The 126,326-nt window shown below is 45.8% G+C and overlaps 1 protein-coding gene across 1 annotated transcript; it reads left to right on the forward strand.

Moving 5' to 3' along the window:
* The first annotated feature begins 27,711 nt into the window (after nt 1-27,711).
* Nucleotides 27,712-93,908, forward strand: LOC138748077 (SPARC-related modular calcium-binding protein 1-like). Its single transcript, XM_069907770.1, has 12 exons — nt 27,712-27,898; nt 40,833-40,945; nt 45,503-45,602; nt 49,671-49,721; nt 52,562-52,612; nt 53,418-53,495; nt 56,215-56,283; nt 57,365-57,557; nt 59,979-60,061; nt 61,342-61,420; nt 64,466-64,713; nt 92,114-93,908. The coding sequence occupies exons 1-12, from the start codon at nt 27,712-27,714 to the stop codon at nt 92,125-92,127; spliced, it is 1,266 nt and encodes a 421-aa protein (XP_069763871.1). The 3' UTR covers nt 92,128-93,908.
* The last annotated feature ends 32,418 nt before the right edge of the window (nt 93,909-126,326 follow it).

A 126,326-nucleotide genomic window follows, 5' to 3' on the forward strand; every position in this document is an offset into this window, starting at 1 on the left:
TTTTAGGAATGTAGAGGACACGACATCGTGGGCCGAAGGGCCTATACTGTGCTGGGTCGTTCTATGTTCTACTCCAAATGGAATCCGTGAAAAAATAACGTTTGAACATAAAAACACTATTATCTGCAAAAACCCCGCCCCTCAATATCCCAACCCTCTGATTGGTGGAGCTGAGGTTCTGTTGCAATTTTCCTTCCAATCAACGATCTCTCTCTCTCGCAACTGTATTCTAGGGTGATGCTGTTTCTTGAAGGCGGGGCAGTGGGATGAAGCGGTAGAATGGGGGGGGGGGGTGGTGGGAGAGCAGGGGAGGCAGGTGTAGGAGAGAGGAGGGGAGATGGGAAGGGGTAGGAAGGAGGAGATGGGTAGTGGGAAGGGGAGAGAAAGAGAAGGAGGCAGGGAGAGAGGGAAAGGTGGGTGGGGGGGAGACAGCAAAGGGGAAGTAGGGGATGGTGTGATATTCTACCCAGCCCATAGCCAACCTGGCAAGCCACTTCTTCCCCATCGACGCTGCCCGACCCACTGAGTCCCTCCAGCACCTTCCCCTTCGCTGGTTGTTCCACCCCACTCGCTGCACCCTGGAGCAGACGCCACCACCCTGAGCCCAGTCACCACTCGATGCCCTGACCCAAGAATGTTGTGGGGAGCCAGGCATGGTGGCAGCAGAGGGTCTGAATGGGGACGGAACACGGGGAAGCAATTAGTGGGTTCAGACGTGTCCTTCCTGACCTCCCCCCCCCCCTTTTAGGGGGCTGGTGGGGACCTGCAGTGAGGACAGGAGGACACTCTGCCATCCCCACAAAATGCAATTCCAACGTGGAAACAAACCTCTTTCCCCCTTATTTAACAACAGCGAGCAGTCCTCTTTCAATAAAGAAACGCTATGGCTTAAATTGGACATCTATGTCCAAAATCCATGATAATTTTACCTGCTTTCCTGGTGACGGTTTGGGGGGCTTGACTGGGAGTGTCCAGGGCCCTGCTGAGACAGGAATGACTTTCAGGCAATGAGGATTCATGTGATGGCATCAACGTGTTGGAAAACCAATGGGCCAGGGTGGATCTTGGCACACCCTTCGTCAACCCTTTGAAACAGTGTCATGATGCAGGAAATGAATCCTTTTGGTTGCAGGTCTTCCCCGGATGGGTATTTGTGTGGATGAATCAGAATGTATTGTCCTGAACATGTCACAAAATTCATTGCTTCGCTGCAGTGTCACAGCGCAAATATTTCTATAAACCACATTTCAAAAATAAATAAAATTAGCGCAAAAAAAAATGTCAAAGTGAGGCAGCGTCTGTGGTTCATTCTTCATTCAGGAATCTGATGGCGGAGGGGAAGAAGCTTGTACTGTCAATAACCACACCAGCAACGCGAGTCTAAGACAGCTCTAATAAACTAATATGTACACTATGAGGTCTTGTCTCTCTGCGAGACGAACCTGGAAGTCTAGACTGTAGCTCTGGGCTGCTTTATAGACAAGGTCACCGAGATGACCCCTGGTGACCTAGTGGTGGAATTACAAGAGGTCTTGTCTCTCTGCAAGACGAACCTGGAAGTCTAGACTGTAGCTCTGGACTGCTTTATAGAGAAGGCCACTGGGATGACCCCTGGTGACCTAGAGGTATAATTACCACAGAAGCTTCCCCAGTCCTTCAGGCTTCTGGACCTTTTTCCTGATGGTGGCAGAGTGAAGAGGCCTGGGAGGTGGGGGTCCTTGAGGTTTCTTAAGACACCTTTTTGGCGTCCACGATGTTGTAGGTTCGGCCAAATTGGGAAGGCTTAAGAGATTTTAAAAAAAAAACCAACGTGGGTCCCCAGCCTGAATTTATTTTTTCTTCTTCTTAAGAAACATTTCCTTTTAAATTGAAACTGGGGGGGTGGGGGGGGGGGAGATTATTATGCAGATCTGATTTGGAGAATCTAATTTATTGGAGCAAAGGTAGTTTGCTCAGCTGGGATGGTCTTTTCCAGGAGGCATCTTGCACTCTTCACCTGTTGCAGAATCTATGCACACCAGCAGATGGCGCACTGTTCACAAGGCTGGAGGGTGGAGGCTGGGAGCATAGAACAGAGAACATTCTAGTACAGTGCACAGGCCCTTCGGCCCACGATGGGGCACCAACCCATGGAAACTGACTCAACAGTCCAAATCCTCACACCCATAATTCTCTCTTCACGAGCTCTACCTAGACCGGGCACTGCTGGCATAGTGGTTGGTGCAATGTCTTTACAGTACTAGCGGTCAGGACTGGGGTTCAAATCCCGTGCTGTCCGTATGCTCTCCCCTTCACCCCCCCCCCCCCCACCATCTCCACGAGTTTCCTCTGGGTGCTCCAGATTTCTTCCACCCTTCAAAATGTACTGGGGTTGTAGGTCAATTGGATGTAATGGGCAGCAGGGGCTCTTAGGCCTGTTACCGTGCTGTGTGTCTAAATTTATATTGTACCAGCCTCCTGGCAATACATTCCAGCCACCCACCACTCTGTGTAGTTGGAAAAAAAAACTTATCCCTGATGTCTCACCCAAACCTTCCTCCCCTCGAATTATACAGATGTCCTCTGGTATATGGCAACACTGTCCTGGATAAAAGGTGCTGGCTGTCTGCTCGTTCATCATTTTGTTGGTGATAAGGGTGGCATCTTTTAGAAAGTTGAGCCGCAGATGCTGAAAATCCAAGATTTAAAAAAAAAAAACAAGAAAGGCTCGGCAGGTCATGCAGCCTCTGTGGCGAGAGAAGTAGTGGTGCACTGGAGCAGTCGAGGGATTGGCCGCCTCCCCGGAGTGTGGTGGAATGAATCCGAGGAAAGCACCCGGCCCAGATGGAGTACCTGGCCAGATATTAAAAACCTGTGCTGATTCGCGGATATCTTCAATATCTCACCCCGGCAGGGAGTGGCACTCACCTGTTTCAAACCGGCGTCAATCATACCGGTGCCCAAGAAGAGGGCAGTTACCTGCCTTAACGACTATCGACTAGTAGCACCTACATCAACAGTGATGAAGTGTTTTGAAAGGCTGGTGTTTGAAGCCTATCAGCTCCTATCCGAGTGGTCACACGGATCCGTTCCAGTTTGCCTATCGTAGCAACAGGTCACCTCACTGGCCTTACACAAATCCCTGTAGCACCTGGACAGAAAAGATGCAGACATCAAGATGCTCTTCATCGACTACAGTTCAGCAATTAACACCATCGTCCCCTCAAAACTGATCAGCAAACTCCAAGACCCAGGAGTTAACACCCCGCTGTGTAGTTGGATCATGGAGTCCCTCACCTTTGGACCACAATCAGTGAAGATTGGTAAGAACTTCTCCTCCACAATCAGTACCAGCACCACAGGGCTGTGTTCTTAGCCCCCTGCTCTATTCACTTTACACATATGACTGTGTGGCTCGGTATGACAACACCACCATCTACAAATTTTTTGATGATACCACAGTAGAGGGTTGTATAAAGGAAAGGGATGAGTCAGCGTGCAGGATGGAGATTGAAAACTTGGCTGGATGGTGCACCAACCACAACCTCACACTCAATGTCACCAAAACTAAGGAGCTGATTGTTGACTTCAGGAAAGGAAAGCCAGAGGTGTACAATCCAGTGATCATCGGGGGATCAGAGGTGGAGAGGGTGAGCAAATTTAAGTTCTTGGGAGTCACTAACCTGGAGGATCTTTCCTGGATTAAACACACTGATGGCATCGTGAAGAAAGCCGTCAGTGCCTCTACTTCCTCAGGAGTTGCAGAGATTTGGCAAATAGATGTGTAGAGGAAAGTGTACTGAAAGGCTACATTGTGGTCTGGAATGGGTCACCAATACCCCTGAGCGTAAAACCCGGCAAAAGGTGGTGGGCACAGCTCGGGGCATCACAGGCAGAACCCTCCCCACCATTGAGATCATCTACAGAGAATGCTGGTGTTGGAGAGCAGCAGCAATCATCAAGGTTTAGGAACAGCGGCTCCCCTCCTCCATCAGACTCCTCAACAATAAACTCAATCAGGGACTCATTTAATGGCTTTTACTTGTGCGCTTGATTGAGTTTTATGCTCTCTGTGTTGCACAGTCAGTTTGTTTACATTCGTTATCTGTTTGCAGTTCTTTATTTACATGTTTACGCTGTGTACAGTTACTTTTTGCACTACCACTTTGTGGTCATTCTGCCGCGCCCGCAGGAAAAAGAATCTCAGGGTTGTATGTGATGTCATGTATGTACTCTGACCATAAATCTGAGTTAATGGGATGAGTGTAGGATTGGTATAAGTCGGAGGGTGATGGCACGGTTTCGAGGGCCATGACTGAGTCCAGTGGTGAGTTGAGAACTGGGACAGGACAGGATTGAGGGGCTGACTGGCCCTCTCCTGCTGTTCTAGTGTCTGAGAATCAAAGTCTGATTGTTAATGCTCGATGCACAAAATGGCTCTGGAGTCGGGTGACTTTGTGAACTGCTGCTTGTATTCGATGTCAATGTTCTGCTCTCGTGGATCAGATTTCAGGTTTATTGTCAGGGTACACACGTGACATCACATTAAACCCTGGGATTTTCTTTTCTGGTAGCCAGGCAGAATTACCACTTATTATTGGTGCAAAAAGAAAACTGAACACAATGTACACATCTAAACAAATAAAGAAATGGAAACAAACTGCAATACAGAGAGGGGGAAAAAAATCACTAGAGTGCAAAAGTAAAAGTCCTAAAATGAGTCCCTGATTGAGTTTGTCATTGAGGCCTCTGATAGGGGAGGGGGAGCCGCTGTTCCTGAACCTGGTGGGTGCGAGACTTGTGGCACCGAGACCGCCTTCCTGATGGCAACGGCAAGAACAGAGCGTGTGCTGGGTGATGTGGATCTTTGATGGTTGCTGCTGCTCTCTGACGGCAGCGTTCCCTGTAGATGTTCTCGATGGTGGGGAGGGTTTTTCCTGCATTGTCCTGGGCTGTGCTCACTACCTTTTGCAAGGGTTTACGCTCGGGGATATGGGTGTCCCCATACCAGACTGTGATGCAGCTGGTCAGCTCACCTGTAGAAATTTGCCAGGGTTTCTGGTGTCGTACCGAACCTCCGCAAATGCCTGAGGAAGTAGGGGCGGGGCACTGACGTGCTTTCTTCATGATGCCATCAGTGTGTCGTGTCCAGGAAAGATCCTCTGAGATAGGGATTTCCAAGAATTTAAATGTGCTCACCCTCTCCACTTCTGATTTCCCCTGATGATCACTGGATCGTCCACCTCTGGCTTTCCCTTTCTGAAGTCACATTGAGTGAGAGTTGTTGTTGGTGCCCCATTCATTCAGGTTTCCAATCTCCCTCCTGTCTCATTGATCCTTTTTATACAAACCCACTACTGTGGTGTCGTCGGTGAATTTATAGTTGTACTGAGCTGTGCAGTCATGGGTGTAGAGCGAGTAGAGCAGCCCTGTGGTGCTCTGGTACTGATGGAGATTGTGTAGGGGATGTACTTGCCAATCCTCACTGACTGTGGTCTGGACACGAGTAGATCCATTACATATGGGGTGTTAAGTCCCAGGTCTTGGAGTTTGCTGATCAGTTTTGAGGTGTTAAGTACTGAACTGTAGTTGATAAAGAGAGCCCTGTTGTATGTGTCCTTGTTCAGGTGGCCCAGGGCCTTTTGTAATTTTGTATCCACTGCACTTTTGTCTTTATTCACGACTGTCTTGCTATATACAGGTTAACTTGGCTGGATAGCGCACAAAACCAGCTTTTCACTATCTTGGTATATGTGACCAATGAAACCAGAGGTGGAATTTTGATGGAACTGGGTGCATGTCCAGTCTTGTTACAATGCAACGTGTTCATATAATTTCACACAAGGAAATGTGCTCCATTTTATACAACGTGGACGAGACAGGCATTTAGTCGTGAGATTTGGCCTTGACGTGTTCACTTGTTTCCTTGGACAGAAATTGGGTGGAAAAGATTTTCTTGATTTTTTTTTTCCAGTGCAGTAAAGTACATTTAAAATGTGAAAATATTCTCCTTCAGCCGTCCCTTCCGCTCTGGTTTGGAGACCGAATTCTGTTAACGTTGGGTGGTCGATGCACAGCCCGGGGCAGGAGCAAGGTGACTGGAAACCGGTCTCTGCTGCACAGACCGCATCGTCACGTGTTCCCTCATGCCTCTGCTCTCGCGGGCTCTGTGGCCCTTGTATACTTGGCACGATCTGATCGCAACCCCCTCGGATACACAATCTTGCCCAAATGGTGACCCATTTGCTGATCCTTTGCCAATTCTTTCTCCCTCGATCTCATGCCTCTATTTTCTTTCTCCCTCCCTCCCCACTCTATTCCCCACCCTCCCTCTGTTGCCCACGCACACACTTTTGCCTTTTTTAAACTGGTTTACCAGGATGACCTCACTATTACACCCTCATCGGTGTTTTCTTTGCCTATTTCAATTCTACCCTCAGTTTGTGTTTCACTGCAAGGTCAATATTTGCTTTGGGAACCTACGGTTTCTGGAACAAATTGTGTAAAAGCCAACTGTGACTGTTTTTATGTATTTTTTTAAAAAGTCTTCATCTGAAGAAGGTCTTTGTGTAGCTCCTTGGTGTGATAATAGTTCTGTCTTGAAATGCTTTCTAAATCGTAAGTTGCACGCTCTCCACAGTCTCTGTAATTTCAAGTTGAAAGGACGGGGCTGGGAATCGATGCGTTTAAAGGCACCTGGGGAGTTGCCTCTTTAACCTGGGCCAGTCCACTCCTCAGTACAGGCTAGGAGAAGTGAACAGGTGCAGGACAACCAACTATTGCAGGATGTACTGCTCATCTTTACATTTTTGTCCAGGTTCATCAATGTACGGTAACACCCTTGTTTTCCAGAACTCAAGCAACTGGCAAAAAAAAAAGATTTAAAAAAAAATATGGGTTTAAAATTGGCATGCCTCGCCTCACCGTAAGACATTGGAAACCAAGGCAAATTTCTACAGAGGTGTGGTGGAAAGTGTGCCGACCGGCTGCATCATGGTCTGGGGACCCCAATACCCTTGAGTGTAAAGCCCTGCAAAAGGTAGTGGACACAGCCCAGGACATCACAGGCAAAAAACCCTCCCCGCCAGTGAGAACGTCGACAGGGAATGCTGCCATCGGAGAGCAGCAGGATCCACACCACCCGGCACATGCTCTTTTCTCACTGTTGCCATCAGGAAAGGGGTCTCGATGCCACAAGACTCGCACCCATTAGGTTCAGGAACAGCTGCTCCCCCTCCACCGTCAGACTCCTCAACGACAAACTCAATCAGGGACTCTTACTTTGGCACTTTATTGATTTTCCCTCCCCCCACCTCCTCTGGGTCGCTCAATCAGTTTGTTTACATTTCTTTCTTTGTCACCGTATATTGTGAGCGGTTTATTTTTTACACTACCAATAAGAGATAATTCTGCCTTGCCTGCTGGAAAAAAAAATCTCGGGGTTGTATGAGATGTTATGTACGTGCTCTGACAATAAATCTGAATTTGCTAATCCATGCAGCAGATAACCGGAAAACTCCCTTATCCAGCATTTCCCAATCCCCGTGGGAGCTGGATCAAAGAGGTTTTATTCTATATAAGTCAGAAACTTGATGAATGGAAACCCTTTGGCAAAATTCCTGGGGAATTGAGGGCTGTGGAGAACTGCTGATCTCGAAATGGACCCGGCATGTTTGTATGAAATGGTGGGGTAGGTTTGATGGGCTGAATGGCTTACTCCTGTTCCTCTTTCCTGTAATGCCAGAGCTGGTGTGGACCTACGGGGAGTGAAGCCTCGGCACTCCCCTGCCCGGCCCAGCTAACCAGTCCCGCTGCCAGCGGCTCTGTGCCGAATTGAAACAACCTGTTAAAGGCGCCCACGGCAATCTATTCTAAAATCCTGCAGCCGTGGGTTCTGGACCTAAGATGGCGGCACCTTTGACTGGCAGCAGCCACGAGGGGTTGCAGACTCTGGGGAGGCAGAGGACTGGTGCAGAGCACCAGAAAATGGGGTGAGCACTCCCTCCCCACCCCCCCCCCATTTAAGAAAGAGAAGCAGAGGAGGCGATCCCCAGTGACCACGGTGGCAGGCCAGCGAGGGCCTCTGAGGTGAAGGATCCCATGCAGGTTGCTGATGGCGGCAGTCAAGGGACTCGCACCAGGCTGCGGACTGCTGGAGTCTGGCTGCAGGGGTATTGGGTTTCGAACTGAGCTGAGAGAAGGGGATGGAAACTTCTTGATCGTGACAGAGGTTTGCATCTGGAGCTCGGGTCACTGATGGTTTGGACTGGACTGTGGGAGCGCTGGAGGCAAATCCACGAACACTCAGTGACTGTTGGGGGAGGTGGGAGAGGGGGAACTCTCTTTTGCTTCTCTTCCTCTGGCAGTAAGGGACACTGGGCAATTTTTGCTGATGGCGAATCTTTGTTGACCTTATGGGTAGACGCAAGGAAATTTCATGTAATAATCACGTTTTTTGTTTTACAACATGAGAATAAAATAATCGTGAATTTTGAAATTTCAAAGAAACCTGAGGCCTGGACACCCAATCCTGAACTACATTCAGTTCTACTGGGTTAGCTGGGCATTTAAGATGGTATTAGTGTAGGGTTTGTGTGAGATGGTGGTCTTGGACCCTCTGGCCCTTCGTGTGCATGCCGACCACAGGGTGAAAGGGCCTGTGGCCTGGATGAGGATTGTGGAGATTCCCCTTCTGGTTCCTGTGGGAAGAGCTTTGACTCCATGCCTCGCCTGACGTGGGTTTCAAGACAGCCACCATCATCCCGTTACCTAAGTGGGTGACAGTAATAGGCCTCAGTGACGACCGCCCTGTGGCACTGATCTCCATCGTTATGACATGCTTTGAGTGTCTGATGACGGTCCGCATCAAAGCACAATTTCCAGAGGCACTGGAACCATTTCAATTCGCCTTAAGACAGGACCGCTATAGCCTTGTCCCTACACTTCGTCCTGACCCACCTGGAGAACTCTGCCTCATGTACCAGGCTACTGTTCATTGACTTCAGTTCAGTGTTTAATACGTTCATTCCCCAGAGGCTGGTGGAGAAGTTTTCCCACACTGGGATTCAACACTCCTCTCTAACTGCTTTCTTGACTTCCGAACAGAAAGACCACAGTCTGTCTGGGTCGGCAGCAGAACGACGTGCACTGGAACACGTCAGGGGTGTGTATGATAACAACCGGAGTCTCAATGTGGATAAGACAAAGGAGATGATCATTGACTTCAGGAGGACCACCCTCCATGACACATCAACAACTCTGCAGTGGAGAGAGTGGAGTGCACCAAGTTCCTTGGCATTCACTTAACTAGTGACCTATTGTGGACACTCGACATCTCCTCACTTGTCAGGAAGGCCCAACAATGACTGCATCTCCTGAGAAGGCAGGCGGGTAAGGCTACTGGCCTCCTTCATGACATCCTTCTACGAGAGCGTCCTGCATCACAGTGTGGGTACGATTGCTGTAGACCATTGGGTCAGAGTCAATCCATAGGACCATAAGAGCAGCAGAGAGGATCAACCCCCCCCCCCCCCCCCCCCCATCGACGTGATCTACTGGGATCGTTGTCTGAAGAGGGCGTGCAATATCACTGAGGACCCCTTCCCACCCCGCAAACAGCGCATTTCAGCTGCTCCCGTCGGGGAAGAGATGCAGGAGGATCAGACCCAGCACCACCAGGCTAAGGAATAGCTTCTTCCCATGGGCAGTGAGAATGCTGAACGATCAAAGAAACAGCTCACACTCACCCTCGGAGAATCCGCTACATTTATTTATTTATTTTTATACGTGTACTGCGTATAAATCACTCGTAAATATGTGGGGTACGTCAATATATGTTTGTATGTTTTTACACCGAGGACTGAAGAGGCTCCTGTTTTTAAATTTAAAGTTTAGACGTACAGCACGGTAACAGGCCCCTGTCGGCCCATAAGCCCGTGCCACTCAATTGACCTGCAAACCCCCTTGTTACGTTCTGAAGGGTGGGAAGGAAACCCACGCAGACATGGGGAGAAAGTGCAAACTCCTTGCGGGCAGTGGTGGGATTCTAACCCCAGCCGCCGGGGGGGGGGGGCGGGGGGGATCGACAACTGTAATGGTGTTGCACCCGCCATTACCGCCCCCATTCGTCCATTTGTACTTTACCACTGTGGGATAACAATCGAACTTAACGGGAGGCGCCTATGACCCTCCCTGCTGCAAAGGGAGTGAAAGCTGCTGTTCGTAATGTAGCCTGGTTCTTCAAATGGACCCCAGTGCCCTTGTCTTGACCTTGCCTATATACAGTGCTCGTTACAGTAGAAATGCTGCTCAAATTCAGGACTCCTTGGAAAAGACAGAGGGAGCCATCAATAAAATCTGCCACTCCTACCAAGACAGCTCGCATCAGCCTCAGTACTATGACAGAGTACTTAGAGGTATTTTGGGAAAGAATTGCTAGAGCAGGTTGCACACACACGGTTTAAAACACAGAACATTTGCAGGACCTTTGCAAAGTGCTTTTTGCAAAAAGAGCAACAAAGTTGCAGCATACAGCTTACCTGGGAAAGCCTGTGACTTTTGCAGGGGGTCGGATCAGTTTTGGCTCTCCGAGAGGGAGGGTGTGAAACAGAAGTGAGAAAGGAGACAGAAATCAGGTCCAGAGGGACAGAAATGGCAAACTTTTGGAAGATTTCCTGGTCAAAGGAGAAGACTGGCTGTCTGAAAGGTGACCCGAAAGAAGGAGGATCATTTGGAGGGGGCAAGTTTCGTCAGCAAGACTGATTAAACCGGAATCAGGTGTGGATGTCCTGGAGCAAAAAGGACCAACAAGAACCCTCCTGAGTGGTAACCATTTGCCTGTTAAGCCACCAAAGCCTGGTGAACTTTGTTAATGCAAACTTCTGTGCAGTGAGATTGAACTGTGATCCAAAGAACTTTTCGAAGCTTACATTACACACACCTGCGCTTAGTATTAGAGGGGGGATTAAGTAGGTTAGGTTGGTTCAGTAATAAGTTAAAGTTTAATTCTGTTTTCTTGTTCAAATATAATTTAAAAACGACTTTTGTTTAAGTAACTCTGTGTTGTGGTGCGTATCTATTGCTGCTGGATTTTGGGGTCCTCTGGACTCTGTTACAGTACTTCATTTTTAAAAAAAAAAGCATTTATTTATTTTTTAATTGCTTCAACACTTCTAACATTGAGGCTCTGTTCTCTGCAGGAGTGGGATTGTAATTTCTCAGGTTTGACACCAGGCTGAAGTTATGTGAGTCGCAATCTTGGTGGAATTAAAGTGGACGACTTCAGCCTGCAGAAAAAAGCGCCACTCGTGTTGTGTGTGAAGGGTGTGAATCCCTAGCGTCCTATTTCACAATTTATTTTGGAAAAAGAAATATTTGATTTTTCCTCCCCTTTTCCCCCCCCCCTCCACCCCCTTCTCTCCAATGCCACACAGCTCCTGCCACAGCGGAATAATTGCAGATGTTGTTGAGTGACAAGGCTGTTGGTGTTTGAGGTAGTCGGTGGCTACATAGAGGGTTATGTTCAGACTGTCCCCAGGTGGCTGATGCTTTGACCTCGGCTTGTTGGGGTGCTGTTCAGCTTGCACCAATGCATCAATCAGCTAATTTGTTAAACTCGCCTGCCTGTTAGCAGAGTTGGTTTTTTTTTCCCTGCCTCCAAGCAGTTGTCGAGCTGAATTCAGTATTATCCCCGCCAGTGGCATAAACACTGTATGAACCTGTGCATAAAGCTGTGATTGATATTTCAATGTGCAGGGTGTACGGTGGAACAAGAAGTCACCCGACTCGCTGAGGCGTGGACTTTGCAGTAAAATCTCTGGGGTTGAGCTGCAGGGAAAGCTTAAACAGGTTGGGACTTTATTCCTTGGGGTGTAGAAGAATGAGAGGAGATTTTTTAAAAATATAGAGGTTGACAAAATGATGAGGGCTATGGACAGAGTAAATAGGCTCTTTCCACCTAGATTAGGAGCGAGGAAATCAAAGAGGACGTGGCTTTAGGGCGAAAGGGGAAAGGTTTTGGAGGGGGGGGGTGGGATCTTCACTCCGAGGGTGGTGGGAGTGTGGCATGACCTGCTGCCTGATGTGGTAAATGTGGGCTCGCTCTTGAGTTTTAAGAATAAATTGGACCGATACCTGGATGGGAGAGGTCTGGAGGGTTTTGGACTGTTTGCAGGTCAGTGGGACTAGTGGAATGGTGTTTCAGCGCAGGCTAGAAGGGCTGAATGGCCTGCTTTCTGCGCTGTAGCGTTTCTAGCCCGCCTCCTCATCTTGATATTCTCCACCTTTCGGGCATTAGCTACGGTGTGTTAATTTTGATAATTACATGCCTGTATTTTGATATTGCTTGCCAAACCCGAGGCATTAATGGGTTTCCCCAACAGTGGAACCTGCTCCAGAAAAGTGTCATGAAAACAGGATGCTGGAGAAGCTGAGCAGGTCAAATGGTGCACTTTACACAGCAGAGTTAAAGATACAGAACCGACGTTTCGGGCTTGAGCCCCTCAAGTCAAGTTTATTGTGGTCCGATTGCACAAGTACAACATGAGCAAACTCTGTTCTCTGCTCCTCTGTACAAAACACACAGACACACACCCAGACATAACACACAAACAAACAATACATATGTAGTGTTCATCTAAATAAATAAATGAGTACAGGTTATTTCGCAAATATGAGAGTTTTGGATGGTTAATGTGAGCATTTCCTTTGGTCCATGGCAAGAAGCTGATCCTCAGCCTGGTGGTGCTGGCTCTGATGTTCTCTTCCCCGACGGGAGCAGCAGAAAGATGCCGTTTGCGGGGTGGATCCCTGATCGGGGAGGGGGGGGGGGCGGGGAGTGGTGTAGGAGGGAAACTCCAGTGATTCTCCCTGTCTGCTCTTACGGTCCTGTGGATTGACCTCTGATCTCATTCTCTGCAGCAGCTGTACACACTGTGAGGCTGGATGCTCTCAATAGAACCCCTGTAGAAGGTTGACGTAATGGTGGCCGGTGGCCTTGCCTGCTCAATTTTCTCAGTGCAGTCACTGTTGCGCCTTCCTGACAAGTGAGGAGATGTTGTGTCCACAATAGGTCGCTGGTTACATGAACGCCACGGAACTTTGAGCTCTCCACTACGGAGGTGTTGATGTGTAGTGGAGGGTGGTCGTACCTGGTCCTCCTGAATCCACCATCATCTTGTCCATGTTGAGACCCGGGTTTTTTTTCTTGCCCCATATCTCGAGATTTTCCTCCTTGTCGCTGGAGAGCGACTCATCATTGTTACTGATGAGGCCGACGACTGCTCAAAGTTATGAGCGCTTGTGTCAACTGCACAATAAGTGTGTATTTGTGATTTTGAGGGGGAAAAATCAGTGAGTGTATGTACTGAATGTGTGCAGAGATACACCAGACACAGTCCTTTGTGTTGCCGAATCTAAAACCTGATTGTACTTAGCAATCTGGCCCAAGATTTGTTCTGGGGCCTCTTGTGTATTCACCTCCTCACACACGCATTTCTGTCAAGCACACGGTGACCTCAAATGATGTTCTCTACGCACTTTGATACCCTGAACCCAAATCTAATGAGCTTGACTTGAACCTTTGATAGAGTAAAGCACGAAAGCCTGCAGATGCTGTGATTGTAAATGCTGGAGAACTTAGCCGGTCTCACAGCGTCCACAGGAGGTAAAGATATATTACCGACGTTTCAGGTCTGAGCCAGGAGAGAGGAAAGGTGAGAATCGATTAGTGGGGGGGGGGGGGGGAGGGGGTGTTGTATGTTGGCTCTGATGCAGAGCTTGGTAAGGAGAGTGGGGTAAGAGAGAGAGAGAGAGAGAGAAGAGAGAGAGGGAGGGGAGGGGGAGGGAGGGAGGGGGAGGGAAGGGAGGGGGGGGAGAGAGACAGCCTCAGGACAAGATGGGTGAGTTTAACGGAAAATGGAAAAGTTGGAAGCTAAATCCGTCCGGTTGGAGGTGCCCAGACAGAAGATGAAGTGTTGTTCCTCCAATTTGCAGGTGATCTCAGTCTGGCCGTGCGTGAGACCATGGGCAGACACATCAGCAAGGGAATGGGGCAGGAAAGTGAAATGGCCACTGGGAGATTTACGCTATTGTGATGGACAGAGCCGAGGTGCTCAGTGGATCGCTCTCCCAGTCTAGTGGAGACCACAGCGGGAGCACCGGATGCAGTAGGTGACCCCTGCAGACTCACAGATGAAGTGTTAATCTGACCTGGTGCAAGGTTACTGTGCACCTGGCTGATTTATTCTCCATCAAGTCTGGTCTGGTTCCACTGCATTCCTGCCTGACGTGGTTGTGTAGGTGCCTCGGGGTGGGGGGGCTTTGTCGGCACAGCAGCGGGTAGTGCTGATGAGGAAGCTGGAGACTGAAACAGCTCTGATTGCTCTCTCCTGGTAAGAGCAGGGATAGGGAGGCACTTTCCTCTATCATCTCCTGCCTTTGCCACCCCTCTTTCTCCCCCCCCCCACTCTTTTGTTTGGAAGCTTGCCAACATTTTCTCATACTTTGATGAAGGAACCAAGCCCAAAAGGTCGGTAGCCTTTGCTACTGTTTGGACCAGCTGAGCTTCCCCGGAATTTTGTGTTTTTACTGGTAAGTTCATTGTTCTATTAGTAAGGCTTTATCTTGAGGGGTGTTGATCACAACAGCGGCACGGTAAGTGCAATGCTGCTACGCCACTAGTGACCAAGGTTCGAATTTTAGTTTTCATTCAAGCAACCGGGGAATTCACATATCTGGCATCTACCAACCCCCATACATGCCGGATACTGGAAGTTTGTATGGGGGATCAATGGGCCAAACGGCCTCCCGTATTCTATCTGCTCTGGCTGGCTAGTGCCTCACCAGCTTCGTTGAACAGTAGCAGGGAGAACAAGTCGGCTGGAAAATGGATGGCTGTCAGTTTGAATTTGAGGGACTCTTCCAAATCCAAAGTTTACCAAAGATACATTCTGCACCCAGCGGCCTTGTACGTTGGGGCTATGCATTTTATTAGGGCTATTAACACTGCACAGTAAACTCTGTGAGCTGTGAAGAGCATTTGTGTAAACACATGGAGAGTAAATCACTGCTGGCACGGTAACAAAATCATGTTTGTGTAGCAATAATGTTAAGAAAATAAAAAGGGCTTTTATACTGTGGTGTATTTATGTAATCTGCGGTCACATTCCTTCGTAATATATCAGCTTGGTGCTCACGGTGATGGAGAGCATGGGGTATGCACACTGCTGTGATTCTCTAACAGAGTATAGACCACCACTTATTCGAGTGATGGACATGTGCTTACACTCTTGGACACGAATTCACTTGAACATTCCATGTTCAGGTTTATCCATTCCTTGTTGCTCCCTGCACCTTTCCATTTTTCCAAACCCGCTGCAAATATCAGGGCCTTTGACTTTTGTTTCCTCTCTGCTCTCGCTCCTTGTGCCTGGGAGGGGAGAGGTCCTGCCAGGGGCGGAATCTGAGGTGACGGTGCGGAGTCATTGATCTGGGGTGGCAGCTGTCCCCTTGGTCTAGCTCAACGCGACGGAGATGTGTGTGTTCCACAGGTCAGCAGACACCGTGACCTCGGTAATTCGTTAGCGTATCATTTTGTTTTTTTTTTCTTGGGGTCCTCTGCTTACCTTGTGGCCAGCATCTGCTGGTGAGGTCATCAATAGTTGCCGGAGATGTTGGGGGCATGGCCTGCGTGGGTGAGGTCATCCCCCCCCCAGGGAGTGTGACCTGCATGGGTGGAAATCCTACAAAAGTCAAGTGACCAAATAGTTTTGAATTCAGATTTATTGTCCGAGTACATGCATGACATCACATACAACCCAGAGGTTCTTTCTCCTGTGGGCCAGGCAGAATTACCACTAACTGGTAGTGCAAACAATAAACTGTACACATGTAAGCAAATAAAGAAATATATACAAACTGTGCAATACAGAGAGGAAAAAAATCAGTAGAATGCACAAGATGGCCTCACCAGTGGATGCTGGCCACAAGGTGAACAGGTCAAAATGTGCCCTATATTTTTAAATTTTTTTTATTTTTCACACTATGAACCATACTGACCAAAATACACACAAACATTTCCCTCTTGAATATACAGTGTCATTTTCTCCCCTTTTCTCCCCCCTCCCTTCCCTCCCTCCTTCATCCCCCCCACCCACTCAACGTTCAACCTATATAATACATTAAACCCATTAAACAATGTCATCACACAATGAAAATAAACAAGAAATTTGTGTCATCTACTTTTACACACTGGGTCAGTTCATTTCGTCTTCTTCTCCTTCTGTCATTTTAGGCGGTGGGGATCCGCGGTAGGACCTCTCTGTTGTGTTCCATGTACGGTTCCCAAATTTGTTTAAATACTGTGATGTTATTTCTTAAATTATGTTATTTTTTCCAATGGAATACATTTATTCATTTCCATGTGCCATTGCTGTATTCTCAGGCTATCTTCTAATTTCCAGGTTGACATAGTACATTTTTTTGCTGCAGCTAAGGCTATCATAACAAATCCAAATTGAGTCCAAGTTCTTTACTTCTTGTATTACTTAGAAGAAAGATCTCTGGATTTTTTGGTATGTTGCTTTTTGATATTTTATTTAATACCTGATTTAGAACTTCCCAAAACTTTTCCACTTTTTCACATGCCCAAATTACATGTACTGTTGTTCCCGTTTCCTTCTTACAGCGAAAACATCTGTCTGATACTGTTGGGTCCCATTTATTTAACTTCTGGGACGTGATGTATAGCCTGTGTAACCAATTATATTGTATCGTGCGTAACCTCGTGTTTATTGTATTTCTCATAGTTCCGGAGCATAGCTTTTCCAAAATGTGCCCTTTATGTGGCAAAGGTAAAGATACAGAACTGACGTTTCGGGCTTGAGCTCCTCATCGAAGTATGAGAGATTTCTGCCAGGTATCCAAGCAAAAGATGGGGGAGAGGTGGTAAAGGCAGGTGAAGGAAGGAGGGAGGGGACAGCAGTGATCGGGGGAGGGGGGCTGGTTGGGTGGGTGGAGGGAAGGGAGAACTGGAAAGGGGGAGGGGGAAAGAAAAGCCGAGCAAGTTCAGCAGAAAGCAGAGAAGTCGATGTTGACGCCGTCTGGCTGGAGGGGGCCCAGACGGGCAGATAAGGCGTTGGCCAACCGATCCGCGGGTGATCAGGGTGGGATAGTCCACAAGGACAGACCTGGGAGTGTGACTCAGAACTGAAACAGTTAGCTGTTGTAGCAGAGGGAGCGAAGTGATCTCCCAGTCTGCAACCAGCCTCTCCGACGTAGAGAAGGCCACAAAGGGGAGCGCTGGGTGCAGTAAATCAGTCCTGTGGACGTGAAGCAACGCTTCATGTCCAGATAGCGGTTGGTGCAATGTTATTGTTGTGCCAGCAACCGGGGTTCGAAGCCGACGCTGGCTGTAAGAACTTTTACGCTCTCCCCATGACCATTGGGTGCTCTGGTTTCCTCACGCCCTCCAAAAGCGTACGGTGGTTAGTTGGTGTATTTGGGAGGAGGGGGCCGTGCTGTCTGTCTAAATTTAACATTTAAAACCAAAAAGTGAAATGGATGTTAAGGCAGCAAGAGGGAGCCTGTGGGAAGGCAAGAAGAGGACACCAGGGATTAACTCAGAGGGGAAAGAAAAGCATGTAATAAAAAGGCCAAATGAGGAACGCAAGCAGGCAGCAGCTTGATCGGACTGAGTGAGAGACACTTTAGCAGAAAAAACACTTCTAATTGCCGTTTGTATATTTGTGCAATAGTTTGGCAGCTGCAGTCAGACGGTTTGTGGTTTGTGGCTTGTGGTGGTTTGGGAGCCCAGTTGGCAGCAGAGATTCCTGAACAGACTCCCAACCCCTAGTCGTCCTGGCTCCCACGGGGAGACCAGGAATGTGGCTGCCATCAGATACACAAGAGGCAGTTTTACTAATTGAACATTAAACAAATCAAATTGAGAGAAATTAACCTCCCCGTACCCAGCAAAATAAATACATTTTCAGTTTTTAAGTTTTCCTTGGGGCTTTTTTTGCTCCCAATGTGTGAAATGTTCCAATTGGGCGACGAATTAACTCCTTGAGTGCCAGTGCAAAGTGATGGGCGAGACGTACGGCAGCAGGCAGTGGAGTTTTCAGCGGCTGGAACCGAACTGCTCGTGACCTATGGGCAGGGGTGGGGTGGGGGGGGGGGGCGGCGAATTGTAGTTGGGTCCATCCAAAACTTGGTCGGGACAGGAGAGGTATTAAGGATCACAAGAATTGGGAGCAGGAGTCAGCCATTCATCCCATCGAGTCCGGTCTGCCATTCTATCAGGAGTTGGCTCATCCTGCCACTCAGCTCCACAGCCCGTAACGCTTGACTAATAAAATTCCTGTCCACCTGTGCCTTAAATACACCCAATGACCTCACTTCCACAGCCGCCTGTGGCCACAGGTTCACGACCCTCTGGCTAAAGACCTTTTCCCCGTCTCTGTTTTAAATTGTCGGCTTTTTGGCCTGAAGTTGTGCCCTCTTGCCCTCGACTCCCCTACCACGGGGAACAACCTTGCCACATCTCTCTTTCCAGGCCTCTCAGCGTTTGACATGTCTCTATTAGGTCCCCACCCATATCCCCCCCACCCCCATCCTTCAGTGCTCCAACCAGTAGCGTCCAAGAGCTGACAAACGTTCCTCATCTGCTAAAACAAAATAGAAGAATTGGGATGGGGGGGGGGAAGCAGGGGGTGGCGTGAAGGGTTTTAGAGAGGGAATTCCAGAACTTGGATCTGCATGGCTGAAAGCAGAGTTGTGGGATGTAAATGCATCCCCTTGGCCTGAGAAAATCAGGTGAAACTTGTAACATGGGCTGCTAAATTGGATGGGTAACACATTGGCTAATTGCTATTACCAAAAGGAGCTGGACAAACACTTCCTTCATCTCTTGTTCCTCTTTGAAGACCAAACATCGTTTTAAATTTAGACATACCGCTCAATTACAGGCCCTTTGGCCCACGAGCCCATGCTACCCCTGGTACATATGGAATGTTGGGAGGAATTTGGAGCACCTGGAGGAAGCCCATTCAGACATGGGGAGAATGCACAAACTCCTTCCAGACGTTTGCGGGATTCGAACATGGATGAGTTGTTGGCGCTGTGGTAACAGCGTGGTCCATTAACCACATTGCCATTTTCCTGGTGGTGGCTTCAATTCCCCCAAATTTTATCAGCATTGACATCCAAGTTGATGCTCCAGCAGAAGGTGGAGGCAGGGTCCCACCTCCCCCCTCGGGCAAGGACAGCAGAGCCTGTGGGCCTTGGCTTCATAGGAAAGCAAAGGACCTCGTTCTCGGCCAATGTCTTGGCCGTTGGTTTTCAAACAATCCGTGGAAGAAAAATATAACTAGGTCATCTGGTCAGCGTCGCGAGACTGCTTCTACGAACTTGCTGTGTGTGAAGTCCCTTTGTTTTCCATCCTATCTGAATCTTTATTAACTCTCTCTCTCTCGGGTCTCTCACTATTTTCTCCTTTCCTGATACAAACCTTTTTATATAGTTGGGGAATTAAGGGTAACGGGGAAAAGGCAGGTGGGTGGAGATCGGATCAGCCACGATCTCATCGAATGGCAGAGTACCGCTCCTATTTCTTGTGCATCTTGGTAGCTTCCCCAAGGTTCACCCACCCTGTGATAGGCTCCATCCAATGACTCCAAAGCCATAGAGTGAGGAACGACAGGCTTTATTTAGTCTTTAGCTGGCCCAATTCCAAGTGCTCGACACAGGAGAGGGAGGTCGACCTTGGCATTGGCAGTCACATATTCATATCCCCACCATGCTAAGAGCGCAACAATTGCCTCCAGCCTTATTAATAAGGCTGAAATCTCGCTCCTTTTTGTCCACACCTGGCACAGATCTGATTGGTTCAGTGGATGTTGGATGGGAACCCTGAACTCTGGTTTTGGAGGATAGAAACCAATCGTGTCTCCGACTCTTGCTGGGCTAGGAACATCCTCCATGCACCATCTCCCTAACTCTGTCTTCTTTCTTGTCTCCATCTTGATGACTCTTGCTCGCGCTTTCCTCGCCACAGACACTTAATGACTTCTGAAGTCACTCAGTGCCACGTCCGACATGTGCCTATGTGTGCAATCTCACATTGCTGGCAAGGTTCTTGTTTTTGAGCCACCAATCAACTTTCAGATGGATATGGTTCAGGCCAACAACAGGCGTCTGGTTTTCTGACCCACCAGTAACACTTGGCAAAGGAAGAAAACTTTAGAAATGACTGCTTTGGCCAATCCACGTCGTCATCCTTGGTGAATAAGAACGTTTACAAGCGCAGGGGAAAAAAAAATAATGGAAAAATAACTCTGGTGGACTCCTCCCAGTTCACCCTTCTTCTTCTGATGCTTTGTAGTTTCCTAAGCGAGTTGAAATAGATGGGAAAATAAAATCCCCAGCCAATTTGTGGGGGTGGGGGGAGGAGAAAAGAAGCCATCTCAATCCCACTTGGAAGAGAGGGAGGCCGGATATATCCCAATATTAAGGCTGCAAAATTGCTGTTTCTTGTAAAGGGTTAGGTCTCAGAGAGAAATGGGAATTCTGCCAATTTACATCGGCTGCCAAAGTCGATGGTTCCAAAGGCCACTTTTGCCTCTTCTAATCGAGCTCTGCCCTTGAGTGACTTGTGAAAGTGGCCCATGTGCAGTTTTCTGCAACAGCTGACATGCATCAATATCAGCTAATACTTTAATGGTTTCCAATTATCGCGAGACATGAGTGGAAGTGAAGATAAAACACAGCACTGGGTGCATGATACATACATATCGTAATCTTTCCCCTATCTTGTCAAGTTTATTGTCATCTGCTGGTACAAGTAGAACCTGACAAAAAACAGTGTTCCCTGGTCCTCAATGCAAAACATGCAGATACACAAGCAGAAATAAAAAACCTATCCACAAACCGTACGTATGCTGGACAGGTGTCCATACGTACAAATAAATACAGAAATGTTGTTTCCTTTGGTCGTTCAGTGTTCTCGCTGCCTGCGGGAAGAAGCTGTTCCTCAGCCTGGCGGTGCTGGCTCTGATCCTCCTGGATCTCTTCCCCCAATGGGAGCAGCTGAAAGATGCCGTGTGTGGGGGTGGGAGGGATCCTCAATGATTTTGCGTGCCCCGGCGATGATTTTGGTAGATCACGTTGATGGGAGGGAGACTCCAGCGATCCTCTCGGCCACTCTTATGGTCCTGTGAATTGACCTCCGATCCATTTCTCTGCAGCCACCGTACCCACATTTGATGCAGTCGATAGAGCTCCCATAGAAGGTTGACATGATGGCGGCCATCTCAGTCCTCTCGGGAAATGCAGTCACTTCCTGACAAGTGAGATGCTGTGTATCCACACTAGGTCACTAGTTGAGTGACCCATCATGGACCTATCTCTGCATCTTACAGCTTGTATATTTCTAACTTTCCTAGTTAGAAAAGATGAGACGTGTTTGCTCTGTCCAAATGGTGTCTGACCTCCTGAGTCTTTGTGTTTGATTTTCAAATGTGGGCAGCATTTGTTTTTGTGTGTGTAGATGTTTACGTGTGGAGAGGAAAGAGAAATATCATCTCAGAGCAGAGGAAGGTTCAGATGCTTAAAATGAAGCTGTTTGCACTGTTAGTAACCACAGGACTTGGATTTATAGTCGATAAGAGAACGGGAAGGGGGGGTGGGATTGAGAATTTCCTTTTGAGAATGAATGGAAGTGCTTTGGGAGCAAATTCATTCACTGCTTTCATCCTAGAATTGGGACTATGTGGAAGAGGAGAAGGAACAGATGGCTCTCTTAAAGAACCACCGCAGACACGATGGGCCGAATAACCCCTCCGAGGCCTCTTTCACTCTTGGCTTAGAGCTGGGAAAAAAAATCCTGTGTTTACAAGTTAATGCAATGTTTATTACCGTGGGGTTTCCATAGGCTAATGGCCCACTTGCATTCAGGAAAGTAGTTCGTTGACGGGCTTTGCACAGATGGTAGCGATCACTGCATGGCGCAGAGACCACGAACTGTTCTGTGGCACATCGTTTGTTCCCGGTGTTGTGCCAGCAGCTACGGCATTCGGCTTTCTGCAAGACTGAGGGAAGGCAGCGAGCAAGGCGACCTTTCCAGCTAGCCCCTGACCCCGAGAGGTTGCTCAGCCCCGGGGGTCATCCCCAGAGCCAAGCATGTCTGTCCGAGAAAGACCCAAGGGACCTTTCACTGCTGACCAGAGCTCCTCCTGTTCAGCCGTTGGGGCTTTGCTGAGATGGTGACCCTTCCTCTGCCGGGTTCAGCGCAGCGCCTCAACGTTCTATCTGGCTGGTTGTGGGCTGGCATCTCTCTAGCTGACCCATGCTGTCCAATGAGCAGAAACTCAGAGGGATCCACTTGACCATTTTCATTAGAAACCTTAGGGGATGAGATGCTTACCTGCTTTTTGCTTATTTTTAAGGCAGTGGTCCCCGACCTCTATCGGTCTAAGGCCTACCTGGCCTCCAGCCTAACATGCCATGGCCCACTCGTGGCCACAGCTGAGCAATATTTTCAAATTAAAGGCAGCTCTGTAAGCAACACATCTTTATCTAATTTAAATATTTAATTTGACATTTTTAAAGACCCATATGGAGACACACGGTAGCCCATCAGTGGGCCATAGCCCTCTGGTTGAGAACATTTGCTTTTGAGGGATCTCCGTGTCCCTTGAGCTGCTAGGCCTGGCATCTAAAAGCCGCCCTGGTCAACCTGCATTCTAAATTGCACTCCAGGCAATGAGACCACTCTCACAGGTCACCGAGGCAGCCCTGCTGCAGCCTAATCTGTTGCAGGTGGTCTGCACCGCACCCCCCCCCCCCCCCCATCCCCAGCCACACCTACACGGTGGAAGCAAATCCAGAAAGGCATGCTTTTGATTCCATCTCCCGCATTCCACAGTTTTTCAGCTACTAAGTATGTTGTAATTGAGAGAAGACGTGAGACTATTTGAGCAGTGAGCGTCCCACCGAGGTGTGGTAATGACCAGATAATCTGCTCCACTGATGTTTATCAACAGTAACTATTTGTCCAAACACTCCTCCACTGTCTGGCAACAGCATTGAGAATGTTACCCAGTGAACCATGAGCCACATAGGACAATATTACATCAAAGTCTGCTGGTGATCTCTTAAAGTCAGTTCCCTGTGACCCGAGCCAGTTACATGTGTCAGTGTCTGGTGTAATGCTGTAACGGCAATATCTTGCTCCGTTCTCCAGATCAGAGTGCACTGGTTGGATCGCCCCAGTATAATTTATTTCTTTAGAATGCAAGACCTTACTGGTGTTTCATTTGATCTTGAATACATTTGTGGCTCAGTCAGCGTAGCGGTTAGCCAGGGACGGAGGTTCGAATCCCGCGCAGCCTCTAAGGAGCGTGTACGTTCTCCCCGTGTCTGCGTGGGTTTCATTCAAAAATGTACAGGGAATTGTAGGTAATTTGGGCTCGTGGGGCGAAATGGCCTGTAACTGCGCTGTAGGTCTAAATTTAATTTTGAAAATAAAAAATTAATTTAAAATCTCACCAGTGCAGCTTGTAGAACTGCTTCTTCCCCAGCTCCAGTAACCTGGGTTTGATCCTGATTAAAGAAATATGAGCGGGAGTTGGCCATCCGGCCCGTCGGGCCCGCTCTGCCATTCAATGTGATCCCGGCTGGTCAGATGATTGGCTCATCTCCACCTCCCTGCCTTTATCCCTTAATTCCCCCACTATGTAAAAATCTATCCAATCTTGTCTTAAATATATTCACTAAGGTCACCTCCACTGCTTCAATGGGCAGCACATTCCACAGATTCACCTCTCTCTGGGAAACGCAGTTCCTTCTCATCTCCATTCTAAATCTACCCTCCTGGATCTTGAGGCTGTGTCCCCTAGTTCTGGTCTCCCCCACTAATGTAAGCTACTTACCTAACTCTTGTATCTATGCCTTTCAAAATTTTAATGTTTCTGAAACCATAAAACAATTACAGCACAGAAATAGGTCAGTTTGGTCCTTCTGGTCCATGTCGAACCCTTCTCCCACCTAGTCCCATTGACCTGATCCCTCCAGAGTCAGTGCTGCGGAATCGGTCAATGAAAGGAGGTGTAGCTTGCAGGTCACCCTTGGGCAGGGTGTAGGACCTGTTTAACCTCCCAATCAGGGTCACGTGAAGCCATGGATTGCAGACGGTGGATGGTTTTTACAAGCAGGTTCTACAAATTGGAATTTATGATTGTCAAACTAAAAACACTGGGCAGATGAATCTGCTGATCAATGGCCAGGATGACCCGTCCAGTATGGACACTGCAACTGAAGAAGGTAACAGGAAACCATGTCAGTATTTGTACTATCATGAGCTCAACATCGACTACACCCTCAGATCAAAGATGGAGCCTTCACCGAAGGAGAACAGGGAGGCAACAATGACAATTTGGGGGGAGGGGGGTCAGAGATCGCGACGGATGGAAAGACATGATTGCCCACAGCCAATGGCAAGGCACCTGAATGAATGATAAGATTTCTCCTCATCCTTCTAAATTCTAGTGAATACGGTGCCAGACGACTCAATTGCTCCTCACAGGCTAACACCTTCATTTCTGGAGTCAATCTGGTGACCCTCCTCTGTACCGCCTCCAAAACCAGAACATCCTTCCTCAAGTAAAAGAGAAAGGATAAAATAAAAATAGAAGATTATGGAGTAAGGAGGATTAGTACTTTTTTTTTAAACGAAATATATGGGTCGGCACAACATCGAAGGCTGAAAGGCCTGTTCTGTGCCATGTTCTATATTCTATAAAGAGACCAGAACCGCCGCAGTTCTCCAGATGTGGCCTCACCAGGACCTTGTCCAGTTACAGCAGAACCTCCCTGCTCCAAAATTCCATCCCTCCAGCAACGAAGCCCAACATTCCATTGGGCTTCTTGACAGCCTACTGCACCTGCAAACCGACCTTTTACGATTCATGCACAAGCCCTCCCAAGTCCTTCTGCATGGCAGCACGCTGCCATCGCTTGCCCTTTAGATAACGTTCTCCCTGTCGCTGTCTGAATTTCCTCCCAAGGGCTGTGGTCTCCCCCGGTGGCTGAGGCCGGCAGGTTGGTAAATTGTCCTGCAGGCGTGGGTCAGAGGAAGAAACTGGGTGCAGGTGATGGGATTACGGGGACACTAAAATGAGATCCGCATGAATGGGAAGGGGGGTGGGAAAAGCATGCAAACACACATCCAGACAAAACACACATGCAGACAAACAGTACATATGCAGTGCGCATATATACTTTAATAAATCATAGAGTCTCAAAGGATTTGTACGAACAGTTCATTCAGTCGTTCACCATTCTCACTGCCCACGGGAAGAAGCTGTTCCTCAGCCTGGTGGCACTGGCTCTGATTCTCCTGTAACTCTTCCCCGATGGGAGCAGCTGAACGATGGTGGTGGGTCCTCGACGATTTTGTGAGCCCTCTTCAAGCAATGATCCCGGTTGATCATGTCGACGGGCAGGAAAGAGACTCCAGTGATCCCATCTGCCAATCTTATGATCCTGTGGATTGACCTCCGATCCATTTCTCCACAGCAGCCGTACCCGCACTGTGATGGAGCCGACCAGGATGCTCTCGATGGAGCTCCTGTAGAAGTCACTAATGATGGTGACCGGTAGCCTTGCCCGCTTCAGTCTTCTCAGGAAGTGCAGGCACCTTCCTGATACGTGAGGAGACAGTAGGACACTTCTTAAGTGGACCTATCCTGGACACATTCTGCTGATGGTCACCCAACCCCAGCTGGCCTGAAGCTAAGGGGATTATGATATCACTGTGAGCACCTTCTCCGCCTCTGGCTCTGGTGGCCTGGGTCTCCAACGAGCAACCTCCATATGGGGGTGCTCCAGCTTCCTCCCACCTTTCACAATGTACCGGGAATTGTTGGTCAATTGGCCGGGCATGGGCTGTAGGGCCTGTTACCATGCTGTATGTCTAAATTTAAATAAAAACCCACAGACACAAGGTCAAGTAAGTCAACAAAGTTCAATTTATTTTAAAAAAATATACAGAAGAGTTTTGAAGACGCTGAGCTGTGGTAATTGGACCGTTTTACTCCTGACACACATACCTGTCTTCTTTGCAGATTCCAGAGTTTGAGAATCTTTCTATGAAAAGCCATGAACTGCAGCAACGTGCCACAGTTGGACAATGAGTCTCTGTTCCCAATATTCACTGTTACTAAAAATACACAGTGTGTGCAATATTATTTACCACTTGCTATTTCCAAGCTGGTAAACACGACGAAGGACTTTTTCCAACCTTCTCCCCGCTCTTGTTCTCTGTTCCTTCTTCGTCTTTCTAGAAGCTTCCTTTTCTTTTTCCCCTTCCCACATTATAACTCTTTTTTGCTTGTTCATCTCATTCCTTCCATCAGTTTTGAGGGGATGACGCCAAACTGTAGTCCATGAAGGGCATCCCGATATGCGCATTTTTTCCTGTCCAGGTGGTCCAGGGCTTTGTGTCGAGCCAGTGAGGGGGCATCCGGCATTAAACACCACGTCCCCGCACACCTGGGGATTAACAGGATCTTTCCCGGAAAGCCCGTCAGCACCTCTACTTCCTCAGGAGTTTGCAGAGGTTTGGTGTGACACCCGAAACACTGGCAAATTTCTACGGAGGTGGGGTGGAAAGTGTGCTGACCAGCTGTGACGAATTGAGTCCATTGAAGGATTTGGGACACCAAGGGAGTCTTTAAACAATGAAGAAACTGCTGGAAGAAGTTTTCAGGTTGAGATGCCACTCCACCCTCTGCCTTCAGATTTCAGATTTCTTGTCAGAGTACGTACATGACATTGCGTACAATTCTGAGATTCTTTTTCCTGCGTGTGAGGCAGAATGACCACTTATTGCAAAAAGACTGCACACAATGTACACATGTAAACAAATAAAAGAAATGTCAACAAACTGTGCAATATAGAGAGGAAAAACTAAAATGCACTAGTAAGAGTCCTTAAACGAGTCCTTGATTGAGTTTGTCATTGAGGAGTCTGATGGTGGAGGGGGAGCAGCTGTTCCTGAACCTGGTGGGTGCGAGTCTTGGGGCACCGAGACCTCTTTCCTGATGGCAGCAGCGAGAACAGAGGGCGTGCTGGGCGGTGAGGGTCTTCAATGATCGCTGCTGCCCTCCGACAGCAGAGTCTCCTATAGATGTACTCAGTAGTGGGGAGGGTTTTGTCTGTGATGTCCCGGCCTGTGTCCATTGCCTTTTGGAGAATTGGTGTCACCATAGCAGACCGTAATGCAGTCAGTCAGTCAACAACAAACTCAATCAGAGACTCATTTAAGGACTCTTACTTGTGCACTTTATTGATATTCTTTTTGCTCTCCCTGTATTGCACGGTCAGTTTGTTTACATTCATTATCTGTTTACAGTTCTTTATCACCGCTCGGACAGGAGCTGATCTGCTTCAACACCAGGCTTTCAAAACACTTGACGTAGGTACTGCTCGTTGATAGTCATGTAGGAAAGTTACTGCACTCTTCCTGACCGATGCCTGTTTGAAACAGGTGGGTACCTCACCCTGCTGGAGTGAGATGTTGAAGACACTTCAACTGATTTGTATTTTTCTCCAGACTCTTGCATCGGTATTCCTGGATGTACCCAGAGTGCTGGACATTGAATCCCAGGTGGTCAGGGAGCTGAATGCAGGGAACAAGGGGATCTTTCCATGCACTATGTATAGCAATTAACTGGGATGGCGCTGTTTCAGTTTCTTATAGCTGAGAGTGACCGAGGGGGCCTCTGCAACATCGACTGCTCCAGAGCTCAACAGAAGCCGGTGTGTGCGAGTGACAAGAAACTCTACAAATCCCACTGCGCCTTCCAACGGGCCAAATGCAGGGACCCGACCCTTGAGGCACTGCCACGGGGCCGGTGCAGTGGTAAGTGTGGCAAACCCGAGGGCAGCCCCTGCTGCCCTTTCACCCTCCAGATGCTAATTCTGCCCCCTCCTCCGTAGTACCGTGCCTAGCCTCGTCTGCCATTCTGTTCATGGAACCCCTTACATTAAATGCTTCTCCCCGAGCTTCTGATCTCTGCAATTCCCTGCCTGGTCCTCTGCATTGATGGTGTGAAGAAACAAGTTGGATGAGTCCTAAGACCAACGAGTCTGAACACAGGCTGGCTGAACAGTGGTTTTTATTTGCATGCGTAGGGGAGTTGCAACAGGGATAAAAGACTCACACTCACACGCCCACTCACCGGATTATTATAATGCATTCGCAACCTCTCGGAGATGAAAAGGTAGTATACATTACCCACTGCCCTTGATATGGGGTTGGCACGACTCTTAATTAAGCTAGAAACTAATTTCTAAATACAAACTACACAGCTCCCAAACCCCTTTGTTAGTCCACACCTCACTAACGACTTTCCCACGTTGCTTCGGGGTCACAACCTGGAGTGGATCTAGGCTTCATCCCAGAGGAAAAGAGGCAGATGGTTCACACGTGGTGGGCTTTATGGTGCCATTGGCTGGAGAGCCCGGCCCAGGTATCGATGAGGCAATTAAATGGGCCATTGACCAGGCCTGTGGGTGGGGCTTAACCTTGATTGGCAGGTGAGGTGACTCCCGACTACGTTCCAGCTAGAGAGGTCATATGCCCCCCCCCCCCCCATCTACATGTATCTTTTCCCCCTTGTTTCTAGCTTACCTTCCTATTTCCCCACCCCCCACCCCCACCCCAGGCTCCCTTAATATCAAATTCTGCCTCATTATGGATGTTTGAAGCATCTTGCGATGTCTCGTTTAGAATAAGAATCAGAATTTATTGTCGTGAACATTCATCGTTTTGCAGCAAAAATTGCCGAAATTACATGCAAAAAAATTAAGGTTGCTCAATAAATGTCAAATTAAGAAAAAAAAACTGACCTGAATCTAAATGTATTCTAATTCTAGAATTCCTTTTGTCAATCATCTCTGATATTACTTCCAAGAATTTGAATGAATTTGAGAGCCATGTTCTCCTTGGCATGTGTAAATCCAAATCTTGGTTTATAATTGCACATTTTCAAGTGTTTATCCTTTCTCTTGACCTATCACTAGGGTCCCTGGGTTGTCCCAAGGTCTTGGTCTCGGATGGATATCACTAACTCCATTATAGAGCAAAGGTAAAGATACAAAACCGATGTTTTGGGCTTGAGCCCTTCATCAAGGAATGAAAAAATATCGGCAGGGGTCCGAACAAACAGTTTATTTTTATTCTGACGCCTGTCAGTATTTCCAAGCCTTGATCAAGGGCTCAAGCACGAAACGTCAGGTCTGTATCTTTACCTTTGCCCTATAAAGGACTCTGTTTGACCTGCTGAGTTTCTCCAGTTTTGTGTTTTTACTTCAACCGCAGGGTCTGCATTTTACTTCTCACTTTAACTCCGTCCGCTCAGAGCAGAGATGCGGAAGGTGGGGGAATCTGTGGAATTTGTGGCCACGAGCGGTTGTGGAGGCCAGGTCACTGGGTGTATTTAAGGCAGAGGTTGACGGGCTCTTCGTTAGCCAGGGCATCAAAGAAGGCTGGGCAGAGGGGAAATGGATCAGCTCATGATTAAATGATGGGGCAGGCTTGATGGGCTGAATGGCCAGTTTCTGCTCCTTGGGGAACGTCTTATGGACTTTCTGGATCGAGGGTAGCTCAGTGGAGGAGCCAGTCAGAGGAAGGATGGGACATGCAGGAGATGGGGGTGGGGTGAGGAGGCGGAATGATTGGGGTAATTGAGGAGGTGGGCGGCAAGGTGGGAGTGAGTTGGACCGGTGGGGTAGGGTTGTACTGCCTGGAAAATGATGATTGGCTTGGAAATCTTGGCCTCGAACCAGGGTCTCTTTAATGAAGCAGGCACCAAGAAGCAGTTTGAATCTGCTCGAGTCGGTGGGGGGAGGGGGGGGGTCCTCAGCCCACTTGTGAGGTTTGTTTGTGCGCAGGGATGAGAGACTAACAAAGAAGAAGCCTCTAAAATGCTATGGGGGGGGGGGGAGGGGTACAGCACGTACTTTTATCCAATTGCTTGCCATGATGAAATATGCCTGTGTGTGTGAGGGCTTCCTCAACCCATGTCTCCCTGTTGCTTGCGACAGGCAGGAGATGGCAGACGGTGGAGCAAAGCCCGTTCTACTGGGGAACGGTTAGCGCCGCGGTCAATGCCATGCTGCTACACCATCAGCAATTTGGGTGAGGTCTGTAAGGAGTCTGCATGCTCTCCCTGTGCCTGTGTGGGTTTTCCCAGGGCTCCGGTTTCCTCCCACCCTTCAAAATATACCGGGGGATTGCAGGTAAATTGGGTGACGCGGCTGTGCTGTACGTGCTGTAGGTCATTTTAGAAACATATAGGATTATGAAGGGTATGGATAGGATAGATGTAGGAAAGTTTTTTGAGCTGGCCGGGGAAACTAAAACGAGAGGACACAATCTCAAGATTCAGGGGAGTAGATTTAGGACAGAGATGAGGAAAAATAGTTTTTCCCAGAGAGTAGTGAATGTTTGGAATTCTCTAACCAGGGAAGTGGTTGAGGCTGCTTCATTAGACATATTTAAAATTCGGTTAGATAAATTTTTACATGATAGAGGAATTAGGGGATATGGGGAGAAGCAAGGTAGGTGGAGTTAGGTCATAAATTAGATCAGCCATGATTGTAATGAATGGCGGAGCAGGCTCGATGGGCCATTTTTGGCCTACTCCTGTTCCTACTTCCTATGTTCCTCTGTTCCTATGTAACGTTTCAAGAATTCTGACCTGAAACGTTGACCAATCCTTTTCTCTCATGGATCCCGTTCGACCTGCTTTGTCTTCCCAGTGTTGACGGTACTAGCGAATTAATGCTCTTCGATTCATGAAATTGAAATTCTGGGCATCTGGAAACATGCTTGTGCGGTGGCTCGCTGGGGCTAATGGAGAATTCCGGGTGCGAATCGGCGTTGCAACCAAGACACCGGGCACCCCAAAAATAGGTTTCCTGATTTGAGCCATGCAGAACTGATTGTGGGCTCTGCTGGCAGTATCAGGGGGGGGGGGGGATTGGCCCCTCAATACTGTCACCTGCCATCGGGGTGGCGCAGTTAGTGCAACGCTGTTACAGCGCCAGAAATTGGGACCAGGGTTTGAATCCGGCGCTGTCTGTAAGGTGTTTATACGTTTTTCCCGTGTCTGCGTGGGTTTCCTCCGGGTTGTCCAGTTTCCTCCCACCCTTCAAAAATGTACCGGGGGTTGTAGGTTAATTGGATGTAATTGGGCGTCACAAGCTTGTGGACCGACAGGGTCTTTACCCTGCTATAGTATAAATTTTAATTTAAAAGATTTACTCACTCCCAGGACCACCAGCCTCTAACTGCATTATGTTGATCTGCGGCCCTCTAATGTATATCTCATTACTTGTAGAGTCATTGAGCACAAGATCATTGTTACAGGCCCTTCAGCACCACCCCCCCCCCTTCTCCCTGAGCCCACACTGACCATTGAGCATCCACTTACACTGAACTCTTTTTCTGCTGGCCAGGTTCCATCAATTTCTCACCGATTCTACCACTCACCCACACATCAGAGGCCCGTTATCATCCCCACCAGAAATTCTCCCTATCTTTCACATGCTGGATGACAATTCCTGGGCTCCTGTTCAGTGGCGCCTCTAGAGATGGTGTCACCCAGTGCGGTAACTCATGCTGTCTCCCGCCACCCCCCCCCCCCCACCTCATGGACCTCTTCCCGTAAGAGTATAGTTGTAAATTGCTTAAATGTAATATTTCTTAGATTATAGGAATACTAACAACAAAATTGTTTTGTAAAATCTTTCTACATTGAATTCCAACCTTATTAGTAACTGAGCGGAACCTTTCTATTTTTCTCCTTCTTTCCCTTCATTCTCAAAAACAATATTGATCTCGGTTCACAAATACTAATGGCCACAAAAGTGTAGCGAAAACACCAGAAAATTTGACAAAAGCAGCGACTATAAAAACACCAGCAGCAACGAAAACAACAGCGCTTGCTGATGGCATGGGCAGACGGAACCACGTAATTCGAAGTGCCGTTGGGTAATAACGACGGCTCTGACTGGAGTGCATTAGAACGTTCAAAAAGTAAATGAGCGTCGAGTTTTTGCCTTGTAGGTATATTGATGTCAGCTGGGCTTACGGAAAATGTTTTTGTTGTTATAACTAACTATAGGGATATTTTTATTAAAAAAGATCATGGATTTCTGCTGAAACTGTAAGAGAATTTTCACACTATGAACCATATTAATCAAAATACACACAAACATTTCCCTCTTGAATATACACAGTGTCATTTTCTCCCCTTTTTCCCCCCTCCCTCCCACCCCCTTCCAAACCCACTAAACGTTCAACATATCCGATACAATAAACCCATTAAACAATGTCACCACACAATGAAAATAAACAAGAAAATTGTGTCATCTACTTTTACACACTGGGTCAGTTCATTTCGTCTTCTTCTCATTCTGTCATTTTATGGGGTGGAGGTCCACGGTAACCCTTCTCTGTTGTGTTCCATGTGCGGTTCCCAAATTTGTTCGAATAATGTGACTTTATTTTTTAAATTATGTTATTTTTTCCAATGGAATACATTTATTCATTTCCATGTACCATTGCTGTACTCTCAGGCTCTCTTCTGATTTCCAAGTTGACATTATACATTTTTTTGTACAGCTAAGGCTATCACAATAAATCTTTTTTGCGTGAAACACTGCAAGTTGATCCAATCACAAAGAAGGCTCGCCAGTGGCTATACTTTGTGAAGTGTCTGAGGAGATTCAGTACGTCACTGAAAACTCTTGTAAACTTCTACAGATGTAGTGTGGAGAGCATTCTGGCTGGTTGCAACACTGCCTGGTATGGAGGCGCTAACTCTCAGGACAAGAATAAACTCCAGGGGGTTGTTAACTCGGCCTGCGACATCACAGGCACAAGATATCATTCCATCGAGGACGTCTACATGAGGCAGTGTTTTTAAAAAAATGCAGCCTCTATACTCAAAGACCAAGCCCCCCACCATCTAGACCATGCCCTCTTCACTCTGTTAAGCACAAGGACGGTTTCTTCCCTTCCGCCATCAGATTCCTGAATAATCAATGAACCAAAGACCCTGCCTTACTTTTTGTGCAATTATTTTTATTTTTTATAGTAATGTTGTAAGATGGTTCTAATATGAATGTTTGCCCTGTGATTCTGCTGTAGATACCGAATTTCATGACTTGTTCATGCCAATAAATCCTGATTCCTGAAAATTGTTATAGGCAGTCATTTTGGTGTTTACCACCCCCCCCCCCCCCCCACCAACGACACTGTCACCCGGTGCAGTCCTCACCCCCTCCCTACTCCCTAGTGACGCAAGTGCTTCAGCCCCCTCTCTCCCGAGCCCACACTGACCATCTAGCTCCCACTTATACTGATCCCCTTTCCTGTTGCCTACGTTCCATCAACTTCTCACCGGTTCCACCACTCGCCCACACCAGCAACTCTTCCCACCTCTCATGTGCAGCATGGCAATTCCTCGTCCTCTCTGACCTTGCTAATTGTATCGCGGTTGTGAATAGGGTGCGCCTGAGGGGACTCTCGCAGCTTTGAAGACGTATCTGTACAAACCATTTTCAACCTTTTTTTGGGCTGCGGACTCTGCTCAAAATTTATGGGCCGCCTTGCTTGTGAAACAGTCGAGTTTAGTTGGTTTCTTCTGAACTTGTCTCCTACTGACCATACAAAGAGCATAAAAACTATTTCAGTCCATGGCTCCCCTTAAATGTGGTGTGGCCCCATTGAGAAAGGTTGATCTAGTGTATGAATCCCCCAAACCATCGTAGGTGGGTGCTGGACAAGCAGGGTAGATGGCAGATTTCCAGTGGTTGGCATGGATCCGGGGGCTACGGACCCCTTTCTGTGCTCTGTTGTTTTGACTCGATGACGTCGGACCAGGGGCGTAAACAATGGAATGGCTCTGTAACGTGAATCACGAAAGTCTGCAGATTGTAGTAAAACACATGCAAAAGTACTGGAGGATCTCAACTGGTCTTGCAGCGCCCGTGGGAGGTAAAGGTACATCACCGACGATTCAGGCCTGAGCCCTTCTTCGAGGAATAAGCAAAGAGCAGGAAGGTGTCAGATTAAAGACAGTGCTGGCAGGGAGGAGGGGTCCAGACCAACAATCAGAATTGGATATGATAAGAGGAGAGGATTAATTTTGGCTCTGTGAATGGAGACAGAGATAAGAGAAAGAGTGAGACACAGCTGGGGGAAGAAGAAGTGGGGTTCAACGGAAATTGACGAGGTTTGATGTTAATGCCATCAGGTTGAGGGCGCCCAGATGGAAGATGAGGCGTTGTTCTTCCAATTTGCGGGAGGTCTCAGACCGACAGTGCAGGAGATTGTGGACGGACACGCCAGCAGGGGAACGGGGTGGGAATTGAAATGGGCAGCCACTGGGAGATCCCCGCCATGGCCTAGGTGCTCCGGCATGGCAGATTTCTGCCTGGGCTCAGTGTAATACCTCCAGGATCCACCTCCCTCTGACTTGGAGAAGGAGTCTCAGCCTCCGATGCCTCTCTAGCCTTGGACGGGGAGCTCCCCCACAGGTACGCCTCCAATCAATCACATCTGCTGAAATATCGGACGGCAGGACAACGTTAATTTATTGAGGCAATTAGTTGGATGTTTCTTGCATAACTCCTTGAGGGATCTCCCTGACCCTCATTGCCCTCTCCCTGCACACTCCCCATAAATCTCTCTGCAAGAATAGGGCCCTTTCATTCATGAAGGCAGTGCGGCTTTTTAATTAAAAAAAAATCATTCTTGAGTAAGGACTGCACTGACAAAAGGTGGGGGGGGGGAAGAACTTTAAAGGTGAGAGGAGAAAGATTTAGGAGGGATCTGAGGGGCATCAGCTTTACACAGAGGGAGATGGGTGTGTGGAGCGACGCAGCGGAAGTGGGGACAATTGTAATGTTCAAAAGACATTTGGACAGATACAGAGATAAGAAAGGTTTCGAGCAGTCATTCTCAACAGGGGCCCTGTGAACCCCCACCCCCCCCCCACCCCGGAGCACGCCTGGATTAACCATTAAGCAAAATAAGCACGTATTTAAGCATCAAGGGAAGGGGCCACCACAGAGGTTTTCCCAGTGCTGGATGCACCATGGTGCAACTGAAGCAGGTCCCTACAAAAAGGGCCCCCCCAATAAACGAAAAAAAAAAAAATTCATATATATATGTTCTATTTAATATCGTTGTGGGGTTTGGCCTATTATTTCACATTCAGTACTTATTGAGTCTTAATGTCTTGTCAATGGAAGGGTCGAGGGGGAACCATTGTTGGCCTTTATCCGGTCCTGCCCCCTGGGGGCCCACGTTTAAATTTAAAAAAAATTAAAAACAATTTAGACATACAACACGGCAACGGGCCCTTTCGACCCATGAGCCCGTGCCGCCCAATTACACCCAATTAACCTACATCCCTGGTACGTTTCCAAGGGTGAACTCCCGGGAAATCCCACGCAGACACGGGGGAGGGGGGAATGTACCAACTCCTGGATTTGAACCCCGATCCCGGTCGCTGGCGCTGTAAAGGGATTATGCTAACTGCTACACCAATCGTTCCGATCGAGTAAAAGCCTTTTCTTTTCACCTCACGTAACATTTTTTTTAAAATGTAGTCGGTAGGAGAGAACTATGGAAGGAACCCAAATTGCTTCGCAGGGAAGGTGGTGCATAAACTTTTAGCAGTCCTAGGTCAACCTTAGTGGAAATAGGATGAAAATGGCTGGTTTTGAGGGATAGGGGCAAATAAGACAAGCTATGTCAACTGGACAAGATGGACCAAGGGCCTGTTTCCGTGCTGTGAAACTCTCTGGCTCCATAAAATTACAGCTCTCAGGTGTAAAACTAATTTGGGGGAGGAATTAAAAAATTTTAGATTAAATTTTAACATTTTTCAATTTAGACATACAGCACGGCGACAGGCCATTTCAGGCCACGAGTCCGTGCCACCCAATTTACACCCCATTAACCTAAACCCCCCGGTAAGTTTTGAATGATGAGAGGAATCCGGAGGGGAAAAGATGCTGGCTGTCTACAAGGGGCATAGACGCGGGGAGAACATACAAATTCCTTACAGGAAGCGCGGGGTTCGAACCCTGATCCTGATCTCTGCCGCTGTAAAGGCGTTGTGCTAACCGCGCCACAAACTGAAAAGGAACAGGGAACAGGGAAATCTTCAGATGCTGTGATTGCCGTGCAATACACGAATGTGCTGGAGAAACCCAGCGGGTCACGCAGCGCCCATGTGAAATCAAGGTAACCAAAATTTTGGGCCTGAGCCCTTCATCAAGGGGTGAGCAAAAAAGCTGGCAGGTGTCTGAATAAAAAGGTGGGGGGGGGGGGGGAGAGGAGAATAGAGAAGGGAAAAAGATGTACAGGTCCAGGCTGGGTTAAGGCCAACTGATGCCCTCAGCACAGCCCAACAATGGTTCCCTCTCGACCCTTCCATTGACAAGACATTAAGGCTCAATAAGTACCGAATGTGAAATAATAGATTAAAAATTCTGTTTTCTTCCAGGCCGGACCCCACAGCGATATTAAATAGAACCTGTATCTATGTTGTTGTTTTCATTTATTGTGGGTCCCTAGTCCAGCTGCACTGTGGTAAATCTGGTAGCGGAAAAAAAGTTCTGTGGTGGCCCCTTCACTTGGCGCCATTAAACATGCTTATTTTGCTTAATAGTTAATCCAGGCCTGTACAGGACCACAGGTGGGAGGTCGTAGGGGTGGGAGGGCAAAAAAAAGCTGAGGAGTGATGTGGGAGGGGGTAGCTCTCTGAATGGAGAGGGAAAGGGGCGAGAGGCTGGAGGGAAGAAGACAGAGGGATGTGGAAGAGAAGGAGACCAGGGAGAGGCCTAATGGATACTGGAGAAGTTGATGTTGCTGCCATCTGGTTGGAGGTTTCCCCATTGGAATATAATGTGTGGTTTGTCCAATTTGTGGGGAGCCTCACTTTAGCCATGGAGAGACATGTCAGTGTGGGAATGGGAATCAAAATGATCTCTGTTATTGCAGCGGAGCTGCTCAACCATCTCCCAGTCTCTCCGGTGTAGAGGCTACGAGGAGAGCACTGGATGCAATATCCTTGAGGAATTATTGGGGGCAACCAAAGTAATGATCGAAAGCCAGGAGGACAAGGCTGACGCGAGAAGCTGGATGCAAGTGACGGAGCCTGCCTGGTGGAAGCTTGTAGGCAGTGGATCGAAGTGGAGAGTTCCGCAGATTGCAGCAAGGGCGGAGAGTCCCTGGGGTCACAGAGTGGTGAATTTCTGCAGTCCTCCACCCAGAGTCTTGTGGACGTTAGATCATCGGGAGGGGAGGGGTGAAGAATTTCGTGAGGAAGTGGACGTATTTTTGGGCAAGTGTGGACAGAAGTGGAGATCAGACCTGGGGTGGATTCAGGCCGACTTCATAGAACATTACAGCTCAGTACAGGCTCTTCAGCCCTGGGTGTTGTGCCAAACCATAAAGTCCTTTTAAAAAAAAAATATAGTGAACCCTCCCTACCCTACCCTATAACCCTCTATTTTTCTTCCATCTATGTGCCTAGTGTTTCAGCCTCCACCACCATCCCTGGCAATGCATTCCAGGCCCCCACAACTCCCTGTTTAAAAAAAAAAAATCTTTCCACTGATGTCTCCCCTAAACCTCCCTCCCTTCACTTTGTATACACATCCTCTAGTGTTTGCTATTCCTGTCCAGAGAAGAAGATGCTGGCCGTCCACCCAATCTATGCCCCTCATAATCTTGTAGATTTCTAGCAAGTATCCTCTCATCCTTCTATGCTCCAAAGAGAAAAGTCCCAGCTCACCATCCTTGCCTCATCTTCCCAATCAGACAAGATCCTGGTAAATCTCCTCCACCCCCTCTCCACACTCTTCCTATAATGAGGTGACCAGAACAGAACACAATACTCTAAGTGTGGTCTCACCAGAGATTTGTAGAGCTGCAACACAACCTCTCAAGCTTCTCTTTGAAGCTGTGGATGATCTCACAGATGACTTATCTCCTTGCTTTCCCCCACCCCCCCCCTTTCAGATTCTGGTCACTTCCTTTAAATAATTCACCGAGTTGCATTTTGACAATTGTAACTGGATAAGCTTCTGCTGCCAGGAATTTTAATTTTAGGGGAATCCAGTTGCCGACCACACAACTCGATGCTAATTCTCTTCACTCTTGACGCATCAAAAAAAAACAGGCGATGTTACGTAGTGTTTCTCAACTGGTGGTCCTTGGGTTTGGTTGTCGGTGGTTCCAGCAGGAGAAAGATAGATTTTAACAGTTATAATATGTAGAACCAGTCGCAGGTCTGAGATTGAAAATTCTCAAAATATTTTGTCACCGACTCAAAAATGCTGTTGGTGGTCGAGAAGAGGGTGGAGCTCACCCATCTCCCACCCCCTCCACTGGTGGTCCCTGGGTTTGTTATAGGTGGTCTGTGGTATGTAAAGGAATGTTTAAGGTGGTTTACAGAAATTTGACATCATTTTTAAACATAATTTTTTAAAATACATTTTGTTTATAACACGATAGAGGCCAGTTCCGGCCATTTATACCCGTGCCACCCATTTTACACCCAAATTAACCTACACACTTGATGCTAACTGTGCCACCCCATTTGTGGTTGAAAGGAGGACAAGGATCAGCGAGATCCTGCAAGGACCCACACTTTTTGACTGTGATCCATTCAAAATCAATATCTTGCCAGATGACAAGATTGAGGTCTGTTACCAATTCTGCAGAAACCACAGATGTTGGCAGTTGTTTCCATCTGCGATGCTTCATCTGCCACATTTAGGGCAATTTTGTTGATTGCTGCTGTGAAGTGTTCCCTCTCTCCTCTGTTCATCTCCAAAGAAATTTGCCTCAGACTTGTTTGGTGTGGGTTCCACAGAAGCTGGTACACAGTGATGGCTTCCTTCCTCTCTTGGCCCAACAGCAGAGAGGAAAGTTTGCATTTGGATGCCTCCTCAGTTCCCCTCCATGCACGCGTGTTATGTTGTGTTGAAGCTGGCCTTTGGTGTGGTTCTGAGGGGATCAGTTTGAGTAGGTCCCAGCCATGAACTGGGAGGGGGATCCTTTCTCGGGTAGTGTTCAACTTCCCACCCCACCCCACCCATACCTACGAGGTCCCGTTTTCCCAGCCTCAGAACTATTAATCCCATTGATCCACCCTCAGCCAGTTCCTGGACAGTTACCCTCCCCTGGACCAAATAGCCCTTGTCCTTCTCCAGACACTTGAACTCCTCCAGTATAAAAGGTATGGCTTCTTAACCTGTTGTGACTAGACTGATTGATGGGCATCCTTTATGGACTTTGTGATGGAACATCCTTCCATCTATCCAAAAAGACGCAAGGTCAAGAAGCAGGAGTAGACCTCCCTACCCTTGGAGCCTGTTCATTAGGATCATAGTTGATAGTTTCGTGATCTATCCCTGTCCCCTTCATCTCTTCCTGCCCAGAAATCCATCAGTCTGTGTTTTGGATGAACCTCCGTAGTCTGATAGGAAGAATTCTAGAGGATCACACCCTCTGAGCCATGAAATGTTTCCTCATCTCGGTCCTTATTTTGGGGGCCCCTGCTCCTACCCTTTAGGAAGATTGTATGTTCCGATTGTATGTCCTCGCGTTCTCCTCAAGTCTGGGGCACACTGACCTGCTTACTCTCTTGTCAGGAACATGCCAGCACTGGAGCCAGAATTTCGTCTCTTGCTTGACAACTCAGAGCTTGAGGCTGCAAATGCGTGGTCTCTCGGTTTTGTCGTTGGCTGGCGTTGGTGCTTTAGGTCCAGATAAAGGAGGATTGGAATTGCCGGGAAAGTACAAGTGAGACTTGGAAGGGACCGGTGAATGTTACATCACTGTTTTACCCCGGAGTTTAGAACAGCAGAGTACAGGCCCTTCGGCCCTCGATGTTGTGCTGACCTATATATTCCTACTGAAATAACCCTCTATTTTTCCTTCATCCATGTGCCCATCTAAAAGTCTCTTAAATGCCCCTAACATTTCAGCCTTCAGCACCATCCCTGGCAAGTCATTCCAGGCCCCCACAACTCTCTGTGAAAAAACCCTGATGTCTCCTCTAAAGTTTCCTCCATTCACTTTGTAAACGTGTCCTCTTGGTGTTTGCTACTTCTGCCCTGGGAAAAAGACGCTGGCTGCCACCTTATCTGTGCCCTCCCATGATCTTGTAGACCTCAATAGAGGTCTTTTCTCATCCTTCGTCGGTCCGAGAACTGCTTACCTTGCCTCAAAAGACTTATTTCCAATCCACGCAGCATCCTGGTAAATCTCCTCTACAACCTCTTCTACATCCTTCCCATAACGAGAACACAATACCCTAAGTGGGGTCTCACCAGAGTTTTGTAGAGTTGAAACATGACCACGTGACTCTTGAACTCATTCCCCCGGCTAATGAAGCCCAGCGTCCCATCGGCCTTCTTAACTATCCTCTCAACCTGCGCAGTGACCTTGAGGGATGTATGGATTTGGATCCCAAGGTCCCTCTGTTCATCCACAATGATAATGCTTCACCTCACACTTATCCAGATTGAACTCCATCTGCCACTTTTCTGCCCAACTCTGTATCCCCTCCAACCCTTGTATCATCTGCAAACTTTCTTCTGCCTCTTCATCCAGGTCATTAATAAAAATTACAAAGAGCAGGGGACCCAGAACAGATCCACTAGTCACTGACCACCAGGCAATGTTCTAACAAAGGGAAAAGTTTGACTGGGAATGCCTTGGCACTGTTATTTCTGAGATGGGTTGATCTGTGTTTCAGAGAGGGCTAAAGTAAGATGCCAGGAAGACAGAGCCCAAGCACTTGCACAGACGAGAAAAGCAACGGACTCCATCATAGTCCCAGAATGCAATGAGGATGGCTCCTTTGCACAGGTAATGTGGTCAATCACGTGTTGAAATGATGCAGGGTTGAGATTTGAGATTTGAGATATGTGTAACATTCATATTTTGTTTATTGATACATAGTTAAAACCAGATTTTGTTGCCCTCCTGAGAGGGAAAGAACTATCATTTAATTTTTAAAAAGTTTTAGGCAAATAACACAGTAACAGGCCCATCCCGGCAATGAGCCCATGGTGCCCAAATACTCCAATTAACCCATAACCCCTGTATGTTTTTGGAGGGTGGGAGGAAACCGGAGCACCTGGAGGAAACCCACACTGTTATTTGAGAACAAACTCCTTACAAACAGTGTGGGATTTGAACTCTGGGGTTGCTGGAGCCATTATCTGCTAAGCTAACTTGGCTGCAATTTTTAGTGATCTCTTGAAACAAAGAAAGTGGAGGGGGTTGTGGAACGAACTGCCAGCTGTAATGGTGGTAAAGAAAATGTGGACAGGTACATGGATGGGAGGGGTATGGACTGGATGGAGGTCAGTGAGGATAGGCTTAATAATAGTTTGGCACAGACTAGAAGGGTTGAAGGGCCTGTTTTCTGTGCTATAGTGTTCTATGGTTCTAAAGAAGGGTGGGGAACTTTTTTAAAAACATATTCCACCTTAAGTATTCCCTATGCCTTAGGTGCTCTGTGATTAGTAAGGGATGGCTTAAGGTGGTATGTGAGTGGAAAGAAAAAGTTTGAGAAACACTGTTTTAATCGTCCCTCATGGACTCGTTATGTGCACGGTTTCAGAACTCCAAAGGAAATGGCCAATGACAATTTTTCTCAAGCAAAATATTTCCACATCAATGGGTCTAGAGCAGTGATTCTCAACCTTCCCTTCCCACCCACATCCCACCTTAAGCAATCCCTTACTAATCACAGAGCACCGATGGCATCGAGATTACTTCGTGGGATGTGAGTTTTAAAAAAAGGTTGCCCACCCCTGTTCTAAAGGTTCAACTGTAAGAGCATCACTGGAATCCCGTTGATTTTCATGTAAAGTTAACCCACACTGCCAGTCGGAGCAGCTCAGAAATTCTGCCCGACTGCGTCAGGGAGGGATTGCCTAGATCATTTACCTCTCGGCTAATTACACTCTTGATTCTTTGGTTTATGAATATGGAGAGGCTCCGACAGCTCAGTGGTAAGAGCACTGGTCTTGAAAACTGGGGTTGCGAGTTTGTCCCTTGCTGGGGCCTCATTTCTGCGAAGGGCGCCGGATAAAGTGCCGACTCTCTGTCTTCCTTACCGTAGAAGAAATGGAACTCCTGAGAGGGAGTAATGGAATGGAATGTACATTACATTCTAAATGTAGTATTGTATGACAATAATGGAACCTTTACCTTAAAAGTCTCTTTATGAGCCGATCTACCTGTGATGTCATCTTCAGGGAATTATGTATCTGTGTTCACAGATCATTCACTACCACTTCTCTGGCTTCCCACATAAATCCCATATCTAATCCAGTTCACTACCTCACCATGAACACCGAGCGACCAAGCCTTCTTGATAACCTCCCATGTGGGACCTTATCAAAGGCCTTACTAAACTCCATGTAGACAACATCCACACCCTTTCCTTCATCAACCTTCCTGGTAACCTCCTTGAAAAACTTATCAAATTGGAGAAAGAGCAGCAGGGACACTCGAAACGTTTCTTCTTTCTTTCTTTTTAAAATAGGGGTCTCCAAAGTGGTCGATGGGACCATCCAAGGTGTCCATAAAAGCCAGAAGGGTCGAAAGGGGGGTCTATAACATCGGGGGGGGGGTGGGGGGATGGTTGATTTAATAGAGCGCCTAAGGCAGTGTTGGCCAAGCTCTCATGAAAGCGGAGCTTCGTGGCTGCCATGTTGTATTCGGCTTTGGCCTATACAATAGTTGAGAGGGGAGGATGAAAGGAGGCATGAGGTAGGTCCAGTGCTGCCACCCTTCCCCCCAGTCGAGTGCCACCAACTCCCAGTCCAGCACCACCCCCCGCCCAGCGCCGTCACCACCTCCCCTCCCCCCCCGTCCAGCGCCGCCACCCCATCCACCCCATCCCGCGCCATCACCACTTCCACTCTGTCCAGCGCTGGGATTCCATGGGCCCGATGATGGACCATGTAGTCCCTGAAGTTTGAGGACCCTGTTTTAAAATATCTTTATTGAGTTTAACATCTAAACTTGCATGCAGAATGTAATGTGATATATAACCAGTCGTCTAATTTACACGTAATCAGAAAGAATAATATAACAGCGTTAGCCAGGTGCCTATTCATATGAAAAGTAATAAAGCATGTGCTTAATGTACATAATTAAACCTATTTACCAAATTATTTGGGTTAAAACAGGAACCTATAAAACTGATCTATCTTCTCCCTCTAATCAAGGTTACGTTAGTTATACAAAAGGAAGTTTGGAATCAAATAGCGACCTCCAGGCCTGAGACATTTCTCCGTTGGGTGAAAACTTACCGATGTAAGAAAAAACAGGCATATGAATTTTTGCTGTAAATAATCCGTCTGCTCCCTTGTGATGCAGAATCAGACAATCGCAGCCAATGCAGAGAATGCGCTGTGAGACAGCAATAACATTCCAGCGGGGTGTGGTCAGTGGTTCTTTGTGTCAACACTCTCTTGACCCCGTTAAATTGGCAAGATGAAGACAGCAATATGGGAGCGGGAGTTGACCTCTGATCCAACATTCAATATGCTCTTATCACTTGTGTATTCTTCTGGCAGACAAAGGAGCCATTCAGCCGATTGGGTCTGGGCCAGCTCTCAGTCATACAATGCACTGCCTTCCTTGTTCATCCCTCACCCCGCAGTGCCATGGAGCACTCTGGCATCGGGCTTGTTCAGCGGAGAAGATTGTGTGGTGGGGGGGTGGGAACTGCCCAGATGTTGCTCCCCCCTCCCCATGTGTTTTCTTTATCTCAGGGAGGTGGTGAGAAGGAGATATAAGGGTGGCATGTAAAGGGTTTCCAGATGGACACGTGAATACGCAGGGAATGGACCGCGTTCAGGCAGTGTGATTTGACCTTGTGTTTGGGCCGAACTGTTCCTGAGCTGAACTCTTCCATGCCTCATCTCCATGGCGAGTTGTTACACAGCCAGCATGAGGAGAATCCATTTAAAATGTGACATCTTTCCCATGATCAGCTGGACAATGGCTTCTTCTGCTACACACTAGTTTTGTGAGTCCACAGGACCCCAAAACCCAGCAGCAATAATTGTGCACCACGAAAAAGGGTCTCTTAAACAAAAGTTGCTTTTAATTATCTTTAAATGTGAAAATAGAATCAAAATTTAACTTATCTCTATTGACTCATTTAACCCTCTTCTAATGCTAAGCATATGTGTGTGTAATATGTGTGTAAGTTCAGCAAAGTTCTGTTTATAGTCCAATCTCATTGGTTGCAGGCAATGCTTATACTGTGCACAGAAGTTAACATTAATAAAGTTCACCAGGCTTTGGTGCTTAACAAGATAAATGGTTAAGACTCAGGAGGGTTCTTGTTGGTCTTCAGAGAGAGAGTTTTTCTTGTTCCAGGACATCCACAACTGATTCCTTTTTAATCGGCCACTCCAGTATCTTGCTGACAAAACTTGCCCCCTTCAGGGTTCTCCAGATGATAACCTCTTTCTTTCAGATCACCACAGAGTTCCTTTCTGTTTCTCCTATTCCAAGGGAAACACCAGACAAGCCAGTCCTCTCCTTTGATCAGGTCATTTTCCAAAGCTTGCCAGCTTGTCCCTCTGGAGCCGATGTCTGTGTCTCTCCTCTCTCTCACTCCCTCCCACTCTGAGAGCCAAGCCTGTTGTTTTCTCCTCTCTGCCTGCAAAGATCACATAACCTTCCAGACAGCAAGTTCTGTTTTCCAGACAGAGCTGCTACTCCCTGTTGTTACATTTGTTGCCTTTTGCAAATGACTGTCCATCACGAGTCTCTTGCAAAAGCTCCTGCAAAAATTCTGTTTTAAAATGTTTGTGTGTGACCTGCTCTAACAAACCTTTCCCAATTTATCTCCCAAACACCTCTAAATACTCTGTCACACTAGACACTTCCCATTTTAATAAAAACACCAAACTGCGGGCAAACTTGGCAAGTCTCACGGCGACGTTTCGAGCCTGAGCTCATACCTTTGTGAAGGGCTGAGGCCCGAGATGTTGGTTATATGTCTTTACCTCCTCTGGACAATCAAAATGCCGAAATGCTGGAGGAACTCAGCCGGTCTCGCAGCGTCCACAGGAGGTAAAGATATATCACTGACGTTCACAGCATCTGCAGACCCTTACCCCTTATGGACGCTACAAGATCGGTTGAGTCCCCCCGCATTTCTGTGGTTTTTAAGCCTCTGCAGACTTTCATATTTCCCACCTCCCATTTTAATGCCCAGTGGAAAACATCATTGTGCTGGTTTTAATATATTTTTGGCCAATTTCATTTTTTTATTGCAGAGGATCCAAGTGGAAATGAATGCTAAATGCATCCCAGTTTAAGCTTGCCCAGGGAGGGTGAAATTGAATTTTGAGGGATAATGGTTCCTTTCTTTCTGTGGTTTAACAGGTTCAGTGCCACAAGTTGACGGGCTACTGCTGGTGTGTTACACCTGAGGGCAAACCAGTCAGCGGATCTTCAGTCCACAACAAGACTCCAACCTGCGCAGGTATTAGACATGCGTACGCTTTGTGTGGCCAGAAGGATTTACCGAATCTACTAACTCCCTTTAAAAAAAACTCTTTATTTTGCTTGTTGGATAACACTGGACAACAACAATTTTGCTTCATGAACACTTACATTTTAAAATGTTAGACATGCAGCACGGTAACAGGCCATTTCAGCCCACTAGCCCGTGCCACCCAATTACACTTAATTGATCTCCCTGTATGTTTTGAATGGTAGGAGGAAACTAGTGCCCCTGGAGGTAATCCATACAGACACGAGGAGAACGTACAAACCCCTTATAGACAGCGCAGGATTCAAACTCTGGTCCTGATTGCTGGCGCTGTAACGGTGTTGAGTTAACCGCCACGCCAATCACGTTTAAGTGTATTTTCTGCAGATTGGGCTGCTCAACACGAAAATCACCTTAAAGTTTTTCTATCATGTACCTTTTTTTTAGAAATAACTTATTTCTGTGATTTCCTATCATATTTTAAGTCTACTAGTATATTAACCACAGAGCAAGCTGTTTTGGTCAGTCCAAGCATGCCTGGGCAGGTGCTATGTAAATGTTGTCTTAGGCCTGGGCATGCTTAGTCAGGATAGATGCAGACAGGCTATAAAAGCAGCTCACATGTACAGATGCTGGGCATTACATTGATTATAGATTGGACGCATGTTGATAAACATGTTTTTCAGGCAATAGCACAGTGAGTGTACTTAACAATGGTATTTATTGTCTTCAGGAAGATTTCACCTAGTAGAAATGTTGCAACAGCAGTGAGATATTCCGTTACATTTGTGGCGAGTACATGCTTAAGGCTCAAAGATGCAACATGAATGCAGTTATTGAGAAAGCCTATCTCTACTTCAGTTGTGAAATTGGTGACCAAGATAAGCCCTGGGCTCCTCATATTTGTCGTGCAACATGTGTGGTCAACCTGAGAGCTTGGCTCAGCCTCATTATGTGGTTAAGCAGACTAAATTCAATAAAAGTTAATTTAATGTTTCTCCAACGTGATGCAGCAAACCTGGAATTATCTTTGTGTTCAGTATGAAGACGTCGATCATAATCCCCAATTTTTTCCCCCAGGAAGCAAACCTTTTGAAAATATTTGTTGTCCAGTGTAATTTATTTGCAAAAATGGAAAATGAAACATTTTTATTTTCAATGAAAATCAAATAAGCTGCAGGAAATCTGAAATTTGGCGGAAAATGTGGCGAGAGAAAAAAGTGGGCGAGGAACTCTGAGATCAACGAAATGCCGCAGAGCTGCAATTGAGTGAAATCCAGAATGAGAACTCTACTGTTTCTCTCTCCACAGGAGCTGCTTGATCCCTTGAGTTTTTTTTACCCCCGGCACCTTCAGCTTTTGTTCCACGGTTACAGTTCTGAGTATTTAAGGGTGGAGGTTGGAGTTGATTCACAGTTTGCTCTTTACTGATGACAAACTGCAGGTGGCAAGGTTTGTGCCTGCCTCCAGAGACCAAGGCAACTCAAAAGAAAGCCCCCTCATTATGGATCAGGTGTCTCTCACCTGGAGCCCACTTTTGCAGGTGGTTGAAAGGAAACATGCAGCTGTTAATACAGCAAGAAGACTCTGTTACCTAGGCACAGTCTCAAGATACAATTACAAAATGAGAGCGTTCGAACGGAAGCTTTCGCAAGCCGAAATGGCGTAAAGCGAAGAAGTCATCACCATTGATTTTGATGGGAAAAACTTTTGAGCGTTCCCTGGTCCCAAAGAATAACCCACCAAATCACACCCCCAAACCTAAAATAGCACTAACATTTAGTAAAAGCAGGAATGACATGATGAAAACACAGCCTATAAAGTAGAAATAACGCACGTACAGTGCAGTTAGGCTGAGTCTTCGAAGATTGGGGTGGTGGGAGGTTCAGGAGACCGGGATGTAGTGGGGAGAGGAAGGAGCTGCTCGGGGTGAGCTCACGGCCTCTAGAACAGCTGGCTGCTTTCACCACATTTTTTTTCGTAAAAGCGAAAATCCTTTCGTAAAGGCGAACACCAGTTTCTTCGTAAAAGCGAATTTGCTTAAGGCGGGGTTTACCTGTGTAGGAGCAGAAGGAGGCCCATTGACCCATCGAGTCTGCCCCACCATTCTAATCGTGAGCTGATCCATCCTCCCATTCAGCCCCACTCTCCGTAACCCTTGATGTTCTGTCTAATCAAATACTTGTCAATCTCTGCCTTAAATACACCCGACCTCGCTTCCATGGCCACCTGTGTTCCAGACTCGTGACCCTCTGACTAATGAAATCTCTCCACTTCTCTGTTTTAAAATTGATGCCTTTTTAACTGAAGTTGTGCCCTCTTGCCCTAGACTCCCCACCATGGGGAACAACCCTGCCACACCTACTCTGTCCAGGCCTTTCAGCATTCGAAATGCTTCTGTGAGGCCCCCCCTCATTCTTCTGTACTCCAACGAGTACAGTTTTAGAGCTAACAATTTATCTAGTTTTAAAAATCAAACCTTACAATTGCAAAAAAAACCCCACCCTGCTGGAGAAACTCAGCCGGTCATTCCTTGAAGAAGGGCTAAGGCCCAAGATGTCAGTAATATATCTTTTTTTTCCCCTAAGGACACTCCGAGACCGGCTGAGTTCCTCCAGTATTTCTGTGTGTTTTTACCTACATCAGTCTGCCCCAGGCAGACTTCCACACACCCTTCCCGTTTCACATCACACTGTCAGCGATGATCCTGGTGTGGGCTTCAACCAAGAAGAAGGAATGGGGCCCATGTAGAACTGGCAGCACAATCGACATCCAGCACATAGTGTGTGTTACATCAAAGTGCCAGAGCAACCCGCCCACCCCACCCCCCCCAACCCCCCACCTCCCGACCTCGTTCCCAGCTATAAGGAGCTGTAACACATACAGAACAGGCCTCAGCCAGAAATAATTGAATCAGAATTTATTGTTATGAACATGTCATGAAATTTATTGCTTTCTGGCAGCGTTACAGTGCAAACATTTACATAAACCATCTTACAAAATAAATTTAAAAGTGCAAGAAAACGTCAAAATAAGGCAGTGCCTGTGGTTCATTGATCATTCAGGGATCTGATGGCGGCGGGGAAGAAGCTGTCCTTGTGCCGCTGAGGGCTTGTCTTCAGGCTCCTGATGGTAGCAGAGTGAAGTGGGCATGGCTGGGATGGTGGGGGTCCTTGAGGATAGAGACTGGTTTTTGTTTAAAACACTGCCTCTTGTAGACATCCTCGATGGTGCCTGCAATATCACAGGCCGAGTTAACAACCCTTTGGAAGTTTGAGCGTTAGCACCTCTGTACCCGACAGTGATCCAACCAGACAGAATGCTCTCCACTGTACCCCTGTAATAGAGGTGACTCCTTAGTTAAAAATGTTATCCTGGTGAAGAAGGCGAATGGAACGTTGGCCTTCATTTCAAGAGGAATAGAATATAAGAGCAGGGATGAGATGTTGAAGCTTCATAAGGCACCAGCAAGATCTCACTTGGAGTTTTAGGCTCAATTAAGAAAAGATATGCTGACATTGGAGAGTACACTAGGATGATCTCAGGAATGAAAGGGTTAAAATATACAGAGCATTTGACAGCTCTTGGCTTGTATTTGTTGGAATTTAGGGGAATGGAGGTGGGGGGGGGATCTCATTGAAACAATCTGAATATTGAAAGTCATGGCAGAGTAGATGTGGAAAGGTTGTTTCCCACGGTGGGCGAGTCTAGGGACAAGAGGGCACGACTTCAGGATTGAAGGGCGTCTACTTGGAACATAGATGCGGAGGAATTTCTTTATCCAGAGGGTGGCAAATGTGTGGGTTGAGGAGCCGGGTCATTGGGTGTATTTAAGAGAAAGATTAATAAGTTGTTCATTAACCAGGGCATGAAAGGTTATGGGGAGAAGGCCGGGCAGTGGGTCTGTGTGGGGAAATGGATCAGCTCGTGATTAAATGGCGGGGCAGACTCGATGGGCTGAATGGCCCGTTTCTGCTCCGATGTCCCAGCATGGAGTATCCTCCATGCGATGTACACTGAAAGAACAATTTTTTATCCAGAATTAACTTTTGTTTTCAGATTCCACAAAGGAAAAAGTTTCTCGGAGGGATCGTACCTCCAGCAGGACGGGTAAGTTTAAACATTTTGATTAATTGTTCTGGACGCGACACTTCACTGAGCAAATCTGGAATGTTTGTAACTGCCTGCACAGCTTCGAATCAGAATTTATTGCCATGAGCAAGTCACAAAATTTGTGTTTTGTGGCAGCGTCACAGTGTAAACATTCATATAAACCACCTTATAAAAATAGTGCAAGAAAAATTCAGAAGGAGCCAGTGTCTGTGGTTCATTGTTCATTCAAGAATCTGATGGCAGAGGGGAAGAAGCTGTCCTTGTGCTCGTCTTTAGGTCCTGTACCTCTTTCCCAATGGTAGCAGGGTGAAGAGGGCATGGCCTGGGGTGTTGGGGGTCCTTGAGATTAGAGGCTGCTTTCCTCAGACTCGGCCTCTTGCAGACGTCCTCGGTGGAGTAAAGACTGGTGCCCATGGTGTTGCAGGCCGAGTTAACAACCCTCTGGAGGTTTTTTTCCTTGTCCTGAGCATTGGCACCAGACCACTGGCCAGAATGGTCTCCATGGTGGAAGTTTGCCAGGAAGTCTTTGGTGACGTATCTGAAACTCTTCGCAAAGTATAGCCACTGGCGAGTTCAATGCAGTTGGTGCCAGATTCTTCATCCAGGGGCTCTATCAGGGCAATAAATCCCCTCCCTGGGTAATGTGTGCACAGGATGGAACTGCCCATCTGGAGGGACTGCTACATCAATGCTTCTGTGGAAAGGCGTTGTAGTAGTTGGGCCTGGAGACTGGTACTGATTCACAAACCCTGCCATATTTCATCTGGAAGTACACCACTTGTCTGAAATGAGAACAGGGATCTCCTCCCCGGCTGAGCTCAGAGAATGAGATAGCACATAGTTGATAGTCTGTATAATGCAGAGCTTCGTTCTGTAGCAATAGGATGAGAAAATGGAAAAGATGAGAGATGGAGGGGTGTTAACAGTGGGAAAACTCTCTAGGTGATGAATCATCAAACTCTCCAAGAGCAAAGGAACTCCGTGATCCAAATCTCTGTAAGAAAACCCCTGGGAAATAAATTTATTTGGCTCTTGGGGCTCTCCATTAAATCAAGAGAGGCCAAATCTGTCAGCGGTCCCAGAAATTGGTGTTTTCTTCCTAAATCATTCCACCCCTTGTTCCTTTGCATCAGGGCAGCACAGTTAGTCTAGCGGTTTGCCTTACAGCGCCAGCAACTGGGACTGGGGTATCAAATCCCACACTGTCTGTGAGGAGTTGGTACATTGTCCCTGTGGGATTTTCCTGGGGGGCTCCAGTTTTACTCCAAAACGTACTGGGGGTTGTGGGTTAGTTGGGTGTAATTGGGAGCACAGGCTCATGGGCTGAAAGGGCCTGTTACCATGTTGTATGTCTAAATTTAAAAAAAAAGCTGTCTGCTATAGGGAACGGAGGGACATGGATCGTGTGCAGCAGAAGAGATTTACTTTAATTTGACCTCATGGGGGAGGATGTGTTCCTGTACTGTGTGGGTGAAGAGAGCGTTCGTGTATTGTGTGGTGGAGAGAACGTTCCTGTACTGTGTGGGTGGAGAGAGCGTTCGTGTATTGTGTGGTGGAGAGTGCGTTCCTGTACTGTGTGGGTGGAGAGAGCGTTCGTGTATTGTGTGGTGGAGAGTGCGTTCCTGTACTGTGTGGGTGGAGAGCGTGTTCCTGTACTGTACTGTACTGTGGGATGGAGTGCTCATTCATGTACTGTGTGGGTGGAATGCACATTCTTGTACTGTACTGCTGGCTGGAGAGCGCGTTCCTGTACTGTGTGGATGGAAAGCGCGTTCTTGTATTGTGTGGTGGAGAGCACATTCCTGTACCGTACTGTGGGATGGAGTGCTCATTCATGTACTGTACTGCTGGTGGAGAGCGCGCTCCTGTACTGTGCTGGTGGAGAGCGCATTCCTGTACTGTGTGGGTGGAGTGCACATTCCTGTATTGTGTGGTGGAGAGAACGTTCCTGTACTGTGTGGGTGGAGAGAGCGTTCGTGTATTGTGTGGTGGAGAGTGCGTTCCTGTACTGTGTGGGTGGAGAGCGCATTCCTGTACTGTACTGTGGGATGGAGTGCTCATTCATGTACTGTGTGGGTGGAATGCACATTCTTGTACTGTACTGCTGGCTGGAGAGCGCGTTCCTGTACTGTGTGGATGGAAAGCGCGTTCTTGTATTGTGTGGTGGAGAGCACATTCCTGTACTGTGCTGGTGGAGAGCGCGCTCCTGTACTGTGCTGGTGGAGAGCGCATTCCTGTACTGTGTGGGTGGAGTGCACATTCCTGTACTGTGTGGGTGGAGTGCACATTCCTGTACTGCACTGTTGGCTGGAGAGCACGCTCCTGTACTGTGCGGGTGGAGAGCGCGTTCCTGTACTGTGTGGGTGAAGAGCGCATTCCTGTATTGTGTGGTGGAGAGAACGTTCCTGTACTGTGTGGGTGGAGAGAGCGTTCGTGTATTGTGTGGTGGAGAGTGCGTTCCTGTACTGTGTGGTGGAGAGTGTGTTCCTGTACTGTGTGGGTGGAGAGTGCATTCCTATACCATACATTGGGCCAGAGTGTATGTTCCTGAACTGTACTGAGGGCTGGAGGGCACGTTTGTGTACTGAACTGAGTGGGTGGAGAGCGCTATCCTGCCCTGTACTGTGGGGAGGGAGGGGGGAAAGCGTTCGTGTACTGTACTTTGTGGGCTTGAGTACGCGTCCCAGTGCCATCCTGTTTGGAATGCATGAGGCTGCTCTTCTCATTCACCGACCGTCCGAGGAGTCTCCCATGCCTGACCATGGGTGGAATGGATAAAACTATCTCAGTAAGAGTATCTTTTGTTCTTTTTTTTCCTCCTCTGGTCCCATAACAAGAAAACAAGCTTCAGGCTTCCACACGGTCTGCGTCCCGCAAGAAAGGAAAAGGTCTGTGGTCTGATCATGGCTCGCTGTGGGCACTGCGGAGTGACTGGGTGTGAATGTAATGGACCATGGGGCTGCAGCTGAGAGCAAGGAGGCGACGGGGGCTGGGAAGAGGAAATGAGGAGGGGGATTGGAGAGAGACTTGAACAAAGAATGGGCACAAGTAGATCCATAAGGTTCCATGGAGACGATGCTCCCTCTGCATACCCTCTCAACTATAGAATGGACCCTTCAGCCCACGATGTGCCAACCTTTTAAAACCCATTCATCAATGCAACACCTTCCCTATCTCACACCTGTAACCTTCTAATTTTCCTACTGTATCAGCGTCCACCTCCATCCCAGACACCCACAACTATCTGCATTTAAAAAAGAAACTTACTCCTCTAATCTCTCCTCCCTTCACTTCTTCTGGTGCTTTCTACTCCTGTCACAGGAAAAGAGGTCCTGGCCATCCAGGCCTATCTATGCCCTCTCGTAATCTAGTAGACCTCTCGTCCTTCTACACTCCCGAGAGAGCAGCCCTAGCCCTGCTAACCTTGCCTCAGAAGACACGTTCTTCAATCCAGGCAATGTCCTCATATAAGTGAATGATCGTGATTGAGGTGAGAAACCATGGGAGTAGAATGTAATCAGTCATGTTAACAAATGACTGGGTACACATCCACAGCGGATATGTGTGTAAATCAGTTTGCCATGCTGCATCTTTGCCCACACATTTAATTGAGGAGACTGTGTGACCGAGATATCAAATCTTGGCAGCAAAAGACCCTGTTCCAACTGTGGTTTTTTTTCTGATTGGAAACAGGGGATGCAGGGGATAATCCCAAGCAGAAGCCTGTTGACGAAAAGCATAAAGACACGCTTCTGGTCTCTAAAAATTCAGGTGAGAGCGCTGCGATTTCTCCATTAGCGCGCAATGCATGGAGAGTCCGCTGCCCGTCGCTCAGTGGCAGGGCTAGCATTTACAGGCCGTACGGTCTGGAGGCAGCTAATACAGCAGGGCTTTGCTTGGCCACTTCTGAAGGCATTTATGAGAGAGCCAATATTGATGTGGGCTTGCGAATGTATTTAGGCTCAGAATGGGTAAGGTTTCCTTCCGCAATTAAACTGTGACAACAACCAACAATTTCTAAATTTTAACTTTAGGCATGCAGACATACATACAGCACGGTAACAGGCCCTTTCGGCCACCCAATTAACCTACAACCCCCCCAGTGGGTTTTGAACGGTGGGAGGACAGTGGAGCCCTCGGAGAGGGAAACCCACGCAGACAAGGGGAGAACGTAGACTCCTTCCAGACAGCGCGGGATTCGAACCTGGGTCACTGGTGCTGTAACAGCGTTGCATTAACCACTACACCAACTGTGCCACCATTTACCCATTTATTTTCTGGGATTTTTTTTGCCAGTTGCTTGAATTCTGGATAACGGGTTTTTACGGTGCTGTATGTCCAAATTTAAAAATACAGGTACCTGCTTTCATTATCACTTTTACAGTTTTCAGATCTCTTATTTCCATTTGAACTGAAATGAAAACTTTCCCCTGACATTTGAACTAAAGCCTTCCTAAGATTGATACAAAAATTCTCTACTGAAATGTCCAGTCCTGAGGGAGCAACTCTAGACACAATTAATGGCATTCTTCAAGTAATTGAAAAGAATGTGTTTTACTGAGAGACCCTTTCAACATCATTATGGATCTTCTTCAGAATACAGTATTAATGATATTGGATGAACAACAATGCTAGAAATATGGAAATGTTTGAGGAACTCAGCAAGCCTCGAAGCGTCCAAAGGAGGTAAAGATGTATTACTGATCTTTTGGGCCTGAGCCCTTCCTCAAGGAACAAGAAAATGGAACTGCCCTGATTTTTGGATGATACTTCACAAAGTATCTCCCAGCTCCACTAAAGGCACTTGGTTCTGGGCGAGGGGTTTGATGGGAGTACTTGGGCACCACTGTTCATTGAAGAGCGCTGGCCATCGGCCACAAACCAGGCGTGCTGATGTTCTTTTATGAACAGTCGCCATCAGCCATGAGAACCTAAGAAATAGGGGCAGGAGTCGGCCATTCGGCCCGTCGATCCTGCTCCACCATTCAATGTAAACATGGCTGATCTGATGATCGGCTCATCTCCACCTCCCTTCCCCATATCCCTTAATTCACCTACTCTGTAGAAATCTATCCAACCTTGTCTCCGCTGCTTCAAGGGGCAGCGAATTCCACAGATTCATCATCCTCTGGAAAAAGCAGTTCCTCCTCATCTCTGTCCTAAATCTACTAACCTGACTGCTGAGGTTGTGACCCCTAGTTCAGGTCTCCCCCACCAATGGGAACAACTTACCTATATCATATCTATGCCTTTCATAATTTTATACATTTCTATATGATCCTCTCTCATTCTTCTAAATTCCAACAAGTCCCAGATGTCAGGGTCCCTTCTGTCATTTAAGAGAAGGTTGGATGTGAACATGGAGGTGAGGGGGTTGGAGGGTTATTGGCGGAGAGCGGGAGGTTTGAACTAGTGGAGTTGTTCTGGTGAACCGGTGCAGACTCGAAAGGCCGACATGGCCTGTTTCTGCTCTATAAATGGTTATATGGACTCAGTCTCTCCCCTAGATTAACCCCTTCATCCCTGGAATCAACTTGGTGAACCTCCTCTGCACCACCTCCAAAGCCAGTACATCCTTCCTCAAGTGAGGAGACCAGAACCACACACAGTTCTCCAGATGCGGCCTCACCAGGACCTTGTACAGGTCCAGCAAGTCCCTGCTCCTAAATTCCATCCCTCCAGCAATGAAGGCCAATGTTCCATTTGCTTTCTTGACAACCTGCTGCACCTGCAAACCAACCTTTTACAATTCATGCACAAACACTCCCAAGTCCTGCATGGCAGCATGGATTATGGTCAATGTGTAGAAAATAACATGCTCCTCAATTTCCAAATGAGAATTTCAGCAAGTGAAAATCTTTGTCAGAAGTGTTACGCTAAGAGAAACCTTCAGCAAAACCTGCTGTGGGTGTAATTACCCAAATGTGAGAAGAGAGAGAGAGAGGGAGAGAGAAGTGAATCCAGGAGTTGGATAAAGGCTTTGCTGTAGAAAGCAATTATTTTTATCCCCCTCCTGAAGATGGACCAATGCTTGGGGAGGGACTGGTGTGGACAAGTTGGGCCAAAGGGCCTGTTTCTATGCTATTATGAAATAACTTGACGCACACAGGCCTGGGATTCCGAATGCCAACTATTTCCATATGAATTAAATAAACATATACCTGGAGCACGGTCTAGTCGATGTTCACTGGTGAACAGTAATTTTCCTGACCACCTCAATTTTCTGTTACCCCCCCCCCCCCCACCAAAATCCGGGCGGGTGAAACCAAGAGTTGCCCTCCATTTTGAAATGGAATAGATTGGGGTCTGCGTAGCTTGAACCCTTACGGGATAGAAGAAAGCATCTCAAGGCACTTGATTCTTCGAGAACAGATGACGGTCGATACTCAGAACACCCCAATTTGTGTAGAATGGGTAGGGGAACATCTGAGCAACTTAAGGAGCAGAGAATCTTTCTCCCATGTTTAATGCGCTTGCGTGTGCCCTTCAGATCTGATCTATCCAGTCCTGTGGTTCCTACTCATCAGAGACGCCAAGTCGAACCGCAGTGCAAAGCTTGGTAAGTGAGAGCAACTCTGTTTGATACTTGATATCTCGGATACGTACTCCATTTGATACGTCAGTTTGATTCGTACCATTTGACACGTTCGTAATGTGCCAGTTGTAGTTCCTTTGGTTGGAGGTCATCTCTTTGAATGTCCAAAAGTTATAAATGTTCGTGTCCAGTCAACTATCACCCACTCCTGCCCAGTCTTGTTGAAATTGCCCCAATCTTATGTGCCACCTTATTGGACGCCTCCTAAAATTCAGTATCTACCTCTTCCAATTCGATCCACTCCTCTTATTACAAGTACATAATCCTTTATCTGGACATCTAAAATCTGGATCGCTACAAAAACTGGCATTTTATTCCTGGTACAAGGGAGGGAGAAAGAGAGAGACAGCAGCGCGACTAGGTTGGACGGGGTGGGGGCGGGGGGGAGAGATGGCAGCGCGACTCAGGTGGGCGAAGGGGGGAGACGGCAGCGTGACTCAGGTGGGTGGGGTGGGGTGATACGGTAGCGCAACTTGGGTGGGTGGAGGGAGGAGAGAGAAACAGCAGCGTGAATCAGGCGGGCGGGGAAGCGGGGAAGAGAGACGCCAGCGCGACTGGAAGGGGGTGGATACGGCAGCACAATTCGGGGGGGGGCTAAATCTGGGGCAGCTGGGTTTTGTCCTGAAATCCTGAAAAATCCAAAATTCGGAACATACTGTCCCCCAAGGGTTCCAGATAAAGGATCGTGTACCTGTATATTTACATTTAGACATACAGCACAGTAACAGGCCCTTTCGGCTCATGAGCCCGTGCCACCCAATTGACCTACAAATCCCATACGTTTTGAACAGTCGGAGGAAACCCACACGGACATGGGGAAGGGCATACAGACATCACTAGATTTGTTCCCAGGTTGTTAGCGCTGTAATGGCTTGTGCTAACCGTGCCGGCCTTCTGAAAAGGGCTCCAGTGAATTTGCCAAACATCATGACCCACCTTTCATGAACCCATTTTGGGTCTCCCTGATGGAGCACGTCCCATCTGGTTGGGCAAAAAGGAAAGGTGTGTCTTTTAACACTGGCATGCTACTCTGTCCCCTTGTCAGACCAGCCAGTGTCATGTGAACAGGAGCGGCAAGCGGCCATCGAAGAAGCCAAGCAGCATCAGTACGAGGGAGCCTTTGTTCCGCAGTGCAGCGCAGGGGGATTGTACAAGCAGGTGCAATGCCACCAAGCCACTGGATACTGCTGGTGTGTTCAAGTTGATTCAGGCCACTCCATCCAGGGCACAACCGCACGGTGAGTGTTGTACACCAACAGGCAGACCTGGAGTTAGTTTGTGACTATTTCGCCACTGGCAAAGAAATTGAATTGTTCGTTGCATTGTGCTGAGGTACAGTGGAAAACCATGGTTTTGTGTGCTATCCAGCTAAATCAACCTTCACATCATACATAGGTAGTGCAAAGAAGGAAAACAAACCGTTGTGGTCGCTTAGTGATGAACTAAACTTACCAGTCGTTGTAGTTAAGACCAACTGCTTCTGCATTTTTTTTAAAGCACCCACGTTCCTGATTCTCAGCCCGGAAATGATGTCATCTCTGACGAGTGGCAGCAACCCCAATCCTCCTGCTTCCTGCTCTTGCCGACTCAGACCTCTGTGACCCGGTTTGTCGTTTAGCGCGGTTCAGCCCGTTACACCGTTGTTAGAGGAAGGTTAAACATCTTGGCTTAATGGGAGCTCTGTTCAAAAGTCTGGTAACAACAGGAATGAAACAGGCTTTGAATCTGGTTGAAGTTGTAAAACAACACAATGCTGGAGAAACTCAGCAGGTTAAACAATATCCTTTATAGAGCAAAGATCAAAATGTTTTCATGATTGAGCCCTTTATGAATAAAACAGTGATGGGCTCAAGCCTGAAACATCAGTTCTGTATCTCTCTCTTTGCTGTATAAAGGACACTCTGCTGAGTTTCTCCAGGATTGGGTTTGTACTTCAATCATGGCGTCTACAGACTTTCGTCCCTTGAAGTTGGATTAAATGAAGCAGCAGGTAACTTGATAGAGGGGCAGCTGCCCTGCGCATCCTGGCTGCTCATTGATTAACCTTTATTGCAAGGAGATAACATGTTTACTCATTCTTCCGAATGGAAATAAATGCAACGCGAGGGGAAAGGATGACAATTTAACCACCTGAGAGCAGAGAGAATGCAATTCTCAATGTTTAGGCATTCATTGTCCTTGGTCGGGAAGCACCCCCTTGTTACCTATCCCTGTGACCACAAGAAATGTCACACGTGCGCTCACCCTCCTCCCTCGTCCCCCCCAACAGACCTTCCAAGCGAAGCAACACTTGGCTAGTGAATCTGCAGGGATCATCTCCTGCATCCGGGGCTCCCGCTGTGGTCTCCTCCACATGGGAGAGACTGGACGCAGACACTTCGTTGAGCAACTTCGCTCTGTCCGCATCAAATGCCGGGGATCTCCCGGTGGTCACCCATTTCAGGCCCCTGCCCTATTCCCTTGCCAACGTGCCCGTCCTCAGTCTCATGCACTGCCAGACTGAGACCACCCGTAAATTAGAGGAGCAACACTTCATCTTCTGTCTGGGCCCCCTCCAACCGGATGGCCTGAACATTGGCTTCTCTGGTTTTCATTAGCCCCCCCCCTCTACCCTTCCCATATCCCTTTCTTCTAGCTCAGTCTCTCTCTCCAGCTCCACATTCACAGAGCCCCTCTCCTCCCCCGATCGTTTCTCACCTTTCCTCTCCCGCCCTCCTGTCCTTGCCCAATTATTGGCCCTTTGCCTGTTGGCCTGAGAATTAACTGGGGTGGGTGCAGGATGAAGATCAGATTGCAATGCAGTGGCATCACCCAGCGCGGTAACTCATGGTGTCGCACTCCCCCCCCACCCCACCCCCATGGACCTTCTTCCGTACCAGACTATGCAGATTCCTTAGTAATGCACTAATGCTACCTGTACATTGTAATTCCCGTATATCACCAAAATATTCCTTAGTTTCTATGAATACTAACAACAAGACTGTTATGTAAAATCTTTACAACTTTATTAGTTACGTTATTAGTAACTGAGCAGAACCTTTTATGATCTTCTTTTCCTTTTTTCAACCACTTCATTCTCAAAAAAGTAAATGATATTGGTTCACAGATACTAATGACCATAATATTGTAGCTAAAACCACCAGAAAATTTGACAAAAAAACACACAAACACTGGAGAAACTCAGCAGGAAAACTTGACAAAAGCAGCAACTATAAAAGTAAATGAGCATTGAATTTTAGCCTTGAGGGTATATTGATACATGTCAGCTGGGCTTACGGGAAATGTTTTTGGTGTTATAACTGACTACAGGGATGCTTTTGTTAAAAATAATGATGAAACACTGTACAAAAATGTTATAGAACAGTCATTTTGGTGTCACCCCCTCTGAGGGTGTCACTTGATGCAGTCCGCACCCCCCCTAGTGACAACCAGTGATGGACTGCGCGAGCTGAAGGACCATTTTCTGACACTTTGCTGCCATGTTCCAAGTGCTGGTCTGAGTGGACAACCATTAGATTGGAGGGGCATTCTCTGATTCGAACGGAATGGAGAAACATATTTGAGGGAACTCGTTGAAATGCTTGGAGTGGTCAAACTGAGAGCTGATGTCCATTTTCAGGCTGAAGGTCCTCTTTTGTTTTCTACCATTATCTCTGCAGCAACCAGACACCTGATTGTGGGAGCGCGGCAAGGACAAAAGTATCCGAGATGGGCCCCCTCTTCAGGGACCGGAAGCTCCAAGGTGAGTAATGGTCCCATTGACCAGAGATGTCCGAGGGTGATCCAAGGAACACAACGGAAGGGGCGGGGGAAGGCGCATCCTAACAGGGGTGTATAAAATAATGAAGTGGTTTTGAAGGAATGAAAGAGGGAATCCTTTCACTGGCAGAGGTGATCAGTGTGAAGCGGTTAACAAAACCTATTTGCCCTAAGAGTAGGACAAGGAACTCCTTCTCTCAGGAGGACCGTCAAGGGTACAAGGGTGGAGGCACAGAACGCTGCACTATTTTTTTGGGATGGGGACAGAGGGAAGCTCATCACGATTGGATTGCTGGTGAGGCTGAATGGATTAAGGGCGGTACAGTTAGCAGCGCCAGCGACCCGGGTTCGAATCCCACACTGTCCGTAAGGAGTCGGTACATTCTCCCCGTGTCTGCGTCAGTTTCCTCCGACTGTTCAAAATGTACAGGGGGATGTAGGTCAATTGGGCGGCACGGGCTCGTGGGCCAGAAGGGCCTGTTACCCTGCTGTATGTCTAAATTTAAAATTCTGTGCCATTCCTTTTGCGAGAAGCTTGGAATGCGAACGACGACAAAAGCATTGTAGGGAGCCAGTTTCCTATCACTTTTACAATAAGTGTCTGGAAAACCAGTGAAATCAAAGGTCCAGGTCTGGTTTGTACTGCGACCAGTGATTTTGGCTTGGTATTGGCCCTGCTGCTTAAGAGTCACCGAGTTGTGGGTCCAACCAACTGGTCAGGATTTGAACTTGCTACTTTAGGATGGGGTTAACTGTGTGACCAAAGGGGCTGATGAGGTTAAACTGACGCCCCTGTCTAGGCTGATGTACCAGACATCAACTTTCTGCAGAACATGGAGATTTCCTGGAACGCTGGTCACTATTACATACATACTTACAGCTTGGTAACAGGCCCTTTTGTCCCATGAGGCCGTGTGGCCCGGTGACACCCAAGTGACCTTCACCCTTGGTCTGAGTTGAACGGTGGGAGGAAACTGGGGCCCCCCGGAGAAAACCCATGCAGACGCAGGAAGAACGTGCAAACTCCTTACGGACAGCACGGGATTCAAATCCTGGTGCCGATCACTGGCGCCATAATGGCACTGTCCTAACGGCTATGCCAACTGTGCTGCCCGTCTGTCAACTGGCACCATAATGCGGTGAACTGGCGTTCACATTTTTTGGTGTTTCTCAGGTCTATCCTTTACAAATTGTCTGCCACCGTGATCAGAGTCATGAAGCTCATTGCTTTGACCTGCTCGTCGTGTTTGTTTTGTGCCTCAGGTTGCCCCGGTGGGAAGAAGACCGAATTTGTAACCGGACTGCTGAAGTCTCTCATTATGGAAATGGCCCAGGCTAGGAGGTATGGCTCACCTGCACTGACGGTGACTGAAAGGGGAACGGTTTGGGGGTCTCCCACCAACTCCTGGTACTTTTACATGGCAGAACAGATTCTCTCTTGCTCGCTTGCTGCTGTGAATAAAGGGACAAGCCAATGACTCTTGAGAGCCACTTGAGCACCTGCAACTGAACTCTGCGTTGCTCTTTCCTTTGAATGTCTAAAGTCGGCCAAGGCAGCCTCCGCCTGCTCCTGTTTGTGGGTGAACAATGCAAAATGTCCAGCAAACTTGGCACAAATGGATACCCGAAAGGTTAAACTCCAGGTTGAGTCGGTGGTGAAGAAGGCAAATGAGGTGTTGGCATTAATTACCTGGAGGAATAGGATAGAAGAACAGGGATGTGTTATTGAGGCTTTATAATTGAAGCCTCCCTTGGAGTACGGGGTACAGGTTTGGGCTTCTTAAGAAAGCATGTAGAGAGGGTTTAGAGAAGATTTACAAGAATAATTCCTGGTGTGGTTTAGTATATGAGGAACACTTGACGGGCTCTTGGACAGTACTCCTTGGAGTTCAGAAGAATGAGAGGGACTTCATAGAAGAATTTCAAATCTAGAAAGGCCTGGGCAGAGTAGACATGGCAAAGATGCTTTCTGTGCTACAGGAGTCAAGGATAGGAGGGCACAACTTCAGGATTGAAGGGCACCTGCTTGAAACCGACGCAGAGGAATTTCTTCAGCCCAAGGGTGAACTTGCTACCACGGGCGGCTATGGAGGCCAGGTCATTGGGTGTATTGAAGGCAGAGACTGATAGTTATCTGAATAGCCAAGGCATCAAAGGTTATGGAGGGAAGGCAGGGGAGTGGGGCTGAGTGGGAGAATGGATCAGCTTGTGATGGAGTGGATTTGATGGGCCAAATGGCCTACTTCTTCCTGTATCCTGTGGTCTTGTGTGCGCATGGTGCGAGATTGTCTGGAGTAGAAAGTTAACAATTGTTGGTTTGGACTGCTGTTGTGAACATGTTGGGACAGTGTAGGACTGTTCTCTACTCATGTTTAGCTTTGACACAGTGGCCCAATTTCCTAGTCTGGTCACTGGGAAGAGACTCTAACCTGGTCTGAAAGATAATCTCCAGCCAAAAGGTGGAAAACTTTGATAGCAAATAAAAACACAGAAACTCAGCCGGTCTCGCAGTATCCATAGGAGGTAAAGACATTGCGGGCCTGAGCCCTTTCTCAAGGAACGGAGGAAGTAGAGTCAAGGTCGTTGTCAGTGTTCATCAAATATGTTAGTGGAAGGTTTGTCTCCTGAGATGGAGACAGAGATCAAGAAGGCGGGGAGAATTGTTGGAGATGGACCAGGTGAATTTGAGATCTGGGTGTAAGTTGGCAGCAAAGTGGATGAAGTTGACGAGCTCTTCGCGGGTGCATGAGACAGCCCTGATGTAGTTGTCGATATATCGGAGGAAGAGTTGAGGGGCCTTGCCTGTGTTGGCTGGCAGCAGGGATTGCTCCGCAAAGTCCACAAACAGGCAGGCGTAGCTGGGACGTTGATGAATGAAGGGCTCAACCCCCGAAACATTGGTTATGTATCTTTACCTTTTTTGGGCGGCATGGTTGGTGTAGAGGTTAACATAGACATAGAACACTACAGCACAGGACAGGCCCTTGATGTTGTGCCAAGGTCCTAAAAATAGTACCAACCCCTCCCTACCCCGTAACCCTCTATTTTTCCTTCATCCATGTGCCGTCTATCAGTCTCTTAAATGGCCGTAATGTTTCAGCCTCCACCACCATACCCCGCAAGGCATTCCAGGCACCCAGAACTCTCTGTGTAAAACGCTTACCCCCGATGTCTTCCCTAAACGTCCCTCCCCTAACTTTGTGCAAATGTCCTCTGATGTTTGCTGATCCTGCCCTGGGAAACAGGCACTGGCTGTCCACCATATCTATGCCCCTTGTAATCTTGTAGACTTCTATCAAGTCTTCTCTCTGCTCATGGGACTTATTTTCCAATCCAGGCAACATCCTGGTAAATCTCCTCTGTCCCCTCTCCATTGGCCAGAACTGAACACAGTATTCTAAGTGTGGTCTCAGCAGAGATTTGTAGAGTTGCAAATCTACTCCTGAACTCAATCCCCCTATTAATGAAGCCCAGCGTCCCATGGGCCTTCTTAACTATCCTAACACCTGTGCGGTGACCTTGAGGGATGTATAGATTTGAACCCCAAGTTCCCTCTGTTCATCCACACTCTTAAGTCACCGATCATTAACCCTGTACTCAGCCTTCTGGTTTGACCTTCCAAAATGCATCACCTCATCCAGATTGAACTCCATCTGCCACTTTTCTGCCCAGCTCTGCATCCTGTCTATATTCTCTTGTAACCTTCGACAACCTTCAGCTCTGTCCACAACTCCTCCAATCTTACTGACCCATCCATCCGCCTCTTCATCCAGGACATTTGTAAAAATCACAGAGCAGGGGTCCCAGGACAGATCCCTGCGGCCCCTCCGCTAGTCACCGACATCTAGGCAGGATACGTTCCTTCCACTGCTACTCTCTGCTTTCTTCCAAGCCAATTATTTTATCCATGCAGCCAAGGTTCCACTGATCCTGCACCTCATGACTTTCCAGATGAATGTCTTGTGGGGAATCTTGTCAAATGTCTCAGTAAAGTCCATGTAGATCAACATGTTTACAACATGAGTAACCAGAATGGGGTTTGAATCCCGCACTATCTGTAAGGTGTGTGTACATTCTCCCTGGGCTTTTCCCAGGGGGCCTGGTTTCCTCCCACCATTTGAAATGTACCGGGGGGGAGGGGTGGTGTAGGTCAATTGGGTGTAATTGGGTAGCAAGGGCTCGTGGGCCGGAAGGGCCTGTTACCGTGCTGTATGTCTAAAATTTAAATATATAAAGTCCACTGTTTGACCTGCTGAGTTTCTTGTATTTTTATTGGGGTGTTTACAGTTGTTGAGGCCACTCTTGATGCCACAGTTGAGGTTATTGTCTCAGTGGGAACGGAACCTGCGACTCCGTTACAGTAGACGTGTATTCTGTTTCCCTGCAGAGTTTCTGAAAGGTCGGCTGGCTTTCTGCTGGAAGACCGTGCTATTCGCTGGTACTTCAGTCGGCTGGACAAGGACCTCAATAATGAGATCTCTATGAAAGAACTGAGGCCCTTCAAGGTTTACCTGAGAAAGAATGCAAAGCCAAGAAAGTGCACCAGGAAGTTCGTGGAGTACTGCGACCTCAATGGCAACAAATCCATTTCATTGAACGAGCTGAAAGGATGTTTGGGGTTCATCAAAAGCAGAAGTAGGCACATGTTTTAATAATATTTCTGGCCTCATATTCTTCAACGTTAGGGACGGTTGGAAGTGGGCAGCGATTACCTGGTAGTACAGTAAAACTCCTTTTATCCAGAAGGGTTAATGGTTAATGCAACTCCTTTACAGCGCCAGCGATTGGGACCAGGGTTCGAATCCCACGCTGTCTGCAAGGAGCTTTTATGTTCTCTCCATGCCTGCGTGGGTTTTCCCTGGGGGCTCCGGTTTCCTCCCACCATTCAAAACATATGGTGGGGTGTAGGTTAATTGGATGTAAATTGGGCAGCACGGACTCATGGTCCGAAATGGCCTGTGTGCCTAAATTTAAAATTTCTCCATTCACGCAACACTCAGTCTCAAGCAACCAGAAGACTCGTTTATCCGTAGGAGGCCGAATACCAGGGGTTTTACTGTACATTGATCACACTGTACTCTAGATTCTTGGTTCAGTGTGTTGGAGCCTGGTGTATATTTTGTTGAATATTGCAGCTTTATCTTTCTCGACCTTGTCTGTATCTTAATTACTGTAAGGAGTATTGTGGATGTGTACCATCCTTTCACAGTAAAGAGTGAAGTCGCTACACGAGAGAAGTTGAACAAATGTTGAACCTGAAGAACAAAGCAATCAAGGTCAAAGTTTTGACCTGATGCTTCCTGCTGGCAGAAGTTATGAACCATTTGTAACCCACGCACTTGATATTCCATCGCATGTTGCAAAACTTCCACGTGTTTCATGATAGAACTTTCCAAGACTTGAGTCATAAGCAGGATTGGGAACTTTCTCCACATGTGAGCCCACTGTCACAGAGCAATTAATGCTGATAAATATTATTAGGCATTAAACTGCAGGGAAACTAACCCCCCCCCCATCCCTACTTGTCATGATCTCTCATTTGCCCACCCTCTGTGCAATCTCTCCCGATCCGATCCTCTGATCTTCCCCAATGATCATTTCCTGTCATTTATCTCCACGCTGCTGCCCATCAGGCTTCCATGGTCTCCGGTCTCTGACATGTAGCGAGATCATGGAGGAAAGATGTTCTTGAGTGGGCTTGTGTTTATGACTTTGTGCTACTCTGTGACACTCGTACTTCTTGCTGGTTGGCTTCCTGAAAAGAAATTGGGGATTGTGATAGACAACGTCAAGCTGAACACAAAGACAATTTCAGATTTGCTGTATCACGTAGGAAGTTGGGGAAACAGTCAATTAACTGTTATTGAATTTAGCGAGTTTAATCGCATAACGTTGCTGACACTTTGTGTTAGTGCGACTGACCTAAAAATGTTTTGCTGGCAATTTTTGTTTCTTCTCGACATCTGATGCATTTTAGTGTCCAACAATAGCCAGCGTTGATGGATTCCCTTTGCCCTGATACCCAAGGTTGGCGTCAGAGCATGTCTAATGGGGGGGTGTTAAAGTAACCCCGGAGGGGGGGCACAATCTGACGTTTGAAAACTTGCTCTGTGGGGTGGAGGGGTGGTGGTGCCTACCTACTTCCCGTGAACCTCCTCCGTGCGCCGACGCCATCACAGTTCCCCCTCCCGCCAATGTAGCAGACAAACACACTGCTTATATCGTGTGGAGTCTGGTGACGCTAACAATGCTAGTGTTATGCATGGGGGGAGGGGGTAAATGCCCGTAAGTGCCCTCCCTTGATGCCAGCCCTGCCGATATCGCATTTCCACGGTCGCGAAGTCCTGGTGAAACCTTTCACCGTGTTCGGCACCGACCGCACCGAGATCATCAGGGAAGACGTCCAAGTGCGAATGCAGAAAATGAATTTTCAGTGACATGTTGCACGGTTTTGTCCGCTTGAAGTAGAGGATGACGGGACATCACAAGAATAGGTTATCTCTAAAAATAAACGGTATGCGATAGGAAATTTTTAAGACGATTTTCCTGATCAGCAGCCCAAAATCCATGAAATACGCCCAAAAAGTGTACAGGAAGCAAAATCTTCGTTGTCCGGTGTAATTGGATAGTAGGAAAATTGCAGGAGAGTGTTACAGGGCAGCCCCACGTTGTAGATGCAGAAGAGTTAGATCGTTGTTTTGATGCACCCCCTACACAATAAACGGCAGAAGCTCTTCTCTCTGCCCACGCTTGTTGACTTGCAGAGCCTTCATTGTGTATGACTCTCCTGGTGATAATATGGTCCTACTGAAGAGCAACGCACAGGACAGAGAAGTCTGAAATGTTGGAAAAGTGGGATTTCTCCTCTCATTCCTCACTGCAGGGAGAAATGGAGGGCTGTAACGAAAGGGTGGCTCGCATTTGATGAAGGTCTAGGTTTGTGGCAATTCACCGCTTCTTCAGTAAAGGGTGAATGTGCGGAAATATCAACACCGCTTTGCATTTCGAACTCGTTTCAGATGTGCTAATAGTAAATAAGGGGAGGCATGGTTAGCGCAACGCTGTTTCAGCGCCAGTGACCCAAGTTCAAATCCGCCGCTGTCTGGTTCTCCCCGCGTCTGCGTGGGCTTCCTCCGGGTGCTCAGGTTCCTTCCAACTCTTCAAAACGTACCGGCATTGTAGGTTAACGGTGCCACGGACTCGTGGGCTGTAAGTGCTGCATGTCAAAATTAAATTAAAATATAAAAATTAAATTAAATAGTTGAGCTCGCATTTCCAAAGTCAGAGATACTAAATGTTTATTGCATTTGGCGAATAATGTCAAATTATTAATCAAACTAGTTAATTCACCAGTCAGAAGAAAGGACGACTCAATTGTGACCCAGCGTTTGAACTTGAAGAAATGGTTCTCGAGTGGAAACCCCTTCTCAAGAAGACTGGGTACAGGTCAGTGAGACTAGGCAAACAAAAGGGTTCAGGCACGGACTACTGTCCTGTAGCAATAACTCTGACTGTGACGAGATGCTTCGTGAGGCTTGTCATGGCCAGAATTAACGCTTACCTAAGCAAAGATATGGACCCGCTGCAATTCGCCCGTCGTCACAACCGCTCCACAGCAGATGCAATATTGCTGGGTCTTCTCTCAGCTCTGGATCACCTCAAAAACAGAAACTCATACACACGGCTGCTCTTCATCGACTACAGCTCGGCCTTCATTACCGTTATTCCCTCAGTGCTGGTCAAGAAGCTACAAACTCTAGGCCTCTGGACCCTCCTCTGCAACTGGATCCTTGACTTTCTCATCCGAAGACCACAGTCAGCACGAATTGGAAGCAACATCATCTCCTCACCGATTATCAACATAGGAGCACCCCAAAGATGCGTGCTTAGCTCACTGTTCTACTCATTATACACCCATGACTGTGTGGCCAGGCACAATTTCAACGATATCTACAAGTTTGTCGATGACACCACAGTTGTTGGCAGAATCACAAACGGCAATGAGGAAGCGTCCGGGAGGGAGATAGATCAGCTCATTGAGTGGTGTAACGACAACAAGCTTGTGCTCAATGTGAGATGATTGTGGACTTCAGGAGGAAGTCAGGGGAACACGGCCCAGTCCTCATTGAGGGCTCAGTAGTGGAGAGGGTCAAGAACCTCAAATTCCTGGATGTCAACATCTCCAAGGATCTATCCTGAAGCCTCCACGTTGATGCAATCACAAAGAAGGCTCCCCAGTGGCTAGACTTTGTGAGGTGTCTGAGGCAATTTGGTAGGTCACCGTAGACTATCGTAAACTTCTACAGGTGGACCTTGGAGACCATTCTGATTGCATCACTGCCTGGTATGGAGGCGCCAACTCTCAGGACAAGAATAAACTCCAGGGTTGTTAACTCGGCCTGCGACATCACAGGCCCCAGACTTCACACCTTGAGGTCATCGACATGAGGCGGTGTCTTAAAAAAGCAGCCTCTATCCTCAAAGACCCCACCACCACCCAGGCCACGCCCTCTGTAACTCTGTTACAGGAGCCTGAAGACGAGCACTCAGCGGCACAAGGACGGCTTCTTCCCCTCCGCCATCAGATTCCTGAATAATCAAAGAACCACAGACACTGCCTTACTTTTCGTGCACGAATATTTTTGCTTTTTTATAGTAATATTGTAAGATGGTTCTAATATGAATGCTTGCATTCTGAACCACCGACTGCCGTGGCAATAAATCCTGATTCTGATTTTAAGGGCTGAAGGGGCCTATTTCTGTGTTGCAATGCTCTATGGTCGATGAAATCAGCTCATAGAAGAGGATCACATTAAATAAGTTCATGGATTTATTCCAAAAGCTTTTCTTTTCTAATCGTTTTTCCTCATGGGTTTTCCAGTGAATAAGACGAGCTTTCTGGGTGCCTTGGTGGCAGCTTAAACTGAGTCTGTTAAATTGTGGAGGTGTTCATGCCTTTTTATTGTTAATTTATAGCCCTGGCAAACGCCGAGCTAATTGACGAGAGTCGAGCTAATTGACGTGAGTATCCCCAGTGTCCAAAACTTCTGGTGCTGTTGAAATGTGATCCAGATGCTTGAAAAGTCATTCTGCCAGTCCACTGCAGTTACTTGACTAACAGCCCCTGATACCAGGGACTCCCTCCGACCGAATCCTCCTGGCCCTTCCCCCTCCCCCATCTACGACATGCCCAGCGCGCTGGGGAGATTGCTGTGTAATGTCCGCAATCAGGCCATCAGCGTTTCTGCACAACTAGGTTTGGAATCAGGTTCATTGTCATCGATGTGGGTCACAAGTTTGCTGTTTTGCAGTAGCGGTATTGTGTATTATAAGTGTAAAATTCCTATATATCACAATTCTGCAAATACAAGATTTAAAAAATAAATAGTGCAAAAAAAAAAGAGAAATTGGTCAGGCCATGTCTGTGGGTTATTGCCCGCTCAGAAATCTGATGGCGGGGGGTGGGGAAAGAAACTGTTTTTGAACCATTGGGTGTTCGTCGTCAGGCTCCTGTACGTCCTACCCTATGGTAGTCTGGGTGGGGAGGATCCTTGTTGATAGAAGCTGCTTTCTTGAGACACTGTTACGTGCCTCACAGAGTGAAGACTGGTAGCATTATTGATTTCTTTACATTTATTAATACGCCACAGATTAGTTTCTCAGCGTCGAAGCCAGAATGGGGGGGGGGGGGGGGGAAAGCTCATAAACTCGCTCAGCGGGGGCGGAGCTGTTGCCATCTTCCCCCCCCCCCCCCCCCGATGTAGGTGCAGAGAGCATTGCTTTTATGGCCTTAAGCTCCATTTGTGGTGCCTGCCGCGCACTCGCGACGTGGCCTGGGGCGGGTGGAGGGTCACCAGCGTGCGTCGAGCTGGACGCTGGTGACGCCAGTGGGGGGGGGGAGGTTGGGGGGTGGGTCTGGCAAGCGATGGCGCCAACCCTGTAACTTCTTCCTGCTTTTCTTCAGTCAGCGTCAAGGAGATCTGACGAATTTCCCAATAAGCAATGGCAGAAGGTTTTGAGGGATGCGTCTCAACAATTTTTTAAAAAAAGGGGCGAGTCACTTCAGCAGATGGGAGATAAAGAGCGAAGGCAGGAGGTGAAGCTAAAGTACGTGGTCAATGGGCAGAACTGCCTTATTTTGCTCCTTGTAAATCTCGAGCAGGACAGAGGATCAATGACCCAAGGTGAACTTAATTTGATCACAATGACTTGCATGTGACGTGGGCTGCCACCTAGAGTCCACTGAAGCTTACTACAGATGGGAGGTGAAAATGGGCTGGGTGGGATAAAGATATTAAAAATGGAAGGAATGCACTCGTTCGTGGAAGGGGATGCAAGGAAACAACCTTTTGTTGATTTGCGTTACCATTTCCCCAACACTGCTTTTGGCTAAAAGTACTTGGGCCATGAATTAAAAAAATTAGTTCTTTTACATAACCTTATCAACTGTGGAAAACATGGAAGCAATAGCGGATAAATTCTGGCGTTCAGCCAATTGAGGAAGCGTTAGGTGGCTGAAAATGTGGACAAGCAGGTTGGTCTTAAAGCGGAAATGAATCGATTGTTTCAGACAAATGGTCAAATGCAAACAGGTCCCCCCCTACCTCCACTTCCCCTCGTTCCTGGGGATGGCACAGTTAGCGGTAGCCACCATTTAGGCACCGTGGGCACAACACGATCACAGCACCAGCGCCCTGGGTTCAAATCGGGCGCTGTCTGTAAGGAGTTTGTACCTTCACCTCGTGTCTGCGTGCGTTTCCTCCGGCCCTTCAAAACGTACCAGGAGTTGTAGGTTAATTGGGTGTAATTGGATAGCTCGGGCTCATGGACTGAAAGGACCTGTTAGCGTACTGTACGTCTAAATTTAAATTTAGGTTGCTGTTAGTTTAGCATTCCTAGCTGTTAAATCACTGCAAACTTTCCTAATTCACGGCCCTCAGCTGAAAAGCGAGGAACCCATGCTGACAACTGCGGCCAAGGGCTGTGGAAGGCTGGAGATTTGCTGAAGGGGTGCCAGGTATTGGAACCGGGAGGCGAGAGGATGCTGAGAGCTTCCCGATCGTGTCAGAGGTTCAGGTTGCCAATGGTTTGGATGCGTGGAGTCTGTGGGAATGCTGGAGGCGAATCAGTGTCTCGGGGGGGGGGGGGGGGGTGGGGTGGGGGGGGGGGGAGGATCTCTGGCTTCTCTTTCTCTGACTGGGCAATTTCTGCTGATGGCCTGCCTTACAATAGAGCAGGGTTTCCCAAATGGGGTTCCTCAGAACCTTGGGTTTCCGTGGAAAAGAGTAAGATTTCTGTAGATAAAGTGGCAGGGAGTAAAACTCAAAAATATAAAAGGCTCATAGTAAATCACCCAGGGTGGGCTTCAGATATCCAAGTGAGGGGACATGGCCAATCCCCCGGGGTGGGCATCCTAGCTCCGAGTGAGGGGACACAGCCAATCCCCTGGGGTGGGAATCCTAGCTCCAAGTGAGGGGACATGGCCAATCCCCCGGGGTGGGCATCCTTGCTCCGAGTGAGGGGACACAACCAATCCCCCGGGGTGGGCATCCTAGCTTCAAGTAAGGGGACACAGCCAATCCCCCGGGGTGGGAATCCTAGCTCCGAGTGAGGGGACATGGCCAATCCCCTGGGGTGGGCATCCTAGCTCCAAGTGAGGGGACACAGCCAATCCCCGGGGTGGGCATCCTAGCTCCGAGCCCTACCATCAACTTCAAGCTGATGAATGACAAAATGACATCTCAAAAGTAAGGAAACACATACTCTTTATTTTGTTGTTTTCTCAGGAATCTAAGAGTAAAGATTGGGGTGTTGTAAGTTAATGGCAGACTAAGATGAAGCCAACAAGAATGCTTTTCTCATTAGATAATAGTATAAAAACTCATGATGACAGAATTCAGGCATGAATTTTACATTTTAAAATTTAGAGATACAAGCCCTCCCAGCCATTGAGCCTGTGCCACCCAATTAACCTACAGCCCTAATACATTTTGAATTGTTTGAGGAAACCGGAACACCCAGAGGAAACCCATGCCGACATGAGGAGAATGTGCAGACTCCTTCTAGACAGTGCCGGATTTGAACCCCCTGTCACTGGTGCTCTAAAAGCATAGTGCTAACCGTTATAGGGAGGAAAAGGTGAGGAGGAACATTTTTGCATATTCAGGGTAAGCCTGCTGCCTTCAAAGATGATGGAAGTGGAAATGTCTCATGATTAATTCAGGAAATTGGGTAGCCACTTGGAGGAAGTAACATTGTGGGGTTATGGGGTTGGAATGTGTGGGGCTGACTGGGATGCTCTAGATCAGTGGTTCCCAAACTTTTTCTTTCCACTTAGTTCCCACTTTAAGTAATCCCTCTGCCATTGGTGCTCGGTGATTCGTCAGGGATGGCTTAAGGTGGGATATGAGTGGGAAGGGAGGGTTGAGAATCACTGCTCTAGACCCAATTAATATTTTGCTCGAGAAAAATTGTTGTTGGCCCATTTCCTTTGGAGTTATGAATCCGTGCACATAACGAGTCAATGAGGGACGATAAAACAGTGGGTTTCAAACTTTTTCTTTCCACCCACATCCCACCGTAAGCAATCCCTGACTAATCACAGAGCACCTATGGCCTAGGGAATACTTAAAGTGGGATGTAAGTGGAAAGAAAAAGGTTGAGAACCACTGCTCTGAAGAGAGCTGGGATGGCTCTGATGGACCAAATGGCCACCTCCTGGGCAGCAATGACTCAGTAGCTCGGGTCCAAGCCACAAGGCAGCTGCAAAGTTGAAGGGAATGAGAAGAAGAGGGAATACTGCTAGGCGTGACCCATGTGTATGCCAACTGCATCTAGTTGGAGCTTGCTCTTGGGAAGAGATCAAACTACTATTCATCTGTCCATAAAGGATCATCCTCCTTGCTATATTGATAAATAGAGTGAGCCTACGAGATGATCCTTGCTTATTGTAAACTTCAAAGTGGCCTGGTTAACCCCAGAAAAGGAAAATAAATGGATAAGGAATAATTAAGTTATTCTGGCACCTCTGTTTATATTACTTAGCTTTGATGGGTATATTCAGGAACCTTTGTTTTAAGTTTAACTGTAAAGATATGAAACAAAGAGAATTTAACACATATGCAGCTTGTGAGAACGTGCACTTGCACATTCCAAGGCAACTTAGTGAGTTACATTTTTTATTGTGTTGACACTTGAGCTAGTTCTTAGGAACTAAGATCCCATGGACAATGATCGACGTCATAGAGCACGAGAGAACAAATGATTGGTGATAGAAGGTCCTCAAGCCTTCTCTGCCATACAATAGGATCAGATGGTGGAGGGAGCGTGGTCAGCCAGCGTGGGCTCAGGGTGTTGGACAGAAGGTGGTTGGGAGAGGTGGAGAGACAGGGGGGGAGATTGAAGGGGGTGGATGGCCGGAAGGAAGAGTGAGAGCAGGTAAAGGAGAGGTGGAAACAGTGGAGCCAAATCGGGGTGGCGGTGACCTGAAATTGGGCTGGAAGTGGAGCTGGAAACCACATGGATCGAGATGGCGATGGAGATTGCTCTGTAGTCTCTTTTAAATATTTAATATTTTTTCCAAAATTAATATCTGCTTTCTTTTCCAAACTTCCAGGCAAGATATTTCAGATCCCAACTTACTTTATTTTTAAAAAAGTAACTTATTTTTATTTTTTGTCTGCTCCCATCATGCCTATTCAGTTTTTACTAGTCACCTTAAGAATGTGTTCACCGTGGTTCCTCATTGCCAATGAAGTTGGTCCCTTTTGGTTCCAGTAAATAGTTGGCTAAAGGTGACAAAATGAAGAGAGAAAATGTTTTGTGGGCTGTTGCAGTATTTATACCTTTGTTGGGTCTGTGCTTTGGAAAGTCAAATACCAAGTTGCAAATATGAAGTCCGGAGAAAACAAAAGTGAAGATGTCCTATCGTTTGCAGTAACGCTGGAGTTGCAAGCAAACATTTTGAGGAGTTGGGCGAAGACCGAATGTGTGCAAGCAAAACAATATTTTGTAGCGAAAAACTAATTTGCAGGGTCAGTTTTGGGCTAGGAAACACTGGTGGGGTTAATAGTACTGAGGAAATGAAATGATTTCGTGGAAAGTGAAAAGTTCAGAGTAGATATTTCTATTAATTACACTGGACAACAAAGGTTTTTCTTCCTGAACCTTGTGGGTGTATTTTATGCATTTTGGGCTGGCTGATCACACAAATTGTCTTAAGATTTTCCTATCATGTACCGTGTTTTAGATATAACCTATTTTTGTGATTTCCAGTCACACTTTAAGTCTGCTTCAAGCGGACAAAACTGCGAAGTATAACGCTTCATTGAAAATTCATTTTCTGCCTTCACACTTGGACTCTTTCCCGGCTGATCTCGGTGACGAACACGGTGAAAGGTTTCACCAAGACATGGTGACCACGGGAAAGCAATATCAGGGCAATTGGAAATCCATCAATACCAGCCGACTATTGTTGGGCACTGGCACGAGAGGCATCAGATGCTGAGTACAAACGAAAATCAGCGGCAAAACCTTTTTAGGTCAGTTGAACTAATGCAGTGTGTCAACATCATGATGTGATTAAACAGGCTCAATTCAATAAAAGTTAATTGAATGTTTCTCCAACCTCTTATGTGATGCAGCAAACCTGAAATTACCTTCGTGTTCAGCTTGAAGCTGTCTATCACAATCCCCAAATTGTTTTTGTCAGGATACTAACCTTTTGGAAAAAGAATTGTTGTCCAGTGTAATTTAGACTCTTCCTTGGGTCCTATTCTTTTGGTTTGTTCTACTTCTTTGCTGTACTTTCTTGTTTCATTTGGCAAGCCTGTTGCCAGGATTCAGTCAGAAACACTGGATGCAGCAAGTTTCTGAAGCCTGCACCAACTAGCATCCACTTCGGGCTGTGTCACGTGAATGGTAGGTTCCTGCCCATGTTGATCATGCGAACGTGTAGAGAATACATTTTCCTTCGTGGAACAAGTGGGATGATAGTGTACGGACCTATCTATTCAGGTGAGGAAACGCTGCACCTGGGGAAAAAAAAATACCTCGCATTCATTCTGCAAAATCCAGCAACTCAAACAGGTGTTGAAAACTTCGATAATGAGAAGTTGAATAATTATCCCTTTTTTTAGACTTGCAGCACAGTTACAGCCCCATTTGGCCCACTGGCCCAGTTATACCCAATTAACCTACAACCCCAGTACATTTTGAATGGTGGGAGGAAACCAGAGCACTCTGGGAAAACCGATGCAGACATGGGGAAAACGTGCAAACTGTTTACAGGCAGTGCGGGTTTCGAACCCTTGTTCCGATTGCTGGCGATGTAACAGTGTTGCGCTAATACTACTAATAAAATAATATTTGTTATCATTATTTATTAATTGTTAATGATTAATTATTACTTGTACTAAAATAACCTGTAATTTATTTTTACTTTACTCTCTCAATCGTAAAGACAAGTAATCTTGCAGCTCTATAGGTAAGGTTTCAACTCCACAGGCAAGGGTGCAGCACCATAAAACTCTTTTTAGGCCACCCTTGAGGTGTTCCGTTCACTTCTCCTCACCTCATTACAGGAGGGATGTGAAAGTTATGGAGAGGGTGCAGAGGTAATTTACTAGGATGTTGCTTGGGTTGGAGATCATGTCATATGAAGCAAGTTTGACAAAGTTAGGGCTTTTCTCTTTGGAAGGAAGAAGGAGGAGATGTCCACAAAATTACGGATAGGGTGGACAGTCAGCACATTTTTCCCTTGGGTGACCACACCAAAGGCCAGAGGTACCAGGTGAACGGAGGGGAGATGTCAGAGGAATGTTTGCAATCACGAAGAAGGCTCGCCAGTGGCGACACTCTATGAGGCGCTTGAGGAGATTCAGTACGTCGCCAAAGACTCCTGAAAGCTTCTACAGGTGGACCGCGGAGAGCACTCTGGCTGGTTGCATCACTGTCTGGTACGGAGGCGCAACTCTCAGGACAAGAATAAACTCCAGAGGGCTGTTAGCTCGGCCTGCGACATCAAGGTTCATTGACGACATCCACATGAGGCGGTGCCTTTAAAAAAAAACAACCTCTATCCTCAAAGACCCCCACCACCCAGGCCATGCCCTCTTCACTCTCCTTCCATTGGGAAGGAGACACGGGAGCCTAAAGACAAGCACTCAGCGGCACAAGGACAACTTTTTCCCCTCTTCCATCAGATTCCTGAATGATCAATGAACCAAAGACACTGCCTTTCATTTCGTGCTCTATTATTTTAATGGATGTTGTAGGATGGTCCATAATATTTTCTCTATGATGCTGCCATGAAGCACAGAATTTATGACTTCTTTATGACAATAAATTCTGATTCTGAGTAGTGGGTGCCTGGATTGCATTGCCAGGTGTGGTGGAGACATGTACAGCAGGCACTTTCAAAAGACACATGGGTGTGAGGAAGGGAAAAATGAGGTTGTGAATAGGATTACATGGGGCAGCACAGCATTGTGGGCTGAAGGGCTTGTACTGTGTTATAATGCTCTATGTTGTTTACGTACAGGACATTAGAGCCTTTCTCCCAAACTTGTTCCCCTCCGATTTATGTTCTTCATATCATAGTTGGGCGTTCTTCCAATCATGTATAATAAAACCCCTGTTATCTGGAATTCAAGCAACCAGCAAAAAAAAATTAAGAGAAATAAATATGTAAAAAGTACGGAAGTTTGAAGTTGGCATGCCTTTCCGTTAGTTCGCCAATCACACAATCTCAAGCATCTGGAAAATACACATCTGGCATCTACCAATCCACCCCCTCCTCCCCAATAGGTGCCAGATACCAGGGTTTTTTTTAAAACTGCATTAGAAAAGTCAAATAATGCAGAAATTTAAAAAAAATGTTGGAAATAGTCAGTGTGGAAAGAGGAAGAGAATTAACGTCATTCATCAGAAAAGGAAACGCTCTGCTCTGCTCTTCCCTGAGGGGAGGGATTTCTTTTTGTGCCTAACTTTTCCCAATTCTGATAAATGATCATCTACCCAAAGCAGTAACTTCTCTCCTCGGAGACTCTGCACGGCCTGCTGACGTTTTCCAACCCTTTCTGTTTTCCTGTGTGGTTGGTTCAAGCGGTCTCTGGAATTTGCGGGTCTCATGAATGATTTCTCACACCTGTAATTCATCTCTGCATAAAACTTTCTAAAGCACGACGCTAACTGCAGCTTTCAAAGGCATTCCGGTTGAGCACGCAGTGTCCTGTGGATGGACAGTAGCAGTCTTGGCTGCGCTTTCTTCCAAGATACTGAGCCAGCCAGTAAATGGTCCATTTACACGATGGCTGCTGGTCCTTGGCAGAATATGTCTTTTCTTTCTTGAACTTCACATGATGAATGTGGACAGGTACCCACCGTCCACATTGTACAGCTCAGAGTGGGAGGACGGCAAGATGACTTGGGCAGCAGCAAGCCAAGACCTTTTGTCAGTGTGATGAAGTGGCTTGCATTAAGTGTTAGGAACGAGAGATTATACATCAGTATGTTAGATGCCAGTAATTCAAGTGGTTTTGATTAGAACCAATTTATGCAGTATTTTTAAGATTGAAACACAGCCCTTAAACAGACTGCCAGACTTTGATATTTATTTTGATACATTGTCCAATCATTGTTCATTTGAAACAATTCCATGACTGCTTTTTATGATTAGAACCATTCTGGAGAATGATTGCAGTGTAATATTTGGGCAGTGGTTTACGAGACAAGGACCGAGAAATTTCAACACTTAATGCTGCTTTATGTCCATTGCTACATGTCCAAAACCAATCCCAATCCCTCTCCCTGGCTGGGATTAGGACTCGGATCAGTTCAGTGGTCTTGGCCCATGATGCAATGTTCACGTCCGGTGTGGGTCAAATGACATTGTTACTCCTATAAAGTACTTCCATTCAACCAGTCCTACCCCTATTGGGTGGCACGGTTGACGTAGCGGTTAGCGCAACGCTGTTAAAGCGCCAGCGACCGGGGTAAGGAGTTTGTACGTTCTCCCCGTGTCGGCGTGGGCTTTCCCTGGGGGCCTTCTGTTTTCTCCCACCCTTCAAAATGTACCGGGGGTGTAGGTCAATTGGGTGAAATGGGGCGGCTCGGGCCCTTGGGCTGAAATGGCCTGTCATCATGCTGGATGTCTAAATTTAAAATTTAAATTCACTTACCCCCACACCTGCCTGGTCCCAGGTGCCACTGAAGTTTGCCATGTCACGAGTGTTAGCATTTAAAATTTAAATTCACTTACCCCCACACCTGCCTGGTCCCAGGTGCCACTGAAGTTTGCCATGTCACGAGTGTTAGCATTTAAAATTTAAATTCACTTACCCCCACACCTGCCTGGTCCCAGGTGCCACTGAAGTTTGCCATGTCACGAGTGTTAGCATTTAAAATTTAAATTCACTTACCCCCACACCTGCCTGGTCCCAGGTGCCACTGAAGTTTGCCATTTCACGAGTGCCCATTGTATTTATGCCAATCATAGTGGACCAGCAGGGGAACAGGCCTTTTGGCCCAGCTAGACCACACTAACCTAGTAGGCATTTGGGCTATTCCCGTTTCCCAGCATTTGTTCCATATCCTTCTAAACCCGTCTGCTTAAATGCTTTTTGAATGCCAAAAATTGTGCTGACTTCTAGCTCCCTCTGGCAGCTCGTTCCAGATACAGGCTCGCCTCTGAGTGAAAATATTACCCCCTCAGGACTCTCTTAAAACTCTCCCCTTTCACCTCAAACCTGTGCTGATCTTGGAGAGAATGCAACATGCTCTCTCAAAGACGACACCTGAATTTCAACGAGTTACCTTGCGAGGAGAGATTGTTAAAAAGGAGGGGTTGGACTCACTGAACTTTCAAGACGTTTAAGGTAACATAAAGATCTGCAGGTACTGTGATCATAATAAGAACACAGAAATGCTGGAGGAACCCGGCCGGTCTCGCAGCCTCCGCAGGAGGTAAAGATATATTACCGACATTTCGGGCCCGAGCCCTTCCTCAACACAGAAATGCTGGAAGAACTCACTGTTGGCTTACACTGAGATAGGATACAATAAAATTATCTCTGTGGCCAGAGAATCTGGGAATAGGGATCACAATCAGTAAACTCAGAAGTGCCCCTTTCAGGAACTAAAAAACAATTCTACAAGAAGTGGTTAAAGTTTGGAACTCTGCCACAAAAGGCATAAGGAGCGGAGAAGCCTTCTCCTATTCCTAGGTTTTAGAGAAATTAGTTGTTGTGAAAATCTGTGCGTCTATATGCAAATCGTGCATTATTCAAAACAAAACAGGTAAAATTATTGGTGCTATTTACAGGAATAAGAATGGACCATTCCATTTCTGGAGATTGAACTAAGCTGCAAATCAGCCACAATTTAAACAATCTTGATTCCGTAATTCTTTATTCTTCCAAAACTATCAGTTTCACTTGATGCTGGGCCCGCAACCATTCACGATATATATTAACAATCTGGAAGAGGGGACAGAGCGTAGTGCATCTAAGTTTGCTGATGCCACTCAATTGAGTAGAAAATCAAATTGTGCGCGCGCGCGCTATGGAGAGTCGGCAGAGAGATATAGATAGGTTCAGTGAATGGGCAAGGATCTTGTCTTTTTTTATCGTTACGTCGTAAGATGGTCATAATATGAACGTTTGCCCTGTGACGCTGCCGCAAAAACACCGAATTTCATGACTTGTTCATGACAATAAGTTCTGATCCTGAGATGGAAGCACAACGTTGGCAAATGTGAGGTTATCCACTTTGGAAGGAATAATGAGAGATCAGATTATTATTTAAATGGAAAGCAATGGCAGTGTGCTGCCGTACAGAAGGACTTGGGAGGACTTGTGCATGAATTGCAAAAGGTTGGTTTGCAGGTGCCGCAGGCTGTCAAGAAGGCAAATGGAACATCGGCCTTCATTTGCTAGAGGGATTGAATTTAGGAGGAACGAGGCTTTGCTGCAACTGTACAGGGTATTGGTGAGGCCACATCTGGAGAACTGCGTGCAGTTCTGATCTCCTTAATTGAAGAAGGATGGACTGGCTTTGGAGGTGGTGCAGAGGAGGTTCACCAGGTTGACTCCAGAGATGAGGGGGGTTGGCTCCTGAGAGAGATTGAGTCATCTGGGACTGTACTCGTTGGAATTTAGAAGAATGAGAGGGGATCTTATAGAAACATAATTATGAAAGGCATAGATAAGATAGAAGTAGGTAAGTTGATACAATTGGTGGGGGAGACCAGAACTAGGGGACGTAGCCTTAAAATTCAAAGTTATAGATTTAGGATGGAGATGAGGAGGAACTGCTTTTCCCGGTGGGTGGTGAATCTGTGGAATTTGCTGCCCATTGAAGCAGTGGAGGTGCAGACAAGGTTGGATAGATTTTTACATGATTGGGGAATTAAGGGATATGGGGAAAAGACAGGTGGGCGGAGATGAGCCTGTCGTCAGATCTGCCATGATCTCATTGAACGGCGGGGCAGGGCTTGATAGGCCGGATGGCCGACTCCCGCTCCTATTTCTTAGGTTCCTAGCGACAACCCCGGTCTTTCCATCCAGCACACAAAATCTTTGACCCATTCCCATCATGAAGGAGGTACAGGAGCTTCAAAATCAGGACTGCCAGGCTGGGAAATAGCAGGCTGTGAGATTAATGAACAGTGGCTGAGTAAATCATCCTGAAATATTTATATATATTTATTTTAAATTATATATTTATGTGATGATTACGTGCTGTGTGTTTTGTGTCTGTACATGGACCAGAGACATTAATTTATTTGATTGTAGACGCACAGTCAGATGATAATAAACTTTGTCTTGAACAGCTTTCTGAGGAAGATCTTCAGATTTCCGAGACAAACTTGTTCAAAAAAGGCCTTGATCCACATATCGCCACATTCAAGATTCAATTTATTGTAGTGTAATAAAGACAACGCAATATTACCTGAAATTTGTTTTCACCCGCCGTAAAGCAAGCAGATTTGCCATTGGCAGAAATTGCCTGAAGCGCCCCTTACAGTCGGAGAAAGAGAGTCCCCCCTCAGTATCACTGAGGGTCCGTGGATTCGCCTCCAGCTCTTCCACAGCCCCCACAGCCGCACAGAGTCCAGTCCCTACCCACAGCAGCCCGAGCTCCGGATCCGAACTTCCGACACGATCAGGAACTCTTCGGCGCCCTCTCGCATCCCAGTTCTGATATCAGGCTGCCCCTGCAGCCAGTCCCGAAGCTGCCTGCCGCCTGGTCTGAATCCCTCGACCGCAGTCGCCAGCAGCCTGCATGGATTCCTCGCTTCGAATCTCCAACAGCCTGCCACCTGCGTGTTTCTTCAACAGCAGAACCCCCTCACTGGTCCACTGCCCTTTCTCCGTGTAGGTTAAGAGTGGGCAAAAAAACATTTACAACAATGGATATCGATGGTATCATGTTGATTTGCAAATGTGTGGAGAACATAGACATGATAATGAGCTTGTTGCCATACACAGATGTACAGACGCCAACAAAATTCTTACTTGCTGCAGCCAAACAGGTTCTTCTGTTTAAAAAAAAATTACTCCCATACAGAAAGAGACATTATGTATAAAAGATAGATGCAGACATATGGAGAGGCAGGATCGTGTCAGTCCCAGTGAAGGGTGCGCGCACACATACACAGAGGAATTTTAACAAATGCAATGTGTAAACATTCATGAAAACATGGGCGCCAGACAGTCAGCAAGTTCATTAGTGCTGCAACAATCTCAAGGGTTCCTGGCAAATATTGAAAACTGAAGGGAAAAAAGAAAAGCTATTTATTCAACCCAGATTGTAGTAAAATGGTTTGCAGGTGCTTTGCGGAGCCTTCTATATATTTTTTTTTTGAAAAGTATAATCGGGGAATGATGCAAAATATCACCGTAGCCGTGTTACTTTGAGCCCTCAATCTACAAAAAGTGAACATCCCCGGTTAAAGGTAAAAGGTTTGCAGCGTTGAAAGTGCAGCCACTGCGAGAATGGTTTGGAGGTGCCAAACTTTTTCAAAAATGCCTCAGAACAGCCAAACTGAACTGCAATCAGTCAAGTATTTAACTAGCGTGAGTTTGTCGTTGGGGGGGGGGGGGGGGTGGGGGGGGGGTGGGGGGGGGGGAAGAGACCAAATGACTTTAAACATTTATAGTTGTTGATTAAATTTTAACAACATTTCCGGTCTTTTTTTTTAAAAAAAGAAAGATTCCGTATTATTCTCTGATGAAACGCTGGAGTTATTCTCTAAAAGTTGATCTTGTTTTAATATCGCAGGAGATAACATGGCGTGACTGATTCATTGCTAATAGATGCTGAATGAAGTGACCGTGTAGTGAGGGACCGGGGTCACTTGATGGACTAGTGTGGAGCAAGCTTTGGCTTACTGGCCTACAAAATAGCAGCAGGAGTCGGGCCTGCTCTGCCGTTCAATGAGATCATAGCTGATCTGATGATCGGCTCATCTCCACCTCCCTTCCCCATATCCCTTAATTCCCCCCCTATGTAAAAGTGCATCCAACCTTGACATAAATATATTTACTGAGGTCGCTTCCGCTGCTTCAACGGGCGGTGAATTCCACACATTCACCACCCCTCTGAGAAAAGCAGTCGCCGTCCTAAACCTACTCCCCTGAATCTCGACGCTCAGTCCCCTAGTTCTGGTCTCCCCCACCAATGGAAACCACTTACCTACCTCCTTCTTATCGATGCCTTTAATCATTTTATGTTTCTAAATTCCAGAGAGTACAGTCCCAGTCGACTCAATCTTTCTTCTGAAGCTAACCCTTTCATCTCTGGAGTCAACCTGGTGAACCTCCTCTGCACTGCCCCCAAAACCAGTCCATCCTTCCTCAAGTAAAGAGACCAGAACCGCACACAGTTCTCCAGTCGCGGCCTCACCAGGATCTTGGACAGTTACAGCAGAACCTCCCTGCTCCTAAATTCCATCCCTCCAGCAATGAAGGCCATGAAAAGTGGTCATGTTTTGCCTCTAGAGTTGGACACGAATATGGGAGAGTCGAGACCCTGACAATAAGTATTAAGGTTTGAAGCCGCTTGGTGTTTGGTTTCACTCCAAGTTGTTAGGTTAGAGCCTCCAGTAGGTTGCTATTAAAATCCATGTGCCCACAATGTTGGGGTTTCCACATTCCCTGAAACTGGGATTATCTTCTTGGAGCACAGAGCCTACAAGGAGTTCCAACTGCTCCTCGCTTTCCACCCAACTCACTTCTGCCATTCTCTGATACTTCCTGCCACCCCCCCCCCACCTCCACCCACACCTTCCGCTCCCCACCTTTCTCCACTCTTCAAAGGGACCAGCCTTTAGTCGGCTCTTCCCTCCCCACTCATTCTTCCCCCACTGTATCCATAGAAAGTCCAGAGCTTGACCCTACATCTCCCCCTTCGCCTCCATCCAGGTCCATCAACGGAGCGTGCAGGTGAGACCAGAGTTTTATGTGCTCCCACCCAACGAGTGCATGCAGTGGACCCAGTGTGGCCTCCTCTTTGTTGGTGAGATGGATGCCTGTGCTCTGTGGGTCTAAGCTAGAACTCCCAGTAGCTAGCCAGTTTAAATTCCCTTCACCATTCTCACTCAGCATTCGACTCCCGACTGATACTCTTTCTTATGGGCTAGGAGGGAGGAGAGGTTCCCTGACACCACATCCCTTGAATTAATTTTTGTAAAGCAGAGTACAATCTCCTTGCTTTGCTGGAGCAAAGATGGTTTTTAGACCATGCAGGCTTACAATTCTCCCTCATCAAAAGGTGCTTGACGAAATGCTTATCCACATCCCAAACTGAATCCAAGCTACAACTCCCAGTTGCCAACCATTTTACTTCCCCTTGCCGCTCCCACTCCGGCTGGTCTATCTGTTCTTTGTTTTCTCCATCGCCAGGGAGAGGTCAACATGAGAAATGACACATCATATTCTTTCTGCACAGCCTTGTACCCAATGGCAAGAACATTGAATTTTCGAGTTTTAGATCACCCCCACCTCCAACTGCTTGCACTGTTTCCATCTCTCCTTTGCCTACTTTGCTCCTCACTTTTCTCTATACCCCCCCCCCCCCCCCCACAGCCACCCTTGGCCTAGTGATGTCTTCGTCTCTCTATCTCCTCCTCCCCCTTCTGCGCAAGACCCTATCAACTCTTTGCCCAACCCCAGGTCCTCGCTCCTCTTTTTAACTTCACCTCCCCTTCCCCCTTTAATCTTGGTAAACCTGCAACGTTGGCTCCAGCTTCTCATTAACTTAAGATGCAACAGCTTGTCAGGGTTTACATTTCTTGGTGGCTTTCAAATTAAAAAAAAATTTAGACATTACAGCGTGGTAACAGGCCATTTCTGACCCCAAGTCCATGCCACCCAATTTACACCCCATTAACCTACACCCCCGGTGCGTTTTTTGAATGGTGGGAGGAAACCGGAGCGCCCCCTGGGAAAAACCGACACAGGCACGAGGAGAACATACAAACTCCTTACAGTCAGCGCGGGATTCGAATCCTGGTCCCCGATTGTTGGCGCTGTAAAGGCGTTGTGCTAACCGCTACACTAATTGTGCCGCCCTGAGTGTTCTTTTTTCCCAAGTTTTCAACTTTTCCTAGTGACTTTGGATCCAATTTGCAATTCACTCCATCCTTAGTTACTGACTGGCTGCCTTTTTATACCCTCTCAGTAGGCATCAAAAAAATCCTCGGGGAATGGGGACTGCATAGGTGACAGCACGTTGATATGTGAGGTTGGAGAGATAGGTCCGAGACCAGGGTGGGAGAGTTCAATGGCTGGTCCTGTAGGTGGTTTCATGGTTAGAACCACAAGGATATAAACATGCACAATAATTTGAGGAGCTGGTGGACTGGAGCTATGAAGATTGGTGTGGATGGCCAATGCTTCAGTTGGTTTAAAAAACGAACTCAATGGATAAACCACCATGGGTCTGCAAGGGTTAAGAAATAACCAGGAACAGTTATAACCCAAAGAATACACATCATTCAGGTTGCCTGAAGTAAGCGCAGAGCCAGCTGAGGGGGGTGGGGGGGCTCCTCCAAACATTTCCTTGATCGTCTCTCTCTCGGACCGAACAAACATTGAGCGCTAATTTCTTGCAGTGAATTATTGCTTTTAATTTCACGGCTGTGATTAATCACACTTTGTGCTGAGGCTATCCAGGGTGCCCCTGAGAATAAAGAGCTTTACAGCCCAAGTGGTATTTGAGGAATGGAGGAGGAGATGGGCCTTCAGGCAGCTTGTAAATCCATCGCTGCTGACAGAGCATCCGAGCACCTGTAGGTAATATACTGCTTCTTTCTGGATTCTCCTGTGAAGATGATGTGTTTTAACTCGACCTTTCCCTTGGACAACGATCTCCACAAAATTTCTTCCTGTATTCTTTAAAAAAAATTTATTGAATGTTTTTTAATTTGCATTTATCAGTTGGGACATAACGGTACAATGCAGTCCAGAGTCCCTGTACTAAATCTGTTTCATTTGTCTCAGTCCCCTGCCCCTTCTCCAGTCCTTTACCACTACCTCAAACAGGGGATCTTTCCGATCTACTTGAGTGCAACAAAACACCAACGGTTTTTCCTATGACTATCCCAAGTTGCTTTTAATTCACTTTTATAATAATATTTCCAGTGAACCCAATTAAGTTTAAAATGGGCGAAGGAACTGGGCCGTAACAGGCATGGTGTGCAGAAACCAGGGTCTCAGTTAAAAGCGTGCATGACCAACATTACCCTATTGAGCTGGATGTAGAATCGCATATTAGCTGAGTTTGGCTATATTCTCATTTCAAAGCCTCCAGTATTGTCCTTCTATATCAGTGGTTCTCAACCTTTTTCTTTCCACTTACATCCCACCTTAAGTAATCCCTAAGCCAAAGGTGCTCTGTGATTAGTAAGGGATTGCTTAAGGTGGGATGTGAGCGGAAAGAAAAAAATTTGAAAACCACAGTTTTAATTGTACTTCATTGACTCGTTTTGTGCGCAGTTTCAGAACTCCAAAGGCCAATGACAATTTTTCTCAAACAAAAATATTTCGGTAACAATTGGGTCTAGAGCAGTGGTTCTCAACCTTTCCTTCCCACCCACATCCCACCTTAAGCCATCCCTTACTGATCACAGAGCACCGATGGCCTAGGGATTACTTAAAGTGGGATGTGAGTGGAAAGAAAAAGGTTGAGAACAACTGTGCTATATCCTGGACCATTGAAATTGTTGACTTGGATCCATGATGTTAAAATCAGCCAGGAATCTAACAGTGATTCTTTAGCAGAAACTTAGCTCTGTGAGGTGACGCTCTCACTTCTGAAATTTGGGTATTTCAAGATTTTTCTTTAAAGATTCTTTTATTGTCATGTAATAAAACAGATGTAATATTACACAAAATTGCTGAAAGGCAGTCAAAGAGAAAGAGAAGCAAAAGAGAACTCCCCCACCCCCCAGAGTCATTGAGTATCCATGGATACACCTCTTCTGCTCCCATAGTCTCTGCAGCCACACAGCCTTCAGTCCAAAGCACCAGCCTCCCGAACTCCAGGTGCAAACATTTAGCACGATCTGGAGGCCGTCAGTGCGCTCATCCCACTCTCGCTTTCCAATTCCGATATCTGGTACTCCGTTCAGCCAGGCGAGACGGTCACCAACAGCCCGTTCTTCAGCCACAGGGCCCCTCACTCGTCTGCCGCCAAGTCATGTGGCTTGTCTCCTCTGCTTCTCCTTCTCAAATGGGGAGCGGGGGTGGGGGGGGCAGGCTCCCTGTTTTCTGGTGCCCTGCACCAGTCCACTGCTTCCCCTCATGGTCACAATGTTTTAAAATAAGCCACCTTAGGCTCCTTTAATGGGCCATTTATGGCCTGTACAGAGCTGAAGCATTCGGACTGAGTGGTTGGACCCCACGGGGAGGTGCTGAGTCTTCGCTCCCTGTGGGCCTGCACCAGCAGCATTGCTGCCGTTACGCTACCTATGGCAGCACCATCCATAACCTTCAAATAGAGGATCATTTTTTTATTTTTTAAAATTTATCCCCACCTTAAATAGAGAGTGTCCTGGCTGACTGCATCATGTGGTAGCTACAAAGCATTAAATTGGAGGTCAGTATGGAGGGTGGTTAAAACCGCTGAGAAAATCACTAGGATCTCCCCCTCCCTCTTTCTCCGGCTGTAAGGGGCACTGGGCAATTTTTGCTGATAGCCTACAACCCCCCCCATAAGGTGAGAGGAAACCGGAGCCCCCCTCCCCCCGGCAGACACGGAGAGAACGACCAACTCCTTATGCGGGATTCGGGCCCAGGAGCCAATCGCTGGTGCTGTAAAGGCGTTGCGCTGACCGCTTCACCAACCGTACCCCCTTCTGTTTTAATACACGACAATAAAATCATCTGGAAGAGTAGTCAAAGACCAACGTGGATAAGCCATGAGCACCTCAAATGAGAAAGCAGGCCCGAGGAGCTCTGACCCACATGGATCGCTGGCCTCCTCTCATGGCATGGCGTGATGGTGTAGGAGAAGGACGTGCTGAAACATCTCTCCTAATATTCTCAATGTTGGAATTTTCTTCAGCCCCACTATAGCTTATCACCCTCAGCATGCAGTCATGCCTCCAGCCATTTGGATTCCATCTTTGTGGGATTAACTCACTGAAGACTCCCACTCACTCCCCTTCGCTCAGGCCCTACTTAAAATCCTTTTGATTACCCCTTTCTCATTGCCTGTCATTTTATTTTTGGCTCATTAGGTCTTGACACACATTTCCACACACTCAGGGGCAATCTTGTTCTTATTGCCCTCCTCCTTTTAGAAAGCCTCACCAATACTTTCAATTAGCCAACCCCTGACTCTCCCTCCCATAATTGCTAGGAGATATCAGTGGAATCTTCCTGAAAAGTCCATGGGACATTCTTCCATAAATGAAAGCACTGCATAACTCCAACTTGGCCTTTTGGGAAGATGGGTTAAGGAATGAATCACCAAGAATCCAATAGTGGCAGTGACCTTTATTACAGAACCACAGGCATCAATTTTGTCTCATTGTCTGGGCTCCTGCTGCAACCTGCAGCACAGAAGCAAATCAAGTCTTTTTAATTTTTTTAAATTCAAATTTCAAATTTAGACAGACAGCACGGTAAGAGACCATTTTGGCCCACATGTCCGCGCTGCCCAATTTACATCCAATTAACCCACACCCCTGGTATGTTTTGGAAACCGGAGCCACCGGGGGAAAACCCACACAGTCACGGGAGAGCGTGCAAACTCCTTACAGGCAGGGCGGGATTCGAACCCAGGTCCCGATCGCTGCCGCTTTAAAGGTGTTGCACTAACCGTTACGTGAAAGGCCTGGTCCGGGTAGATGTTGGCAGGAATGTTTCCTCATGGTAGGGGATTCTAGGACAGGAGGGCTCCGCTTCAGAATGAAAGGGCGTCAATTTTAAAACAGAGACACGGGAAAAAGACATTTAGTCAGAGGGTCACAATTCTGCAGAGCTTGTTACCACAGTGGAAGCGAGGTCACTGGGTGTATTTAAGGCAGAGATTGACAGGTATTTGATTAGTCAGGGCATCAAGGGTTAAGCGAGAAGGAATGGGAGCTCATGATTAGAATGGGGGAGCATTCTCGATGGGCCAGTGGGCCTAATTCTGCCCCTTGATTTGTCCCCAGAGGTACCTTGCGGAAGGAGTAACTCCTTAGTAATGATTTCATCTGCGGCAGTCTGTTTCACTGAAGACAATTTCAACATTTCTGTTCAGTGGGATTAACATCAACACCGATCTAAGCAGTTGGAATGAAATAGTTATTAAATAAATTTTCAGTGCCATTGAGTCAGAATTAAGTAATTTGTAATAACAGTGGGGTGTACACCCTTAAGTTGGTCTCATTACCACTAACAAAATGTGTACGCATCAGTACCTCAGCCTTGTATTGGGTAAGCCAAGCGTCACATCATCCTTGTGAGAAATCCAAAGCTAAAGAGTTTCAGACCTCTTGAGGACACAAAAACATTTTGCAGATGCCCCAAAGTGCTCAAATCTTATCAATGACGTTGATGTGGATCTAGTGCAAGATTCCATGCTCCACATTTGTAATCTAAGCCAACTGAAAAACTTTATTCTCTCTCTCACCTTTCTGTGCGCAAGTCAATTCTATGCTGAAGTTCAGCAAATGGCATCCTCTCATATCCAAAGGAGCCCCTAGTCCACTTAAGTATTTTTACACGGTTCAAAACCGCTTTGCAACAAACGTTAATGCAGTGAAATCCTAATAAAGTTACAATAAGTTTGTGAAGAAATGTTAGGCTTCAGTCACGAATTCCATAAACCAGTATTTCAAATTGCCAATGTGCACCACAGACCATTCAATCGTTCATTCAGTTAGTCAGCCAAAATAAAAACAGGAAATACTGAACCAAAATATATTTATTGCACACAAATTATTACATTTCTCAAATGTGGTGGTGTCTTCAGGGAAGCTTGACAATGACCTCACTGTATTTAGTCTGGTGCAAGTTTTAAAATCATTAAAGCCGCGTTCTACAACTTTTAGCCCCCCCCCCCCCCCCCCCCCAGCACCTCACTTAGGCAAGCACTCAGAGAGCTTCACATGGGGCAGAGTTGGCCACCCAGGAGAGATTCTAGTGGGAGGCTAAATGCATTTTCAAAGACGTCGATCTTGAGGAAGCTTTTGAAATTGAGTAGACACACAACAGGGAAAGTGCCTTTTAAAGATATTGTTTTTGTGTATTGAATGTGAATGCAAAAGACTTTGATCCATGAGAATTATTTGCAGCAAATATTCATGGAATTGATGCTTGATTCATTGAGATTTTACATAATCAAAATAGATTTTGCTCCTCAGGGATTCTGGAAGGGAATTCTATAAAATGAAGTGAATAGTGTTGTTTTTATCTGCCAGTGAATGGGAAACAATTTAATCTATTGGTGTAGAGGTTAATATTGTCCTTGGGTTAAACATTTTTACCAGGGGCCTTTCTTTTCCATGAAGTCAGGAGCAGGATGATGCTTACAAAGGATTGAATTCTATTCCCAACTCTTCTGATAAGATCTCAGTGCATGCAAAGAACTTATAGACATCCAGTCATTATCTGACAGATTAAATGCAGCCTCCACCAATCCACCAGGATGACTATCCCCAATGAGAGAAAATTTAACCACTGTCCCCTCCCCCCACCCCAACTCTTGACATTCACCTGATCGCTCATCGCCATATCAAGGTGTTGGGCTCATAATCAATGAGAATCAGTAAAAATATGGTGTGCAGGTGACAGGCAGTGAATATTCCGGTGAGTGGCTTACATCCCCTTTAAATGAAATGTGGAAGTCTGCCGACACAGTGATTGTAGTCAGAGCATAGAGATGCTGGAGGAACTCGCAGCTTCCATAGGAGGTAAAGATATTCTCAGCGTTCCTCTCTCCTTTCGTCTTACATTCAATTATCTGTTGGTCTGTACCCCTCTCAATCTTCCCCCTTTCCCCACCCCCCCCCCCCCCCTCAGCCTTTAACACAGACATCTGGCTCATTTGAGGAAGGATTCAGGCCCGAAACATCGGTGATATCTCTTTACCTCCCTATGGGCGCTGCGAGACCGACCGAGTTCTTCCAGCCTCTCCGTGTTTTGATTGCATCCCTTAAAACCGCTCCAGGCCACAAAGCACAGGATAAACACGCAATGCAGAGCCCTCTAGCCAAGTGCAGCTTCCACACAAATGAAAGAAACTTGACATCATTCAGACAAACCCACTAGATTTATTGCCATCTAATCCACCAAGCTAATTACTCACTCCTCTGCCTGGCGTCCTCGTGTTGCCTACAAAACACACGGCAAGAGTTTCAATGGCAGCATCTCCAAAAGCTGCTGTTATCTGTTGGTTAGAAGGACAAAGGAGCATCAACCTAACCCCTTACAAGTTCTCTTTGAAGTCCATGCATTACCGTAACTCAGAACTCCTGCCAGTATCACATGTTGAAACAAGCCTCCGTACCTGATGTAATCACACGAGATCCTCTACCCAGTGGTGGGTCAAACCGATTGCTCAGTGACACCTTCTCGAGGGCAAATTAGGATGGCAATGAAACCCTGCCTTTGCCATCAGTGCTCCATTCTCAGAAATAAATATGACTGGGATCATGCAAATGAAAAGGCTTGGCTCATTCCTTGTCGGGAAGGTGCATTAGTGACTGAACCTCCTGAGAAGTCTGAAGCGGGCAAGGCTACCTACCGGCTGCCGTTCCACCAACCTTCTACAGGCCTTGGCTGGCTGCGTCACAGTGTGGGTACAGTTGCTGCAGAGAAATGGATCGGAGGTCAATCCACAGGACCATAAGAGCGGCAGGGAGGATCGCTGGAGTCTCCCACCCCTCCCTATCGGCGCGACCGTGGCCTGAAGAAGGAGCGCAGAATCACTGAGGACTCCTTCCCGCCTGCACCCAGGGAAGAGATTCAGGAGCGTCGGAGCCAGCACCACCAGGCTGAGGAGCAGCTTCTTCCCATGAGAAGTGAGAATGTTGAACGACCAAAGGAACGGCTCGCTCTCACCATCTGAATTTCTCATATTCATGAAACAATATTTATTTGTATCAATTAAATAATTGTCCTGGATCTATATTGTTTGTGTGTTATGTCTGGTTGCATTTTGCACTGAGGATTGGAGAACACTGTTTGGTCAGGTGGTACTTGTGCAATCAGGTGACCATAAACTTGACGATGTTCTACATTGGGAGAAAATGGGAGTGGATTAGACAGAGACCAGCCCAGGCCCGAAGCGTGGTTGATGTACCTTCACCTTTGCTACCTAAAGGCACTGTTTGACCTGCTGAGTTTCTCCAGCATTCGTGCGTTTTGACAGCATTTCTGCTCATCTGTTGCGAAAGCCCTGAGTAAATATGAACTCACAGTTTCAGTCAGAGAGTATGACTTCAAGGAAGAGATGGGGATTGGGGGTGGGAGGGGTTGATGATGGTCAAATAAAATGAATTCTCTCCAATTTCCTCTTCTGCTTTTTCCCCCCCCCCCAGCCAACAAGCCATGAGAACAAAGAAGCTTCAGCAGGCAGGAGTTCAGCGAACGTCCTCCGACAGAGCAGCTGGATTTGAGCACTTAAATCACACTTTCCCTTGGCAGATATTTGCACTGTGAATTGTAGAATGATTGTACAAAGAGTTTATAGATTGTAAAACAGCCGGAGACATGTATCCTAGCCTGGTTGGTTGTTGAATTGTAAGATACTGGTATACTTGAGGCAATGCTGCTAAGATAGTTTAGAGGGAAAACTGCATGTAGTTCAACATACAATGTATGTGTTATCGTTTTTCTGCTAAAGCTTTTAGTACTTTGTCAGCAATTTCTTTTTCTTTTGACTTATAGACAAAATTCAAAAAGAAGCAGAAAGAACTTTGAATCTAAGGCTGAATCATAGCAACACCTTGTATACTGTGGTGACTTGTCAATATGAAAAGGTATTGGTCCACAAAATTAAAAATTGCACAGCACGTTCCCTGGTTTCTAGCTTAACCGGGATTCCAGTGTTCATTTTCTTGCTCCCAGGCTAGGTGGACTCCAATCTCGGCCTCAGATAGAATGATAGCATTCACAATTCTCTGGGGTACAGAGTTGGCAAAATTCACAGCCCTCTGGAAGAAATCCATAAAACATAGAACATTACAGCACAATGTAGGCCCATTGGCCCATGTAGGCCCTTGGCCCTTGACGTTGTGCTGACCCAGTGCTTCTCAACCGTTTTCTTTCCACTTACATACCACTTTAAATATTCCCTATGCCATAGATGCTCTGTAATTAGTAAGGGATTGCTTAAGGTGATATGTGGGTGGAAAGAAAAAGTTTGAAAACTACTATTTTAATCGTTCCTAATTGACTCGGTATGTGCATGGTTTCAAAACTCCAAAGGACAATGACAATTTTTCTCAAGCAAAAATATTTCAGTAACAATTGGGTCGAAAGCAGCGATTCTCAACCTTCCCTCATCTTAAACAATCCCTTACTAATTGCAGAGCACTGATGGCAAAGGGATTACTTAAAGTGGTATGTGAGTGGAAAGAAAAAGGTTGAGAACCACTGTGCTGATCTATATATTCCTGCCAAAAAAAAACAGTAAACCCTTGTAACCCTCTATTTTTCTTTCATCCATGTGGTTGTCTAAGAGTCTCTAATGTTCCAGCCTCCACCACCACCCCCGGCAAGGCATTCCAGGCACCCACAACTCTCTGTGTAAAAATGTCTCCCCTAAACGTTCCTCCCTTCTCCTTGTACGGATGTTCTCTGGCGTTCGGTACACCCGCCCTGGGAAAAAGGTGCCTCCCCCATCTGTGCCTTTCAGAATCTTGCATATCTCAATTAAGTCTCCTCTCATCCTTCTGCGCTCCAAAGAGCTCTGCTAAACCCGCGTCATAAGACATTTTCTAATCCGGGCAACACCCTGGTGAATCTCTTCTGCATCCTCTCCACGGCTTCCACATCCTGCCTATAATGAGGTGAACAGTAATTTCTCACCTTGATCTACAACTCTACGATCTTTCCCACCGCAACAAACATTTTCTCTGCACTGGCCCTCTCTCCAAATCTGAAATATTTCAAATCTGAAATATCTCATTCTTCTAAGCTCCAATATGTACGGCCCCAACTTGCAATAGCTGTCATTACACACAGAAGAGTTGTTCTCACTGATCTAACCTGGATGGATTTCCAAGTCACCACTGTGTAATGTGTAAAATAAAAAATGGTTTGTCAAATGAATGTTTATATTTAATAATTACAGCATGAAACATGAAACAATAAACACGAATCAACGTTGAAGCCCTCTGCTGTTACTTGCAGTTTCCTTCCTCCTCATCATCTGCAGATTAACCGCGACACAAGAGAGCCGGAACAGAAGAGGGATTAAGAGCAGTCACAAATTTAAGATGTAATTTGATCCAAATAAGGCACTGCAAGAAGCTGTCTTGTGTGCTTAATTGGCCTCACATTTCAAGTGTGATTTATTATTTGAGGATTGGCCTGTGATTTTTTTTTGAACACTAAGCAAGGTTTTCACTGGATATGCTGGAAGACATTTTCTTTTTCTCTCTTTCTTTCCCATTGATTTTTTAAAAATCTTCTAGTGTTACAGGACAGCGCAAAGCTTTCGGGCAGCTGTAGGCAGACGCTGACAGGTACAGAGAGGGTGGGTTGCGTGTACCTGCGTGAAGTATCCCCAACCATCAAACCTCCACATTTGATTCGGAGTAAATTGTGTTGGATCGAGAAACCTGAGGGTTGATTGGTTTTCTAAAGACTTTTTTTTTTACAAAATTGAAAAAAATTGAAGAGAGAGGGATTTTGTCAACCTGGCGATTTTACTTCTCTCTTGCAATATTCTCGTCAAATTTCAGGACTTGTTCACGACAAGAAATTCTGATTCTGGATATTGTGGGGCAGCACAGTGGGCATAGCAGTTAGCGCAAAGCCTTTACAGCGCCAGCGATCAGGACCGGACCTGGGTTCGCATCCTGCGCTGTCGGTAGAGGAGTTTCCCCCGTGTCTGTGTGGGTTTTCTCTGGGGGCTCTGGTTTCCTCCCACCCTTCAAAATTGTACCAGGGGTGTACGTTAATGGGGTGTATGTTGGGCGGCACAGACCTGTTGGGCCGAATTGGCCTGCTACCGTGCTGAATGTCTAATTTTTAAAAAAATTATTGATAAGTGATGTGGAGCAATTTCTAGGCTGTGGTTTGTACTTTTGACTTTCTGTACTCAATATCCAGATCCTTGCACTTTAATTGTGCAATAGATGTCTGAACCAAGCCATGAAAGACCCCAACAATGAAGACGCTGTTTACATCCGGTACCGCACGGATGGCAGTCTCTTCATTCTGAGGCGCCTGCAAGCTCACACCAAGACACAAGAGAAACTTGTCCGTGAACTACTCTTTGCAGACGATGCCGCTTTAGTTGCCCATTCAGAGCCAGCTCTTCAGCGCTTGACGTCCTGCTTTGCGGAAACTGCCAAAATGTTTGGCCTGGAAGTCAGCCTGAAGAAAACTGAGGTCCTCCATCAGCCAGCTCCCCACCATGACTACCAGCCCCCCCCCACATCTCCATCGGGCACACAAAACTCAAAACGGTCAACCAGTTTACCTATCTCGGCTGCACCATTTCATCAGATGCAAGGATCGACAATGAGATAGACAACAGACTCGCCAAGGCAAATAGCGCCTTTGGAAGACTACACAAAAGAGTCTGGAAAAACAACCAACTGAAAAACCTCACAAAGATAAGCGTATACAGAGCTGTTGTCATACCCACACTCCTGTTCGGCTCCAAATCATGGGTCCTCTACCGGCATCACCTACGGCTCCTAGAACGCTTCCACCAGCGTTGTCTCCGCTCCATCCTCAACATCCATTGGAGCGCTTTCATCCCTAACGTCGAAGTACTTGAGATGGCAGAGGTCGACAGCATCGAGTCCACGCTGCTGAAGATCCAGCTGCGCTGGATGGGTCACGTCTCCAGAATGGAGGACCATCGCCTTCCCAAGATCGTGTTATATGGCGAGCTCTCCACTGGCCACCGTGACAGAGGTGCACCAAAGAAAAGGTACAAGGACTGCCTAAAGAAATCTCTTGGTGCCTGCCACATTGACCACCGCCAGTGGGCTGATATCGCCTCAAACCGTGCATCTTGGCGCCTCACAGTTCGGCGGGCAGCAACCTCCTTTGAAGAAGACCGCAGAGCCCACCTCACTGACAAAAGGCAAAGGAGGAAAAACCCAACACCCAACCTCAACCAACCAATTTTCCCCTGCAACCGCTGCAACCGTGTCTGCCTGTCCCGCATCGGACTTGTCAGCCACAAACGAGCCTGCAGCTGACGTGGACTTTTACCCCCTCCATAAATCTTCGTCCGCGAAGCCAAGCCAAAGAAAAGATGTCGATACATTTTACCCGTGGGGTATCTGAAGTGAGCAGCATTCTTATTTGCTGACTTCTGTTCAATAATGGGTACAAAAATAATACCTACTTTGTTTCACTCTCATCGCAGGTCTTGGGAAAACCTCTCAACAGAATTAAGAACTCAAATTGAGTCGATGTATATGCTTTGGCTTGGGATCACATGACCAAGAGGTTTACTGAAATGGCGGTAAACACAAGACAAAAAAAAAGGCACCCATAAATCGTGCACTCGGCCATTGGCAATGTTAAAGTTTTATGGCTGCCGATGCTTATTAACATTTTCTGAATGTTGACCCTTTCTGAACAAGGGTCACAGTACATGCTCAGAAGATAGATGTGTTACGCGTCCAGAGGTTCCCAAAACCCAGCAGCAATAGATATTCACCACGACAAATGGTCACTTAAACAAAAGTTGCTTTTAATTATCTTTGAACATGAAAATAGAATCAAAATTTAATTTATCTCTATTGACTCACTTAACCTACTTAACCCCCTTCTAATTCTAAGTGCACGTGTGTGTAATGTGTGTGCAAGTTCAAAAAAGTTCTTTGGTTTACAGTCCAATCTCACTGGTTGCAGGCAATTCTTATACTATGCACAGAATTTAGCATTAATAATGTTCACCAGGCTTTGGTGCTTCACAGGTAGATAGTTACCACTCAGGAGGGTTCTTGTTGGCTTTCAGAGAGAGTTTTCCTTTTTCCAGGACATCCACAACTGATTCCTTTTTAATCGGCCACTCCAGTGTCTTGCTGATGAATCTTACCCCCTTCAGGGTTCTCCCGATGATAACCTCTTTCTTTCAGGTCACCACAGAGTTCCTTTCTGTTTCTCCTATTCCAAGAGAAATGCTAGACACCCAGTCCTCTCCTCCTGCATGAACCACAAGGGGTTTGACCAGGCCGTCTTCCAAAAGCTTGCCAGCTTGTCCTGTCCCAATCCCAGCTACTATCTGCTAGCTGTAACACCCTGAAACTGAAGTCAGTGTCTCTCTCCTCTCTCTCTCTTTCTCACTCCCTCCGACTCTGAGAGCCAACCCTGGGTTTTTTTCTCCTCTCTACCTGCAAAGATCACACCACCTTCCAGACAGTAAATTCTGTTTTCCAGACAGAGCTGCCACTGCCTGTTGTTACATTTGTTGCCTTTTGCAAATGACAGTCCATTATGAGACTGAGCATCTTGCAAAAACTCTGTGTTTTAAAGTGTTTGTGTGTGCCCCGTTCTAACAAACCTTTCCCAATTTATCTCCAAAAGCACATCTATACACTCTGTCAAAGTGACCAGAGACCTTTGTCCCATCCTAACCTGATAAATCCAAAAAATAAACCTTATGATCTTCACACCTCACAGCATCAGACTGTTTCTTAAAATTATTCCAGGTTTATTGCCTTCACTGTTCTATTCTGAAATCTGTTCAATGCGTTGTGTGGTCTTGGTACAAAGGAAATCATTTAAATTTAAGACATACCACACGATAACAGGCCCTTTCGGCCCATGAACCCGTGCTGCCCCAATTACACCCAATTAACCTGGTACCTTTTGAAGAGTGGGAAGAAACCAGAGCCCTCGGAGGAAACCCACGAGGGGGAGAACGTGCAAACTCCTCAAGGACAGCGTTGGATTCTAATCCGGATCGCTGCACGCGTAACAGCATTGCTCTAACCATTAGGCTAACCATGTGCCCTTCATCTCCTCCACAGCCTCAGTCATGATCTTAGGATCAACACATGTTGTATACCAATGCAATGGGGTGAGCTGTTCGCGGGTGAGAATATTTAAATATTAGCTTTCTGTTCTGGCTTTAATGTCAACGACACCTTCAGAGAAATTCACAGAAATTCACTCCTGAGGAGAGTCGACTTCGGAATTGTGATAATCGACTCATTCGGCCCAAAATATTCAATGAGATCGTGACTGATTTGATGATCAGCTCGTCTCCACCTACCTGCCTATGTAAAAAAATATCTATCCAACCTTGTCTTAAGTATATTTGCTGAGGCCGCCTCCACTGCTTCCGAGGGCAGAGAATTCCACAGATTCACCCCCCCGCTGGGAAAAGCAGTTCCTCCTCATCTCCATCCTAAATCTACTCCCCTGAATCTTGAGGCTATGCCCCCTAGTTCTAGCATATCACTTCCTTGGACAAGGAAACAAAAATGGCACACAATATTCCACGCGATCTCATCAACGCCTTGTACAACGTTATTAAGACACCATTCCTCCTCTGCCCAAAATCTTTTGCCACGAAAGTTAAGGTCCCATCTCTCTTCTTAACTGCCCTTGTGTATGTGGTTTCGGGGACTGGTCTACAAGGATCTCTTATCATGTCAACATTTCCCAGCATCAGCATTCAATCCTGAGCATCGGAGTGGAATTTGTACGTTCTCACTGACAAACATGGGTGCTCTCGATTCTTCCCACATTCCAAAGACTTGCAGCTTGGTAGTAAGGCTACGTGGCAACTGTAAGTTGTCGCCAGTGTGTAGATGAGTCATGGAGGGGAGTAAATGGGAATTTGGGGAGAATAAAATGGGTAAGGGGAAAATGGGCAAAAAGAATAGGCGGTGGATGCGGACAATGAGCAGGAAGGCATGCTGGTTCTCAGCAGCTCTGCCTTTCAGTCTTCCTCCTATCAAAGCAGACAGCTTTGCATTTATCCACACAATGCCCCCTGCTCTTCTTGTCCAACTCGTTGAAGACTCCTTGCATCTTCCCACGTACAATCCCAAATACTTTCGGATTATTGGCACGCTTTTAAAAAAGCAACTTACATTTGGTGTCGTTATTATTCACCGTGAAAGCTGGGGCCCCATCACTAATCCTCGAGGTTTCCCCATCAGTCACCACTTTCCACAGCAAGACTTTGATCTGTTCCGATCCCTGTCTGCTAACCAGGCTTCATTCTAATGCCAGCGTATCACCACCAATTTAAACCTTAGCAAAGGCCCGCTGAAAATTCAAATCTATCACATCCTCTGCTCCCCCCTTATCTATTATCATCAGGCATGTCCTCAAAAAAATCCTGCAGTAGTTTTCGACAAACTTCACAAATCCACGGTTAGGGGGATATGGAATGAATGGGACAAGCTTAGGTCGACCACCTGTTAGTATGGACCTGCTTCCTTGCTGTAAAGCCGTTACTATAATTAGAAGAATCCCACCTACATTTTCCCTTAACTAAAAGGAAATTAACTGGTCCTATGTCCTTTCTGGGAATCTTGAGCATGGAATTCAAACAATTCCTCATAATAACAATTTGAATCGGCTATACCCAGTTGCAAAGGGATCTGGGAGTCCTCGTGCAGGATAGCCTGAAGGTCAACTTGCAGGTTGAGGTGGTGGTAAAGAATGTAAATGCAATGCTGGCGTTCATTTCAAGTGGAGCAGAGGTGTGACGTTGAGGCTTTATAAAGCACTGGTAAGTATTGGAAAAATTCCTCATTTAGGAAAGGATGTGCTGAAGTTGGAGAGGGTTCAGAGCAGATTCACAAGGGTGATTCCAGGAATGAGAGGGTTATCATACGAGGAGTGTTTGATGACTCTTGGTTTGTATTTGTTGGAAATTCAGGAGAATGGGGGGGTGGGGGATCTCATTGAAACATTTTGAATGTTGAAAGGAGCGGACAGATTGTTCCCCATGGTGGGAGAGTCCAGGACCAGAGGGCACAACTTCAGGATTGAAGGGTCTCTGCTTAGAATAGAGATGTGTTCCATAGCCAGAGAGTGGTAAATCTGTGGTTATGGAGGCCACATGATATATAAGGCAGCAATTGGTAAGCGCTTGTTTAGCCAGGCCATCAAAGGTTAGAAGGCCGGGCAGTGGGGCTGAGTGGGGAAAATGGATCAGTTCATGCAGACTCGTCAGGTTGAATAGTCTATTTTAGCGTCTGTTTCTTATGGTATTATGGACATAAATATTCATTATATATGGTTTACTCTACAAATGCTAGTTATTTCTTTTGGATGAAGTTATGTCATAAATTAGCAGCTATCTGGCAAAGGTGTGTCACTGCCGTAAGACTTTATGCTTTTCATTAATGCCCATGTGACCAGCAGAAAGAGCTATTTCTTCTTCTTGGTTACTTACAAAATTAGAGCTGGAGTTTAAAAAGATATGATAAAACTCTGCCCTATTCCGTCAACATCAAAATAACACCCATGCTGCTTCTTTCAAACGTGTTTTTGATTCATCATCCAATACAGTAGATTAGGGCTCTCAAAAGTGGTCAATATCGACCCCTGGGGGTTGATAAATGGCGCCTATGGAAGGGGTGGCCAACCTCTCACAAGAGATGGCCTTGGTGGCCACCATGTTGTATTTGGCTTCGGCCTCTTAATAAGTAGAGATCGAAGGACTGACATAGCAGAGAAGAAAGAGGTATGTGTCCAACAACGATGCCCCCCCCCATCCGGCTCCACCGCCATTCCCCCCATCCAATGTCTCCTCAACCCCTCCAGCTCAGTCCAGCACTACCACCACTCCAAGGATTCCATCCCTGGGGATCGATGAGGTACCAAGGATTCCATGAAGGGGGCCAATGGACTAAAAGGTTTGGGGACCCCTGCAGTAGATAACACAGTATATTAAGTACATACCTGATCTGATCAATCTCTCAAAGCAGACAAATTTAATCTGTCCGGATAAAAATCACAACAGATTCACTGGTTTGTCCAGAGATCATTGGGCAGTCTGGTTAAAGCTTCAACTTTGCAAGATATCCTTGACACAATTGCTTGAGATTGTAAGGGACTCGGACAAAGGACGGAGCTGCCAACATCACATCTCAGTTTCAAGAGTACGAGAGAGAGGTTTGAAGGGAAAATGAGTGAGGAAAACAATTTCTGGACAAATCTACGAGGAGGTGTTAACTTTCTTGCTAATCATGAGGTTCGTGCAGAACAGATGACCTGTTAAAAAAAATACATACTTTAAATTATTTAGAAGGCATCTGGACTATCCCTTAGAGTAATGAATGTTAAGCTACTAAGGTGCAAAATTTAGGTTTCTCAGGTCACAAAACATTATAATTACCAGAAAAGAACTTGAAAGACCTCCATTCAATTAAGTTGAAGGAGCCCTTAAGTGACTCAATCCTAATTACTTTTTTTTTGTCTGAATCACAAATGCAGCAACATTCGAAGAGTTCAGGTGGGTGAAAGAGGTGGGAATGGAATGGGGCCCAAATTTTCCTTAAAATTATGATGTAAATTAATCCTGGCTTGCCAATTTACAGCTTAAAGAATTATTCAAACATAAGGGAACCAAGAAAATTAGCAGTGAATTCTGAAGCTTATTAAAGTAATGTTGAATAGACCATGTTATTATCAAGAGGATAAAGGTGTGTGAACTGGGTTTGAGTAGCAGCAGGCTCTCCATAGACTAAAAAGTTGAAGCCTTATTCCAGAGACTTGTGTGCAAAATCTGTGTTGACATTCCACTAAATCACTGATTGAGATGGTAAATCTGACAGTGTCAATCTTCACAAGCAGCGTTGGCTTTCTGGGGGCATGCAATGCACCGGCTTAACAGTCAGGGCGTGTATGCGTGTCTGTAATCTCACTTTAAAAAATTGTGGGGGCCGATGTCCCTCCTTCGCTTGAACAAACCCCATCACTCGGGAGGTTGTAAATAATTCCGTGGCGCTGTTTAAAAAATGACATTTAAAAATACTGACGGCGACTCCAAATCATTATTGGGATCTTGAAATTGTGCAAAGTCACTTTATAAATGCTGTGGGATACTAATTATTTTCCTGATCATTTAAAAGAATGTAATTTAGAAATACAGGCTCTTCCAGTCCCCGAGCTCTTGCCTCCCCACAAACCCCTTGCATTTTTGGAGGATGGGAGGAACCAAGAGTACCCGGAGGAAATCCATGCAGATACTCCTTATACCAGCACAGGGTTCAAGCCTGGGATGTGGGCACTGTAACAGCATTGCGCTAACCGCTACGCTAAAGGAGACAGAAGGAAATGTCTCCATGTGCCTCCCGTTGATTAACTTTGCGGCCGTTACATTACAAACAGTCCACGGAGAGAAACGGTCCACTGATGTTTCGGCCTGTGCTCTTTCCTCCTGGTCCAACACTGAAACGTTGACAGTCCGTGGGCGTTGCCTGACCTGCTGGGTCCCTCCACCTCCATTGTTCACTCCAGATTCCAGCATCGGCAGTGTTTTTTTTTTTTGCGTTTCCCCCTTCATTTCCCGAGCCCGCCGAGAAGGCAGCAGTGATCAAATGAGAATTCGCTTAGCAACCGCACTTTGCTTTAAGATTAATCCCACAAACTTTCTGTCAGAGAAACTAAATATCGAAGATTTCAGGGCACTGGTTGCACGTGGGGGATAGATGAAAACTCCAGTTTCATTGCCCACCCACACTGCCCCCCAGTGCCTAGCAGTGGATTGGCTATAACCAGCTATAAATTTAATTATTGGCAAAATATTACAGAGAAAAGCAAAAATTACACTGGCATGTAAAAGCCACAACGGAAGACAACAAAAAAATGCAATCGTTGAATTATTGCAGTGTTAGCCAAACTTACTGTTTTTATCCAGCCAAGTTGATTGAAAGGATTCCAGGGTTTAAATGTCAGAAGTTATGAATTCTTGCAATCAAAGTATCGCAGGGCACTTCACAGGAGACCAATCGGCTAAGTTTAGAAGCTTCTCACAATTGCTTCTGTGTTTTAACTGACTTCAAATGGCAAGTTTCAAGAAACATAGGAAATTTTTGGACGCGTTAAACAAAAATAAACGTGAAGTATTACTTTAATCATATTCGGAGACAACCCACCTCAGGTTGCTGGTGGGTTGAAACAAATTTAACATGCTTAGCAATTCACCCCGAGTCCCGTTGTAATTCGCTTTTCTCCAAGTTAAACCACTCACCTCGCCGCTCTCAGGTGCTCGGACGCAGATAAGTGCACCGGCAGACGCGGCCGGGGTGGGGGGGGAGGTGCAGCTGGGACGTTCAGGTGACCGCGGAGAAGACGCCTTTCTGTCACCTGAACGTGCCGGCTGAGGGAGAGCTGCGTCCGAGGGAACGCCGGCTCCTGTGGACTGTGGCCGTAGTCCCACTGCTGCTCTCAGGTGCAACGGGGGATTCTTCGAGCCGGAGATTGCACCTACAGGAGGAGGGTTAGGTAAGTGCTCCTTCTGGCCGGGTTCTCCACTTTCAGGTGGCCTCCCGACAGCCGCATTGGGGTAGAATAGGTGGCTTTACAGTCAGGTATTCTGGCCACCTGAAAGCGGCTACCATCTTGTGCTGCAGTGGACGATGGCTATCTGGGATTCCGTTCTCTACATTTCCTTTTATATTCTCACGACCAAAATGCATTGGTAGGAATGTTATCTGATTATGAGCAAATCACTGGATAAACACGCAGCCAAATAGCACCCAGTGACTGTTCAAAACATGATGGCTGCAAGTTAAAACATAATGATTTTAAAAAAATTACTCTTCCGCATCTCTTAAATAATTAAATGGCTACAGTACAGAGATTTGCAGATTGATCATACTTGGTCATTTTTGTTAGACTTGCAGTTTTGAGAGATTGTGATCCAAGCATTAAGTTCTTTGCCAACTATTTTCAGAGATTATCAAAGATTCAATGGCTTTGTAATCTTGGCTTTTCCCTAATTTGAGCCAAAGATCGATCAGGACAAAATTTGTTCTTAGAACTCCTGCCCATTCAGCTGGCAGTGAGTCATTCCATCCCTTGATTTGATCAAAATGACGGTTGCTGGAAATGGCCAAGTAGTCAGGACCCTAACTCTCCAAGATACATCCTGCAATATGCATTTGTTCCTTTGTCCACAAAACCTTCTGTCCAATTAGCTTTTTCTTGCAGAGTCAACTTTACATAGTGACTCAGGTGGAGAATGCAATTTTAACTCAAAAGGTTATTAGAAGATTCCATTTTTTAAAATTCATAACAAATGTTGATCCCAGCCAGAGCAGCAGATGGGCAGTAAGAGTAAAAATCCAGAAATCCGGACCATACGAGAATCCAGACAGGAAGATTCTCAATCTTTTTAATGTGTGTGTGTGTGTGTGTGTGTGTGTGTGTGTGTGTGTGTGTGTGTGTGTGTGTGTGTGTGTGTGTGTGTGTGTGTGTGTGTGCGTGCAAAGAAGTGGAGGAAATGAATGAATTATAGCGGCTGCTACGGCTGGGGAGGTTTACGCTCAAAGAAGAGACACACACTACGGGAGTGAATTTGACACTGGTTTATTGCACTGGCAACTCTGGTTATAAAGGGCTCAGAAGCCCATCTCTGATGTCATCGTGCCCCCCCCACTGGTGGCATTACGATCAACTTCTTGGGATTGGTCAATTAGTGCTACCCGGAAAGCGGCCAATCAGTGAGGCCCTCTCATCCCCAGGTGTGGCTGTTTCCCTAGCTCCACCCAATGGGCTGGCCAGCCCATTGGAGTGAGGTGCTGCTGAGTCGAGCGCCGACTTCAAAGTGCGTAGCCCATCTCGGCTGGCTGTGGGATTCCGTGTCGAATCGCCTCTTCGGGTATGGCGTGTTCGGCGGCAGGCCACAGAATAAATATTTGTTTTTTTGTACTTTATATGAATTAATAAACTAGCAAAATTTACCCGTTCACCTCTTTATTCTCTTTAAATTTGATTTTTAAAAGTACTGCCTGAGAACCCGGAAAATCCGAAAATCCGGGCCAACCCAATCCCTGAGCAGTCCAGATCTTCCAACTTTTACTGTATGCAATTCTTCAAGGTCAGAAGTGTAATTTTGGTTCATTATCCATTAATTTATTTTGCAGAGAGAGAGAGGCTTTCCTGAGCTGCAACTTACTGCATTGTTACCAGAATGGGTCATTTGTACAAACACAGAACAATATTGCAGGCTGAATGCATTACGAAAAGTTAAATCTATTTAATCAGGCTTTTATCTGTTCAGTATAGTTACGCTAACTCTTCCACTTCCATCGGCATCAAGCATTTGGAATATTTAGTTTTATTGTACAAAAGCCTTAAACAAAAAATGGCTTTAAAAAAAAACTCTACTGATCCCAAAAGACAGAGCCTCCTGGCTTTTGAGGGGCAAGCAAGTTGGGCATGTATCATAAATCACCTTACCTCAAGCAAAGAAAACTCGTAACGTTTGCCCAAATTACCTAGAAAATATAATTGCTTGTGAGATACGAAGAAATAATAGTAGGGTTGAAGTGTTGGGCCTTAATGGCACCGTTTTCTCACACTATTTTTTATTGTGATAAACTGCAGCAATTAAAGGGGCGTATTGTTCCAGACCATGTCCTTCTTGGGGCTGGAAGGAGGGGTGGAGAATCGCTGGCTGGTCTGATTTTATCTTCACTTTTTAAATAGATTTGTTGAGAGGCTGTTGGGGCACAATCCTTTCCTTTTTTTTGAATATTTTCTTTTTTGTTTTTTCCATAAAAATACTATCAAAATTTTCCATTTTCAATATATATATAAAACTTTTTCTTACAAAACACAACAAGCCCCCCCCCCAACTCCCTTCACCGTATAAATCCGTACACCGTCAGGGCTTACAGTGGGGTTTAAAAAAAGAAAATGTAGCGGTTCACCGGAAGCTTAATCGAACTGGCTCAGGGGAGGTTCCGAGTGACACAATGCGATGATGTCATTTGCAACACGCGGGGTTTTCGAAAGGTGCGCGTGACTGTTTGAGTAAGCAACTTCTACTGAACTTCGTCACGTTCTTCATTTCGCGCTGCGACACAGCTGCTTCAAAAGTCTTCATTGGGGAAGTGACTTCTATTTTTATAATAGTAGTGCCTTTTTAAAAATTTATATTTGGGCCCCTATATAATCCAAATTTTTACAAATACATCATATTTGTTCTTTAGATTGTATGTGATCTCTCCATAGGTATACAACTGTTCATCTCTGTCTTCCATCGTGCTATCTGTAGAGGGGAGTCGGATTTCCAAGTAATCGCAATACATTTCTTAGCCACAGCTAAAGCTGTTTTAACAAATGAAATTTGGAATTTAGTTAGTTTAAAATTTCCCAAAAGATAAAGCTCTGGGTCATCCGCGAAGGCCACCCCTGTTATCCTTGCTAGTATTTCAGTAATATCCTTCCAGAAAGACCTTCATAACATGATTATGTAGCATGTACAAATTTCTATTCCACATCTAAAACTCTTCTCCGATATTTCTGATTTTGATCTGTGTAGTTTCTGTGGGTGAGGTATAATTGTAGAAAATTATATTGTACTAATCCATATCTTGCATTTATAATTCCCTTTTTAATTTATGATGTTCTTTCTCAGTTAAATGGGTCTCCCAGAAAAAAAGCAATATCGATGTTCAACTTTTTAATATAAGCTAAGACTTTCTTCCTCTTAATTGGATTATTGAGCCCATTCATATTACAAGTTATTCACTGCCATATTCTATATCTAAAAATACACAACTCTCACCACCCATCCTGGCAGGTATCAGCTGTAAATAATATCTCCTAATAAAGGAAAGGAAGAAACCCAAAAAAAAGAAAAAAAAGTACTGAGAAAACAACCAGTATGACCTCCCTCTATTATACAGAAAGCGGCCTTCACCCCTACATGGGATGTGACTTCAGAAGGAGAGGACAAAAAGTCTGTCTCCCCTGGACAGAATATTAAAAAAACGATATTTATCAGTCCCTCAAGTATGATTAACTTCTTCAAGATCTTTGTTCACTTGATCATCATCTATCTCAATCGATTCTCAATGCTCCAACATCTGAGATCCATCTCGTGACTTATCTTGATAGTTGAAGAGAATAACTTTGATTGCTGTCTTGGTTATTATTAGGCAATACATTAGCAAACATCAAAACTTTATCTTCATCAGTAAAAAATTGTGATTGAAATTCTCCATAAAAGAATTTTAGTACAGATGGATATCAAAAAGCAAATTTATATCCTTTTTTCTGTAAAACAGATTTTTCTGGATTAAATTCTTTCCTTCTCTTAACAATGGTTTGACTCAAATCTGCATTAAAAAATATTCTATTGTTCCCAGTCCATAAAATGACGTTGTTTTCTCGTATTTTGACTGCCAATCTTAATATAATTTCTTTATCTTGATAATGGAGACATCTAGTTAAGATGGTGCATGGCGTCTGTCCTGGAAACAGTTTCTCTCTAATAGCTCTAATGAGCTCTATCAAGTTCAAAATATTCAGGGCAGCCCAACAATTTTAACATTGTTCCTACGACTTTGATTCTCCAATTGAAAATCTTCTTCAATTTTTTGAACTTTAATTTAATTCACAGCTTTAGCATATTTTGCCATAATCAGTCTTAATGGTAGTCATTTCATCTTTAATACATTTCAAATTGTGAATTAAATTGAGTCTTGACAAATTCTTGATTCATTTGATTAGACATTGATTGAATTTGTTGCAAAATTGAAATCAATTAGCTTGAAGGATCTACTGAATGTGGAGTAATTTGAGAGGTTTCAAAATTTATCTTCTTGAATAACTTGTTGCAGTTGGGGGCCTATATCCATGATGTATCAATTCCTCTCCCTCCAATTCGTGTGAAGGCTCTTCTTCCTATGTTCTTACTTCTTCTTCTTCTTCTTTTTCCTCTGTCGATGTGGTAGTTTGTTTGACTTGTGTACGGACCTTCTGTTTTCCCCTGGCCTGACTAGCGATGCTCACCAACAAGGGCTCTACAGGCTCCGTGGCTTGATACGGAACAGCTCTTCCAGTAGCACGCATACGTGCAGTTACTCCTGCGACGGCGATTCTGGAACTCTCTTCCTCACTCCAGCACCATCTTCGCTGGCTCCCTGGGGAAGTGGCGCTGGAGTAACATGGGCTTTAGCCGTCATCTGTCGGGTCATCCTCGGAGGGAGAGGAAGCAAGTCGGCAAGCTCGATCACTAAGGTAGGCCCTGTTTCTTCAATCATACTGACCCCTTAAGTAGTCTTTTTTTTTTCACAGCTTGAGCTTTAGATTTTCTCATAGCCATTGTTGGTAAGGTTTAAGAAAAGTTTTAATATCACTAATATTTTTTTAAAAGGTTTATCCATTTGGGTTTTAATTAATTCGGCTAGGAGAGGCTTTTTTTTTCACGTCTCCAACCTACGCCATCGCGCCACATCCCCCGTTGCATTTATAATTTTTAAAATATATATTTTACTTTGGTTTTTCAATATTAAACAGGAGATAAATCACTGGTTGTTACAGACCATGTCATTTTCATCCAGTAGTTTACTTATATATGATACCTCTCCCTCCCTCCGTTCCCCCCCACCGAGGGAAAAGGAAAGATAGACATGACAGAAGAAGAAGAAAAGTTAGGAAAAGAAGAAAAGAAAGAGAAGATCTTGCATTTATAATTGACGTCATGCTGTCCAAACACCAATCAGACCAGCATCTTTCCATTACTGCGACTCTTAAATCCAACTCGCATCTCTCGATCTCGAGCTCTGTAAACCCGGTTTGGCACTTCCATTTTGGAGAACAAAGTACATTTTAGATGTAAATTTAGGTCTGTTCCCCAGCCAAATTATTCGTTCCATCTCACTCATGGGTACAATAATTTCCTGACTTGCCAAAGACTATTGAGAAAAGTCACGTTGGACAGCAAGTCCGACAAAGGCAAACTGCGAAATCTACCAAGGAAGCTGGTGATTTGTGAGCTGACACGAATCAGACCGCGAACGCAGCTCTAAAATACCACAGCAGTTACTTCAAAATGTTCCTATCCAGGCAACCAGGTATGACTTTTAACCCTACTCATGATAGAGAAAGAATATAGATGCATCATCAAGCAATCCTCCTGTCAGAGAAGATAAAAACAAACATTGTATACGATCTTGATCAAAACCTTGATGAAAAGGTCTCAAGGCCGATAGGTTTTCCCAGCTTTGTGTTTTTTAATGGGATTCGTCACATACTTATGTGAGTTGGGAGCAGAGCCAATCACTACGGGAGATGTTATCTGGGGTGACGCCCGAGAGTAGTAATGTGCATCCATGGTCAGGTGTGTATGCCATGATAATCCAGGGTCACTGCCAACATCGAAGGAACAGCTACACCCGTCAGTCGGAGCATACACTGTCTGCCTTGTAGTACTGGACTAAGTCAGGCCAGAATGTCAGCCCTCCAGACTGTTAGGTAGTGGGACAGACCCAATCAGTCGCCTCCTCACACGGCTTGGGGCTGGGGGTGGGCTGTTGCGGTCACGTTCTTTTTTAAAAATTTTTTAATTTATCACATTATGAACCATTTCAACCAAAATATGAACAGATGTTTCTCGTCAAATAAACCCAGTGACATTTTCCCCCTTCCCTCCCTCCTTCCCCCCTCCAAAACCAATAAATATTAAACATAAATACAATAAAACCATAAAACAATGTCTTCACACAAAGGAAAAACACTAAATCTAATTGTTACACACTAAATCTTATTGTTTTTATCTTCTTATCATTTTAGGAGATGGAGGTCCTAGGCAAGCTCTCTCTGCTGTGTTCCATGTACGGTTCCCAAATTTGTTCAAATAATGTGACTTTATTTTTTAAATTATATGTTATTTTTTCCAATGGAATACATTTATTCATTTCCATGTACCATTGCTGTACTCTCAGGCTCTCTTCCATTTTCCAGGTTGACATTATACATTTTTTTGCCACTGCTAAGGCTATCATAATGAATCTTTTTTGTGCTTTATCCTGTTTGAGGCCTAATTCTTTACTTCTTATGTTACTTAAAAGAAAAATTTCTGGAATTTTTGGTATGTTATTTTTTTGTGATTTTATTTAATACCTGATTTAGTTCTTCCCAAAATGTATTCACTTTTGTACATGCCCAAATTGCATGTGTTGTTGTTCCCATTTCATTTTTACAGTGAAAACATCTATCCGATATTGTTGAATCCCATTCTTTTAATTTTTGAGGCGTGACATATACCCTGTGTAACTGTATCATGCGTAACCTTGTGTTTATTGTATTCTTCATAGTTCCAGAATATAACTTTTCCCATGTTTCATTCTTTATCTTTATATTTAAGTCCTTTTCCCACATTTATTTGGGTTTATACCTTATTTGATCATTTTCCTTACCTTGCAGCTTAATGTACATATTTGTTATAAATCTTTTATTATCATTATATCTGTGATCACATATTCAAAGCTGCTTCCTTCTGGTAACCTCAATCTGTTTCCCAATTTATCCTTTAAATAAGCTTTCAGTCAATGGTATACAAACATTGTATCATGAGTTATTCCTTATTTGTCCTTCAACTGTTCAAATGTTAATAAATTATTTCCCAAAAAACAATTTTCTATTTTCTTGATTCCTTTTCTCTCCCATTCTCTAAAGGAAAGGTTGTCTATTGTAAAAGGATTAGTGGATTTTGCGTCAATAACAATTTTGGTATTTAGTAATTCGTATTTTTCCTTTCTACATGTATCTTCTTCCATATATTAAGTAAATGATGCAATACTGGTGAGCTGTTATATTACACCAGCTTTTCATCCCATTTATAAAGTATATGTTCTCTCCTATTTTATCTAATTCTATCTTAGTCCAGTCTGGTTTTTCTCTCGTCTGGTAAAAATCTGATAAATACCTTAATTGTGCGGCTCTATAATAATTTTTGAAGTTTGGTAACTGCAAACCACCTTGGTTATAGCTCTCTGTTAATTTATCTAGTGCAACCCTCGGTTTACCCCCTTTCCACAAGAATTTCCTTATTATTCTCCTTAGTTCGACAAAGAATTTCTCTGTTAAGGGAATTGGTAACATTTGAAATAAGTATTGTATCCTTGGGAACACATTCATTTTAATGCAGTTCACCTTCCCTATCAACATTACTGGTAATTCTTTCCAATGTTCTAAGTCTTCCTGTAATTTCTTTATTAGTGGCTGATAATTTAGTTTGTACAAGTGGTTTAAGTTATTGTCTAACCTGATACCTAGGTATCAAATTGCTTGTGTTTGCCATTTAAATGGTGATTCTTTTTTAAGTTCTGTTTAATCGCATTACTCATTGGCATCACTTCACTTTTATTTACGATGACCTCGTACCCCGATATTTCTCCTTATTCCTTCAATTTCTTACGTAGTTCTTTTATTGATATCTCTGGTTCTGTTAGGTATACTATGATGTCATCTGCAAATAAACTGATTTTATACTCCTTCTCCTTTATTTTTTATCCCTTTTCTTTTCTTATCTACTCTGCCAATGGTAGAACAAGGCGAACAATGAGGGGGATAATGGACATCGCTGCCTAGTTGATCTACTTAATTTGAATTGGTTCGATACATATCCATTTATTACTACCTGTGCCAATGGTCTATTATATAATGCTCTAATCCAGTTAATATATTTTTCTGGCAGATTGAACTTCTGTAACACTTTAAATAAGTAGTTCCACTCTACTCTATCAAAGGCTTTTTCTGCGTCGAAGGCAACTGCCACCGTTGGTTTTTTTACTCCCTTGAGCTGCATGAATTAAATTAATAAATTTACAGACATTGTCCGCCTTTCGTCTTTTCTTGACAAATCCAGTTTGATCTTGTTTTATTAATTTTGGTACACAATCGGCCAATCTGTTTGCTAATAATTTTGCTATTATTTTATAATCTGAGTTAAGAAAGGATATTGGTCTATATGATGCTGGTGTTAATGGATCCTTCCCCGTCTTTGATATTACTGTAATTAAGGCTGTCTTGCATGAGTCTGATAAGTTTTGTCTTTCTTCTACCTGATTCATTACTTCCAGGAGAGGAGGAATTAATAACTCTTTAAATGTTTTATAAAATTCTATTGGAAATCCATCCTCTCCTGGTGTTTTAATGTTCAGTAGCTTTCTTAATATATCCTGTATTTCCTCTATTTTGAACGGTTTTATCAGTTTGTTTTGATCCTCTACTTGCAATTTTGGTAGTTCATTTTTGGCTAAAAACTCTTTTATTTTATCATTTTCCCCTCATTCTCAGTTTGGTATAGTTGTTCATTAATCTCTGTTGGGTTATATGTGATTTGTTTGACCTTTTTCCTTGATGCCAATACAGTTCTTTTAGCTTGTTCTGTTTTAAGTTGCCAGGCCAATATTTTATGTGTTTTATTTCCCAGTTTGTAATACTTTTGCTTTGTTTTCATTTTTTCTTCTCCACTTTGTACATTTGTAATGTTTAATTTTTTTTTTGTCCACCAATTCTCTCTTTTTCTTTATATTGTCCCTTTTCACTAGTTCCTTTCCTGTACTTGCTATCTCCCTTTCCAACTGCTCTATTTCCCGATTGTAGTCCTTTTTCATTTTAGTCACATAACTTATTATCTGCCCTCTAATGAAGACTTCCATTGCGTCCCTTAGTATAAATTTATCTTTAACCGATTCTGTATTTATTTCAAAATATGTTTTAATTTGGTGTTTAATAAACTCTCTAAATTCCTGCCTTTTAAGTAGCATGGAGTTTAACCTCCATCTATATGTTCTTGGTGGGATGTCCTCCAGTTCTATTGCTAATAACAGGAGTGAATGATCAGATAGCAATCTAGCTTTATATTCAGTTTTCCTAACTCTCCCTTGAATATGGGCCGACAACAAAAACATATCAATCCTTGAGTAATACTTGCATAATATGAAAATTCCTTCTCTCTTGGGTGCTGCCTCCTCCATATATCCATAAGTTTCATTTCCTGCATTGATTTAACCATAAATTTGGCGACTTTATTCTTTTTACTTGTCTTTTGTCTAGTTTTATCCAACATTGGATCCAAATTAAGGTTAAATTCCCCTCCTATCAATATATTCCCCTGCGTATCTACAATCTTCAAAAAAATATCTTGCATAAACTTTTGATCCTCCTCGTTAGGTGTGTATATATTGAGCAAATTCCAAAATTCTGAATATATCTGACACTTTATCATTACATACCTTCCTGCTGAATCTATTATTTCCTCCTCTAGTTTGATTGGTACATTTTTATTAATTAATATAGCTACACCTCTAGAATTATATGATGCATCCACTACATTCCCTACCCAGTCTCTCTTTAATTTGTTATGTTCCACTTCAATTAGATGCGTTTCCTGCACAAATGCTATGTCTATTTTTTTCTTTTTTCAGTAAATTTAGTTGCCTCTTCCTTTTAATTTGGTTATGTATTCCATTAATGTTTATAGTCATATAGTTCAATGTGGCCATCTCATATCCTGTTTACACCTCATTTCCACTTCCTCACCACCACCATCCCCCTTTTCCCCATTTTCATCTCTCAGTTTTCCCTTTTTAAACTCAATGTATGACAATACATTTAAAACATAAAATACTCCAACAACTCTCACATCCAATATTCCCTTAACCCCAAATATCCCCCCCCCCTCTCTGAGTTGCCCCTTATCCCTTGCCGGACAACCACAACTTCCCTTTCCATTTGGTTTGCGATCTTACTCGCAAGTGTCAACTGATTTCGCAGTGATGGTTATTCTCTCCCCCCCCAGCCCCCCCTGTTTTTCTATAAATATAACAAAGCACTCTTTTTCCCCCCCCCTTCTTTCTTCCCCTTCTCTTTTCCATCTTTAGATCTTTACATATACATTATTTTTACTTTATATTATTACATCTTTTTGTATATTTTATTGCTGGTCCTCTTTCTTGTTACACCTCTTCATCTCTTCTTCTCTTCTGCAAACATTCTGCAAATTCTTGTGCTTTCTCCGGATCCGAGAACAGCCTGTTTTGTTCCCCAGGTATAACTACTTTAAGTACGCCTGGATGTCTTAACATGAATTTATAGCCTTTCTTCCATAAAATGGTTTTCGCCGTATTTCCTCTTCTTTAAGAGTTCAAAACTTATGTCTGGGTAAAAAATTATTTTTTGTCCCTTATATTCCAACAGCTTATTATCTTCTCTAACTTTATTCCATGCCCGCTCCTGTATATTCTCTCTTGTCGTATATCTTAAAAATTTTACTAAGATGGATCTTGATTTTTGATGTGTTCGTGGTTTCGGGGCTAGTGTTCTGTGTGCCCTTTCTATTTCCATTTTTTCTTGCATTTCTGTCGTTCCCAGGACCTTCGGGATCCATCCTTTTATAAATTCCTTCACGTCTGAGCCTTCTTCCTCCTCCTCAGGCCCACTATTTTTATGTTGTTTCACCTACTGTAGTTTTCCAACATATCAATTTTCTGAGATAACATCTCCTGTGTCTCTTTAATTTTGTTGTCATTTTCTTCCAATTTGTCTCTTAAATCATTTACTTCCATTTCTACAGCAGTTTCCCGTTCCTCCACATTTTCTACTCTTTTCCCTATTTCTGTCATGACCAGTTCTAACCTTTGCATTTTATCTTCTGCTCTTTTCATTTTTCTTTTAATTGCACTAATTCTCCAGTGATTTTCCTTCTTTTTTTCCCGTTGTTCTTACTTTCTCCTTTTTGGGGGCGATCTTCTGGTTCTTCTCTGTAACTTCATCTTCTATTTCTTGAGTTTTATATTTGTTGAGCTCTGTTTCTTCCAAACTTCTTTTCCTTTTTTCTGGAGAGGGCTGGTTCTACCCGACCGGCCACTACTTCATCACGTGACTCGTGAGTTGGGAGCAGAGCCGGTCACCACCGGTGACGTCTCTGTGGCAATGTGCGAGAGTAGTAACGCGCATACGTGGGTCAGAACGAGGAAGGGTGCATACACCATGATGGAGCTGCTTAGGAACATTGTGATCATCTGTGTGGCAGGCAGCCAATAAAACGGGCGGGGGGGGGGGATGTATGGATTTTATGGGAAGAAGTAGAGCTGAGAAAAATAAAACAGGCGGACACCATTTTTGTAATGAAGAACGAGAGAGTGCGTCCTTTTAATTGAACTGTCCATCCCTACAAATACGATCTGACTGGCACAACGACAGGATCAGGTGAGACTGGCTTCTGCAAGATTCCCATCCGAAATGTAAAATTAAAATCAGCATTTTCATTGACCGAATGAACGTACAAAGAACTTGCCGAATTGACTGGTCCTTTTGTAATTGTTTTGGAAGATTAAAATCCAAATTTTTAGTGTAAACTAATGGGCATACAATCATTTATCATTACATGCCCTTACATTAAAAAAATTTGAAAGTTTTTTCACACATAATTAAACGGCACAGTTAAATAATGTTGCATATATTTATTACATCCTAATCTCTCCTTAATGTTTGAAAAGCAATTAAAATGTAATTGAAATATGTTGGTGGTCGGCCTGTCAGCTGGAGAAAAGTATTTTATTGAGAAAGCTAGGTGGCAAAGTGAAAGAGAGAAGTGGCCCGGAGCCGAACTCCTGCTTGTGATTTTTTTTTTGGTTGAAGAGAATGTTACGCAGCGAATCAAAGCGAACACCTCATTACCTAGAAGATTCAGTTCACTCTTAATGCAGCGGAACAGTGATTACTTTGGTCACTTTGGCCCTTCGCATCAACAAAACTTTACGATAAACACCCATCCTCCTTAGAGGGAGTCAAATGGGCCGTGTGTTCGAGGGACAACCCAGGAAAGGTAGGAACTGCAAGTGAGGTCAGGAGAAGGAGAGTCATCGCCTGGAGGCAAGGTCAGGGGCGAGATCGGAACTGCAGCCAGATCACAGTGAGGGAAAATTGGGACGATGAATGCAATTGGGGTGGGGAGGGGAAGAAATGGGGTGAAAAGCAGGATCATTTCATCTGGCGGGGATGGAAATTGAAACCTCCAGTTGTGAAAATCTTTGAGGAGTCAGGCCTATTCCAGGTGGTTGTGAGAAACAGGATTGCTTTAATTCAGTTTTGATAGTCACAAATTGTTCAGGAATAAGAAACCAGAGGCTGCTTTTGTCCCCTCTCCACCTCACATACCCTCTGTCTGTCCGAAATCTCTGCATTTTCCATTCTCACCTCTTACCCATTAACAACTTCTACTCTTTTGCCTTTGTCAGCTGTGTCTTCAGCTGTCACTGCTCCGTTTTGTAATTTTTACCCCAAACTATTCTACCTCCTCTTTTAAGTCATGCCTTGAAGCTTACCAATTGACCAAGTTTTTAGGCATTCGGCCCTGACAGATCTGCTGTGACTGCAGCGCTGCCACTGGTGCGCGGACTTGCGGAGACACGGTGCTCCTGCGGGGTCCATCTGCCCAGGCTTTAAATAGCCTGAAAATGGAGCTGACGGTGGCGCCTGTGGTCGGCAGCAGCCACAAGGGGTGGCAGACTCCAGGGAAGTGGAGGGCACCAGAAAATGAGGAGACCACACCCATTTGAGAAGGAGAAGCAGAGAAATCTGCAACAGCCTGCCATCTGTGTGTTTCTTCAATCGCAGAGTGATTGGGACAGAGCGATTGGGACAGTGTCTGTGGTGAGGAGCTCTGCGATTGGAGAAACACGCAGATGGCAGGCTGTTGCAGATTCGAGGCGAGGAACCCAAGCAGGCTGCAGGCTGCTGGCGACTGTGGCCAAGGGGTTCACACCAGGCGGTGGACAGTCCTGGCTCAGGACTGGCTGAAGGGTACCAGGTCTCACAACTGGGATGCAAGAGGGAATCTTAAATCTTGAAGTTTGTGTTTCTGGGTCAAATTTTGTACAATATCCCTCTTATATGTTTGGATATTTTACGTTGATAAAGATGCTATACAAATGCATGCTATTGTAGTAATCGCAAACAATAGTTCAATGTTCTGGCTTCTACAATTGGGAAGGCGGCAAAAAACAAGCAATGCTTCGTCTCCTGCTGGAAAGTGAGCACGTGCACAAGAAGCTCAGGGTTGTATGTGATGTCATACAACGTTTGAACGTTGAACAAGTCTGCATGTTGCATACAAATCAGTTGAGGCCATAATCAGAATTTATTGTTGAGAACCTGTCACGATTGCTTTGAGCAAGCATTACTGTCACAAATATTGATATAAATTACATTTCATAAATAGTGCAAGAAAATAGGACAAAGCGAGGCAGTGCCTGTGGTTCACCGTTCATTTAAAGACCTGATGGCAGAGGGGAAGAAGCTGTCCTTGAAGCTTCTGAGGCACCTGTACTTCCTTCCTGATGGTAGCAGAGTGAAGAAAGCATGGCCTGGATGGTGGGGGTCCTTGAGGATAGAGGCTGCTTTCTTAAGACACCCCCTCTTGCAGACGTCCACGATAGAGTGAAGATGGGTGCCGTGATTCGCAGGCCGATTTAGTTCTCTGGAGTTTTTTTTTCCAGTCCAAAGCATTGGCACCTCCGTACCAGACAGTGCCAGAACGATCTCCACAGTAAGTAAACCTGTCAACATTTTCGAGAGTCTTTGGTCTCATACCAAATCTCCTCAAACTCCTCACGAAGTATAGCCACTGGCAAACGTTCTTCGCGATTGCATCGAAGTGGAGGCCCCATAATCAAATGCCAGAAGTTACTGTGGACATTAACTCTTAAATCCATTCGTGTGGAATGGCATTTTGGTGGCAGCAGACAGGTCACATTAATTGACGTGCACCTTAGAGAGCAAGAGTGGGAAGTATAAGCTGATCAATTTAGAAAACAAAGCTGCACATTTTAATTAATGATTGTGAAATTGGCTTCATAAAAAATGTTGCCAGAAACAGAAATATAAGCTGTGGCATTTATTTTACATTTGATGGAATTTCACAGAAGATATACAAAGGCCAGGTGTGAATGATCAAAGTTGTCTGCTACTCCCCTGCAGAGCTTTGACAGGCTGAGCACTGGGACATACCTCCACCTCTGGCCATCATCGAGTCTAAATAAATCTTCCTGCAGTGATCATTCACGTCGGAAAGTAGCCCGCCCTTGGCCTCCAACCAGTGCAGCTTCCAGGCTTTCTTGTCCTCCTTTTCTCTCAGTGAAGTGTTTGAGGTTATATACAGGGGTGCAGTGCTAATTTTTTAGGTTCCAGATCTCATCAAAAACAGTGGCAGGGCGGTGCTGGAGTCACCCCATGAGGTTTCAGAGCCACCCCCTGAAGTGCCGGAGCTTCCCAAGGTGTTGGAGCGGCGCTCCGGTGAGCTCCAGCAGCACTGCACCTCTGGCTCTATACAAATGCACCTCTGGGTATATAACCAATGCAGCTCTGGCTATATATCAACGCATCTCTGGGTATATAATCAACGCACCTCTGGCTATATACCAACGCATCTCTGGGTATATAACCAACGCACCTCTGGCTATATACCAATGCACCTCTGGCTATATTACGAACGCACCTCTGGATATATACCAATGCACCCCTGGCTATATAACCAACGCATCTCTGGCTATATAACCAACGCATCTCTGGCTATATATCAATGCACCTCTGGCTATATAACCAACGCACCTCTGGCTATATACCAATGTACCTCTGGCTATATACCAACGCACTTCTGGCTATATAACCAACACACCTCTGGCTATATACCAATGCACCTCTGGCTATATACCAAAGCACCTCTGGCTATATCCCAACGCACCTCTGGATATATAACCAATGCTTTCATCATGAGATGATTTGAGATATTTCTGAATTTTATGTCTTTATTCCCTATTCCTTACTTTCTTTGTTCCTTCTAAGGAAGTTCTCATCACTGTGTTAAATATCTCAATTTATATTTCTTTTAAGGATATTGCTTTGGGTTGTTTATGCAGGAGGCCTTGATCAAAGTGTGACAGGGTATTTAGAGGTGGTTTTGGAGGAATTGTTAGAGCAGCTTGCACACACACATTTTAAAACACAGAATATTTGCAGGACTTTTGCAGGAGGCAACAAAGTATGGACAGCAGCTTGCCTGGGAGAGTATGTGATCTTTTCAAACAGAGAACAGTTTTGCTCTCAGAGAGGGAGGGTGTGAAACAGAGAGAGAAGGAGTCACAGAAATCAGTTCCAGAAGGACAAAGCTGGCAAACTTTGGGAGGCTGCCTGGTCAAAGGAGAAGACTGGCGGTGTGAAAGGTGACCTGAAAGAAAGAGGATCATCTGGAGAACCCTGAAGGGGGTAAGTTTTGTCAGCAAGACTGATTGAGAAGGAATCAGTTGCAGATGTCCTGGAAAAGGAATCTCTTTCTGAAAACCAGCAAGAACTCTCCTGAGTGGTAATCATTTGCCTGTTAAGCACCAAAGCCTGGTGAACTTTGTTAATGCTAACTTCTGTGCACAGTTCAAGAATTGCCTGCAACCAGTGAGATTGGACTGTGATCCAAAGAACTTTTCTAATCTTAAATACACATTACACACACCTGCACTTAGTATTAGGATGGGGGGTGGGGGGTGGAATTAAGTAGTTAGGTAGGTTAAGTAATAAGTTAAAGTTTAATTCTGTATTCTTGTTCAATTATAATTAAAAACTACCTTTGTTTAAGTAAGCCTGTGTTGTGATGCATATCTATTCCTGCTGGCTTTTAGGGTCCTCTGGACTCTGTAACAAAAGAAATTTCCGGAAGGAATCAACTCTAGTCGTTTTTGGCAGAAGCCCTGGTTTCTGCAGTGGCCATGTCTAATAATTCTCAGCCTAAATGACTGTGGTGTGCTATCGAACAGAAGCAAACACACAAAACATAAAGTCTGTTCTATCAGCTTTATTTGACATAAACTTCTGGCTATGAGGAGAGCTGTTGCAAGTCTTGAGATTGTGTTTGAAGGGCTGGCTCCGGCTTATAATCCTGGAGGGTGATTGACAGCTGATTGGGTGGGGCTTGGTCCATTCAGGTCAGCTGATTGACAGGCAGCCAAATGTTGTCTTATCCCCGTGCTCTTCTGCAGGTACAGAGGTTGCCCCCTGCAGTAGGCCGGTGGTGTACCACCACAATGACCAAGAGTGCAAAGCATATGTAAAAACAGGAAGGGAAGAACTCTTAGCACTAATGATCTTGTGGGTAACTGAAGGCTCTCAAATCTTGAAGGGTATGAATGGGCAGACACCTTGAGAAGGTGAATTATAACCTTGAGTTGCAGTTCAGGAGTTTGTGGGGGGGGGGGGGGGGCGGGTTAGTATGACATAAATTTCTACAGAGGTGTGCTGCATCGTCAATACCCCTGAGCGTAAAGCCATGTAAAGGTAGTGGACACAGCTCAGGACATCACAGATAAAACCCTCCCCACCATTGAGAACGTCTACAGGGAACTCTGTCGTTGGAGAGCAGCAGCGATCATCAAGGATTGACACCACCCAGCACGCGCTCTTTTCTCGCTGCTGCCATCAGGAAAGAGGTATTGTTCAGGAACAACTGCTACCCCTCCATCACCAGACTCCTCAACTTCAAACTCAATCTAATGCAACCTAGATTGTATACCTAAAATGGATGAGAGGGGGGCGTGGGGGGGTGCTTTGGGAGGAAAGGGGGGGGGGAAGAAAAAGTCACTGTATATGTGTGAAAAAGAAATAGTGTATATCATGGCTAATGTGATTTATGGTGTGAAAAATAAAAAATTTAAAAAAAAAAAAAAAAAAAAAACTTCAAACTCAATCAGGGGCTCATTTAAGGGCTCTTACTTTTGCACTTTATTGATTTTTTTCTCTCTGTATTGCACAGTTTATATTTCTTTATTTGTTTACCTGTGAACGTTGAGTCAGTTTTCTTTTGCACTACCAATAAGTGGTAATTCTGCCTTGCCCGCAGGATTGTATGTGATGACAATAAATCTGAAGTCTGAATCTGAAAACCTGAAAAATCTGAAGGTAGTAAAAAGCTGTCAAGGAGAGTCAAGGAAACATATATGTTGAACGTTGAGTGAGTGGGGAGGGGGAGGGTGAAGGAGAGAGGGAAGGGAGGGGGGAAAAGGGGAGAAAATGACACTGTGTATATTCAAGAGGGAAATTCATGAATGGTGTTGCGGTCTTCCAGCGGGAAATGGACCGGATGGTGGACCAGAACGGGCTAACCGCTACCTTCCCGTATCTGGACAATATCACCATCTGCGGCCACGACAAGCAGGACCACGACGCCAACCTAGACAAATTTCTTCAAACTGCCCGTCGGCTGAACCTGACTTACAATTTGGACAAGTGTGTCTTCCGAACCACACGACTTGCGATTCTAGGTTGCGTGGTGGAGAACGGGATAGTCATGCCAGATCCTGACCGCATGCGTCCCCTAATGGACTTACCCCACCCCCCCCCCCTCATACCCAGAAAGCGCTCAAACGCTGCCTGGGCCTTTTCTCATATTACGCCCAATGGGTTCCACACTACGCCGACAAGGCGCATCCTCTTATCAAGACCACCTCCTTTCCCCTCTCGACTGAAGCCAGAGCGGATTTCGATCGAATCAAATCCGACATCGCCGCTGTGATGCTGCACGCAATCGATGAGTCTGTCCCGTTTCAAGTCGAGAGCGATGCATCCGACTTTGTCCTGGCAGCCACCTTGAAAAATGTTTGTGTGTATTTTGGTCAGTATGGTTCATAGTGTGAAAAATAAAAAATTTTTTAAAAAAAGGAGAGTCAAAGAAAGGCACATACAGGGTCAATCACATACAATGGAATCCTGCTGTGGGGTGAGGCAGCATGAGCATTGGCACTCCCAACACTTTATCTGGGGCCTTGAATGCCCTGAAGGGGTCAGGCCTGAAATGTCGGTAATATATCTCTACTTCCTATGGATGTTGTGAGAAATATAAATTTTTTAAATTTACAATTTAAATTTAGACATGCAGCATGGCAATGGGCCATTTCGGCCCATGGCCCAAATTTACACCCATTAACTTAATTTTGAGCGGTGGAAGGAAACTGGACCCCCGGAGAAAACCCACGCAGACACAGGGAGAACGTGCAAACTCCCTACAGACAGCGCGGGATTCGAACCCGAGTGTCGCTGGCGCTCTGCTCTAACCGCTACGCCAACCATGGCCAAGTTCCTCCAGCATTTCTGTGTGCTTTTACGACATTCTCAGCATCTGTGTTCCTTCTTTTGCAGCATGGACCTCCAAACAGAGCCTCGGTGCTGGGCAATGGACCAGCAGATGATGACGGTGAGGAATGCGGGTTTGGTTGCTAATAGCCACCCCCCCCCCCCCCGTACTTCTAGAAACACCCACCATTCGGATCCCACAGTTCATCAGCCAGAATCAAATTCCCACAAGATGCTTGAACATTTATCCACCTTCATGTAGATCAGGGAATTACATATAAAATCTTCATCAATGGGCAACAAACATCCACAAATAAATGTAATCTTGCCCCACTGCGTTGAATCGAACTATAAATCATCTTGTGGTCCACCCACTTTGTATGCAATGGATGACAATACCACTGAATTTGGTATAAGCTCAGTAATTACGCAGTGGAAGGTTTGTATTTAGCCTATACATGGACAGAATATGTGAAATTAAAAGTATGGAGATTCAACACTAGCAACTTTATATTTCGAAATGGACCGGTACACCAAAGTATGAAGGAGATCCCCAGTCCCACACCTCCACCCTGCTAAAAACAGAGGCATTCAGTTTCTCACATCAGCATTAAAAGTTCGCAAGCTCTGACAATGTAGCATCCTGTGAAAGCTGCAATGAAATGACCGTCCAGACGATGAAGTCAAATCACTGGAATGGGATGAAATGCTATTAAAGGTCACTGAAACAATACAAAAGTCTTACAGGGCAAGATGTTTCTCTGATCGTGGATAATGTCAGAACAAGGGTTAGCTCTTTAAGACTGAATCAAGAAATTTTTTCCCTGTGCTGAATCTTTCGAATTCTCCGTAGAGTGCCGGATTTCATCAAAGTTCAGATTTATTGTCAGAGTACATACACATCACCACATACAACCCTGAGATTCTTTTTCTTGAGGGCCAGGCAGAATGACCACTTAATTGTAGTGCTAAATGTACTCAAAATGATACGTGCACATGTAAACAAATAAATGCAAGCAAACTGACTGTGCAATACCGAGAGAGAAAAAAATCAATACAGGGCACAAGTAAGAGTCCTTAAATGGGTCCCTGATTGAGTTTGTTGTTGGGGAGTCTGATGGTGGAGGGGGAGCAGCTGTTCCTGAACCTGGTGCTGTGAGTCTTGTGGTGGCTGTACCTCCTTCCTGATGGCAGCAGTGAGAACGGAGCGCGTGCTGGGTGATGTGGATTTCTGGATGTTAACGGAGGTAAAATGCACAAGTGCATTTTCCTGTAAGAAAATCTGCCATGATCTGAATAAATGGCAGAGACGGAGTGACAGATCAAAGGGCCAGCTCCTGCATCCAGTTCCTTTGCTTTTTTTGCCTCAACTCGCAGGTGTGGATATTACCAATTATAACACATCATTTAGTATGCAGCCAAACACATTAATTGCTTCCCATCAAACCACAACAAGTTGAAAGGGAGAAGAGATGCCATATGGTAAAGTCACACTCCCATACTCACTTGTCTGTCCACGGCATTATGTGCTATCCCACCAAGACCACTGTACTGGGAAGGGTTGTGGCTGTTATGTGACAGCACTGCCCCCTACCTAGTCGGAGGACACACCAGCTGCCAGTCAAGGTTTGGTTCTGCCCCACCCATTGCTGTTGGGCACATGTAAATTACCTGGACTGCACTCTCCAGCCTGCCTGTACTTGGCCTTGGGCCATTGGCTGTTGTAATTAGATTAACCCTCCTGCTGCTGAGCTATTGCCCCCCCCCCCCCCCCAGTAAATGATGTGGGCTCATCTCTCCAGCACTATAAAGGTGCCATGTGCTTTTTGCTCTCTTTCTTTGCCAGCTTGGGATCATCCTGCTTCACTCCAGGCCTAGAAATGTGGAAGGGTGCTGGAGAAATTGTTGGTAAGATGTGCACTGTTAAAAGGATTGAGAGCGTTTAATTAGTGTCCCGTGTAGCATAGAGCCGTGCCTGCACTGAGTCAAGGGGTGGTGGGGGAATCGTAATGATTTTTCCCTGTGATCGTTGTATGTAGCGGTTCGTCGTGTGCGTGCGCGCACTCTGCATCAGTTGCCATTTTCCCACACTTGTTTTCTGTAAATAAAATCCTTCCTTGAGACCTACCAAACCTGTTTCTTCACTCACAACAATCGCCTGCAAATTGGAGGAACAATGCCTGATTTTCCGTCTGGGCCCCCTCCAGCCAGATGGCATTAACACCGACTTCTGCAGTTTCTGCTAACTTGCTTCCCCCTCTCCCTTTTCCAGTTCTCCTTCCTCCCTTCCCCTCGCCATCCCTTCTCCCCTTGATCACTGCTGTCCTCTCCCTCCCTCCTCCACTTTGCAAATCACACCTCCCCCCCCTTCCCTTTTGCTTAGAAGTCTGCCGACATTTTTCCATACCTTGATGAAGGGCTCAAGCCCGAAACGATGATTTTTTTTTTAAAAGCCAGTTGAGTTTCTCCAACATTGTGTTTTTACAGCCATATTGGTAACCGGCTAAATGATTTGTTCAGATCGGAAACGCAATATTACATGAAATTGCTTTCAGTCTGCCATACAGAGAAGGAGAAGCAAAAGAGAGTCTCCTCGGAAACACGGAGTGTCCGTGGATTCATTGCCATCAGGTTCTGCAGCCGCACAAAACTCCCGTTCAGTTCAAATCACCAACAAACCTAAATCAAGATCACAACCTCCCCTCCACCCTCCACCCCCCATTCAGGTGAAGCCTGGGAGGTGACCCTACAAGCCGGTGACCACCACAGGGGGACTAGCGAGCATTCAGTAGCTAAAGGACCTACACAGGCTGTAAGCTGTTGGAGACTGCTTCACCAAGTGAAGGGAACCAGGTATTGGAACCGGGATTCGGGGGCAAGAAGGGCTCCCGAAGGGCCTCGGGCGCTGAGGGCTTCTTGATCATGTCGGAGGTTTGGATCTGGATTTCGGGCTGCCGCTGGACTGTGCAGGGTGGAGAACAGCTGCAGAGGCTGTGGGAACGCTGGAGGCGAATTTCTGGCCATCCAATGTCTCTGAAGGGACTCTTTTGCTTCTCTTTCTTGTACTATTGGGGTGTTGGGGCTCATGACAATTCTACGTGCCTTTAAGGCAGGCAACAGTTAAAGTATATCATGTTAAGGTTGACATTTTCTGTATTATTACATGACAATAAAAGGAACCTTGGAACCTTTAAAGGGGTTTGTATGGGTCAGAGTTGGGGAAGGAAGACTCCATGACTGGTTAGCTCATCAACATTCACAAGGTGAAGAATGATAACCACATTTCTGGTCTCCTTACTTGAGGAAGGATGTACCAGCTTTGGAGGCAGTTTATCAGGTTGATTCCAAAGATGAAGGGGTTGGCCTATGAGGAGGGATCAAGTCATCTGGGGCTCTACTCACCTGAATTTGGAAGATCGAGAGGGATCTTCTAGAAATGCATAAAATTGTGAAAGGCATAGATAAGACAGAGGTAGGTAAGTGATTCCCATTGGTGGGGGAGACGAGAACTAGAGGACATGGCCTCAAGATCCAGGATAGTAGATTTGGGACAAAGATGAGGAGGAACTACTTTTCCAGAGGGCGGTGAATCTGGAATTCGCTGCCCATTGAAGCAGTGGAGGCAAATATATTTAAGACAAGGTTGGATAGATTTTTACATAGTAGGGGAAATTAAGGGATATGGGGAAAAGGCTGATAGGGGGAGATGAGCCGATCATCAGTTCAGCCACGATCTCAATGAATGTTGGAGCAGGCTCGACAGGCCAGATGGCCGACTCCTGATCCTATTTCTTATGTTCAGAATCAAAAGAGAATTACCTTGTTATTCTTCAAATGATTAATGTTTTCAGCTGAACCAGATTTTGTGGATGGAGTGGGGCCAAAAGAAATGTTAAAAGTAACAATGAAGAAACAAATCTGACAGGTGTTGAAGGTTGCATTATTGTGCCTAGGTTAACCTAACATACCAGCCACCTCCACAACTAACACAAAGAAGATTGAAGTTGCAAGTCCTCAAACTCTGTCTGCATTAGGATTAATACCTGAATTCGCGTAATTATTGTTGCCACACTACTTGGTTTTCAAAAGATGTCAGAATCTGTGATGACAAATTTTCTCCTGCTGGTTTTAAAAATAATTATTTGCGCTTGCCCTAATTATATAAAGTTTTCAGCTCTGCTGGTGGGCTAGAGGATTGAAGATATCTCTTAGTGTCATGCCAATCCTTAAAGACCAGAAAAAACTAGGTTTCGATCCCTGTCCTGAATGCTGGGATTTGTTGCAGTCTCCTCAACTTTAAAATAAAAATTAGCCAGAGCTGCTGATACTCTTCATTCAGAAAACTATTTTTAAATAAAGTTTCCAATTCAAGGTACGCAGAAAAAGGCCAAAATCTTTTATGCCTGGTATACAATTTTAGACATTTCTGGACGACCCATTCAGACTTGTAGAAATGATGCCTTTTGTATCCCACAGCCAAAATCAACACATATCTTAATACTTTGTCTG

This window comes from Narcine bancroftii, chromosome 13 (assembly GCF_036971445.1).
Source record: "Narcine bancroftii isolate sNarBan1 chromosome 13, sNarBan1.hap1, whole genome shotgun sequence".
Taxonomy (NCBI): Eukaryota; Metazoa; Chordata; class Chondrichthyes; order Torpediniformes; family Narcinidae; genus Narcine; species Narcine bancroftii.

Bases quoted from the DNA above. Each gene is read 5' to 3' on its own strand.
- LOC138748077 (XM_069907770.1), top strand. From the start codon at position 27,712: ATGGCGCTGTTTCAGTTTCTTATAGCTGAGAGTGACCGAGGGGGCCTC. The intron at 52,613-53,417 runs GTCTGTGGTCTG...GATTGGAAACAG, and splicing joins GTCCCGCAAGAAAGGAAAAG to GGGATGCAGGGGATAATCCC. The intron at 57,558-59,978 runs GTGAGTGTTGTA...TTATCTCTGCAG, and splicing joins ATCCAGGGCACAACCGCACG to CAACCAGACACCTGATTGTG.